The 132,049-nt window shown below is 38.9% G+C and overlaps 1 protein-coding gene across 4 annotated transcripts; it reads right to left on the reverse strand.

Annotated features, from left to right (window-relative positions):
- Positions 1 to 30,403: 30,403 nt before the first annotated feature.
- On the reverse strand, positions 30,404 to 119,268 carry LOC124591625 (tetratricopeptide repeat protein 14 homolog). 4 transcript variants are annotated; one of them, XM_047131750.1, is made up of 20 exons: positions 119,227 to 119,268; positions 104,885 to 105,112; positions 104,682 to 104,806; positions 89,823 to 89,905; positions 76,541 to 76,663; positions 64,181 to 64,398; positions 62,677 to 62,817; positions 56,843 to 57,034; positions 55,707 to 55,829; positions 54,770 to 55,048; positions 54,349 to 54,534; positions 54,185 to 54,273; positions 54,006 to 54,074; positions 44,140 to 44,287; positions 41,030 to 41,109; positions 36,892 to 37,120; positions 36,565 to 36,663; positions 35,869 to 35,999; positions 34,275 to 34,377; positions 30,404 to 32,781 (listed from the first exon to the last, which is right to left on the reverse strand). In XM_047131750.1, the coding sequence occupies exons 2-20, from the start codon at positions 105,052 to 105,054 to the stop codon at positions 31,137 to 31,139; spliced, it is 4,233 nt and encodes a 1,410-aa protein (XP_046987706.1). In that variant the 5' UTR covers positions 105,055 to 105,112; positions 119,227 to 119,268; the 3' UTR covers positions 30,404 to 31,136. The 4 variants fall into 4 exon arrangements, with proteins under 4 accessions (XP_046987706.1, XP_046987703.1, XP_046987705.1 ...); XM_047131747.1 differs by having other exon boundaries at positions 34,275 to 34,404; XM_047131749.1 differs by lacking the exon at positions 119,227 to 119,268 and adding an exon at positions 119,017 to 119,036 and having other exon boundaries at positions 34,275 to 34,404.
- Between the last annotated feature and the right edge of the window lie 12,781 nt (positions 119,269 to 132,049).

The following is a 132,049-nucleotide window of genomic DNA, read 5'->3' on the forward strand; positions in this document are numbered from 1 at the left end:
GTGTTTTTTTTACAGAAAGGGGTTCAAATGCATCAAACGATTCAAGCACCTTTCATACCTCCGTACGTTCAGTGTCATGGTTGGATAACTGAGATAGGGGTAGGATCTTGCTTGCTTAGATGAGGTAAAAGGACAACTGACTCCCACAGTTAAGTCCATTAATTTACGTCAAATCTAAACGCACATGCTTACTGGATCACCAGTCCTCAGTATTCGAAAATCATCTCCTTGATGAGATGATGTTGTCGTGGACCGTGTTTATGGTGTGCTACAGTTGCAGGAGCGTGTCGTTTGGTGAAAATAATTCTGCGTTAGATTTCTGGATGTGAAACGAGAGAGAGCGAGAGGAAGACAAACAGACACACACACACAGAGAGAGAGAGAGAGAGAGAGAGAGAGAGAGAGAGAGATGTAGCACTGAGTGCTTGAAACTTGGAGTTGTATGTTGTCTTTGCCATGTCGATGCTTACTAGCCAAAAAGGCTGTTTATAGACTTAATTAACATTTTTAAATGTCTTATTATGTATTTAAACAACATTTGTTACAGCTTAGGGACCTTACATACCATTAATTTGATTCTTTTATCCGTGACTTTTTGGCTTTAATAAGTGTCACGAATGAAAAGCCATCTGTATGTGGTCTCAAAGAGACAGAGCCCTATACAATTATTTACAAATGTTCTTAGTTCTAAGAAATGTTGTCTTCGTAATGAGTGCCAGAAATTACCTATGGCAGAAAAATTTCGATATGAAAAAGCTTATCAGGTTTCATTTTTAACAACGAAATTGGTTTTAAACCAATCAGTTCTATTTCTGTGTCACTATGAATCTGCATTATATTTTGTTCACTAACTAAAAATAGGTTTAAAACTTACGAAAACGACCTCCAAGAGACCCTTCCAACACTTTCGTTTTTCAACGTATTTGGACGAATTGCTTTTATCCGCAGCACATTCACTCTGGTCTTTCAGGTATGGAAATTGACTCAGATCCTCCTTTTATAACTGAGAGCTATTCAGTTCTAATATAATTTTAAATCGACTGATCTTAGGCCTTCTAGTTTTAAATTTAGGCTTTGAGATGCTAACTAACTTCAACTCAAAATGCCAAATCCAATTGCTTGTTGTTATTTAATACGGTTCATTTTCAGATTTTTTGTTTTCCTGTTCTAAAAAATCAGAAACAGCATTTTAAAGTATTTTAGTACAGGACGATTTAAAAAGTTTTCGAGCAAAGTTGCAGTGTCGTTGATTCTACCTATCATTGACAGCTCTCCATCAGTACACATACTCATGATGTTACTATAATATACTTTTAAATTTTTGTAGGCATAATTTCACTTTTTCAAATATTTCTGATCCTATTGGTTTAGCATGCAATGTCTCCAGACTGGCAAGAACCTCGAAGACATTAAAATTAACAGCAATTCCAGGTATAAAGACTATATGTAGGACAGCATCGCGTATGAAACTTCCTGGCGAATTAAAACTGTGTGCCGGACCGAGACTCGGACTCGGGACCTTTGCCCTTCGCGGGCAGGTACTCTACCATCTGAGCTCCCCCAAGCACGACTCACGACCCCTCCTCACAGCTGTAATTCCGCCATCCTTCATTCTGGAAGCATCGCGTATGTCTGTTGATACATCCAAAGCTAGAGAGAACAAAGTACAGAAATGAACAAGGTCCTCCAGTTGCTGAGATATGTCCAGAGAGAGTTCCTAGTTTTGCCTCGTTACCGGCTGTCTTGATACAGCGTTTTGTCGCTTTCATTTCATTATCCTTACTACCAAGGCGGCGTGCAAATATTTTACTGGTGTTAAATAAGTTTCATATAACGCTAGTGTCATCGCCAACTTTTCAGAACTTACTTTAGCAAATATAATTAGTCTTTTACTGGCTTCTTTCATTTTCTAAGTCACGTATTCTTTCCGTACGTCAGACCCAAGTGAAAGCTTCGTTTCTTCTTTGTTAGTCTGATCTTGTCTTTTGTAGTGTCAGTCAACGTCAAGTCGTCTATTATGTGAAAGACTACTTCAACAGTCAACGCAAAAGTCTGTTCCTGGTGGATGTGCTATAAACAAAAATCACGACCTCCAAACTGTGAAGTGAATTCCTCGAAAAATTCTGAATAATTAATTTCCGATATTCATTACGAAGTGAACATTTCCTAGAGCTAAGAACATTTGCACATAATTACATAGGCCTATGCCTGGCATTCATTACGAAGTGAACATTTCTTAGAACTAAGAACATATGTACATAGTTATACAGGGTGATTCAAAAAGATATGCAAATATTTTAATATGTTATTCTACACGTAAAACGAAAGAAAAAGGTTCACATAAACGTAAATGTTTGGTTACGGAGTTACGGCTAATAAAAGATTTTGCTCAAAATTTAGCAACTTCGCTAATATGAATCCATCGCAAAACTGTATGAGGTCAAAGTAAAGTACGATTTCCATTTAATTTGTTGTTATTGATCTGGTGAATCTAATAAAACATGTACCAGACGTGTATCTGCAGTAGTCATACAGAGAAGCAAAGACGCAATTTCGTAAAATTTTCAATTTATTAACTACGTAGCCCAATATGTTTTTTAAACTCCAGGCAACTGCACAATGTTTTCAACAGATGTTGTAGAGAATTTAATTTTGAAACAGTGATGGTAATAACGTTAACTGAAACTGTATGAATGTGCCAGATAATCTGCTTTTATTAATACCATAGCACACGTGAATCCATGTTAAACCATTGTTATTATGTTCTTTCACCGAACAATACAGAAAACTAATTCATTTCAAGTTTAGGAAGTGACTGAAACAACTCACTAATGGTTGCCAACAATGACATTCTTAATGTAAAGTAAACAAATCTACTTGTATAATAATCTGCATCTACCTGGATATTCTGTAAATCACATTTAAGTGCCTGGCAGAGGGTTCATCGAACCACCTTCACAATTCTCTATTATTCCAATCCCGTATAGCGCGCGGGATGAATGAACACATATCTTTCCGTACGAGCTCTGATTTCCCTTATATTATCGTGGTGATCGGTCCTCCCTATGTAGGTCGGTGTCAACAAAATATTTTCGCACTCGTGGAAGAAAGCTGGTGATTGGAATTTCGTGAGAAGATTCCGTCGCAACGAGAAACGCCTTTCTTTTAATGATGTCCAGCCCAAATCCTGTATCATTTATGTGACACTCTCTCCCATATTTCGCGATAATACAAAACGTGATGTCTTTCTTTGAACTTTTTCGATGTACTCCGTCGGTCTCATCTGGTAAGGATGCCACACCGCGAAGCAGTATTCTAAAGGAGGACGGACAAGCGTAGTGTAGGCAGTCTTAGGTCTGTTACATTTTCTAAGTGTCCTGCCAATAAAACGCAGTCTTTGGTTAGCCTTCCCCACAACATTTTCTATATGTTCCTTCCAATTTAAGTTGTTCGTAATTGTAATAGCTAGGTATTTAGTTGAATATACGGCTTTTAGATTAGACTGATTTATCGTGTAACCGAAGTTTAACGAGTTCCTTTTAGCACTCATGTGGATGACCTCAAACTTTTCGTTATTTAGAGTCAACTGCCACTTTTCGCACCATTCAGATATCTTTTCTAAATCGTTTTGCAGTTTGTTTTGATCTTCTGATGCCTTTACTAGTCGATAAACGACAGCGTCATCTGCAAACAACCGAAGACGGCCGATCAGATTGTCTCCTAAATCGTTTACATAGATAAGGAACAGCAAAGGACCTATCACACTACCTTGGAGAACGCCTGAAATCACTTCTGGCTTACTCGATGACTTTCCGTCAATTACTACGAACTGTGCCCTCTCTTACAGGAAATCCCAGATCCAGTCACATACCTGAGACGATATTCCATAAGCACGCAATTTCACTACGAGCCACAGTACAGTGGCAGCTCGTGGTCGTGCGGTAGCGTTCTCGCTTCCCGGGTTCGATTCCCGGCGGGGCCAGGGATTTTCTCTGCCTCGTGATGACTGGGTGTTGTGTGATGTCCTTAGGTTAGTTAGGTTTAAGTAGTTCTAAGTTCTAGGCGACTGATGACCATAGATGTTAAGTCCCATAGTGCTCAGAGCCATTTGAACCATTTGAACCACAGTACAGTGTCAAAAGCATTCCGGAAATCCAGAAATACGGAATCGATCTGAAATCCCTTGTCAATAGCACTCAGCACTTCATGTGAATAAAGAGCTAGTTGTGTTTCACAGGAACGATGTTTTCTAAACCCATGTTGACTGTGTGCCAATAGACCGTTCTCGGGATGTTCTGGAAAACTACTGCAGATAAACGTCTGGGACATGTTTTATTAGATTCACCAGAGCAGTGATAACAAAATAAATGGAAATAGTGCTTTACTTTAACCTCGTTCAGTTTTACGATGGCTTCATATTAGTGAGGTTGCTAAATTTCAGGCAAAATCTTTTATTAGACGTAACTTCGTAACTAAAGATTTGCGGACCTATGTTTATACGAACTTTTTTTCTTTCGTTTTACTTGTAGAGTAACAATTAAAACGTTTGCATATCTTCGTGAATCAACCTGTCCCTTTGCGGTGACATACGGATGAAAACAAGGCTTTTCATCCATGACATTTATTGAAGGCAAAACGTCACGAATAAAAGAGTAAAATTAGTGGTATGTAAGGTTTCTGAGCTGCAACAGATATCGCTTAAATACATTAATTAAGTCGTATAAAATATTAGGTAAGTCTACAAACAGCCTTTAGTTTAGGCCATTAAGCATCGGCTAGTACTCCTTCTAGTGAGCAGAGACAACAGACAACTCCAAGTTCCAAGCTATCAGTGCTACGTGAAGAGATGATTTCCGACTGCTGATAACTGATGCTCCAACAAGTGTGTGCCTTTTGAGCTGGCGTAAATTAATGTATGTAGCTGTGTGAATCTGTTGTTCTTTATTTTCTCTAATCAAACAAGATCCAACCCCTATATCTGTTTTCCAATCCTGGCAATGAACGTACGAATGACGAAAGGTGCTTGAATTGTATGACGCATCTGAACTCCTCTCTGGAAAAAAAAGCGTGTGTCTTGCTAAATGGTGGAAAATCCCAGTATGCATCGGACACTAAAGTAACAGAGACAGCTGTCTTCAAATCCGGCATTTAAGGGGATACGGAATCGGATTTTGGGTTAAAAAATCGAATTTTTTTTTATTGGCGTATTATATTCTGCCATGTTTCCTCTTTAAAATGACGTATCATACATAGCTCTACTACAATTATAACTATTTTATTTTTATATATTTGTGAGATCGGGCATTGCGCTTTAGTTATACACGTCTCTCGTGGCTGACCATGAACTTTTTGGCAGTACCTTTAAAGTGACATGAATTCAAATATCCCGGTTTCCAGCGACTATTTATACACTAGTTGCCCGAAAATGTTTCTCTCTGGTTTCCTCAAGTTACTCTTTGACTTTGTGGCGGGACTGTTTTGTAAACAGTGTGATATAAGAAAGTAGTTGTTGTTGAGTTATTTCGTATTTAGTGCTTCATTTTTCGCAGTGAAAATGCCTAGAGCTAAAGCAAAAGTATTTAAAAAGCGTGTGAACTGGCAAAAGAAAAGAAATAATGATTCATTAGCAAAGCAAAGCAGTTCATCATCATCACTGTTGGAAAATGTGAATCCACTTATTACTGATTTGCCGAACGAACTTACACCAAATGAAAACAGTGCTTCTCATAAAAAACTAAGAGATTTGGAAGAGAAATATAATTTACTTGATAGAGGGAATGAAGTTTTTGAACTCATTGATACGAATATATTGTGTGAAGCTCTTGAAAACAGTTTGTGCTGCAAAAAATGTCATGGAAACGTTTCTCTGAAAGTAGAATCCCATGTTGGCCTGGCTGCCCAGTTTAATTTAATATGCAGTGTTTGTAAATACAGCTGTAAGTTTCCAAGTTCGGTTTCAGTAACTGTAAATAATGGATACAAGAAAACTGAACTTTATAGTGTAAATATTAGGTTAGTTTATGGATTGCGAGCAATTGGTAAGGGCAAAGCAGCTGGTGATATGCTATGTGGTGTTCTAAATCTTCCAAGTGCTCCTTCAAAGTTTGAAGCTTACAATTATGTACTAGGATCTGCAGTTGAAGATGTAGCACAGAAGTCAATGCAGGTTGCTGTGGAAGAAGCAGTGGAAGAAAATGACGGCAGTCGTGACCTCACAGTGGCGTTTGATGGCACGTGGCAGAAAAGGGGCCACACCTCCAACAATGGTGTTGTAACAGCAACTAGTGTTGATACTGGCAAGGTTATTGATGTTGCAATAATGTCTAAATACTGTAGGTGCACAGGCAGGCTGAAAAATGAACACAGTGATGACTGTATTGCTAATTATTATGGTAGTAGTGGTGGCATGGAGGTTGCTGGGGTGAAGAAAATTTTTCATCGCTCTTCACAGTGGTATAATGTTCGCTATGTCAAATATCTGGGAGATGGTGACTCTAAAGCATTCAAAGAAGTTTTGGAAAGCAAACCATATGGGAACAGTGTAAATATAAGCAAACTTGAATGTATAGGACATGTGCAGAAGAGAATGGGTGCCAGGCTGAGAAGGTTAAAATCAGTTATGAAAGGGAAAAAACTAGATGATGGGAAAACCTTGGATGGCAGAGGAAGATTGACTGATTCCATAATAGACCACATTCAGAACTGCTATGGCCTTGCAATCAGGCAAAATACAGGCAATCTTGAAGAAATGAGGAGAGCTATATGGGCTTTATATTTCCACACCGCATCCACGGATGAGCATCCACAACATGGTTTGTGCCCCAAAGGTGAAAACAGCTGGTGTAAATACAATAGGGGACTAACAACAGGAGAGAAATACATTCACCACCACAGTCTACCATCAGCCATCATGGCAGAAATAAAGCCCATTTTCAGAGATCTGGCTGACAGAAGTCTTCTGATGAAATGTCTTCACGGAAAAACGCAGAACCCCAACGAGTGCTTGAATAGTGTGATATGGCATCGTCTCCCAAAAACAGTGTTTGTCGGAATTAATACACTACATTTTGGTGTGTATGATGCTGTGGCAACCTTCAATCTTGGAAATATAACTAAATGCCAGGTCCTTCAAAAGTTGGGTATGTGTGTTGGTTCCCGTACGGTACGTGCTATGTTCTTTTTAGATCAGCACAGACTAAGGCATGCTGATAATATAATCAAGACATTAGTGAAAAAAGCAAGACAGGTGCAGAGGGGTGCCAAAAGAAGACTTGAAGATGATTACGAAGACTGTGAAGGGGGTATTAGCTACGGATCAGGAATGTTTTAATCTTCTTTCTCCGTTTCCCGTAAGTTTACTTTTTACTTCATCTAGGAACATTATCTCAGGTACTGGTCAACCTAGAAGTCTGAAATTTTTATGACGTAGTGACATAGGTCTCTATTACATACTGAAACAACGATTTTTTAATTACTTGATTTACAAAGGACTTAGGGGTGATAGTCTAGTAAAAAGCGATGGAAAAAATTTACTTAAAAATAAATGTACAATATCTCTGTAAGAAAATACTTTGACAATAAACTGTTGTTTCAGTATTGTTGTAACATATGAATGCACATACAGTAAAATTTTTACCTCTCTGTCTCCAGTAGTTTGTGAGAAAATGTTCCCTATAGTAGGCATATATTAACATTGCGAGGATAGGTGATTCCGTATCCCCTTAATTGTAGCAAAGAATACGAAATTAAATTTAAGTTGTTGTAATATAACGCAATAAGTAGACGAAAAAATGGCAACTAATGTTAGACTGCTGGGGTTGACAGCAGTCGGATACATAGTGACAGTGGACACGATGTGTGCCGACTTGAGCCTACATGCACCAGTCACAACTATGGCAGCGAAACTCAGCCTCCGAACGGAAAGCTCTATGTTAGTGAAGTGGGTCCCACAGTATTGTAATTAAAAACCGATTACCTTCACAAGAAATTACATTTTTCGATAAAAGTCTAGCTGTGTTAGTGAGAAACGTGATCGGAACTATCATCAGAGCTCTAGTGCGATTTCGTATATTTTCTGTCGTGGAAATGTGTCCCTCGTTGTTGTAGTTATCTCATAAACTATTATCTGCCCAAAAATTGTAATTAAGGTTTTCTGTAGATCTCTTGGGGAGCTATTCAGAATTGTGATCATAATTTCATTTTCGCAAATTGAGAACTAGTTTTTTACAACATAGAGACTTTCCCAATTACTAGCGTTTTCTTCATGATATTCTACAGAACTATTCAAATTTAGTACAGAGAACTCTAGAACTATAGGATATCTACCAAGAACTCTGAAAAAAAACCTATATTTCTCGAAAATCGGTTGCCAACTTCACATGACTGCCGAAATGGGTTCCTCATTATTCCAGTTACCTCATAAACTATTATCTGCCAACAATTGTAATTAAAGCGTTCTGCAGAACTCTTGGGGAGCTATTCAGAATTGTGATCATAATTATTTTTTTTTTGCAAATTTGGCAATTAATTGTTTTTACAAGATTAAAATTTTCCCAAGTATTATTGTACTGTTCCTGAAATACTGTAGAACTACACTCCTGGAAATGGAAAAAAGAACACATTGACACCGGTGTGTCAGACCCACCATACTTGCTCCGGACACTGCGAGAGGGCTGTACAAGCAATGATCACACGCACGGCACAGCGGACACACCAGGAACCGCGGTGTTGGCCGTCGAATGGCGCTAGCTGCGCAGCATTTGTGCACCGCCGCCGTCAGTGTCAGCCAGTTTGCCGTGGCATACGGAGCTCCATCGCAGTCTTTAACACTGGTAGCATGCCGCGACAGCGTGGACGTGAACCGTATGTGCAGTTGACGGACTTTGAGCGAGGGCGTACAGTGGGCATGCGGGAGGCCGGGTGGACGTACCGCCGAATTGCTCAACACGTGGGGCGTGAGGTCTCCACAGTACATCGATGTTGTCGCCAGTGGTCGGCGGAAGGTGCACGTGCCCGTCGACCTGGGACCGGACCGCAGCGACGCACGGATGCACGCCAAGACCGTAGGATCCTACGCAGTGCCGTAGGGGACCGCACCGCCACTTCCCAGCAAATTAGGGACACTGTTGCTCCTGGGGTATCGGCGAGGACCATTCGCAACCGTCTCCATGAAGCTGGGCTACGGTCCCGCACACCGTTAGGCCGTCTTCCGCTCACGCCCCAACATCGTGCAGCCCGCCTCCAGTGGTGTCGCGACAGGCGTGAATGGAGGGACGAATGGAGACGTGTCGTCTTCAGCGATGAGAGTCGCTTCTGCCTTGGTGCCAATGATGGTCGTATGCGTGTTTGGCGCCGTGCAGGTGAGCGCCACAATCAGGACTGCATACGACCGAGGCACACAGGGCCAACACCCGGCATCATGGTGTGGGGAGCGATCTCCTACACTGGCCGTACACCACTGGTGATCGTCGAGGGGACACTGAATAGTGCACGGTACATCCAAACCGTCATCGAACCCATCGTTCTACCATTCCTAGACCGGCAAGGGAACTTGCTGTTCCAACAGGACAATGCACGTCCGCATGTATCCCGTGCCACCCAACGTGCTCTAGAAGGTGTAAGTCAACTACCCTGGCCAGCAAGATCTCCGGATCTGTCCCCCATTGAGCATGTTTGGGACTGGATGAAGCGTCGTCTCACGCGGTCTGCACGTCCAGCACGAACGCTGGTCCAACTGAGGCGCCAGGTGGAAATGGCATGGCAAGCCGTTCCACAGGACTACATCCAGCATCTCTACGATCGTCTCCATGGGAGAATAGCAGCCTGCATTGCTGCGAAAGGTGGATATACACTGTACTAGTGCCGACATTGTGCATGCTCTGTTGCCTGTGTCTATGTGCCTGTGGTTCTGTCAGTGTGATCATGTGATGTATCTGACCCCAGGAATGTGACAATAAAGTTTCCCCTTCCTGGGACAATGAATTCACGGTGTTCTTATTTCAATTTCCAGGAGTGTATTTGAATTTTGTACGGAGAACCCTAGAGCTATGTCTTAACTATCAAGAACTCTGAAAAAAATAATGTACAATCTTCGAAAGTCGGGTGCCAACTTCACGTGACTCCATCTGTTTACGTTATGGGACTGAATTCTTACCGCTGCTGCCGTGCTACGCAGCAGATCTGCCGGAACTCACGCGTGTGTGAGCCCTAACGCTTCCGACCCCCACACTCACACCCCACCCGTAGGGATTTTTAGTGTCTTGTTCACGACACTACCTCCTACCATTGTACAAAAATATTTGACTACGCAATTTTTTCCCGTATTCGACCCTTTTTGGTCTTTGCTGACTGGCTGGGCTTCTAACATTCTGCGTGGTGTCTGTTGGTTCTAAGTCGTGTCTCCCTAACACTTTCGCGCAACGACGCTCTGAGCGTGTTTTTTGGGGAATTGACTAGTTTGAACCTGGGACCTGTTGCTGGTAAGGAGACGCCAGACCACACATCACATGTGGAGTTCAGAACAGTTCAGTGAGACTAGCGATGATATAATCAAATACTTAATGATTTCAGCGTCAGCTCCACTGAACTCCCTGTAAGAGAATCTTAATACTAACTAAATTTAGTGGAAGAGGTTCAAGGTTTTCCTACTTTTAGTTAGCTGGTAAAATAACGTCGAAAAAGCAGTTACGTTTACCACTGGAATTTTTATTCTACTCACAAAACATTGTTTATAAATTGAACTATTGATAAAAAGGAAATATTTTAATACAGGATGATAAAAACCAACTGCGTTCAACAAAAATGTGAACGAATATTCCCTGAACGGGTTTCCAACTTCTACAATGGATCGAAGGATGACCTATGCCATATCACATCTATAATCTAGGTTTAAGTTAAGTTTCATAAAAGAGAAAACTATCAAAAATGGTCTACAGTGACCCCCAATTATCTTTAATTACTTATTTAACTTGTCGTAAATTACAGTGGCTGATGTGGCTTCTCAATAATTATATAACAGAAAAATCATCACGTTTCAGATTTTAACTTCTAGTAGCAAATGTGAATACCATGAGCTTTAATTGACGATCGACACTAGTATTACTCAAAAAGGGGATGTAACAGATGAGACTTCTGCAGTTCTGAGTGAAGCCTTATGCGCTCTTATGCGGCATCGCGTGCGTTCATTAACTTGTCGGTGTTCGTCAGGGGGCAGCAGACAGCACAGCTCCGCTCACCTCGCCGTCTCGGAAGCAACTCTCTCCTAACTTCTCCTTACTACAATTTACCGAAGTTGGTTTAAAAAAAGATATCTGGCTGTGTTTTCAACTGACCAATCAGCATCTCAATGTTAACTTTAAGCTCCGCCTACAAAAATCTGTCTATCCAATGAGAAACGTTATACTTTTCGTGGTGGGGCAATGTTTTTAATGTTTGCAACGTAACAGAGACGCGTATATTCTCACGCTAAAACTTGCAGCTGGTGTGGCCCTTTAGTGTTATCATAAGATCTATACTGTTCTTCTGGAGGGCTCTATCTTTTAACATGGGCTGGGGGTGGTCTTGGCGGTCGGCAGGCGATGTGGGTGTCTCTTATTGTAGGGCCTTCTAGCTTACACGGCTCTGCTCTCGGCTTATGTTCTGGTTTGTCTCCTCGGAACTGCGTCTGTTTCACGGTGGGAAGGTATGACATGCATTTAGGCGTTCTTGTGTTAGTCTGTGCTATTCCATTTCCTCACTCGTTGATCGTATTACTTTGGTTAATTTAATGTCAGGATTTATTCGGAGCTATGTGACATACTGCCTGATTTGCTATCATGTCAGGGTTTTCATGGAAGGTGTTGGATTTTCCTGAAACCTTACAGGCTACATTAAGCGTGCGACAGTTGGGTTAAAAAGCAGTTTGGGTGGAGTCTCCGAACTATCTGCATAGCTATTTTGAGTAGGGGATTGTGCTGAACTGGGAATGCATGCATACTATCTTGGCAGCAGACAGCAACAGAGCAGCTAGCCACTACAGCGTGTATAACTACCAGGTGAGCCATTCGTGAATGAATGAGTCCACAGAAAAGGTTCACCAAAGTGATCAGAAGTACCGAGGAACGATTTCTATGAAAAAGTCGACCAACTTTCACTTCGGTAGCTCCAGGAACGGTCGTGGCCGGTCCTCGTTACTGGAATGGTAGTGGCCACCTCTCTTTCCAGGTTTGGTCGTTCCTTGTTCCTGGAACGGCTGCAGTCAGTCTTCATTCCAGGAATGGTTCCAGCCTGACTCGTTCCCACCCGTCTCGTTCTTTTTCGGGTAGTCACATGTTTCATTTCAACTTTTTTATAATTATTCATAACTTATATAAAAATTAAATGGTATGTGACAAATACATATTTAACACAGTAAACAAAGAAATCTACTTATCTCTTGGTAGTTTTGATTAACTGTAGAAAACATATTTATCACAAGGCAAGTTGTTGTTGATTTATTTTTCTTAATCTGTCAATTTTTTAGGTTTCATCTGCCTGATTGAACGACTATGTCTTAAGATAACTTTATATCTTTTTTTTCTGTAGTGCAAGAAAGATTTATGTAAACTTGCCATTTTCGCATTTCTTCCAAAAAATAAAAGATAAGCTAAGCTTTCACATGTAATGTTGATCTGCGAGTGTTGCACTTTTTAACATACATCACACAGATGTGCCAGTGAAATTTTTAACAATGACATTAATGTCTCATCTTCTGGGCTCGAAATTATTCTAAATAGTCGTCCTCAAAGAGTTGATTTTTAAATGAGAGTCAAACGCTCTGTGATGTAAGAAATGTATTGTACAGTCTCGCACATAGTTCATCTTGTGTAAAAGGAAATTTACTTTGAAAGTAACGCTTTTCAAACAACCACTGGCAATATTTACCCACGACTTGTTAGAAATCGGTTCGTTTCATCAGTTTCCAGAGAGCACCAGATAACGGATGTCACCGCACTTGCGCTGCTATGACGACGCAGGAAACCCGTATGTTCATATGTGTAAAACAGAAAAAGATCTTATACGATGTCATAAAAGAAATAAGACATTACAGAATACTCCATGGGCATCGGAATTTCGGGAACCATACTAAAATGTATAATTTGGCCTAAAGTGCACATTCGTATGTCCAGATTCGGATGTAAATTTTCTTGGAGTCTTCTTTCTTCTTTTAGTGTTCAACCCTGAGGTTGGTTTGCAGCAGAGCGCCATTCCTCTCTTCTGCCTGCCTTCCTCTTCAGTTCCACGTATGTCTTACATTCAACGTCATTCATGATCTGTTGCATGTATGATATTCTTGTGAAAGATCTCTTTTGGATTCCTTTCACGTTAATTTCTTAAATCTGTTGTCATTTACGGCATAAATTCCTCTTCTAAATTTACTGTGGTGTTTCTGACTCTATCTGGGAGGAGACTGAGCAGTGAAACGTGTTACTTTTACACATAAACAAGAACGATCTGTCACACTACTACACTTTAAAACACAGTTTATATGTAATTCATGTCACACAGTCTCATACGGAACCTACATGCGCTTTCTTTTATATACTGTATATGATAAGATACTGTCATCCCCCTTCCCTTCTGTGTGAAAGGATGAATGAGCAAATGTATTTCTAGTTGCATGCTTGATGGTAGCAGACAAGCCTGTCTGCTAGAGAACAGTAGGAACAACATCGGAACAGGTAGCTACGCTTTCTAAAAGCAAAATTGGCTCTGAGCACTATGGGACTCAACTGCTGAGGTCATTAGTCCCCTAGAACTTAGAACTAGCTAAACCGAACTAACCTAAGGACATCACAAACATCCATGCCCGAGGCAGGATTCGAACCTGCGACCGTAGTGGTCTTGCGGTTCCAGACTGCAGCGCCTTTAACCGCACGGCCACTTCGGCCGGCGCTAAAAGCAAAGAGGTTTCTATTCTTGGTATGGTCCTGTCCGTCCCTTATCATGTTGGTATAGGAAGCTGCCTCTCTGGTCACTTCCGTTTGTATCTGTGAAGCACCCTCGGTAGGGATCCACGGCAGTTGGTCCGCGGTGAGCGTCTGAAGTGGTAAGATCTCCGGCTAAGCGCGTGTCTGCTAAGTCCGTAGGACAATGGATTTCTTAAGTTCAGCCTAACTGAAAATTTAATCACCTTTATTTCAGGTTTAGATCTAAAATATCTAATGTTATCTTAAATTTGCAACGCAGTGTAATTCGAGTGTGAAGTTCAGAATATCTTCCAGTAGTTGCTTGGTCACTACTTTGTGAGTAAAGTGGAACCACGTGTTGATGATCCGTGACTCTAACTAAGATCATCATCTTAAATGCAAATGTGCGTGAGATTATAACGTCTTTTCTTGACAATATTTTTCAATATAGCAACTTTTCTTTATGTTCAACCCACGTGGGGTGTACTTTGTGAGACCAGCACCACGTGCTAATACAATTGATTGACCCATCAGGTTAATAGTAAGATGATAGTAACCAGTTCGAGGTTTTTCTTTTTTAAATTGCGTTTCGACGTAGTTTATTTTAATTATCAAAATTATTGTGGAGTTACACTCTTTGTGTAAACCAAGTTGACCACGTGAAGCATGTGGTGTAATCATCAAAGTAGCCCTCACCTATTCTTTTCGGGAAGATTTCACAGAGAATTAGTATGAATTCAGTATACCAGTGTGTGGTGATTTCATCACGGGCAGGATTGCACTACGAATGTAACTTCTTTGGGTGAAAATTGAATCGGTTGGTTGTGGTTAATTTCCTCTTGCATATGTTTCAACGTTCTTCATGTGTTATTTTATGAATGCAGTGTTGTGTGCAGTCTCCAAATCTTGGCTCCATATTTGATGTGTTCCGAAAGATTACAAACTCAGATTTTCACAATCCTAAATAACGCAACAATTTAGTTATGAATCAAGTTTAATATGCTGAAATTTTAACAGAACAATGATCAATGTTAAAATAAATGTCCAAATATAAACTGATTTATTTCTTTTTAGTGAAATTCTCTTGGTTGTCTTAAGATGACTATTAAAAGATTATTATTAATGTTAGTCTGGTTGGGAATTTGGTAAGCTAGACTGGATACCTGGTGAAACAGTTGCTCAGTAATGCAAGGTTAACTTCCCCAGATAGCTCACAGCTTTTAACCCACTTTTATTGTCTTGAATATCAGCACCGCTTTCAGAACAACTTAATGCAGCAACATTACACTTGGTCGCCCCTGCCGACTCCTTCCCTCAATAGCTCCTTCTGCTATTGTTCCAATGATGTTGTTGTGTCGCAGGATGTGCCCTACAAGTTTGTCTCTTCTTGTTTGAATGTGCCTTCACAGAGATCTGGTGCCCTGTACTCTTCTAAGCACCTCTTCATTTGTTACTTTGTCTCTCCAGCTGATCTTCATCATCCTCCATGTATTCTTTCCATCTCTTCACCAAACAGTATTTTCCCCTCTTTATTTTCTATTGTGCCTGAGAGTGTTGTTTTACGTTTGTTAAAAAATTGATTTGCTGTCCTGTAGGATAAATCAGTTCTTCCGTTTTACATATTTTCTTCCACTTCTCTGCACATTTCTTCAAGAAAATTCTCTCTTCTTTCCTAGCTTCTCTGTTAACTAAATTCCTTAGTCTTCTTTATTCAGCTTTCCCGTGTTCATCAGTTGCATGTTTGTATAATCTCTTGTTTTCTACAAGCTCAATAATATCTGCTGTAATCCATTTTCTCTTGTTTTTGGGTTCAGTTCTTCCAACTATCTTTTCTGCTGCTTTGTATATACCAGATTCAATTTGATGCCAGTCTTCTTTTACTCCACCATGTTGAAAATTCTTAGCTAGGTTATCTGTTTCGTGAGCATAGTGCTTTGCCAGTCCGTCAGTTTTCAGTTTTTCTAGTTCCCATTAAGTTTTACTGGCTTCTTCTTCAAACTTTTGAATCTCAATGAACTTTTCATCAGGACCAGGTTATGATCACTGCCTGTGTCTGCAGATGGATGGCTCCTGCAATCTTTTATCTGGTTCCTAAAACGTGCTTTCACTAGAATGTAATCAATCTGTTGTCTCCTCAGGTCACCAGGGGCCTTCCATGTGTATTTCTTCGTTTATGATGTTGGAAAAGCGTGTTTGCAACAACTAATTGGTTCCTCGAGCAGAACTCGATAAGTTGATCTCCTCTTTCATTTCTTCTTCCAAGTCCATATTTGCCAACAACTTCTTCCTCTGGTTCTTCACCCACAATCGCGTTCCAGTTCCCCATGGCAATCAGGTTTCCCATCTCCCTTAACATTTCTCATCGCATTACTTATTTCTTCGTATATTTCGTCAGTGACTCCATCTTCTTCTTTGGATGTTGGCGTGTATATTTTGTATTATCACAGTGTCCTTTGGTTTAGTTTCAAGTTTGACTATTATTATTCGAGAGCTATATTGCACATATCCCTTGACACGTGAGCCATAGTTTTTCGTCAAAATTATTCCAACTCCTCCCGTTCCTGGTCTATCTTGGTCAGTTCCAGTGTGAATGATTCTGTGTTCTCCAGAACAGAAATCACATGATTGGGACCGTCTCATCTCAGATATGCCTAGGATATCGATTTCCAGTCGTTCCATTTCAAGTTTTAGATTTTCTAGCTTGCTACACTGAAGTAGCGTTCTCACATTCCAAGTGGCTATGTTAAAATTGGGATTCTTTTCCTTCGCGTTGTCTTTATCTTTTGCAGTCCCCACCCGGAGATCCGATTGGGGGACTATTTTATCTCCGGAAAATTTTACGGAAGATACTGACATGGTTTAATGCTGAGTAACAATACTGTATTATCTCATGCTTGGTTCTTTATTGTGGCATAATGCCATACGTGCTAGCAGATGAAAACGTGCACTTGAAAAGCAGCGAACAGCTGAAACTAGCCACGAGGTGTGATTGGAAAGTTTTAAGAATGGGTCCGCTACTGCTTACTGGTTTGGCGGGCAGGTACACGGAGGGTGGAAAGTGAGTCATGGCCTTGTCCTTTAACGCCCTCTGATAGGAAACTGCGTCTATTACGGCTTGTTGCCAGATCTGAATGCGTGAAGGTGGACGTAAAACCGGAGCAGTGAGTTTGTGTAACATTTTGTTTTAAAACCGGGAAATCAGCTTCTGTTAAAAACAGCTTTTGGAGATAATTGTATGAGCTAGTCAAATGGTTTTGTCTGGTTCAAAAGATTTAAGAATAGCCGCGAATCATTTGAAGATGAACCACAGTCTGGCCGTCCTTCCTCCTCAAAAACGAATGAAAACGCTGTGAAAGTTCGTGACTTAGAGTGCTCCGATCGTAGACTTACAATTAGGGAGATTCCTGATGAATTTCAGTTTCTATGCAGTTCAGTCAATTTTAACTGGTGATCTGAACATGCGTCGAGTGTCTGAAAAATTCATTCCAAAAGTGTTGTCAAGTGACCAGAGACAATACCGACTTGAAGTGTGCCAAGAACTGATTAATCGGACTAAAAATGACCCAGATTTGTTAAATAGGGTAATTACAGGTGATGAATCTTGGGGATATGGATATGATCCTGAAACCAAAGTGCAGTCTTCGCAGTGGAAGACTCCAGGTTCACCACGACCGAAGACAGCACAGCAAAGTCGGTCGAAGGTGAAGACAATGTTAGTGATTTTTTTTATTCTACCGGTATTCTACATCATGAATTTACCCCTGGAGGACAGACAATTAACCAGGAATACTACAAATGTGTCCTTGAGCGTTTGCGCGTAAAGGTGCAGAAGAAAAGGCCTGGATTGTGGAAAGACAGGAGTTGGGTGCTACACCATGATAAGGCTCCGGCTCACCGTGCCTTCTCCATCGTTGAAATTTTGACCAAATTAAAAATTCCTGTATTTCCAAAACCGCCATATTCCCCTGATTTGGCCCCTGCGGAATTCTACGTGTTTCCTAAACTGAAAATTTCACTGAAAGGGAAGCGATTTGACTCGATTGGAGACATCCAGGCAAATACGGAGAGCGTCCTTAACACACTCCGGGAAAAAAATTTCCAGGAATGTTTCCAAAAGTGGAAACACCGTTGGAGTCGGTGTGTTCAGTCAGAAGGGGACTATTTTGAAGGAGATGCATCACAGTAGCATGTAAGTATAGCCATTGTACAATTACAAGCCCATTCTTAAAATTTTTCAATCACACCTCATAAAAGCCAAATTTCTTTAGCAGGCCGACAAAAATAACTTCATTGTTCTGCAAGGCGATTAATGCTTGACTATCACAAAGGTGGAATAAAATAAAATCTGAAATTAATCATATATTTTAGCCTTATATAATTATGTGAGTGTATTTTAATTCACTCGATAGCTCCTGGCCACAGAAATCCGTTTTGTTTTCGTTTGACATGAGAGCAATAAACGAAGAGGAAACAGCAAATTCACTAAACGTAAACACGTGTCATGTGGAGACTGCGCTTCTCCCTATTACAGCTCAGACTGCTCTGTGCATCAGCCCGGATCTACGACATTTCCGAAAGGGGGCCATATAAGATAGTGGCGCCCCCTGTCCCCCCTACCTCGAGCGTTTGAGGTAAGACGTCAAAAATTTAAAAAATCGACTTTTCAAAAATTTGTTCATTTTGCTGCGCACATCTTCCTGAAGAGCCTGATACATTAAACATATGTGTTCGAGGAAATGTAAGACATGTTACTTAGTCCTAAGTATGCCAAACTGTAGTGCCACGCCTCTTCACACAGCGTTCTTCTGTCGCATGTCACTGCATTTCGCTCTATGGACTTCAAATGTGTAATATTTTGCAATGGGTGCCATCGAACTATATTCAGGACCGTGGGAATTAAAATGTCCTGTGGTGCCTCTCCTGCTCCCAGTCAGCCAGTTTGACATCCTGCCCCCTCTTTAACAAAACTCTAATTAATACTGGATGGGATTAATTGTAACTGGAAGAACAAGAACTCTTCAGAAAATTTGCACTCTTTATTGCCTATTAGCTAATAACTTGCTGTTTTCAGTGACATAAAATTAAATGTAGGATACATAAAACCAGTAAAGTCAAGAGACAAGCAAGACAGTACACATTTCTTCAGTCTTTATGCTTAGCATTTTTTTTCTTCTAATCTTGCTACAGGTTTACATGGCATTCTTTCCTTTCTGGGAAAGAATCTATTACCTCATCGAAGTTCGTCAAACGTTTTGTTACACGAAAAAACGAAATGTCGTAGTCCAATACTGGAAAAGCTGTTAATACAAACAGTACCCAAGACTGGTGTGGTTTCTCGATCTGGTTACGTGTATTTTGTTATTGTTTGCTAGATAAAACGAAACAGGCCTGCCTAATATTGCAGCAATTGTAACACACACCTAATAAACGAGGCTGTTAGGCCAACTACAAGCAAAAAGTTTTATGTTAGGAAATAGCTTCACATTTCATTCAAGCGCTCCAGCTTCTGAAGCATGAAGTCGAAAAGTAACAGTACGAAATTTTTATATGAATTTGGAATCGTCATATTCTTCCATAATTTGTGTGATATCCTCGTTCCTTCTTCTTCCTCGTTCTTACAAAAAATCTTTTTATCACTAATTCTGTAATTGTTCCTGCCAGTGTCAATACTTATTCTCCCGTTAACTTCACTAACCCTGCCACAATCACCGGTAGAGCTACCCCGCGTTTATTCTCCGGTTAGGCGTTATTACGTGTTCGTACAACGTGTTTTCCGCGCTGCTCCCGGAATAGAACTTCAGGGGCTGATAGCCGGGGACTGTACAACCGACCCTTACTAGTGTAGCGGACTGGCCAAAAAAATTTCTGTCAAAATCTCATTTTTTTGGATACACCGAGAAGATAAAAGGTAATCTTTCTTACCTGTTATTCTTGGTAGTCGTTTATTTCCGCTCTGGTAGTCTGAATCTATGGATTTCTCTGGTAATTATAACAACGCTGATCATTCGCAAACCCAGTCAACCGCATAAACAGCGATTGGTTTTCACACGTTCAGCTTTATTCTGCTCAGCTGGTAATAGCCCCGTCCCCTTTTGTCTGCAGGAAAGTTTATTTCTAGATGCGAAAGGGGTTCCCCTGCCAGAGACATTACGTAAACTAAGCACCCATTCAAAAATCAACGTATGATCCATTCAGAAGAAAACTTAGAATTCGTTCAAAAACCAACAGCGATAAGTTTCAAAATCATACGAATAATCGATAGACCAACGTGGGCTGGATGCTGGGCGCTTTTGTGGAACAAGGTCTTTTTCTTCAAGAGTGTGAATTTGATCCCCCCCCCCCCCCCCCTCCTGCTTATACAGCTACAGCCAAGTTTTCCTAACTGCGGGAATTTGTCGGAGCGTGCTGGAGAATACGCTAGCGTCTCCCACTGTGCGACGCAAGTCGCAGGGTGCTGTGTGAAACGTTTTCATAGGCGCGGTGCGCGTCAGGACCTAAAAATTGAAACTTTTTTTTTAGAATTTGGCAACTGCTCCTGATAGACTGATACGAGATCTACCTCCTGATACCTTTTTTAACTCAATGAAGATTTTGTGCTATTGAAAGAGATAAATATTTAATATTTTAAGGAAAGTTGATTTTTCGCGCTACTCGATGTTTATGACGCCATACCTCCTAAGCTAAGAGTCGTATAACAACGTAACTTTATAGTTGCCTTCAGTAGTATATGTCGATAACGTCTGCAAAATTTCTTGCCAATAGAGTCGGTAATAGTGAAGTAATAGATTAAAATATAACGTCTGACGCGGAACTTTTACCAAACCAACGTCCAAAATGTAGTAAGCTACAAACTTTTTCCCGTTACATTTTTTGTGGGGAGTGAAAGCGAGGAAAAGTTTCGGAAAGGTTTGAAATAATTTTTACAGTTTGTTGGAAGTCGGTGGGTGCTATAGTTTCTCCTAGACGAGAGCAGCTTCGTTTTCTGTGCACTAGACAGTGAAGCCCAAACATACAGCAGAGTGCTCGAGCTAAAAACTGGCACTCTGAAAGTACATGTAAGTTTCGGAAGAGGAGGAGGAGTGTATGTTATTGGAAAGAGTGCTCAGGAAGCGCAATGCAGTGAGACGAATGTTCTTGCATCGTGAAGAAGAAGGAGCATATAAAATTTTAGTTACAAAACATTTGCTCGACGAAGCGGAAAAGTTTATGGCGTTTTTCAGATTAACACTCAACCAGTTTCATTATTTTCTTTCGTTAATTGAGGACAACCTGAGAAGTAATTCCTGTAACCGAGTGGCAAAATTTATTACATTGGACATAGTAAAACACATCTACATCACACTCCACAAGCCACCTAATGGTGTGTGGCGGAGGGTACTTTCGGTACCACCGATCCCTCCAACCCCGTTCAACTCGCGAATGGTTTTATTCATTTTTATTCCGATTTTTGACCAAATTCTTTTTTTTTTTTCATTTGATTTTTCCACTCGGCGTCGGCCATATTCAACAAAATTTGCTTTTCGGAAACCAGTTCGATAAGCTGCTCATCCTCTGAGGCAGAGAATTGGTCAGCCGACATTTCTGGTGATTTGTTTCTATAACAACTCTGTTAAAAATTGTCTGTTGTTGGCCGTGCGCGCGGAAAAAAACAGTGGAGCTGTCGTCTCGCTGCTGCCCAGTTCGACTACCCCCGCTCCTCCGCCCAAGTGAATCGCTGCGACGTGCGGGACCGACTCCTCCCGAAGCACGCAAGCGTTTCTCGCAGGCGGAGCCCGCTGCCTTGTCTGTCTGCACTCTAGGAAAATGATCACGTATAGTTGCATTGTGCGAGTGAGCAGCGGGGTCTCGCACGCGGTTTACGCAGCATGCTGCGGGAAACTCCTGCAGTTAGGAAAACGCAGTTTAACTGCCACACTTCTGTAGCCAGAAGCGGGAGAAGGTACTACTCATACGCGACTCAACTGCGCATGCGCATGAGCTGGTTCGCAACTTCAAACGAATCTAATGTAAGCAGTTGTGATGTCAATCTCATCGGAGCAATTTGTTGTTATGAATAGAGCACGGATTTTGCATATTTTTTACGGTACTTGGTATTGTATCTTTACGAATTCTGATATTTTGGAGGTACTAGGCTACTTTAAATTCAATCTTAAAATGCATATATTTGCATATTTTTGGCGTTTGAGCATATTATTGTCATATTTAGAGGAAATGGCCGTAAAGATGCATATTTTTGACATTTAGAGGTCATATTGAGGTTCATTTTGTTCCCTGACAACCCAAGAACGTCCCAGAGTATTAGGCCAATATCCGTGGCTTGGTTCTAAAAGTGCCAATATCAATACTTGTCAAAACCGGTTTTATTGGTGTACGCCATGTAGTTTCACGTGCATTTCATAATGTTAAAACGGCCAATGTCTAAGCCACACAGGATGAGAGATAATGGGGTTTTAATATGTAAGCCCCAGAGTATTTTATCAAGTTTCCAGGCAGCATAAAAGAGCCAATCTCAACATTGGCCCTCCCTCTTATTTTACATTTGTTGTAAGATGGGTTAATGTCGACATTGGCCTTTTTTGCTGACATATGGTTTCTACAATTGAAACAGTGCTGTGACATTGGACTTCAATCTGGCGGAATACACAATAATAAGAGTTGTTCCTTTAACGATTCCCCTAACCATTCGTCACATTGTTAGTGAGGAGTCTAGACGATCTTGGTGGGCACAAACATTATGTTTCTTAGAGGCGATAAGGAAGAGCTTGAGCAACAAACTGCATCTGAAATATCACTGCTGAAGTCGTCACTTTGCCATGAAGGTAAGTTTACTAAAATAAGCTGGTATCAGGCGCACTTACCCTATTTTTTCCAGCACAAGACCACAACTTGGCTGGTATCTCTACTTAATGCCAATCTAAAATATTATTAATCGTCTATTAAATTTATTTCATTTTTATTTGCTTTGAGGTCAACCCAGTACCAGTACAGAAGGAAATGCATGTTCATCATTATTTCAAGTTCTGATGAAGATGTATTTGAAGATTCTGATGAATATGTTCCAAATGGTGGCGAAAGTAGTGATGAAAGCAATGACAGAGGCAATATGGCTGTACGAAAGGCAGTTAAAAGATCTTCAAGGATTGAAGAAACTGATCTAATTCAACAGCAGCCTGGCAATGAAACAACAAAGTTCAATGGAAGGGGGAGGAAGAAATGTGATCGACGGGATTCACCCAGGAAAAGAAAGCGAAACGAAAAATTGTGGGAGAAAAATCGGAGGAAAGAATTGAAAACTGCAGGAAAGGAAGATGTGACGTCGAAAGGAAAAGTTATACCTGCTGAGTTCTGAAATCATCGTGTAAGTGCAGGAAAAATTGCGGAGGAAAAGTAAATGACGAGAGAGAGAGAGAGAGAGAGAGAGAGAGAGAGAGAGATGTTCATAGAATATAGTAAATTATCCCCAGAAGCTCAAAATCAGTTCATACCTAATCATGTGTCTGAGGAAAAGAAACATGTGGAGCGTTTAAGGAACAAACCTGAAGGAACTGCGAGCAGGCGAAAATATTCCAGGTTCAAAAATGGCTCTGAGCACTATGGGACTTAACATCTGTGGTCATCAGTCCCCTAGAACTTAGAACTACTTAAAACCTAACTAACCTAAGGACATCACACACATCCATGCCCGAGGCAGGATTCGAACCTGCGACCGTAGCAGTCCCGCGGTTCCGGACTGAGCGCCTGAACCGCTAGACCACCGCGGCCGGCATATTCCATGAAGTACTTCCTTTACAGTCCTCCTTTGCATCTGAGAAGTATGTCAGAATATGTTCCTTAGTACATTTTCTTTAACACAAAAGAAGATAAGAATAATCGTGGAGAAAAGACGGAGCTCTGAAGGAGGAGTGTGTTCTGAAGATGGACGTGGTAAACATTCTAATCATCCTGAAGTTCCGTCTGACGACATCGATTTAATAAAGGAACACATTAATATGTTTCCTCCCTACGAAAGCCATTACTCTCGATCTCATTCTTCCAAAAAATATTTATCTCCAGACTTGAGAATTTCAGCAATGTACCAGCTATATTAAGAATTTTGCCAAATCAAATGTAAGAAGACAAGAAGTGAAGCTTGTTATCGAAGAGTTTTTGTGACCTGTTTCAATCAACTGAAGACTGTCACCTGTGCAAAATGTGCAAATAAGTCTTGTTACTCAAGAATTGTACTGATGATGCTGAATGTTGTAAGGTTGAAGTGGAACGACAGCAACATTTGGATTTAGCCCAGGCTCCTTATGATCAGAAAACAGTGATAAAAAAAAAAGCTGAGCAGAATTCCAATGTAGTAACCCTGGCCTTTGATTTGCAGAAATGTCTACTCACTCCTTTCCTACGCTGTGGTGTGGCATTTTACAAAAAATAACTTTGGACTTTCAACTTGACCATCTATGCAAAGAGACATGAAGAACGTTCTCCTGTATGTTACATTTGGAATGAAATAGTGTCAGGAAGCGTGGCCAAGAAATAGTTTCTCGTCTATATTATTATTTGATGAAACTGGCCGACGAAACTGAGGTACACCTGTACAGCGACTCGAGTACCGGACAAAACAGAAATATTTTTATTGTCATCATGTTTCTGAGAGTAGTGGACGAATTCATGATTCAGAGAAGACGTTTGGAAATCAACCGCAAGTTTCTTGATGTAACTTGGAATCTGGCTCAGTTCACACAGCCATTAAGAAGACAAAGAAAACAACAACTGTTGAAGTAGAACTGCCAAGAGACTGGGCCAAATTAATACACATGGTTCCCCAAAAGCCACCCATAACTGCAATAGAGCTGGAACATAAGGACTTCTACAACTTTAAAGACTTGATGAGACGTCATCTGCACAAGAAAATAAACACAGAAGAGAATCCTATTGTTTGAAGTCACTCAGGTGTGCCAGGAATTGTCTCCCACAAACACAGTTACATTCAAGATGATAGATCTGAACAGAAAGAAAACTCGACATTTGTCTATGCCAAAACTAGCACTTATTTCTGATGCCATCATACCAATTTCAGAAAAGAAAGTAAAGGACTTAAGGGATCTCTTTCCATACATCAATGTAAGCAGTTGTCCATTCTATGTGCAGTTCATCAATCACCTGAGAGCCAGTACACAGCTGAAAGAGATAAACACACATCTTACAAAGTGGAGGATGAGGATGGTGATGGAAAGGAGTGATATATTTTGTTCTCTCCCCTTTTACAGTATCAAACATAGTGTATGCAATGAGTAACAGTCTCCCCCAAATACGAAATCAGTGTTTTCACGATTTACAGTGATAAAATGTGATTTTTGGAACACAGAACAGTTGCTGTCACGTATTAAATTCTTGAGGAATATCTGAAGGGATTTAATCAATGAGTACAAGGATATATTTATCTTAAAATTACCCGTTTCTGGTTATTCAGTGTACCTTACCCTGATGTCCAAAGAGCCAATGTCAAATAATTTAAGAGTGTTCATGATGTTAGAAAGGGCCAATGTCCTAAGTCCTTTAATTTTGAAGTTGAATCCTCTAGAAATTTATTATTTAGAAATAAGCTTTAATTAAGTTGATTTACTGTAATGATAGTAACAAATTGTCCCAAATATACAGTGTGTTACAAAAAGGTACGGCCAAACTTTCAGGAAACATTCCTCATACACAAATAAAAGATAAGATGTTATGTGGACACGTGTCCGGAAACGCTTAATTTCCATGTTAGAACACATTTTAGTTTCGTCAGTATGTACTGTACTTCCTCGATTCACCACCATGATTTCATACGGGATACTCTACCTGTGCTGCTAGAACATGTGCCTTTACAAGTACGACACAACATGTGGTTCATGCACGATGGAGTTCCTGCACATTTCAGTCGAAGTGTTCGTACGCTTCTCAACAACAGATTCGGTGACCGATGGATTGGTAGAGGCAGACCAATTTCATGGCCTCCACGCTCTCCTGACCTCAACCCTCTTGACTTTCATTTACGGGGGCATTTGGAAGCTCTTATCTACACAACCCCGGTACCAAATGTAGAGACTCTTCGTGCTTGTATTGTGGACGGCTTTGATACAATATGCCATTCTCCAGGGCTGCATCAGCGCATCAAGGATTCCATGCGACGGAGGGTGGATGCATGTATCCTCACTAACGGAGGACATTTTAAACATTTCCTGTAACAAAGTGAAGTCACGCTGGTATGTTCTGTTGCTGTGTGTTTCCATTTCATGATTAATGTGACTTGAAGTGAAGTAATAAAATGAGCTCTAACATGGAAAATAAGTGTTTCCGGTCACATGTCCACATAACAAATTTTCTTTCTTTGTGTGTGAGGAATGTTTCCTGAAAGTTTGGCCGTACCTTTTTGTAACACCCTGTTATGTTAATAGTTGTCAGAAAATATTCAGAAACTATTCAGAAACTTGCAACTACAAACTAAGGTTCCTGACAGTGTAAAAGCCTTTCCAGTAAATGTGGGTAGCTTATGGAGGGACATGGTCTTTTTCCACTTAGGTAGTCTCTCGGATAAAGATGCTAAAGACTTGTGATGGTTAATTGTTGAAAGATGGATTTCGGAGTAGAATCGTGCTTCGGTACTTGTTGCCCGCAGTTAATGCGTGTTCAGGTTGCTCACCTAATCTCTGCAGTGCACCAACAACGCCCTACTAGTTATTGTTGGCATTTCAGAGTGTTTCCGTGCTGTTCACACCGACTCTTTGCTACCTTCTTCAAATTTCAGTATGCCAGGCCAAAGTCCAATAATTTACGGCAATGCATCAGGAGCTATTGTGCTTTCACAACAAACGGAAAAATGATATTCTGCCAACTATGTGAAAAAGAGTTAAGTTTAATTTTTTTTTCTTTTTTGATAATTTTTCCAAGAAATTAAAACAATTTGTAAGTTCATTTGCTTGCTGTTTTCTATGTACGAGTGTAGGAATTACCTCTGGCTTCTTGCAAATTAAAAAAAAGAATTAAATGTTGTGAGGGGATCGAAGTTCCAATTTTTAGAAACTTATGTGTAGTCTTAATTCACTTTTTTCACTGACCATCTTGCAAGTACACAATGTTCTCTTACATTTTTGTACAACTGTACGTACTTATTGATATTTACTCACTTCTCCAACACTTTAGGTCAGGGTTGGGAAAAAATTTCAACTGGATCAGCTAAAAAGACATCTCAGCACCAGAACAATGGAACCGAGGCACGGTTAAAAATTTCACAGCAACCACTGATCTCATTTCCGAAGCACATGGACGACAAAAATGAGTCCAATGAAGATCTTTGCGAGGCTTTAATAAAAACAAAGAACCCTTTGAATAAGCTGGAGAATGAAGGATTACGGACTTTCTTAAAAAAAAATACACAGGAAAGATATTCCTCACAAGTCAACACTCAAAAAGAAATAATGAACCCATTTATGAAAAGATAAGGCTTTTCAGTAATTTTTAGGATTCTCGGTATGTGGAAGTCAATGGATATAATTTGGTATATACATAGGCCAAAATAATAGTCGTTTAATTTAAAAAAAAACCCTTGAAAAATAAATTTAAACTATGTTTGAAAATTGAAAGTGAGTGAAGTATTTCAAGTAAGGAAAAGACAAATGAAGAAAGGACTTGAGGAGGAGACTGCCTCTAAACGTTCACTGCAAAAAAGAAAGTAAATTAATTTTTAAATATAATTTTTTGAGCAAATTAAATAACTTATTTTGGTCAATGTATATACATAAGAAAATAGTCAAAATTTAGGTAGGTGCTAAAATGGATAAAGTTTGTTTTTTTGTGTGTGTGTGTGTGTGTGTGTGTGTGTGTGTGTGTGTGTGTGTGTGTGTCTCCTACGTAGTGTCTACATGTTTGTGTGTATTTTTTAAATTTAGTTTCTCTACTGCAGACACTGGAGAATATTAGGAAAGACAGTTGCGATTCTCCAGTCTGACTATCCGTTGAAGAAACCATTGATTCTTGCGGTCGGTATATGGTACACGTCTTAGTTGAAAAAATTTTTCCGGTGATGAGGACATCCTATGTACAAAGATGTGAAACAAATGACAGACACCACGATTGCATGCACAGTGCATGAACTACTGTGTAAGATTCACCAATATTGAATAGTTTAAATTATAGGTAATATGAGTGCAGTTTTTCACATCATATCCCGAGCCAATAATAAAGTTTGTAAAATCTTTTGATTTTCTTTCAGGTGTGCTATGGAGAAGAAGATCGGAAATGTGGGGAGAACAAGGTTTAAGCCCCTGTTGCATTAAATTATGCTGAAGGCTGCAGTGTCTCCAGGTGTTTTACCTTAAAATTATTCACCTCATGTGTCTGGCTCATGGCATCCTTTGAGTTGCTGAAGAGGTCAGAGCCCCAAGCGGAGTGAGAGCTTTCAAGACTGCTCACCCTGACTATCATCTGCCACCTGAATCAGTCTTGACGAGGTGGGGAAAATGGATTTCAGCTGCAAACTATCATGCACACAACCACAGAAAAGTTGTAAAGGCATGGATGTGTATGTAGTTACAGATAAATTGAATAAGCAAAGAAAACTAACATAACATAGAATTCCAATATTAAGCATATTTCTCTTTACAGCAGTTTTTAGCTTGAAACTGACATTCACTAGATTACTTTCTTGTTCCAGGTCCTAAAGCACTTTGAAGATTGTGAAAATTTAACTATATCAAAAGCCAAGAACACCCTGAAGAATTCCAACGTGTTACACAGCCTATCTTTCATCCGAGCGCACTTGGGTGGCCTTCCAGACATAATTGAGAAACCTGAGACTCGTAACATGGAAGTCACGAAGGCAGTGCCTCTTGTCGTAGGTCTCAGGACACAGAGCAAGAGTTGGCCAGGTCGGATTGGTGAGAGACTTAGAAGAAAATTGGATGCAGTTCTTCATAGAAATCCTGATTGGCCTACGAATTGGAATATCGCTCAGTTTCTGGAAGGAGAGAAATGCTCCGAGAATCTAGATGATTTCACATTGCCTGCTGTCGCTGCTCTTAAATTTTTACCTGTAGTGTCATGTGACGTTCAACAATCATTTTCAAGACTGAAAATAATGTTATCTGACCACAGGAAACATTTTCATGTAGAGAATATGGAAAAAATGTTGGTAGTTCAAACAAACAAACTTTTAGAACTTACCAAACTTAACATGTAAGTACCTAAGTTATATTCCATTTTATTCCTTGAATTATAGCCATTATTGAAAATATTTGATGGTTAACTCATTAATTTTCCCAAATAAGATGAATATATTAAAGAATTTTAGATGCATGTTTAAAGGCATATACTGGCAGTAAGAGTAAATTTTAACTGCATGTTTCAAGGAGTTTTGCCACACATTTTGTGGGTTTTAAGTGCATATCAATCAGAACACTAGTTATGAAGCATTGCATAGTCTTCCTGAACCCTTTGATACATTTTGCTCTTGTATAAGCACTGTGCTTTGTTGTTAAGTTTTATTTTCCCATCGTTCATGTTGTATTGCTGCAGTATTATTCTGCAATAGCGAGATACAGTAATATCCTACATCCGAGTATTGATTCTTATCAGTCAAAGTTACAAAAATTTAACCGAAAACTAAAACAATTAAAGATCCCCAGAATTCTAAAAATTTTCCGGATTTTTCCCAGATGAAAAAATTCTCGGGTTTTTCCCAGGTCATATACAACCTCTTTAAATCACTTTCATGGCCACCTGTTCATTTTCATGACCTGTAGACATCTTGTATTACATTTTAATCATATTTCTAATGGTACTACTGTGCTTTTTGCCTCTGTGACATTCCCTGCACTACTCGCCCCAATGTTCTGCCTGTTACTAGTTCATGGCACTGGATTCTGTCACTACGAACTTCAGGGGCATCTGTGTGTTAATCTATGTGAAATTACTGCAAGTACTTTTTATTTGAGTTTATTTTTACTGACTTCAATTTTTAAAAAAATAGATAGATTGCAAAGATGTCCCTTTCTATGTAGAACCACCTGAAGATGCTGCGTTAATGCAGCAAAACTCGTCTGAATAAATCTAACAGCTGTTAGCAGTTTATTATGATCTCATGGGGACCTACAGATGACCACCTAATGAACCTATTAAGTACGGAATTTAAGGTCTTTGTGAATAGTTCGAAGCATACGCATGTGTGCAAACTCATCACTGATGTGTTGTAACACAGTAATACACTGTCATTAAATGGCACTAGTTTCAGTGTCATTTGCATTTTTGTTTCCTTTGTTCATCCAGTGAAAATACTTCCATATTTTGCAAGTAATGTCACCAAACTGCAATTTAAAATTGCACCTTAGCATGTATCAAGTACTGCAACTGAAAATAGTTCATTACCACAATACTTTCAATTTTGCATAACAATTTACAGTTTGTATAGAATAAAAAATGCTTAATCAAATTAGCTCAGAATTTACAACAAAATGCCAGGTTCATTCATTTATTTGTTTAGCTGTAATAAATACAAAGAATGAAATACAATGTATTTTGATACAATTTATTACTGTATCCAAGACAGTAAGATGACAATTTACAAAATTTTAAAATGAAGTTCGTATCTCACATTTCTGTCAAGTGTCAAATATCCTAAATGAAGTTCAAATGAGGTGTTTTGATATTTGTACAGCCTGAATGACAGCCTGATTTTCCTCGTAATGAACTGAAATATTTAGTATTGCAAGAACATCACATTTCTGTTTTTGATAAAACTATGCAGTGATAAACTGATTACATTCAAAGAAATTACTATTCAACTACTGAAATGCTTAAAAGCTACACATAGTTTCAGCAGTCTTACAGGCACTATTCTTAAAAGTTGGAATGTTCTATCAATTATAATTGGAGACTCACTTTTACATAAATCGTACTTCTGCCCATCTGCTGTGCTTTCAAATAAATGAAGGGAACAACACATACCTCACACAACGAACTGGAAGGTTATATTAAATAACGTAAGATCACAAAATATTTACAATGTGTATCAGCAGTGTCATGATAATAGTGCACAAGTCAAAATAGTGACAGAACAAAAATAATTCAGTTCACTATGCACACAACACTACAATTACTTTTACTGAGATGTACACAATTTCTCACACACAAATATAACATGGAAAGTTAAGGCAAAGGAATATTTTACAGTCACAATTCTGATGAAGATCACCAGTTACTGCTCGATTTTCCAAATGATTTACTTCTTTCCTTAGAGTCATCTTTTTTCTGACCTTTAACTTTATTCAGAAACTTGTCCATTTCCTCAATGCTATTTTCTGGGGGTAATCTTGGGCCCTCTGATCCCCTATTTCGTGAACTCTTCTCTTCAGAGTCTTTCTCAGCCCATTTACCTTCGTAAGATTTACGGTCAACATAACTTGACTCTCTTGATGGTGGTCCACCTGGAGGTAATGGTGGCAACCCATAATCATCATCATCAACAGCTTCCCCTTCACTTAATGGTTCATCCCTAGATTTACTGGACGCTGCTTGTGCATCATCTTTCTTATTTTCCTCTGCAATATACTTATTTATCTTTTCTTTCGCTGCATCAACCTTCTTCATAGGATCATCGTCTTCACGGCTGTAGCTCCTCCTACCATCACTACTTCTGGATCGAGGTCTTCCCTCATAACGTCTGCTGTGGTAGTCTCTGTAACCAGAACTAGGTTTATAGTGAAAAAACCTAGGCCTTCCTCTCCCTCTCCCTCGATTGTTAAATGGCCTGTTCCCTCGACCGGGTCCATACTTTTGATGGAAATTCCTGTTCCCACGATTAGCAAAATTACTTCCACCACGTGCATTCTTGTAATTGCTCTGGAAACGAGGCCTGTAATATGTGCCACGATTACGTGGATATCGACCCTGAAATTTATTCATATGGTAATCGTGCCTCCTGCGACGGTCATCAGATTCACTTCTGCTACGCCTCCTGTAATCCTCAGACCGAGATCGGCTACGTGAATAGCGATCGTATGATCGACTGCGGCTACGGTACGAACGAGATCTTGAACGTGATGCTGAACTACGATAATAAGATCGGGACCTTGAACGGCTACCATACCTAGCATATGATGCTGAGCGTGATCTTCTACCATCATAGGAAGCAGATTTAGACCTGTTCCTATTCTTTGGATATGAACGAGAGCGAGACCGTGAGCTATTACTGCTAGAAGCACGACTGTACTTTGTTCGAGAGCGAGACCTGCTACGTGATGATTCACCAGATGAAAGCCTTCTACCAGGACCTGCACTAGATGAAGCTGCAGTTGGTGTCTGTTGTGATGTAGGAGTAGGCTGCTGTTGCTGTGGTTGTTGCTGCGGTGGTTTCTTTTTCTTTCGTTTCTCAGAAGCATTGGAATCTGTATCACTATCAGTCCTTGGGCCCTTGGCTTGTGAACTGGAGTTTGCTAACACTGGTGTTGTCTTGCCTCTACCTGATATGGTGAATGATGTCTTTGGGGGCATACCAGGTGGCAGGGGAGGGAGCTCATCTGATTTTTTTTCTGAGGAACGAGATGAGTTTATTCTAAAACCACTCTGAAACTTATCCATAAACTGTTGCGTTTTAGTAATAGAATCTTCTCTTGCTTCCTCTGAACTTTCTTTCTTAGGTTTTTCTTGTACAATCTTTTCAGCAGTTTCTCTGGATTTCCTGGCACTGAACTTTTCTTCCGGTTGTTTCTTCTTGCGAACCTCAGCTTCATCTTCACTACCTTCTTTATCATTATCTTTTAAGAAAATGAACCTCTTCTCTTCAATTTCATCCCATGGTTCCTTTTCAATTTGAGATTTGTCCTTTTTCTTAATTCTGTAAAACAAAAGACAACATAAAAATTCTTGCAGTTCTCATAAAATGAACAGCATTTATTAAATTCAGTAAATTGAACATACTGACCAACAAACCATATACATATGATTTAAACACATAATCAATTGCAGCAACTCTCACATGAATGTACTAAAGCGTGGACAAGCCGTTGATTGTAACTTCTACGAAAAGTAGGAATTAAAACTTTGAAGAAATTTCACAAACACAGTTCCAGATTAATTTCTACACAGTATTTCACACAAGCCAAAAAGACGAATGAGATGTGAAAACTCCCTTGTTCCACTGTACTACAAACACTATCCTAAACTGGAAAAAGGAACAAGGAAATAGTCACATCATCAGAAACAAGGTTCATTTCATTATAGGACAGTTCTACAGGATAGTTGCTGGGAAAATGATGCAGTTTGATGCCATGATATTAAATCCGGCAGATAATATTATGAAGCTTTGCACAGTGTTGCAATTTGAGTAGACATATATCAGAATTCGTAAGTCAGAACACAACAATGCCAATGCACAAAATTTAGCTCTTAAATAGGAACAGAGATACAGCTCAAGCAAATCACGAACTAGAAACCTGTCATTTCTGCCACAACACATATCATGTGAGAATTATAAAAATTAGAGAACATAAAAATGTATACAGAGCTTTCACAATGATCTATCTTTAAGCTTGCATGTAATATATGGAATTGGGGAATATTACTTTTGTACACCTGGTAACCTGTCACACATTTGGTAGCTTGCGAAGAACAGATGTGGACATAGATGTATTATGTCCTAGCTAAGGTTAGCATCAAACAAAGGCAGTCAATATTAGCCAATGTATATGACATCAGTTTAACAAATCATGTCACTAGATCTCACCAAGTATGAGCTTTTTATCAGCATAGGGCCTACATATCACAACGTTTCATTGATTTTGTCAATCAACAAGTAGTGTAGTTTCCAGAAACAACCATTCTTTACACTATTAGAAGGTTTGTAAGACTTCAATGTCAAGTAGATAATAAGTGTGTGAAAATGGTCATTATGTATTATATGAGATATCCCAGGGACATCACGAAAACTGCAAATCAGGTGTCTTTTGTGTCAAGATTTTCCCAGTTGTAGTTAATGGGAAGCCATCAACACTACCACGCATCTTTCCATAGAAATTGCAACAGTGTCTTCTTTACAGTTGGATTTTTAATGCAATTTGTGATTAAGATGGAAGTACTTGAGATTTTTGTCAAGAATAGGAAAATAAATTTACTACTGCTTGTTTGAACTAAGAAGCCAAATGGTCTGCTGGAGCGATGATGGGATCACATGTACCATCATGATTAAGTTACTGTAAGTTACTGCTGGTCAGCCAAGGACACAATTAGTTCCAAGGAAGAAGTTGCTACAATGAGGCTTCAATATTATTACTGAGTATTTAAAACACACAATAATTAATTTTGATGATGCATGTACGCATGGCCACATACCTAGTGTTTGTTGAGCCAATCTGTATCTTCCATTTCGAAGGCATGACTGTAGCGGACTCTGGTGTTGCTTTCTCCTTTGAATTTGCTGGTGGTGAAGGTGAGTCTGCAAACATATCCATCTTTTTCTTTTCTGCAGCAAAAAGAATTATTTTGTATACAAATATGATCACTACTAATAAAATTGATATATCATAATTCCATAGTGAATTAGGATTAAGAAAGAATGAATACATATCAGAATGCTGTGGTCAAACAAAAACATTACAATGAGGGAATGAGGTTATCCTAACAGAAGTGTGAAAGTCTTCTGAAAGCAACATATATGGGAGCAATCAAAAACTGTACAGTCCAGAACTGGTACATCAATGAAGCAATATCTCCATGAGCACAGAGGCAATCATCCACGGGGTTGAAGATACCTGTTTGGTAGAACACCCTGTCCTGCTGCACGAAGGAGTCCGTAACTGCCTGCTGCATATCCATATCCAACAGGAATGGTCAACCCTTCAAGGCCTTTTTAACGGATCAAAGGGTGATAATCACATAGGGAGAGATCAGGACCTTAGGGTGACTGCTGAAGTGTATCCAACTTCAGTTGCAGTTAACTTCTGCATTACACTTGCAATATGGGACCTGAATTCATCATGAAGGAGCGCACCCCTTGACGCACCTTCCACAAAGGTTGTTTTCGACAGACATGCTGCCCCAAACACATTCTCCTTTCTCCAAAGCACGCCCATTGGCGTTAGTCATTCACAGCCAATAAAATAACAGCACAATGGTCCTGTCTGAACTCATTTGGCAATAACGACACTATAGTTCATGTTACCACATTTTCCACACACACACACACACACACACACACACACACACACACACACACACACACACACACACAGACAGACACTGAAAAGACACAAATGCCACACTAATTCATTGCTCACATGTTGGTGCTTGAATACCGGCAAAGCATGTACGCTGCAGAATTGCCCTGAAATGGAAACTTTTTGGAATGGTTCTTGATTGCAGCATGTAACTTGACACCAGCCAATTGTAAATTAAGATATGCGCTGTACTGTTCCTTGAGAATTTTTGTTTTTAGTTCTCAGCTTGTATTCCAATCCAGGCAGACAACAAACAAGCGTTCGAAATTAAATGCCTGTAACAGCTTATAGCATATTTATGTATTAAGTAAATAAAGAAGTAAGTACTGTTGACCAAATTATAGTTTCAGGAATGTAGCACAGACTTTAATACAGCAGCAAACAAGAGAATGTACAGCTATGTAGCCAGTTCTATCTTTTCACAGAAACTGGCAGTAGGTTTTACATAATAAGTTCATCAACCCCTATCCTCCAACACCCATGAAACAACACATCTCTTCGTATCATTTACCTTTTCCTTTTTAATTCTGTGCTTTGAGAATTACAGTGTATAAAATAACTGAGGCCAATCTTTGTAACACCAACAACAGTCCTCCTACAACTGATGTTGCGAAGTTTTGTATTCTAATATTATTAATGCCAACATGATTAAAACCGTTTCTTCTTATTACAAAGGAACACACATTTCACCTATGTACATCAAGTCTTACCTCTTGCTCTTAATGTTTCTTCTACTTTTGCCTCTTCATTGTGAACAAAAACAACTTTTGGTGATGCATGTTTATTTTTCCCCGGGCTGGAGGAGTGCCTCTTCTTTTCTTTCTCACCTTTCTCCTCACTCCTGCAGAAATAAGAACATAAAGACTTAAAATGTATGAAAGTAGTAGGGCCACATTTGCATCAGAAGTGCACTTGTCACATTTATGTAGACTCTACTTTTCAACATTCACAAAGAGGTATAAACTGAACATGTGATGAGTATAGCATACAAGGAACATAAATTTTTAACATTTCCTCCAGAACAGGATTTCACTTCATCAAATATGCAACAACCAAGTTTCTGTGAAATAGCGCCAACATTTATGAATACATAGTTTCAATACAATATGCTAATTTGTTTCCATGTTGTTATTAACTGCAACAATAAACTCTTTCAACTCAAAAACCATTGCAGATAGTTCCACACCAAATACCTAAAACACTACAAACACATGTAATATTTAAGAGCTACTACCATAAAAATTTGCTGGGCCATAAGGCAAAATTAAACGTCACAATGACCAGTGCAGCATCATCACTATCTAAATACATTCGGAAATGATCAAAATTAAAACGTCTACAATAACCTCACACTACTGAACTTTAAAAATTAAAAATACAGAAGTTTATAGTATTCTTTCTCTCACCTTTTTGATAACCCAGTATCCTTCTCCACCTTGGCATAATAAGCACTTAACTTTGATTCCAAGTCTTCAAGATCAGGAAGGTTTTCAAGTCCAAGCAATCTGCAAAAACAAGACAAATTTTCCTCACAAAAACTCATTCCTTAATTTAAACGCGACGGCTGACAATCCATCACTATTTTACTACTTTCATGCTCACCTTTTTTTGCAGTGATAAAGAATCATCTAGTTAGGTTGTTATATATCTCAAGAACTTTATACGGCAACTGTGAGCAATAGTATAGCCCCCTGAATACCACAAGAAACAAAAAATTTAAAAAATAAACAAACCTCAAGTCCTTTTTGTCACTTCCTGATCCATACAGGAATTCTTCTTCATCATCTATACTTTTTCGTTTTCGTGTTTCGTCCTTAACAGTGAGCTCCTTCCTAATAGCATCTCTGAACTTCTTTGACTCCATCTGTTCTTCAAAATCTTTTATGTCAAATTTATCGGAGCGTTTGCTCCTATGTTTCTTCTTCTTCTCATGCTCTTCACGTTCCCTCTTCTTCTTCTTATCTGAAATAACCATTTATGAGCAAACATATTCTTTAGAATTATTTCTACACACAAAAAGGAAATAAATTTTTTGTGACGCATAGTATGTATCATCAAGATGGACACTAAGTACACATAATTATCTGATTCTGCAGAACAATTTAGCATCTGTATTTTAAGCAGAGTTTGCACCATGTTTAAAACAGGTTTAACAGATTGGTCACAACATTGTCTGGAGCTAGCACCAGAAGATAAATGTTTGCAACATGTTACAACACAGTAAAACTACCGCCATGTCTGTGTTGGTACGGATTGCAGGAAGCATTTTTGTCTGTCCTGCTGCCTATGTTGTGGTGTACTTCGCACAATGGAGTATTATTATCAATGTGTTGCCCAGAAGTGAAATGCACAAGACAACAGATATTCAGATTTATGACACCGAGGCAGAGAGGTTAATCTGGAAAGAGCAAAGTGCAAACCATAGGAACTCCAAGTTACACAAGTAGCAGTGACGCAGGAAAGGAACCGAGTTCTTTGCTAAAACAAGAGAGAGCAATTGTAGAACTTTGTCTTTGAGGTGGAAACAAATTTACAGAAGAGAACTGAGATATCATTAACAAAAGGGAGATCAACTGTAGAGTCCCCGACATGTTCCTTAGAACTGACTGCAACATTACTGTAGAAGAGACGTTAAATGTTGATAATGAACATGATTTGGTAAGGCTATACACTCTAAAGTAATGTAAATATTTCTAACAACACTGTCTGACCAATTCAGATCTTGCAGCATGTCACTCCCACCACACCTTCTGCAGTTTGTTGTTAGTCCACAAATGACTACTACACCTTTATCTCAGTCTGATTATATTTTCAATGGACATAGCATAGCACATGATTTAATGAACAATGTGAAAGGTTTGCCACCAGCTTCAGTGATGCGGACACAAACAACTGACACAGTTTCAAATATGCTTCCACTGTGTGTGTGTGTGTGGGGAGGGGGGGGGGGGGGGGTTGCAAAGAAAAAGTTTTGAATTCAAGCGTAAATGCGGCTTTACTGACAGCATCAAAATATTCAGTTCTCCTATGATGAGAGTACATTTCTGGGTCAATGTGCACAATAGCTGAGACCTTATCTTCCACACAACAGTAGACACCAGCCATAGAACATAATTTTAAGTACATATTTATATCAGTAACATAAGATTTAGAACATTATTAAGTAAATTAAAACATAAAAAATTCAATATATACCAAAGGACGGAACATGAACACACACAAAACAAATAACTGTGAAATACGACCCTTGAACTGTATCTCTTCAGCCTTGGCTAACTCAACATGCTTAGGCAACAAAAGAATGAACAATGATTGAAAATGTATTTAGTATAGATAAAAAATCTAGTTATGAAGTGCATCAGAAGGGTCACAATGGAAATGTGCAACCTTTCTGTGTTAGTTGTTCTTACTCCTCCTGGCAGAACTGTTGAAGGGAAGGAAGAGGGATGGAGTGAAAGGACTGGTGTAATTTAGGAAACAGGGAGAGTTAAGGAAAAGATGCCCTGAACCTCAGGCCAGGGGAGACTTAGTGTACGGAATGAGAGGGAGGGACTATTGTTGGTGCATGACATTTTCTACTCTTGTAGAGAGCAGGCACAAATGGTCTTTCCTTCTCATCCAACACAGTAAGATTCTGCAACTTTTCTTTAACTCTCCCCAGTTCCTAAACCTCACCAGTTCTTTTCCTTCATCTCTCTTCCTTTTACTTCAATCCTGCCGCTATAAGAAACCACTGGCTCCAAAATCTTGTATATTTCCATATTTTTACATGCGTTTCCTCCTGCCACCACTTTGTGAGATTTTTTAAGCGTGCTACAAAGGGAATGAACAGCCTTGCAACTAAAGAAATTCTACAGAAACAGCTCTTATTTCACACTACAGTAATTTAACATTTTCAAAGCTGATGGTGGCTGTCTAACAACAACTTGCAATTTTGGAGGAGGGTGTGCAGGATTCACGTAACATTTTATACTGAAATGGACAATGCAGTGCAATACATTCTTCTTCAAAGTTTGTTACTCTTAAAGGTCCTTTCCTAAGATTATCTTCCTTTTGATCTACCAGTCCGAGTCATTCTCATACTGTTTATTGTGTCTCTCACTTTCAGTGTTCCTGTTTCTGCTGTGGATGAGTTAATACTGGAGAACTTCAATAACTCTCACATTATTATTTACATTGCTATAACCTGTGTCAATAAATGAGATGTCAAAACACGAGCTTAGGTCAGTATTACACTACCATATTCTTTGTCAACATTGTAATGTCAAATATTTATTGTTATGTCAAATATTAATGTCAAAGATATTTGATAGTGTAATACGGAACTTTGCCAAATCTCGCCTTTCGCCAAAGAAATATGACCAAATCTAGGCTTGATCACAAAAGTTGTTTTTGCCTTCCGTCCACTGCAATATGAACTGTAACCACTTGGAGCACTGACATCGCTGGAGATATTTGACTTCTGTAGTGTGTTTATAAAAATTGTTGAGAAGTTAAGTTGGCGTGTTCCTTCAACTCTTTTTTAATGTCCTTGCCTCAACTGGAGTGGGAGGTTGGCAAGAGGCACAATGCATGCTATTAATCTTGTGATGATGAGCAGGTGGAACACGCCGTAGGCGACTTCATATCCACAATCGCAGCTACAGCCATCCACCTCTATATCCGGAAACATCCAGGCAGCCTTTCAGCAAGCCGTTATAGAGGAGATGGACATCTCTAAAAGAAATTTATTTTTCTTAGCTTTCAATTCTACTTAGTCTACTTTTGAACTCTGGATGCCGCGAGTTAAAAAGTACTTCATCTGTTTTGCAATTTTTATCAATTTTACAGCTGTTGTAAGACTAATTCTATAAATTAAATTATTAAAAAATAAAAATAGTTCTTACTGCCCATATGGTGTACAAAACATTTATTTACCTTAAGATATTCCTCCTCTACTGATTTAGAAATCGCTTCACATATTTCTGGAATTATTTTGGTTAATGTGAAATGTGTTTAATTAGAGTGCTGTATTGTAAGCTAGAGTAGCTCTCTCATGTATCAAGAAATCATATTATTATAGTGAGCCTGTCTTCTGCACATACAGCATTTGTCAACTGAGTATTCTGTTCTGTAATATGAGAAGCCACTTTACTGAGAAACTACTGAAATGCACTCCAAGACTTGACGTCCGCCACTTGCAGCTCTAATAATATATTTTTCAGAACACTTTTATTAACTCGCCACAAAACCCAAGGCTTCACCTAAGTATGTTTCCTTTTCTTTCCACTGCCTCTCTTCCAAAAGCACACACAATGCAACTGTGGTACAAGCAACTGCAGCACATAACAGGTTGTCGTCCGCCATCTTGAACATTGACAAAAAATATGACAAGTGTAATACCCCTCTTTGGTGACACATTACAGATCTTTGATGAATATTTGAACATATTTCTTTGTTAAAGAAATATGATAGTGAAATACTGGGCTTAGACTATCCAAAAAACAGGTCTGCAACGACTGCAGGGAACACTATGCACACTAGACCATGATCCATGTTCACAGGTGATCATCTCAGCATGGCATTGACCACACGATCTATGGCTCTATCGTCAGCGCCCCACAGTCTGGGATTAACTGGACAGGAAATCAAAAATTGCATCAACAATATGTCTGCAGTGCAGTAGGGGAGGGCAATACTATCAGCTTTTGGACTCAGATTATGCTGCTCTTATGTTTCATATTTACATAAACACCAACTTTTATCGAACTTCTGAAACATTTTCATTGCTCTGACATGTTTACCAGGAATTCTTGTCACATGAGAGAGAACACACTTTCTATATAATTAAGTGTTAGTTAAAGAAAATAAAACAACAGCTCTAATACTTACTCTTCTCCTTATCACGGGACTTCTTTTCCTTCTTTTTCTTCTTCTTTGATTTTTCCTCCTGAGCCTTCCTTTCCTTTTTCCTTAAACAAACGGTTACCATGAATATAAGCAATTACCTTGCAACTGATACATAAATTTATAAAAATCAAGTAGAACAAAGGGAAAGAATTTGCATTACAATTTTCTGCTGCTTTATTTCATGAAGATAAATAATATGATAAGCACAAATGAAACGTATAATCATATTTTCATGTAACTCTTGTAATAAACTTTTAGTCATAGTTACACTATATGAAAAGGTGTGAAATTCTGATCTTCACAAAACAAATTAATAACAACTTGTGCATGTGAAATTATGAAATAGTAAATTAGTTCTCACAACCCTGTATATGAACTCATTTGCTTGCCTGTACTAACTGGCAGGATACTTGTGATTCATTTGTGGACGAACATGTTTTAAATGTTACAGTACAATATGTGTTGAAGTTTCTTTGCTGAAATAGAGCTGAAACAATCTTACACTCTTAACAATCGAAAAAATTCTTTTCATAACTTTGAACTTCATGGGAAACAACTGAGAAATTAACTTTTTTGCCAAACTTCGAGACTTAACTTATTCCATAACTATATTATCTGAATTACATGTTCTACACCTGACTACTCAGCAAATCACACTGAAGTGCCTGGCAGAAGGTTCATCAAACCACATTCAAAACAATTCTCTATTTATTACACTCTCAAAGAGCATGTGAAAAAAAATCTTTATCTTTTTGTGTGAGCTCTTATTTCCATTATTTGCTTGTGATGATCATTTCTCCCTGTGTAGCTCCTCAGCCTCAATAAAATATTTTAACATTTGGAGGAAAAAGTTGGTGACAAATTTTGTGAGAAGATCCTGCCACACTCTCCCCCCTATTTCTCTAGAATACTAAACGTGCTGCCCTTCTTTGAACTATCTCAATGTACTCCCTTAATCGCATCTGGCAAGGATCCCACTTTGCACACCAGTACTTTAAAATAGGACAGGTAAATGTACTGTAGGCAATCCTCTTTAGGAGATCTGTTGTTTCTTTCCAGAGTTGTGCCAATAAAATGCAGCATTTGGTTCGCCTTCCTCACAACTCTTTCAAGCTGATTAGTCCCTTATAAACTTTCTTCTTCTTCTTCAAAGACTGAAAACAATGAATTTGTTTATAAGTAACTTTTCCGCTACCAATCACGATTTTCTTCCATCCAAGTTTAACACGACACATTTTGGGAAATGATTTCCATTGTCAAGTGTTTTTTCCCTATGTACTATTCCATTTTTAAATAATGTTTTCAATATGTGAGGTTCTGGTTTGTTTATTTGACTTTACAGCAATATATAAAAAGATACAAATATGTTGCAATAAAATCAACACAATAAAGCCGAACCTCACAGATGGAAAACACTGTGTAAAAATTGCACAGTACAAAGAGAGAACATGCTTAAAAATGGGAATCATTCCCCGAAATACGTCATGTAAAATATGAATAGAAGAAAATGTGATTGGTAGCAGAAAAGTTATTTATAAACAAACCAAACCAATTACAATTTTTTCGTAATTGTAATTCCTAGCCATTTGGTTGAATTTACGGCCTTTAGATTTGATTGATTTATCGTGTTACAAAGTTTAACAGAATCCTTTTAGCACATATGGATGATCTCACGATTTTCAGTGTTTAAAGTCAATGTCACAATGAATATTTAAGATGAATTTTTTCCAAGTTTCACTTTACGACAGATGCATTAAGTTGCATGGAAAAATGCTTATTCTGACGATTGAAATAGCACTTTGGAACGCAATCAATGAAAGAGCACATGCGAAAGATAGTTCGATTAAGTTACAAAATATTAACTAAGAAGTGAGGTGACATCGAAAACAATTGAATCGACATATATTAAAAGAGCAGAAGTCCACTGAGGCCAACTTTCAGTAAAATGAATAAAACTGTCTCATTCTGAAAATATTGGAAAATGTTCAATTGGATGGTACATATCTGTAGAACTAGTGGTCAGAGAGATACTTAATAAGAATATATAACTGTAATTCAAGTTCTCTATTATAGATACATTTTTAAAGATCGAGTACTACTACCCTTTTTAACACATCACAAAGAAATCAAGTCAATTTTCTTTAGCTTTACTAATGGATTATGGAAACACAAAGGTTTTTTTACGACAAACCAAAAAGGTTCACGTCAAACGAAACTTTTATTACATGAGAAGGTAATTAAAGTATGAGAGATATTTCAAGACAAATCAAAAGCCTTCAAGAAACAGCATCATTTAATCAAAAAAATGGCTCTGAGCACAATGGGACTCAACTGCTGAGGTCATTAGTCCCCTAGAACTTAGAACTAGTTAAACCTAACTAACCTAAGGACATCACAAACATCCATGCCCGAGGCAGGATTCGAACCTGCGACCGTAGCGGTGTTGCGGTTCCAGACTGCAGCGCCTTTAACCGCACGGCCACTTCGGCCGGCATCATTTAATCACTGTATGCAATTGGTTAGCCATCTAAAGTAGGCCACCAGAAGGCAATTCCGAAAAAAATCATGAAATTGGAAAGTCTCCTGAGCAGATTTTGGCTGCTTCTGTGTTTCCACAGAATACTGTTTTTTTGCTAGTAGCGTGACCACCAGTCTCTTGCATGTTGAAGGGGCCATTGTCCAGACTGCTGCCCTCTTAAATTGCCAACCTCAGAAACCTGTACTTGTCAACTGCCATTAAGCCTCCAGAAAGTGGGTGACAAAGGTCCTTTCAGCATTAAACAATGCAGCTGCCCATGTTGAACCCGAAAAGGCAAACAAATAAAAATCTAATAAACACAGAATACTGCCTTTTTAACATTCAGTAATTCAATTTTCTTGCAAAAAATTACTTCACACACCTGAAGCCCCACCCCACCCCTGCAGCTTGTCCTCAATATTAATTCTCTAATTTACTTACTCTTGTGATTTGAACAACACTTCTGTAGCATAAAGAAAGAAGACAAATTTCCACAGAAAACCATACAATACAGAGTAACATTAATGATTTTCTAACTGGCATACGGACAGATTAAGACGAGTCATCAACTTACCATCGTGCAGATTCCTCCAAGAATTTTCGAACCTTTTCTTCATATTCTGAGTCTCCTTTAGTCTGTTCCAAAAATCTACAAACTCTCTGCTCGTAATCATCTTTTTCATATGATTTTTGCATACTGGTATCTTGCACAACCTGAAATGCTGTAGAATAATTTACATTTAGTAATGATTATCAGTGGAAAATCTGTACGCTAAGCAATTACACTAAGACCGTCGTGATAAGCTTGTTTATGAAACGAAAGGAAAAGAACTGTTCAAACCAACAACACAACTGTTGGACTTATCTCTACAAAATTACATTCAGAAATCCTGAAAAAATTGTTTTCTAATACCTACACATGTAGTCATTAACACATGCCAGTTCTGGGAAACATTTTATGCACCTGAAAAGGATCAACAACTGCTTAAAGACATTTTGACAAACAAAATTACTCTAACATTGAAGAGCAAAAATAACAGTTTTTAGACACGGACAGAAAAGATCACTGGATAACTGTTGCTATGATAACATATATGCAAATGGTGAATGGCTGGAGGGGCTGCTGCATCTGTTAAAATGTGTCATTGTATAAGTCGTAGTTGTTACTGCACTGTGATATTTTTAAATGTATCTCACATTTTTCGTGACAATATGTTTCATCATTTTAGACTAGCAGCCTTCCATGGGATCTGTGACCATGTTGTCATTAATGATTATACATATTTTGTCCACCGAAATTTTTTTTACCTGACTCCTCATGCCGTGTTTGCATTATCCAGTCGCGAGACAGTATTACGAATTAAGAAGCATATATTACATTAAATCCAATTTAACTTCTTCATGGCATACCCAGTATTTTTGTCACTCCTACTTATTCAATTACAATGTCAATGCCCAAAACTGGATATGGCAATACAAAACGTTACAAGGTAAACAATTTTTACCAATAAGTGGCATTAGTGACATTATCATAGTGCCTATGACATCTAGCATATGAAACATGTGTCATCTCAGAACTGACAAAAGTAATTTATTTTACAAAATACCTTTACAGGCCTTCAATACAACATCCATTTCTGCTTATGACAGCTTCTCAACATTTTGGCAACTTCTGTATTCTGGATAGGGCACTCTCATTGTCAAGCTATCTAATTACGCGGGTCGCATCATCATCATCATCAGTTGTACCCAAACATTTTCCACAGAGTTGTTCCTTCTTCAAATAGGGAAACAAATCAAAGTCTGGTGGGCTCATATCAGGACTATATGGTGGGCAGGGAAGTATTTCCCATCCACATTTGTCGAGGTTTCTTTCACTGGTAGGGCATTATGCAGTCTTGCATTATCACACTAAATGAGGACACCAGCTGCAATCACGTAAGGCCTCCTTTGACGAATTTTCACTCGCATAACATTTTGCAGAAAGACTTTTTAGTTCGCTTGGGCATTCTGTTTGTAGATATAACACCATTCATGTCATACACAAAGATCATAATCAGTTTCACCTTTGATTGTTGGTGGAGGAATTTTTTTAGGTGTGGAGACTGAACTTTTCCATTATGATGACTGACTTCATCTCTGGCTCAAAATCTCGTATCCAGGTTTCAATTGCAATTGCGACCTGCTTTCTGCTTATCACCCACATCATGTGGAACCCATCTGGCAAAAACTTTAATCACCTTTAACTTTTGATTTACGATTCTGTCAACTGAAGTGACAAAACAATCTGGCCTCATATCCAACTTCCTCACATGTTTTTGTCAATCGTCGCTCGAAATAATCTAAGAGCTGTAGTCTGTTGCAGATAATGGCCTTACACTTGTTGGGTTGTCCTCAGTGATAACCCGACCTCCATGGAAAGAAGCAGACCACAGTATATTGTGCTACAATCAATGACACTATTCCCACACACCACTTTCAAAGCACTGTAAATTTCCGTTGGGTTCTTTCCATATAGGTATCCAATTCGGATGTACGGAATGCTGGTCACTACATGTAATCCGAACTGACATGGCTTCAGCTTTCGTTTTAAAATTGAATTACCCACAACACAGCCACACAACCTGGCAAACATGTATATGACCATCACACCCAAAGTCTCGCTCACAAATTACATTAATTTCAACTTGATCATACCACCATAACAGTCGCACATGCACAGTACTTTTGAAATGGAAGGGCATAACTGTTACATTTCAAAATGTTAGAATTTGAATGTAGTATGTGACCACCTTGAGACACGGCACATTTATTTTAACTACTAATTAACGGCACTGTTGCTTAGTACACAAATTACAGAAGTTAATGCACCTAAAAGATGGTAGTAGGGGAACAAGGACATTTTTTGGAATTACAAAGGACCACTGCCACATGCAGCCTAGCAATCAATGATGCTTGTAGTATCTAAAGCATGGGTGACCCAACATTTCATCTTACCTGGACCACATTGTAACAAAATTAGTAAACAACTAATATACAGGGTGTTTCACAATGTTCCAACAATTTCAAATTGAACTAAATTAAAACTAATTGCAAAACAAAGCTGAACATTTTACATAAGGTACAACATTTATTCGGTTTACTTATGATATACGTCAGACAAATAACATCCATTCGCAGCTACGCAATACTCAAGGCATTTCACCAAGTTTTTGAACACATCTTTCATAATTGCTGCAGGAATTCTGGAAATTTCATTTTGAGTTTGATCTGTTAACTGTTCTAATGATTCTCATCCGCTATAGTACACTCATCTTCAAATAGCCCCATAGGTTAACTTCTCGCATGGTTGAAGTCAAGGAGTTAGAATCGAAAGTCAAACAGCTTTCGCAAAACCGTTCTAAGTGCTTGCAATTGCAAGGTTCTTTCTTTCTTTTTATCTTGGCGTGTGATCTGTTCACTTCTTGGGTCGCATTCATACTATCTTAGGGGCGCACACAGCCCGCACATTGGCCACCCCTGGGCTTGGCTAATTTATAATGTAAAAGTTATGACAGTTTCAGGTATTATAAGCTATGGTTGTATATCGCATCGATCCTTAGTAATTCCAATAAATATCCTCCTAGCACCTTTTAAAGTGTGTTAATTTTCTTTAATTTGATATACGATGTTTGCTGCTGCTACCACTTTACTGTAGTATACGCTTCTCAAGTCTGTCTTACATTACTGTCTTATGACACACATCTCATGATGGTGTAACTTTTTAACCCAAGTGTGTCATGAGAAGTTACATAATAAAAATTTTGGTGTCAAAGACAAGTGTATAATCGAAGAGCTTACGCACTTAGATTGAAAGGTTTTCATAAATACGTTCACAAGAAATGCACTTCCATCATGCTTATGAGCAAAATTTACAAGCAACTACCTCAATATCTGACAATACCTGGAAAATAAATTGTTTCTTCAGAAAATATTATGTTGCTCACAATTAATTGTGAAACATGAAGTGACAATAGTGAGTTTTTACGGCAATTAACAATAAATAGCTACAACATCTAAAAACTAAGTTCTTAAATTGACTAAACAAAGCACAATACACATTTTGAGAAAGTAAGTAGCACCAAGCACCAAGCACCTGGAACCTTAATGCAGAGCTTCCTTCAGAACAGTAACCTGTCGTCACATTATCTTTAACTGTATACAATCTAATCAACTCCAACAGTGTCCATTCATTCACGTAACATTCAAATTGCAAACTGTGTTTTTACTAAGACTGCATAACAATATTTGAGCTGTTATTCAGGAAAAAAACATGTTAGCCACCTTCTCTGTGTTTGGTACGTTATTCAATAATTACTTAACTGGATGAAGAACAGCATTATTATTCGATCAGTACAAAGGTTCTAGGAAAGTATTGCAATACAGATTTCTTTACTTAATTTTTTTTTTAAAGTAATTTTCACCACATTGAATACATCTCACCATCCTCCGAAACCAACCCCTAAACCAGTTCTCCCAAGTTTCTGTGGGAGTGAGGCACACTTGTTCCAAGCCCTTGGGTGGTCCTCCTCATTTGTAAACTGCACTCCTTTCAGCTTTGTTTTCACATGCGGCAACAGTGCAAAGCCACAAGAAGCAAAGTCTAGAGGGTGCTCAAGAAGTTTCAGTTCTGTACCCGAGACATATTTAGTGCTTGCTTTGGGATAGTGAGCGGTCGTGATGCAGGAACCTAGTGACCATTCTTGACTTTGATTGCAGGTTCTTCAAAGATTGGATAACTTTGGGTAGGCATTGCTCAGTGTATTACTTAGCTGTGACTGTCTTCCGCATCCATAACAACATGCTCCACAATTCTACTCTTTTTTTTTTTTTTGGGGGGGGGAGCAACTATCATTTTCTTCCTTACTTGTCAGAATTTTCTGACAGCTATGGGTGTGTTGTCTTCTTCAAAGACCCAAACTTTGTGTTGTGTTTTAGCATGTCATAATAGCACACCCAAGTTTCATCACCTATCGTATACTGAGACTGTCACTTAGAAAACTTCTCTAACATCTCCCAGCACCAAGTCACACGACGGCTGCTGTTCTGTCAATCTATGCGGCACACAGAAACAGCAAAGTTTCTTTACTTTAAAATGATCATACAGTGTTGAAAGAACCGCTAGTGCATTTAGCCCTAAGATGTCCTTTATATGCTTACAGGTCATTCACCTCTTTTTCGTCTAGCATTTTCCTCACAGCATCAACGTTTTTCCTCCATGACTGATGATCGTGGCCTTCCTGTCCCCTCAGCATCCTCCAGAGTGAAATTTTCTCTTTGGAATTCTCTGTACCACCTCAATATAGCTGTACAATGAGGACACACATCACAGAGTGCAAACGTCATTTCTTCAAAGCATCTGTCTATGTTTAAACTACATGCAAAGTTGTAACATAACACTGCCCGAATCTCATTTCGTGACCACAATGTCATAGCAAGCACTTCTAACTAACTTCGCTAGTGAACAACTATGCCCACAGACACCACAGCGGCTAGAATGCAAGTACAAAGTATTCTCAGAATACAGCAATAATCAGCCTACTGCAACTTATTGTTGCATTGTATTGCTAAACTTTCCTAGTACCCTTTGTAAGTGTAGTTAATGGCCAGTTTTTTCAGACTGAAGAAGACAACCATGACGAAAGTAACTGACCATCATCTGAATGCATCAGGACGATGCTATAAATGCATGCAGAAATCCTCAATTTAGTTAAAGGGGTAACTTTATACTGACGTACGCCAACCAGACCCAGCGTACTTCTAAGGTAGGCAGGTGGGGAGAGGTGGGTATCGAGTAAGAGATTAAAGTGATGTTAAGGACAACATACTTAACTAGTGAGTTGTATGCTGTCAAATCTGTAAGGGAGGTACCTCCACCTCCATCAGGAGGCGTATAGGAGGTTCAAAGAAAGGCAGCGGCTGAGAGGAACTTGTGAGACATTTGTTTAAGCTGGCATGAATGAAGTATCATGCAGACACTTAAAATGGCAGTCTTAGGTGGGGCATGTTTTGAACTATGTTTGCATAACATACTGGTACCACAATATTACTGTACCTTGGTGAGGGAGAGCTTTGGCTGGTTTATTGTGAGCAACACACAATTGTGATTATGCAAAACTGACCTGAAAGCATTGGTCCACCTGTATTTATTTACTATAAACATCACCCCTCATTTTCAGCAATGGCCTAGTGCAATAATAATGTGGTCGAGAGTAGATGCCGGACCTGACCACCATGTTTATGACACAGGCAACCTTGGCAAACAACTGCACTGTAGCTGTTAAGGAATGCCTTGCATGCTCCACTTTGCCCTGTGTTGTGTGTTACTAATTTTTCTTCACATATTTTGAGCAAAGCGAAGGGACTAATCCCGATCTTTGACAGAAAGAGTGTACGACACAACAACAGTAGATGCTAACAATCCCTATACCCATCAGGACAGTTCTGCTTTTGCAGCAGCACAGAATACTGGTACAGGCTGCCAGCCCTGTGGGGGCAGGATTCCTCACTCTACTGACCTCCCCTCAGACACCTTAGTTCTAACATGATATCGTGTCTGCACTCTAGCCATGTTTGCTTAGTTAGCATCAAAACTTGGTCCTAGAAAGTAGTACATCTATACTACTAGGTTACTGAAAGTCCAGGTATGAGTGGACTGTTTAGCAATGGCAGAAGAGCCCTGCAAGGTTTAATAAAAAAATCTGGTTAAAATTACTTGGTAGTTGACACTTCACACAATGAAGCTGCCTTCCTCCAATCAGAGCACTCAACACACAGCTGCCAACATATTGTTTTTGTTGTGGTTGTCATGCATGATGAAATATGAAAGAAAAGGGGCAGACGCAGGATTCAAAAGTGCAAACACACCAGAAAAGAAAGCCATGCAACGAAAAGCAGTTGAAGGACAATTGTAACAATTTGTGTGCAATGCTAAGAAATACTTTGAGAGGCAGGCGGAAAATGGGGACCTCTCCTACCTGTTTCAAACATAGCCACACGCAAAGCAGCCACACTTTAAGGTTAGTGAATCGACCATACTTTGTATTGGTAAAGGAAAGAATGAGAAGGAAAGAAGTGAAGCAGAACCCTCGTCTTCACATGCCAGGCAAGAAGAGAAGTATTGAGAAACACATAATTGCAAATCTTGATCCTCGCACACAAGAAGCAATTCAGTGTCAAAGCAGATGCCTGCCTACATCAGGTAAGCTTTGAACGACATTTCACGAGGCTGAACAACTTGAAGGCAGCAAATAAACTTTGTGAATGGGTCTGCAGAATATGAGTCTAAATACAAAAATATTTCAGGCCATAAAATGTTGATGCATGGTTGTGCAGATTTTTGTATGAAATTGTCTGAAATGATGAAACACGGGTGAGCACAGGTTACTGTTACATTAAGGTTGGAGTGACAACAGAAGTAGAAGGTACGGCACTCATAACTGGCAAATATGGTATAGTATTCTTTGGTATGCCAGTATCTACCAGGACTTTATTCGTGGCTGGCAACTGCTTTTCAGATTGAAGTAACCATCAGAACAGCAGGAGGAAATGAAACATTTTCAAACTGGCTCAAATACATGTTGTTACCAAGTTCAGAAAATCTATCAGTAATTATTCTCGGCAATGCTCAATACCATTCCGGGTAAGACTTCAACACTGTCCTCTCGAAAAGACGACATTGTTCATTCGTTGACAACTCAAAGTTAGTGTGAATGACACACTGAAAAGAATAGGATCATTAAAACTCTTTTTCCTTTATAGGCCACAATTTCCAACACTTTAACGATGAGGTAACTTCCAAATATGGACAGAGCGTCATAAGACTACCATCTTATCACTGCCACTTATAAGCAACTGAACTGATTTGGGGGCAATGGAAAAAAATCGCCAAACTAGACAAGAGGTTGGTTGTGATGTATACAAAGAGAGTAACTGATGAAGTGTGGAATAATGAAAGTCAGATCCTGTTACAGAACTTCTTACTGCTTCCAGCAGCTGCTCATCCACTTCAGAAAGTTTCAGTGCCTCTGTAGTGACTGGTATCTACCATCTTTCAGATAATGCAGCTGATTGCAGCTAGCAGTCAGTGAAAATATGGAGGGGGGGGGGGGGGGGGGGGAGAGAGAGAGAGAGAGAGAGAGAGAGAGAGAGAGAGAGAGAGAGGCGGGGGACATTACTTTCTATTTGAGTATAGTTTCACCAACCCAATCAGAATGAGAAACAGTTTGCATTTAGTGCTCATTTCTTTTTGGAGTTTGCTCATGCAGGCTAACTTTAATCGCTATGAACAATGCAAGCACGATCAATGGTTTTGCCACCAAGTTGTTGACCTCAGTTTTCTTGGATACATTGCACATGACAAGGCTGTGGTTATGTAACCAATTCAGCTAGCCAAAGAGCATCTCGCTTTCTCCTCAAACCTCAAGACCCGAAAAAACCCATCACACCTCAAGACAAAATAATAATAATGAAGTCAAGCACTGATGGTTTGGTTTTTAGTTGTCCTTGAGTGTAACATGTCTAAGATTCAATTCAAGCAGTCTTAATACAAAACAGTTTCAATAGGACTATACAGTAGTACACTTTCTATATTAATTTGGAAATTAGCAGGCCTCGCCATGTACAAGGTGGAATCCAAAATTTTCAGGGCTGGTGCTGCCATCTGGAAAGTACGAGTAGTAGATCTTTGCACCGCTAGGTGGCGAGAGCTGCATATCTGATGAGTCAGTGTGCAGAGTGGCATTCAGCTGGGAGGACATGTTGCGTGTCCACAGTGATTTTCATAATACTCTGTGTTTGGTGTGTGGCAATTTTACGATGGATCCACAAACAGAACTGCGCGTGTGTATCAAATTCTGTGCGAATCTCGGGAAAAGTGCTGTGGAGACCCTTGCAATGATTCAACAAGTGTTTGGGGGACAGAGCATGAGCTGTACCCATGTGTTTGACTAGTTCTCCAAGACACAAAAAAGAAAGTCTGGTGAAGAGCAACGTAAAGAGCATGATCATCGTTTTCTTTGATACCAAGGGAACGGCACACAAAGAATTTGTCCCACCCAACCAAACAGTGAATTCCATGTACTACTGTGACGTTTTACTACGGCTCCATGAGAACGTGCGGCGCCGATGGCCCGAACCTTGGCGTCCAGGAACCTGGCTGCTGCATCACAACGCATCCTGTCACACATCCTTACTCACCAGGACGTTTTTGGCAAAAAAAACAACATGGCGGTTGTACCCCAACCACCATACTCACCAGATTTGGCACCTTGCGACTTCGCGCTATTCCCAAAACTGAAACAAGTTGACAAGCCATCGGTTCGATATTCTAGAGAGGTTTCAAGAAGCATCGCTGGCCATGATAAACACCCTCAAAGAATAGGCCTTCCAGAAAAAGTTTGACCAGTGGCAGAAGTGCTGGGACCGGTGTGTACACGCGGATGGGAACTACTTCGAGGGTGATAGTGACCACTGCTCCAAAGGATTTTAACAGATGGCAGCATCAGTCCCGAAAATTTTGGATAGCACCTTGTATATGCAAAGAATGCAAAATATCTGTCAGCCTTGACCCATTTTATATATAAAAAAGTAAGTTAGTTACCAGAATAAATCACTGCAGGACAGATATAATTCCTTCATGGATTTCAGTAACATTTTTGTAATTGTGTTTGCTGATATTACAACATTAAACTTCAAGATAACAGTCTTCAGAAATCTCAGTTACATGAAATCTCTCATTGACAGTGCTGCCTCACCATTCCTACTCTATTTTTCACTGTATCAAAATAATAATTGTCTTAAGATGTAAGACTCATAGGAAAATTGTTTATGACATCTTTCGTTTCTAATACAATTTTAGCCAGTAAATCGACATACCAACAATCACTTCTTTTTTCAGCCATTCTCGGACTTGCTTCCTCTTTTTAAATGTTTACCAGCTACAGGTAAAGTAACTGTGGCACATGCTTTCTTTTGGGTGCCTGACATCTTAACCTTGTAAACTCGCATTGCCAATTGACAATATTATTGATTGTGTGAGGTTAACTTCAATATCTTAAAGACAAGACGAACTACCATTGTCAATAAATACTAAACGTATGTAGGCCCCATAACAGCACTTATAAAGTGATATGCCATGTGTTGCCTGTAAGTGGTAGTCCATGTGACAACACTCCAGTGGCCAATGACAGACATTAACTGTACTGGGCTTCCAGCCATTTGAATTCTGCAATAATCTGAAAGAAACTGCTTGAAAGATATCACAATGACAAAATTTTGTTTACATGCACCTACAGATTAAAAAAAGGTATGCGTAAGTGTGACTGACTGTCTCTCTTTCGCGCGCGCGCGCACACACACACACACACACACACACACACACACACAGTCTTAAATACTTACGAGTAAAAGAAAATGGAACAGCAGGTGGATTGTAATGAGATACCCTCTGCGCAAGTAAACCTCCAAGACCTGAAAAAATTACGTAACTTTATTAATAGACTTCATGCTGAAGATCAGAAATTTATCAAAATGATATGTTTCTTTCACTCCAGAACAAAATGTTTGACTTGAAAACGTACCTTCAACTTCACTGTTAGGATCCATGAGAGCCATTCTTTTGCTTAACGGTGAAAGTGATTTCTCTCTCTTGTCTTCTTTCTTTTTGGAACTGTAATCAACATAATAATTTAGTCATTTATTACTCACAAAGTTTCTCATGCAAATTACAAATGTACATACAAACCTTTTCCTGTGCTTTTTTGAAGATTTTCGGGACCTGGAAGGTGAGCGTGAACGCGAATGGGATCCAGATCTCGACGAAGCTGAGCTTGAATCTGAAGACGATGATGAAGAAGAAGACGAACTCCGAGAACTTGCTGAACTGGAAGTACTACTTGATGAACTAGAACGGTGGCGCCGTTTCCTAGACCTAGAAGCAGAATTTGATTACATCTTTAAGCTGGAGTATTTCATCAATGAAAGAAACTGCATGCTACTATGTTCCTGGTTACTTATAATGTAAAGAAAAGTAACTGTAATTACTGTATTAGACGCCAAGTATGAACTTGGCCAGCAGTTAAAATTTACAATAATGCAATGAACTTTATCCAAAAAATTATTCTGCTACAATCGGTTCCATTATAGACAAGAAAATAATGACTCACTTCCTCTCTTTCTTCTTCTTGGACTTCGATTTTTCTTTCTCCTTTTTCTCCTCCTCTTCATTGCTTTTCAGTAACTGCTTCAATGTTTCTTTCACTTCAGCCGATTTTGAAGAATTTAAGCCTGGTATGGTAACTTCTGAATCTGATAATTTAGAGCTGTTCAGAATCTTGTTTTTCAAATATTCAATAGAATTTTGAGCTTCTTCGTGAAATGGTATGAGAGATAAGCAGTTCTGGTATGCTTTCAGGGCTTCGTCAAATTTGTTTTCATCTTCATAACTGAAATTATGGGAAAGAATAAATAGCAAAATCACAAATAAAATTATCATTGCATTGTAGCATTAAGACTTCAGTGACTGCCTTCTTGTGAGTCTTGTAATTTCTTACAGGGAACTTCACTGATAATGTCAATCAAAGACTTGCCTAATGAACTAAATCAACTATATCACCAAATCATTAAACTCTGCAATACCAACAATGAAGTGTGCCTCACTATATGCTCCACTTAGTATTATCAATATGGCATTACAGTTATCTTCTTCTGAATAATGTAACTAAAATTATACTACGTTGATCTGAAAAAATTGAATTTAAAAAAATGGAAACCTGATCAGAAATGTCCTGTGAAACAGCTTTCTGCATGAAGAATTAATTATCACATTCATAAATACACTCTTACCTCACTTACACTGCAAATCTCCTCTATAAAATGAAATAGAACACTTATCTGTTCAAATGCTACAAAATAATTGGAAAGTTCAATATTTTCAATAGTTAAAACACAATTCAGTGTCCCCACCCATTATCCCCACTGTTCTGCTTCAATTTGCACATTCACTATTTTACAATACAACCTTTAAAACTATATTCTCTTAAAATATGTTTACCTCTATAACTAATCCTAATAGTTACAGATGTACACAACAGTAGTTCTCACCTTCTCCCCAGAGCAACCAATGTTTCTCCAGCATATTTACGAGCATTCTGGTGGTTGGGGTTCAGTTTTAGAGCTGTTTCAAAATCTTCTATAGCTTTTTGGAAACTGCCACTATTTGCGTATCTGTAAGAGGATGAAAGCACAGATTAATTATTAGTAATCACACTTTACTATGTGTAAATGATCACCAGCTCTGCATATACATTAAATACACTTAATGAGAGACATCAAATAAGTAACAAGTGACGAAGTATGTGCTACTACTTAGGAAATACAGGAAAAATGGTTTTGGAAAGTCTCTCTCTCTCTCTCTCTCTCTCTCTCTCTCTCTCTCTCTCTCTCTCTCTGTGTGTGTGTGTGTGTGTGTGTGTGTGTGTGTGTGTGTGTGTGTGTGGGCGCGCGCGCGCTTATGCAAGAATGTAACTGATTAAAGCTATGACTAGGGATAGCATTGGCTTACACAGTCTGCTAATGTTGCATTTTCATCTGTATCTTCTCAGTACAGTGTGAATGGACCATTGGAAAACAAGCAGTTACTGGATGACAATATGGGCCTACTACTCAGATGATGAAACCATGGTTTAAAGATTTTTCTCCTCCTCTTGCAAATTTTTAAAATATCGTGAGACACGTGTGTGCGAGTTGCATCTCGTCGAGTACGTATATTTGTGTTTGCCGTATAATTCTGACGAAGACTTTACTGGCCGAAAGCTATTATTTGTGACAGTATTTTTGTTTTGTCTATCCGCGACTCAGCATCTCCGCTATATGGTGAGTAGCAACTTTCCATTTCACTATATTGTTACATTCCATCCTGGATTTTCCACTGTATAAAATTACAACATCTATGGTTTTTGCAATAAATATCACCTTTCAATTCACTTTCTAAAGCATAAATATGAAGTATCCTGCTCTTTAGATGTTCCAGATTTGCACAAGACTATTTTCACACTTTAGCAGCCACAATTTTGTTGCCATTTCCTTTTCAATATATTTTAGCTACATTTATTAAAACGTAAATAATACTTTCAAAATAATTTATTATTCAGTGACATAGGTTGAAAATGCTAAGGAGAATGACTGTTATGGAGTTATAGCAGTAATGATGAGGGTAGAAAAAATTTCATGGTTCTTACAATGCTCCACGTGCCACCAATCCTTCAACATTCCGAGGATCGATGTTCAATGCTTTGTTCAAACACTGAAATGCCTCAGAATGCCTTCCTGACTTGAAATGCTCAATGCCTTCGGCTACACTCCTGAAAGCCCACTTGCTCGCTTGTATCTGACGAAGTTCAGATGCATACTCTTGCTCAGGGAATCTTCCACTGCAAAAACATCAAAACAAAGTCATTTTTAGAGTCATTCATTTTAGAATCATACATTTTGAAAATGGATTACATCTACATCTACATCTATACTCCGCGAGCCACCTTACGGTGTGTGGCGGAGGGTACTTATTGTACCACTATCTGATCCCCCCTTCCCTGTTCCATTCACGAATTGTGCGTGGGAACAACGACTGCTTGTAAGTCTCCGTATTTGCTCTAATTTCTCGGATCTTTTCGTTGTGATCATTACGCGAGATATATGTGGGCGGTAGTAATATGTTGCCCATCTCTTCCCGGAATGTGCTCTCTCGTAATTTCGATAATAAACCTCTCCGTATTGCGTAACGCCTTTCTTGAAGTGTCCGCCACTGGAGCTTGTTCAGCATCTCCGTAACGCTCTCGCGCTGACTAAATGTCCCCATGACGAATCACGCTGCTTTTCGCTGGATCATGTCTATCTCTTCTATTAATCCAACCTGGTAAGGGTCCCATACTGATGAGCAATACTCAAGAATCGGACGAACAAGCGTTTTGTAAGCTACTTCTTTCGTCGATGAGTCACATTTTCTTAGAATTCTTCCTATGAATCTCAACCTGGCGCCTGCTTTTCCCACTATTTGTTTTATGTGATCATTCCACTTCAGATCGCTCCGGATAGTAACTCCTAAGTATTTTACGGTCGTTACCGCTTCCAATGATTTACCACCTATGGCATAATCGTACTGGAATGGATTTCTGCCCCTATGTATGCGCATTTTACCTTTTATATAAAAGCATGGTTGCATGACTTTTCAGTACACGCAATACCGAAGTTTTAATAAAGTTTACCACAATCACATTCAACTCACAAATTTGTTCTTGAACTGATCTCCCAATAAAATAAATTAATATATTGAATGTCACAAGTTTGTAAAACTTCGACAATATTAGTATTACTGTTGAAATAGTACAGAACTGTGTAAAACAATATGTAATCAGTAATGAGTAGAATTTCCAACAGCTGTACCAGTGTCACCAGTTCATTCACTCCCAGCACACACATCTAAAACAAAATGTGTTATGCAATTTCCAACGCACATAAAGAAAAAAAATCTGAAACAGAGATGTTGTTATCGATGACATTTATTATGTTCCAGGTTACTATGTCTTGCAATAATGCAAAAGACACTTGTCAATTTGTTGACCCATGATGGATCAACAGAGACTTGTCAATCTGACATGCAGAGTGGTGTAAGTGAATTTTGAAAGAAGTCTTACTGTGCATTCCATCAACTACAACTAGAATACCAAGCCATTATACAATTCATTGTTCCTGACAATTTATCACCAATGCAAATTCATATTAAATAGATTAATAAGATAACTGCTCCCTGGTTTCTATAACTTACGAAATGAGCAGCTGGATTCAAACACAGCAGCATTTCTCACAATGCTCTGCAATAAATATTCAGCACTTCCGCTGGACAAACTACAGAAAAAGAGAAATAAATTCATTAGTCATGAATTTCAGAAGGAGAAAGTGTTCCTTTAATGGGACATTGCGAACAACCAAAAATGTGGTTTAGCAATGGGACAATTAAGGAATCTTATGTTCGAATTGTTGCCACATGTCATTTTTTCCCCTGTCCCTAGATATTTGTGGTTGGACAACCTTTCAAAATATCTTCTATTCTGTTGAATAAGCAAAACAACTGTATAAAAGTATTTCACAGACCTACCAGCATCATTGCAGGGCCTGAATACACTTAAGTACATCCACTGGAAACATGCTGAATTGATACAGAAGAATTCAATGGTAGCCCAAGAAATACTGTTCTCAAATGCTTTATACAAAAGAAAAATTTACATGCACTTTGCACAAATGACATAAAAAGGACAGCATTAAATTAATAATTTTAACAACAAGGGTTTAAATGAAGATAAAGTTCAATCACCAAAAACAAGATTCAAAATGGAATTCAGGTCTGATTAGACATGGATGACACAGGAAGGACACCTTTTCTTCAAAGTAACTAATCTAGCATACAATTTTACTGGTGAATGCCTAATCTGTTTCACTGGAGTGATATTAAGTTAAAAACTGTGAGAATATTGTATGCACCCACACACCACTGAGGTCATCTACATTTCAGACACTGTCTATTTTAGATGAACCACAAATATAGCTGATGAATTGTCAAGCAACTCCAGAGACCTGATTTTTATTTGATACTACATTTGGGAAATAAACTGGAAAGAAATTGATAGACACAGGAAATTTCTGAGTAGTGGTATTCAGTAAATGTGTAACCGTAAAAGTTGGACCAGTCTTACGAAAGATTTCACATGTTCATCCTCCCTTGACTAGAGCAGCAACAGACCAAATGTGCAAACAGGAGGAGGAGGAGGAGGAGATTAGTGTTTAACGTCCCATCGACAACGAGGTCATTAGAGACGGAGCGCAAGCTCGGGTGAGGGAAGGATGGGGAAGGAAATCGGCCGTGCCCTTTCAAAGGAACCATCCCGGCATTTGCCTGAAGCAATTTAGGGAAATCACGGAAAACCTAAATCAGGATGGCCGGAGACGGGATTGAACCGTCGTCCTCCCGAATTCGAGTCCAGTGTGCTAACCACTGCGCCACCTCGCTCGGTGCAAACAGGAAAAAGGCATAATGAACATTTATTTTTATAAACTACTTTACTTTATTACAAATCGTGTTTCCACAATTGAAATCCAGAGAGAAAGGAGGACAATGTAAATTGAGTTAAAATTCCAGACTGAGATGATTCACTAAAGTTCATCCCTATCTTTTATCTGTAGAATAAATCAGAGACGAAACACTGGCAAGCATATAGGTACCTCAAGTGGTCTCCTCTTTGTAGAAGTAATACAAGTTGTACGAAGGCACCAAAATTCATCATTTGATGCCAAATGGACACGATTGTCGACAGGTGATGCCAAATGGACACGATTGTCGACAGGTGATGCCAAATGGACACGATTGTCGACAGGTGATGCCAAATGGACACGATTGTCGACAGGTGATGCCAAATGGACACGATTGTCGACAGGTGATGCCAAATGGACACGATTGTCGACAGGTGATGCCAAATGGACACGATTGTCGACAGGTGATGCCAAATGGACACGATTGTCGACAGGTGATGCCAAATGGACACGATTGTCGACAGGTGATGCCAAATGGACACGATTGTCGACAGGTGATGCCAAATGGACACGATTGTCGACAGGTGATGCCAAATGGACACGATTGTCGACAGGTGATGCCAAATGGACACGATTGTCGACAGGTGATGCCAAATGGACACGATTGTCGACAGGTGATGCCAAATGGACACGATTGTCGACAGGTGATGCCAAATGGACACGATTGTCGACAGGTGATGCCAAATGGACACGATTGTCGACAGGTGATGCCAAATGGACACGATTGTTGACAGGTGACGGATGTCATTCTTGGTTAAAAGTAACCAGCTGTCAGAATTCCTTTTTTTTGCGAAGTCCCTCTTCCTTTCTGATAAAATTAAAACTGTGTTTACACATTTTTATTGCTTCTCTTCATAAGTGTGATGATACGACATTCTCTTGGAGAAAATGCTAGCCTCATTTACTTTTATCCATGGTTTCCACACAAAAAAAACCTTGCATTGCTGTGGCTAATTCTGCTGGAGTATAAAATAACAGTTCCTGTTGTGTTCAGGTAACCAGCACTTCACCTTTTCACTGTGGTGGCTGTGTGTACAGGTCCTGCTACGCCGTTCCCCAGGTGATATGGACATGCATACACACATGCTGCTTACATTTTCCTACAGTGCTATGGATGTCTGAATTCAAGAGTATTTTTCAGACAATATATGCACCTCATTGCATGCTATCGTTTTCAGAAAACCTGATTTCGATACAAATTGTGAGATATGCTGAGTGTTAAGACCATGTTTTGTGATGCGCAAGGACATGAATGGGCGTAGGTCCGCATGTACCCTTCATATGTAAAACCCAAAATAAGATATCCTTCCGCTCTCCACTTTAAATAAAATTTCGGTATCTTATCTACATTTCATTCACTGTATAAACATACGAGCAAAAATCAACGATAAGCAGAGTTTGCGCAACATTGTTTTACCTCTGCAAAATCTCTAAAATTTCATGCAATGTTTTACTTAATTTGATGTAGCACAGTAACTAAGGCAAATAATGAAAAGAAATTCAGTTCTTTATCAACTGTAGACTTTATGATGTGCAAAATTAAATTTTTTCACCTAATAGTTTTCCAAAACATCTGATGGCAGTGTTTCATACAGGTCGGAACAGCAGCTCAGCAAACACCAGTATTTGGGGAGCAGTATATCGATAAGAAAAAAAACCCAGCACAAAATGCAAAGAACTCATCTGTAGCAGGAAAGATTTGTAGTAAAATTTCATGAGACCAGCTTTTTAGCAAAGACAACACATCTTCACATGCACTTGTAATGGAGAGAAATAGAAATTTAGGATCATCAAAACAACTTTAACAGAAAGTAAGGGGAAGATAAACATGGATGCAGATGTTACACCGAGAGATCAATTCTGATGTTCAGTTATTTGTAATCATGCTTCAGAAAATTCTATGGATTCAGCATCACGACAAACTGTGGCAGCCTCTATACAGTTATTTTGGAAATGCCACTGGTTACTATGCACACACTGATATGGCTTTTGCCACGTGGTAAGAATACCTACTGACAAAGCTGTATAAAAACCCAATAGGCAAAGAATGATAGCAAGAAAGTTTTGTATTCTACAAGACAATCCACTCGGTCAACTGCAGCTCTTTGCCGAAGGCTAGGTTATAAAATCACACACAAACCATCACATCTTCTTAATAGATATGCAGTGACGCTTCCCTCTTATCAGTCTGGAAGTGTTATCAGAACCAAACACTGGGATTGTACAAAAGTTTCTCAAAACAAGTTGTACTTACTGAAGGAAATGAGCAAAGACTTGTGTAAATAATTAATAAATACAAAGAAGCTAAGCCTATTACTATTCTTACTCCACTCAAACATTTACTTTTAAGAATACTCCTTATGGAGTACACTGGGTCAACCACAATAAAAACTGAATATCATCACACCGTCATAAAGGCATTACCATTTAATAACACTGAGATTTACTGAAATAATTGCAAATAAGAGAAACACTAAACAGAGGGCACCGTACGAATAATTAGTGACAATACAAATGGCCTGCAACCAAGATGAAATCAGAGAAGAATTTTAGCAACTACCATAAGCTTGACAAACATTGATGTAAAATTACCAGACTAACAACCATGAATCAAAACTGTGAAAAACACTTGGGCACTGTTTAACGTTCGTGCATGAGCAGGAAGTGAAGAAGAACATAAAATAAATTTGCAGTCTCAACTCAAACTGGCATTAATGGGAAAGCTTTATAGACACTACCAAAGTCAGCTTAATAAAAAAAAAAAGATTCTTCCTAACAAATGACCCTCTTTCAGTATGCACTCTAAAAACTCAACCAAGTGAAAATCCATCTTCAACCGACGGTGTACAAATGAAAATACTAACAAAACTAATCCACCAGGTGTGATTCTATAAACATATTTCAATGTTTCGTTAATTCTATTGATAATTACCGCATTCCAGTCATGTGTGAATAATTGGTGCTTCCAAGACCAAGTAAATTGGCCAAGTAGTTAATGTTGTTCGGGTTGTAGAAACCTAAGGTTTTCTCCAGTACTTTCTGGTAGGACTCTCCCTTCATGTCTTGAGTTTTCCTATGAGAAACAAAAAATATTATACATTAAACTCAGCAGCAGAGTTACCTACTTTCCAATACTAATCTTGAAATGACATCTTCAAAGTAACGTATACATGTCATCCAAAGAAAGTGGAAAGCAATGAATAGTTTTTGTAAGAGTTTAGTGACGGCACAATTCATATAGGTAACTGTCATATTTACAGAAATTAAGCTCTCACAACATACTCAAAACTACAAAATTTACATTTTTCTAATATGTTATAAATTTTATTTCAGTCAATTCAGTAAATGATGGATTAGCTCTTAATTTAGTCAATTGTTTATGGTCATTAAAACAGGAGAATACCCTAGATGAAAGTGCGGTCATCAAACTGATGAAAGGCCGACTTTTAAGGTTAGAACTCTTAAGCATGTCATAACATAATTCAGATAAAATTTGATTTGTATCAAATACACTTACATGAATCAAAATATTTATTCCAAATTTGAAAAAAATTCCACGGTTATAACTTAAGTATATATAACTTCTGTGTAAATGTTCTTTAAAAATTTCCAAGACTATTGACATTTTGTTGCATTTTGTCCTGATACAAACTTAGTTTGAAAAATGTAAGGTATTGTTTTTGATCCATGGACTTAAGACTATAGTTTCTGTACATACTGACAAATTTATAAATTCTCCACACCGCTAATCAATGAACCAGCAAAATACCTGGATCTCACCTGCCATTCTGTTGGCTATAAAGCTGTTATGTTACTGTACGTGACTTTTTAAAAGCACACAATTCATACATCCATCTCAGATTTCTTAATAACATCTCCCTAGTCAGTTGAGCTGGTATACACAAAAGGACATGATGGTGTTGTAATTCTTGTGTTGTGCAATGCTGCAAAGGGAACCCTATATCCAAATGAAGTCTTTCCTGACTGGTCTACAAGCTTGTGCATCACTTTTTGCTTTCCCAACAAAACAGTATAGTTGCTGGATTTTTGCAATCATATGCATTACTGGTATTTCACTTGATTGCTTTGTATGTTTATACATGCTGTAATGTCAAATAAAGAAACATTAATATTAAAGTCTTCAAATTGATTATTGAAGCAAAAATATTTAAGTTCGTTCTTTCAACACCATTCCCACTTTTTGTGAAATCAGGGAACTATAAAGAAAGCAAGAAAAAACTTTCAAATTATTTTTTGAAGACTTATACAGTTATTTCATTTTTCCTATGCATGCTCATGCATACCCACATCCCTTGATAATTTTAAATCCTCTCCTACAAATTATCCTCATTTGACAATTTCAAAATAGTGATCTACACATTTATGTAAATATCAAAAACTCTGCAATTGTGAAGTTACAGCTCAAGGTTACTTACTTATACATCTCTGGGAAATCTTCACTGGTGATTAAGCCAAGACGACACGAATACTCGGAATCGGGAGGAAGAGCAAAGCCCTTCATACCAACCACAAGCTTCTCAGTGTCTGGCATCACTTCCAGCACCTCACAGCACACCGTGTCATTGACAAGGTAGTTACGCGTAACGGACTTCTTGTCAGCTGCTGGAATCATGCTCGACATAGGGCAGAAGGCCTACAACCAATAGAAATCAAAGTTCATCAAAATTAGACTTGTATCTACAACTCCACAAAACAAATAGGACACTTCTTGCTGTGTTAACAAAATTTAATGGTTTATCTTTCCTTTCACCACAGCATAGTACACAATGCACTGTATTACATTTTCGAAATGTTATTAGAACTTAATTTGTTTTGAAGCACAAAATTACGCCTAAAAAGCAAGTAGTTCATAAATTACTAGCCACATGTAAAATTGTCCTTGTCCACTGTTCTTGCCACACATCGTTGTCAACACAAAACTGGTGTCTCCAAAGTAGCTGTATCACATTATACCAACACTCCATTATCTACAAAATTATAAAATTTCACCGTTATCTACAAAATTATAAAATTTGTAAGATAATATTTGGTTGAAGGTTACACTCTCTTTTTATTATTAAGATGTAAAAGTCAAAAACTTTTCAAACTGTATGTCTTCATACAACAGGGGACAACAGCCATTTAGGGTAAAAAAATTAGAAAAAAATAGTTAACAGGTACCTTATACAGGTAACATCCTAGGACTGTCAACTATTGTAAAGCAAGCTTTAAATTCTGCCATGGGGAGAGCTACATTGTCAGCACAACTGCTTAAAATATTTTGATGTGGTGGTTATTTAATGTGAAATGTCATACGCAATACGTGGTAAGGTCTTATGTGTAACTGACATTACAATTACCTTTCTGGCTGTCAGTGAGACTAGATCTTCCAAATCTTCAAAATTAATATTCCTCAGTCTGTTAAGACATTTATCATATTAAAAACTGGCTACATACAAATCAGCAGCTTTTATGTACTGAGAACATGAGTTAAAAGTTCTTGTTGATGTTCCAATATTATAGCATTCATCCTGGTTTCTAAAGAAATGAAATAGAATATATATTTTTATATATAAGAAAATAAATTATAAATTTTAACAATAAATGATTTCTTGAGAATCCACCAGTAATAAGATTTTTAATTATCCTTGTAAAAAATACAACAGTAAAATGACCTGCTCCAAAAACTGGAACATTTTCCTTGAAAGTTTTGATTGGCAGTACAATGTGTGAGCCTGTGACAAAATCACAAAATACAGTGAAACCCGTATTTTACGTTTTCTGAAAAAGTTTAGTGATAACTCAAATGTGAGGAGGAGAGAAGGCTCTAACAAGCAGTCAAAACTTTTCTTCCTCTATAATACAAGGTAATAATAATCTTGCACTAATCCAAACAGTGACCACTGTGTATAAAGATGAATCACTGAACACTACTAATAATTTGATTTGCAGAACACACAGGTAAAAAACGTAGGACATAGAAGATGTATTTCAAAAAAGTAAAGAAGTGCAACTGACCTTAAGACTGCAAATACCAATTATGAGAGACAGACAGGTGTTGGCTACCGGGCATGCAGATCTTACTGTATTGTGTTCCAAATGTTCCCAATACAACTGGGACCACCTTTACAAGGGAGGGAAGCACTCAACTACACTATCCTGTGCAGTTATCAGTTACTATTACTTAGCTGAGGGTACAGGATACCTATGGGTGTTATACACAAACACAAAGATACAGGACTGGACTAATAACTTCCCATATGCTTACAGTGAGATAGGGTTACATTAGAGATAGGGTTTCATGCCCATCCTCCACACACAACTATCTACATTATCTGTCTGAACAGCACCCTGCTGGAAAGCAGCTTTTCCGTTACCTCCAGCTTCACCATACACAAGAAGCATGTCTGTGTATTCCGCAAATGTGTACTGCACCATGTTTCCTCTATCGGTGATGCATAGGTATTGACTCGGTCTCTCAGCAAAACGGACAATAAGTGACATCTGGGGATCGTTTGACGTAGTACAAGTCATCGTGTCTACTCTGTCGCGTACCAGACAGGGAACTCCAAGACGTCTCTCTTGCCCTAAGCAGACATTGACGAACTTTGACTAGGTACACATCTGAATTGAAAACTGTCGTAGAATGGTAACGATACAATTCCGGACATGGGTTCTATTCAAAATGTTCTGTACTCACTACCCTCTACATGTCCTAGAAGTTTGTAACGGGAATTTCTGACCACCCTGTATATGAAAAACAGAAAGGCAAAGATGTGAAACACTGCTGTAAATAGCACTGCCACTTGAATTGGGACTTAAGTTAGATTCTCCAGTTACAGGAGGAAGTCTAGCAATGTAATGGAATTGCTGAGACTCTGGGACACCAAAGACATCTTGCTCTCACCAATGTTATGTCTTACAAGCTAAAAAGTGCCACTACTGAAATTTTTTGAGTATAAAACCTAGGATTAAGTAATCAACTTCAACTTCACTTTTTTCTATTAATACCACAATGACTAACAACCCGCATTTCACAGAACACAGTTGGGGAACCAAATAAACGACAAGAAGACCTTTCATCACTTCTGTCGTGTAGACATGTCAACAATGACTCCTAATACTAACTCCTAAGATGAACTTCCACACACCTATAATGAAAAGTTACATAACCTTATACTGTTAAATGATATGAAGTTGACAGATTTTGGACTTTAAACTTATTTTTGAATCTGACCAATTATTTGTTATGTGATAATTGTGGACTGCCTAAAATAATAAAGGCGATTAATTGCTCTGAAATTTTGTCGATAACTGGAAAATAAATCTGGCATAATAATTCAATTTTCAAACTAATTTCAGAGTAACATATAAAGAAAAATCTAAGGGCAAAAATATGTGATCACAAATTTGCTTTATGAAATTCCAGACACACACACACACACACACACACACACAAGAAATACTCTATATACACTGAACGCCAACATGTCAACTTCAACAGAAATATCCTCTTTCTAAAACATCAATTTGTGCTCAAATGGGCCCCTAGTGGGAAGTTACGTAGTAGTAATGATTTATTCTATCCTATGTTTTTTTGGGATGCTGAATCTGAGGTTTGCCTACAGAATTTTGTGACAATGTGACAACATTGGGGGGGGGGGGGGGCAAAAAAAAAAAAAAACTGAAAGAAAATTCATTTTTGGTGGTCTTTTGCTCATAACTCTGAAACTATCAAGTGTAAAAGTACATTAAATTTCCTACAAATTTCAATATTTAGGTTTTTACTCTGACAAACCACCGAGAGGCAAGAGCTAGCCGAAAATTAGTGTTTTTCAGTTGTATCAAAGTTTTTCCATTATAACACTCTTATTTAGTATTAAAGGTCATAATTTAGTGAATTCCTCCTCGTAAGTTGAATACAGCATACACTGATTTCATCCTTTTTGCAGCTACAAATATTAAAAGAAAAAGCACCAAAAATAAAAAACAAGAAGAAAAACACTATTAATTTATTTCAGACAGGCTTACATACTTACAAGAGACTACTCATCAAATTGTGTGCCTATGGAGTATCATCTCACCTGTGCAATTGGATTCATGGTTTCCTGTCAGAAAGGTCACAGTTTGTGGTAAGTGATGGAATGTAATCAAGTAAAACAAGTGGCGATTTAGGAGACAATCTGGGTGGTCCTCTTAGATTGTCCACAGATTATGTTGTCATTTACCATCAAGAGAAGTCATCAGAAGAACAGAAACACTAGAAAACGATTTAGACGAGGTATCTGTAAGGTGCAAAAAGTGACAACAGACCCTAAATAATGAGCAGTGTGATGTTGGGGGTGGTTTGGGGGAAGAGACCAAACTACGAGGTCATCGATCTCATCGGATTAGGGAAGGAAGTCGGTTTTGCCCTTTCAAAGGAACCATCCCGGAAATTGCCTGGAGCGATTTAGGGAAATCACGGAAAACCTAAGTCAGGATGGCCAGACGCAGGATTGAACTGTCGTCCTCCCGAATGCAAGTCCAGTGTGCTAACCACTGCGCCACTCACTCTGTCAGCAGTGTAATGTGATCCGCATTAGCGATAAAAGGATTCTGTGCAATTTCGGTTACACGATAAATCACAACAGATGAAAAGGCTGTCAATTCAATTAAATATCTAGGATTTACAATTACGAACAACTTAAAAATTGCAAAATAGCATACATAATGTTGTGAGCAAGGTAAACCAATGACGGCACTTTATAGGCAGAATGCTAAGAAGGTGCAACAGAGTTACTAAAGAGGTGCCTACACTATTGAAGGTCATGAAAAAAGTAAGAGTTTTGTATGGGGCAAAAAAGAGATTTTTGTTGAGACAGCCAAAATCAGCAATTTTAAACTAGCACCAGTCTCAACAGTTCATACGAGAAAAAAACCTACTGAGTTATAATAAAAAAAAAAGCAACAAAAATAAGATTTTTTACCTTTTCTGCATTATTTACAATGTTACGTCAAGAAATTCTGTTGGCAAAACTCAGACACTCCATTCAGTACAAAACAATTTGATTGGAATATTATTCCAACTGTTGAGTTCAGTAATTTTTTCCTTTCTATTTTGAAAATTTGACTTTCTATATCATCAACAACAGGCCACACAAAATGAGACTCATTCCTATGTCCTAGTTATTTCGTAAGAACTTTCAAACTGTGAGCAACAGGGGTGGCAAAGAAATAGGTGATTTTGAAACCACCGTTGAATTTAAAAGCACCTGAAAATGGCATGTACATGGCTTAATTTTTCTTCACACACGAAGTCTTACGGAACTTAAGACATCATCACACTTTACAGGATTGGCACTGGAATTTGATTAAATTCTTCCCAAACTTGATCCTTCAGTTCCTCAATTGTGTGCAGTGGGTCACATTGGGAGATCTGTGATTTCAAACGACCCCAAAGGAAGAAATTAAACGATCAAAGGTTAGGGGATCTTGGAGGCCAAGAATTGTCCCCATCCTTTGAGACGAGATGACCTGGAAAGATATTGTCGAATGTGTTAATGGATGCTGATAGGTATGGATTGGGGTGGTCATTCCAACAATTCTCTGCAGAAGCGTACCGTATTTACTCAAATCTAAGCCGCACTCTAATCTAAGCCGCACCTGAAAAATGAGACTCGAAAGCAAGGGAAAAAATTTTCCCCGAATCTAAGCCGCACCTGAAATTTGAGACTCGAAATTCAAGGGGGAGAGCAAAGTTTTAGACCGCACCTCCAAATTGAAACAAAGTTGGTCCATTGCAACATTAGACACAATTTAGGTCGAATGGATGAATATACAGCTACAGTAGTTTGGTTCGAGTCGTAAGCTCAACATTTAAGCTTTATCAAGTAGCCATTGGTATGCATCAGGTGCTCAGTCCGTATTTATAAGGGTACCCTTCCTTTTTTAAATGTTTTGTATGGTTTGAATCGATGGCTTATTTTGCTTTAATCAGATCAGTGCCGCTCTCTTTGTTATAGGTGTTTACGTCACTCTAAGCTGAAAATGCATTATTGTACTGTGTCATGCATTGTTTGTCAGATTCTGATAAAGAGTGTTTACGACCTGTCGCCGCTCGAGGCATGGCATGCTTTTGTGCGCGCTACCGCCACTTACAATAAAAAGAAGAGAGGAATTGTCACATAAGCGAAAGAATGACAAGAGACTGCTATTTGTTATTACTTACACTGCTGCTTTCTTTGATAATGATCAACAAGAACCAAATAATAGACTGCATATGATAGATGTTCTGAACGAGAGTTTAGCGAAAAATTTTCTCCATTTGAAAATCCTTGCAGACGCCTGTTTAGTACATAACATTCTGCATAGAAATTAGAGTCATCTTAGATTTAAAAATCTAGTCAGTTGCCGTGCTTCATTTCTGACTATCACTATCCACCATAAGAATAATACGAATATAATAATGACATGATACGTATATTCTTCCGCGCTTGCTGGTGTCTCACTCTAGTTTCGTAGTTTATTAGGCAGACAGGATTTAAATGAGGTAGTAGCAAATACGAAAGAATACATGGCATAGTGTTTACATTCTTCTACCTTTTCATTTAATTTATTTATTGGCGCAGAGGTTTTGGCGCCAGTATTTATCTTCGAGTCTGCACAAGCATGCCTGTGTAGCGCTACGTATATTCGACGGCAGAAGTTAGTTGTGGCGCCACCTACCAACATTTTTCAGAACTTCCGCTTACTCTGCACTCGATTCTAAGCCGCAGGCGGTTTTTTGGAGTACAAAAAGCGGATAAAAAAGTGCGGTAGTCTCTTTGGGAGGTCGCTGGCGTTCAGTTTTTGCATTATCTGCATTTTGTAAGGGCAGTATTGCACACCCTATATCCCATTTCCCTCAAAGTTTTATACCCACACTTTGATAGCAGTGCAGACAGGACTGGAGCACAAGACTGTAATGAGCATAAAATATACACTGTGCTGCCACATAGCTGTTGTGGTTTTTGTAAAACGCCATCAAGGCAACGGTGTGTCGTTCACTGGTTCACAATGCTATCTTGAGTAATAAGGATCAACAGCAAAGGTTTGTTGTCCAGATGGCACCATTCCTGTTTCCTGATTCCTAATGTAACATGCCATTTACAGAGCTGCCAAATCACCCATTAATGTTGTCGCATCTGTTAAAATAACAAGCTGTCACATCAACTTCCTTGCGCAATTTGTTCGGTTTTTAACAATGGCATTAACACAGCACAGCTAAACGTGAGAAAAAAGGTGCAGAGATAAACAGCAGACACACACACACACACACACACACACACACACACACACACACACACACACACACACACACTGAAAAAGAGGGGTGGGGCAGGGGCAAATGGGGTGGGGGCAGCAGCAATACCAAGAAGGCTAGTAACACCTTTCTTCTGTTGTGTTTCTGTGTGCTATCTACAAACTGATTGTTCCCTTCCCAATTTTTATCTACTGTGTGAATCCATGAATTTGAATTATTGTAACAATTTAAACTTTTTTAGTAAATGAATTAAGGGTGTTCCAAGCATAAGTAAATGGTGAATTTCAAGTAGATTCCAGCATAAGAGACAGCCTTTGCTTGGTTTTCAAGTATCTCCAATAAAGGTACAGTGGATCCAGACAAGACTTCAAAGATATGAAAAGAACAACTTTAGCACATGCAACTCAAATACCATGCTACTACATAAGAATGTAATTCATAAAGCTGAAAGGTGGTGTACAGCATTGAGGAAGTTACACGTGGAATGTGCGCCAGCAAGAAGCCAGAGTTGTATCTTCTAATAGTCGAAGCAATTGATCCAAAACTCTTTCTAGGCTGCATTACCTCACACCATACTATTTGATCTAAGTTCTGTGAGATGTTAGAAAAAATTTTGTAGCATATGATAGAAGAATGCATGCATGTGACAGTGCACTTTCATAACTTGTAAGAATAACTCCTTAAAAGCTGCATTAAAAATTTATTAAGAACTGCACAAAAATGCACAAGCGTAGAAATGTGACGTAAAACTGGGTTTCACTGTATTAGGATATTATTGCAAAACACTTCGGTTTAAAATCTGTAGGGTAGCTGTTTTCGTGTACTGTTCAGTACACCATATGCACTATGTGAACTGATTCAAATCACAGAAAGAACTTTACAACAGACCAAGTGATTCATGCACATAGAGAAATAATCCATCTACACAGTTTAGACTGCAAAACATTGGTTTCCACTGTGAGTGTACTACTTATCTTGTCAAAACAATTCAGACTACTGCATACAATGTCTTACCATACTCAGTAAGCTTCTGGATTACATAGTAAAATTATATATACAATGTTATGTTACACTATTCATTCAGTGCTTGACTTTCAAATGCACCAAATGCTGACACGAAGATTGTTTTCAGTCTTCTTATTTTCTATTTTCGGTTCAAATCCACTTAGCCTACACCATAATTTTTGCTCCAAATCTGTTTTGAAACATTTTTGGAAATAAAAAATCCATAACTTTCAACTCAAAAGTTCTCTCTCTCTCTCTCTCTCTCACACACACACACACACACACACACACACACACACACACACACACACACACACAAATAATGAATTCACCATGAAATAGCTGTTTCACATGTAGGAGGCACATTCCTGTATCCATTTTCCATGGATAAGTTAAAAATGAAAAGAACAGCAATTTAAAAGAGTATATAACTATCAGAGAAGTGTTACACAATTCCTACATGAACATTCAAACATGATACAATTTCTTAATGGGAACCTCACATTCTTGTCCCAAATATGAATGAAAAAGTAAAAAATAAATTGAGAATAAAAATACCTTTAATCTGATGCAATGAATATCCAGTCTGAGTCAATACTAACTGTCCAATGATATCTACTGAGGTGAAATCGATTTCCTTTAAACATTACATACCTCAGTCATCATCAATGACGCACCTATTTATACACCACGGCAAAATATCAAGTACATGGAATAACAGCTGCTGAGAGCATTAATCCTTTTCTCGCTTCAGCCATGCATAACGAAAATCACAAAGTACTGTACAACACAACATTTTAAGAGTACAGGTTCAGCCATTATTTCAGAAAGCTGTTTTACAATCACATTTACTCCATTTAAGAGAATTACAGTAAGGTGCTGACAGCACTTCAAATTACAAATCCTGTTTTAATCAAACAGTGAAGCCATCAATATTGAAAGTATGTTCTAAGTAGTATCTGAAACAATCATGTAATTCAAAAATGGAAATCCAAAAACAAAACCCAATACTTAAACATACGTCCCATATTAACTGATGCAGAAAGTATTTACTTTATTCATTTTACACAAAGCAATAGATTTCCTGCAGAAATGGTTCCTGGCAAAGACTTTACGGAAGAAATATAAACAGTTGGTTACAAGACAAAAATGGCAGTATGAAGTATGGGACTAATACACACATTACCACCGCATTGGAAAAATAGCCGCACTGCGAAAAATTACTGATTTAGGATCATCTACCTGCCAAATCACAAATTTTCAATGTCTGTGACAATGGCTACCTTGTTCCTATGATCCAACTACTATATGTTCCCAACTTTTATGCAAAGTACTAAGTATGTACACACATTAACTGTGGAATAATCACATAAGTTTACTGGCTACACAGAAGATAGAAATAGAATTAGAGTAACTGAAAACACTATAAGCGCCAAGAAAAATTCCTTCAGCTTCAGACCCAAAAAACAGCAAGTGAAGATAAGGACTTAATGTAGTTGAAATGAATTAGTGAAAGAATCACCAACTAATAATTCCAGCACCCATTACATTACTATTGGTATTTACCGGCTGGTGTTGTTAAGACAGTACATTTAAGTGTAATGTCATTTCTATTTTATTACCCACCATTAACTTACTGGACTAAAACTTTCTTTACTGCAATTAAAAATGTAGCCTGTCAACTCCTGAAATTTACTGGTCACAGACAAATTTCCCACAAATATCTCTCTCTCTCTTTCTCTCTCTCACACACACACACACACACACACACACACACACACACACACACACACACACACACACACTCAACACCCCTACTTCTAAATTACAGTATATCTGCAGTATTCTGAAACAATATTTTAACTTAGGGCCAAGTAAATCTGAAGGCATGAAGTTTAAGGCAGCAAAAATTACTAATATCTCCATTTTAAACATTAGTTCATTAAGGGTTACAGCAATACACATGTAATGAAATGTAAGCACTTCCAAACAATTTAATATTGTCGAATGTCCTCAGGAAGGTTTCCTGAGCAAGAAAATGTGTTTTGCTCTAAAGGTTTAGAGGCAACATCCAGGAGGTTAGGACACACAATTTTCATGTACATCTTCCTTCTTACACTACAATGATAGTCAACTTCTTCACTTATTATAAGTTTGTTTTGTTCCCCCAATTCCTACATTTGCTTTAATATGAAACTGGGAATACTTTACGAAATAGTGAACATTAGGAACACGAGAAATACAGTAAAATGATGCAAGACTGGAATGGCTGAGAGAATTTTTTGTTGGCCAAGTTACTATTATCAAGAACTGCTGAGAAATCTTTCGCGATTGTAACATTGTACAAGATTTTGGCCCCATGATTTGCCAAAAGGGAATATTGCAGGCGAAGGACAGTCTCACGCATTTCAGAATGGGAACGAAAGTATACTCCCCAAAAAGGAAAGTACAAAAGATGGCTCATTTAAAAATGTACAAGAATACTTTGTTACTCCACCCTCATTTAATGTCACAGTTTGGATCTTTGCCTAACATCGCTAATAAATCTGTCTGTAGGAAAAGAGCCTTTATTTACCAATGACATTAACAGTCCGAACAGGAAGTTTCCAATCTTGTCAACTTGTCAAATACACTAATTATCTTCTGAGTATCTTCATTGAATTTTTTTTTTTCCTTTTTTTACTTTTTTGACAGTTCTACAGAGATTCATCATTTCATTGAGATAATGAACCCATAGTCACAAGAGTGCATATTTCACCCAGAACTTAACATGTAATTTAAAGTTGACATGTCTGAACCTCAAGGATCAGTTTCCCATGTAGCAGAACATCATTCATCAATCCACACTCCACAGGTCTCAGTAGTTAAGTACACCACACAGCAACATAAAAGGTTATCTTGGAACCAATTCCTTTACTGCCATTCCAACATGCTACTTTCCATATTGCAGCATTGTTAGTGGTTTCATAGGACATTTCCTTGCAGTTTATATTGACAAATATGTATTTCTGAAGAATAGCTGAAAAATGAAAAATTGAGTACATCATTTCCTTAAAATGGCAGATAAAAATTTCCTTTTCATTGAACTGAATAAGTTTGCTTTTATGAAATGTTCCAAAATCATACATTACCTGAAGCAGCATCTCCAAGATGAAATGCCACACCTCATTTGAATGCAATAATTATTATGGCAAGAATGCTTCTTTAAGCACATTTCCATTTCATTAAAAGATTACGTAAATCGTCGTCCATGGACAAGGCAAAAATTAAATGCCCTTTGTTCATCAGCATCCGTCTCAGTAAACTACTTTTCAAAAATCATGCTGTAGGTATCTTAGAAATAGGAAACTGTAGAACAAGGGAAACTGTTTAAAATATTTTGATATCCATTAGGTTTAAGCACAAGCAAGTTACTATTGCACATGCAGCTGCTTGCTTCTATGGAGTAGGAAATCCTAAGAGAACGTAAATGATTGATGCAAGCCATTATTTGTGGGCTCTGAAACATCTTAAACAAATGTACCAAATACTAATGGAAAATTTGAAATCAATAACCCTCAAGATTTTTTTCATCTATCACCTAGTCTCTGGAGTGGGAATCATAAATCAATATGACAATCAAACTTAGGAATGGAAATCATCAGTAAGCCACTTTTCGAATCAAATCCAAACTATTCTGAATACTTTGAATTCAAACTGGACGTGCACATCAAAGCTTTTCTTTTGGCACGGAAATTCAAACCCATATTTTTAATTAGTCATCAACTAATTGCCGTATTTTGGTACAATAAGAACAGGTTATCCAATGCTGATTTTCAACAAAAATGTCATACTTAATGAACATTAGAATCGAAAATATGGATCAGTCACTGGAAACATTTAACAGGAAAAGATTATCAAGAGACGAGGGATGGTCCAAAGCCTTGCAGAATACTCGCAGGTAATGGCAACGAAATAATTGTAAGTCTTACACAAGAATAATCAACTTAACTATTCACGGTGAACTTTTGGTATTCTGTCCAGAATTCTGGACATTCTTTATCCTTAGCAAAAACAGCTCACAATGGGTGATTTACCTGCTGCAAACTATCAAAAGCTGCCAGCTACTTCAGTTCTCTCTTAAATTAACTTGGGGCTGTCAAAATCGTAATCAACAAACAATAGTGAAAGCAGAATGTAACTTACACGTTTTGAGATAGAGCTTCCACATCTCGCTAAGATACTGGAAATAACATACAGCACATGCATACGAAGTCTCAGTACTTTCTCACATTATTTTGGGGAAAGAATTCAGCAGTCGAACCCTACTCCAGTACATCCAATGAAACCAAATATTAACACAACAATTTTCAAAGACAAGTGAACTTCAGAAATCTGAAATGCAGATTTACCATTTTCTTAGAATTTATATAAAATATAAAAAACATGTGTACACATATATACCACATATATACATGAGACTCTGACCTTCAAATAAATATATAAACCTGTATGCCATTTGCAATACCTTGACATTAATGTCTGAAACGTAACGCTGTTGTTCACCATCAGAGCACAAAACCTTCAACATCAGGCCAGAGACGGATTTGCTGACAATAGAACAAAAGACGACGTCACCTCTCTGGAGGTTCTGTAAAAATAAACAAACAGGAAAAAATGAGCTTTAAAGCTACCTCATATCTGAGAAATTAACAAAAAGAACATTTTATGCAGTATCATTTTTGGTTCCAATATGCTCAATAATGTTGCAACTTATTAAAATTCATCATAACTCACTACAATTAACAAAAGAATTACTTGCACATTTGTGTTCCATGAAACAGGTCACAAGTAGTTCTACATCCACTAGTAACATCTGTTGATTAGCTGGAGAGCTTAAAGGCTGAAGTGAGGTTTTGGAGAGTTTTAATATGTGCTTGGTTAGACTTCGAAATCAACAAAAGATATACGAATTTTAATCCTAATGACATACTGATACTACAAACAGCCATTTTGCTGTCCACTGTGTATTAATTCGATTAGGCAACATTCTTCCCTTAGGCCATTATACATTTTGGCCCACTCACATTGGAAATTTCTCTCATGATCTTGTATATCACAACTGTGGGGCATGAGGGGGTTGAATGCTCATTGTTCACTGCTGTTGTGTAATATATGCCTTACACCCATGTAATAATTTCAGTCCTATCTGTTCAGTAAATTTCCTGATTGCCCGAACAGGGTGCATTTTTAATCCACTATGTGCAACATTTCCTAGGGTACCAACCTCACCACAGTGCATTAACATTTGTGTAATGAGGACGGGATGTACTGACCCCCCACTCTAGCCGAATCTCCAAGTTTGCCTGAAGAAAAAAAAAAAAAAAACAACTTTTGGCAATCTTAATGTGCCATGATGTCGCTACAGGTGATGCTAGGCCTATAACCCATAAACCATATTCCTTAGCTTCCCTCTTGCAACCACTAGTGGAGAAACGTATTTCCGGTTTGCTAGAAGCAGGAGTAATTCAACCTCCTTTCAGCCCCCAGGTATTCACCTATAGTAATCGTCCCAAAAAAAATTAAATAAAATTAAAATAAAAAAAGGAAGAGAGTAATGGGGAAGAGGCTCATCACATATAAGTTGGTACGTAAGCGGTCAGTAACCTCATGAAACCAGACACTTATCCCCTTCTAAGGACTGATCACCTTGGTAAAGACAAATTCTTCACTATCTTAGATATGCACACTGGCTACCATCAAATTCTTATAGTTCAGAAACACCCGGAAAAGATAACTTTTGTTGTGCCCCCACCCACCCCCTCGGGCATTAGGAGTCCTAACATGACAATATTGTCTTTTCAAGTATGACGAGAGAACATGCAGAATGATTGAGAAAAGTGCTAACTCTGTTAGTCACACTAATTTAAATTTGAAACAGGAAAGTGCAGTTTCGCGAGGTCACAAATGTACTACACAGGCCACATAGTTGTAAGAATATAGTGTGCAACTAGATCTGTGGTTAATGTACACAGTGAATGTTTTTCCAGTGTCAAGGAACGTTAAAGAATTGCAATTATTTGTTGGACTGACAAATTACTATCGCCATTTCATGGAAAACTATGCAGCCAAACAATACCGCTCACAAAATTGCTGTAGAAGGGAAACAGTGCTATGTTAAAACTGAAAAAATTCTTACAAGTTCACCTGTCTTGGTTTATCTGGATTTTGCACTATCTTTTACCTTGTAGCATGATTCAAGCAACGCAGTCATCGACTGCATTTTGGTTCAAATGCAAGATGGTGCAGAAAAACCAATTGGTTATGCATCACATCAGCTGAATCGAGCTGAACAAAACTGCAGCATCACTGAAATAGAACCTCTGGCTCATTTTGGCACCCGTTGCTTTCGGTTTTACCTATAACAATGACAGATCGCGGTAAATGCAGTTTACAATGGATTTTGTGTCAGCAGCAGACTTGTTATATCAGCCTTAAAACTTAGTTGAACAGTCAACAACAAGCCTGTCAAGTTAAATCAGACTGCATGTGCTCTGAGCAGGAAAATTAGGATCCTGCCAGCCCCATGCTAAGTATAAGACATGGGCTGCCTACCCATATTTTGTCCCAAGAGACTATGTTTTGTATACGCGAGTGACTCTTGGAGAATGAGCAGAAGTGCCAAAGGTTATCCGTAAACGCATACTACAACTATGTCATGGGTCATTCCATGCCAAGTGGTCTAAACCTTCCCACCATCATGTCTCCAATTTTCTTCAAATTTTATCTGTAGCACTAGTCAAGTGCTAAATTAAGTTTCTCAAGATTTCAAGCCTCTAGCTGCAATACTTGCTGATCTACACCCCCTTGTCTGAAGGGTAGTAAGTTCGCATGCGCGCGACATCAGACAAAATGCCATTTTTGGGGTCTCATAAAATTGAAACCAATTCATAAGAATGGTTAGTAAGATGAGACCCTGTACAGTTTTTTGTGCTGATTCAAACGAAATTAATTATAAGATTACTGATGCAAAATCCGGTCAAACAAGTCGACTCAAAGTGTACCCCTAATTCTGTCGTGACTTAATGCGACAAATTTTGACCAATATTCAGACTGCAATAATTTCCTTGCAGATAAAGATATGGACTTGAACTTTTTACCAAGTCTTATCTTTGTGCTGGACATAATACAGCTGGATTTCCAACTACCCAGGCTTTATAGTCGCCTTGCAAAATCTCTTCAAATTTGGCAGTGTCAGCGCAAATGGCTTTATTTACCAAAGTTCAAAGCCCATTACTACAAAATAGTCAGCCTGGATTTAATTGTGAATAGTATCATCTGAAAGAGAAACTCTTGCTCTACAAGATGGATATATTTTTCTTTTGCAACGCTTCCATTAAGTGCTTATTTACTCAGGTCAAAGTATCTTATATTTTGTGTGCGCAGTGCCCTGCGTTGGTCCATGATGGCTGAGCCATTACTGGTTATCACAATAAAACCAGCATCCCCATCGCCATAGGGGCCACGCCCGATAGCCATGCAGTAACAGCCACGGGTGGGTATCTTTACTGCAGGTTCCCAAGCCTGATTACAGGGTGTCTTTACCACAGGATCCCAAGCCTGATTGTGGGTTTCTTTATGCAGGTTCCCAAGCCTGTCTTCCTCAGTTACTTCATCATTCTGGAAGCATCGTTGATTTGCAAGAGAATGCTTTCAGGAAAACTGTATTGCCGACCAGATGATGTCACTGATGGAGCTGGAATAACACCAATGATAAGTTGTTCTGGAATCCAGCAAGTATCACGTCTTAAGGGCCAATAAAATGAACTTGCAGGACCATGAGGATGCATAAAGCTTATGAAAGCATCTTTCTGTTCGACTGAGATTTCAACGATGTTTCCAATCCACCATTTCTTTTCATAAATGCAAGCAACATACTGCCCAGGCTGAAGATCCATGACTTGAACTACTACTTCAGCAGCACTAATGTTGGCCAAAAAAGATGTCGCATCATTAGAAACTCTACTGACCTTAATTGTCGTCATATCAATGGGCAAAAAATGGTGGTTTTCTCTTGTGCCAGCTAGAGTGTGCCCTTGCAGGAATCTTTCTTCTTGAGAAGCTTTTTCTTCTTCAACTTCCTCTTTGCTGATGAAAAAGAATTTGATTCCATTGATATTATCATTGCAGAAGTTGAAAAGATCTTTGGGTGTTAGAATCTGGTTTTCATATGGACGTTGCAAACTTGCTCTTGCTGCCAACCGTTTTGTTGTGCCTCCAATGCCATCACAAGGCGACTTTCCATGGCTTGTTCCAAAGAAATTCCATTCTGCTGTTATTTCAAAATCTTCTTTGTGATAGCATAAGTTGAGAAAATTCTTGAAATTCTTATATTGTGCAGCTGAACCATCACTGAAGTAGTGGATGTGGCTTATTTTGGAAAATTGCATCTTCAGGTAATTGATTACTTTTCCAATGTAAACATGGACAGTAATCGTATCGTGTCGAAGGCAGTCACTAATAACACAAAGATTCACACATTGCACCTCTTCGTTTTCACAGTAGTAGACTACAAATGGATGAACTGTTGCTTGACTGTTTTCCCAGTGAAAGCCTTGCACTGCATCTTGAACAATAAATGAATAGTTTTCAGCAAAATCCATTAGTATTATGAATTCGCCTTCTTTCAAATCAGTTTTGAGAGCTTTCAGGTGCTGGCTTTGATGCTTGGCAATGTAGTGATGACAAGACAGGTTCCAAATTTTTGCTGCAATATCTTCAACATACTCTTCTGTTGAAAGCTGCTTTGTTTCTAAAGTATCCCTGTCGGTATGAATCCATTGTTTGTACTCAATCAGTTCTTCAGGGTCATTATCTTCAAAATATGTTGCAATAACTGCTTCTACACCTTCTGGACCAGGGCAGTTTTCACAACGATGAAGCATACAATCCTTGTTTTCCAAGCTGCAAACAGCTTTGCTAAGAATTTCCTTGTAGTCTTCATTGATTGATGCACCAGTGAGCATAAGCTTGACATTTTGGTGTATTGTACAGACACAAACTGAGTGCATTCCAGCAGAGCCAACTGTAACACACCATTTTGGTCTAAGCTCGCAAAACTTTGAGAAGCCAATTTCTGGTCCATTTTGCTTCTGATAAGACACGTACATTTCCTTCAAATTGCAAAGCAACAACCGCTTTTGCTTGTACACCTTTGTTCCTGAAATTCTCACAGGCACACAGTCTTTCTTCCCTGGACAAAGTCTGCTGAATTCGTCATCTTGAAAAAAGTCATGTACTTTCTGGACAACTTCATCTGAAAGCTTCCTTCCTTGCCGATTTGCTGGAAAAGCTAGAACACCTTGCTCATTCTTCAGTTTTCTCGCTTGCTTTACCATTCTTTCTGATACATTAAATGCTGTTGTCGTATCTTTAATTGTCCAGCTTCTTGGAACCAAGGTCAATATTTGAACTTTTGTCCTACGATTTGACACTTTACATTTTTCTTTCAACTCTTCTATAAGATTATCAAGATCTGCACAATTATTGCATGGGCGACTTTTACTTGAACTTGGCTGTTCATCGTAATTGATTCCTACAGCAGCAGCAATTTGATTCCCAATTAAACTTTGTGCATCCAAGATCTTTCTTTTTGCATAGCTTTGCTTATCTCTTTTACTTAGTTGTCTTCTTTTCAATGGTGAAGCACCAATAAATGATAAACTTTTGTTGATGGCTGGTTCAGTTTCATCCGTTGTGAAATCTTGTTCAGATTGGGTTGATAGTGATGATGAATCTTCTAGCTTTTGGTTCAGTGCCGACATGCAGCGAGGGCAAAGCTTCTGACCAGGTTTTATATCAATCACTTCTTTTTTCTTTAACAGGCAAAGTTTGGCAGCTGTTTCATTATCAAGCAGTCTAAGTCCAGCTTTTACATTGTGATTCCTCTTCTTGAATGGATTGCAACATTTCTTTTGCATCGCTTGATATTCATGTAGGAAGAGGGCTTCATGGTGGAAGCAAATGATGGAATTTTCGTCAAGTTTGGCTTCTGAACGCGAAACAAGCGATTTCTGGTCACATTCTGTGAAATCACTAAACGCTTTGAATCCAGTCTTCTTAGCATAGAAGATAACATGGCACTTCGATGCAGCAGCATCTTTTCCAATTGAACAGGGGGCCAACGATTCTTCTTCTTCATTAACTTCTGACATCTCTCACTGGCCAATCACTGAATAAAACACGAATGAAATATCCAATTATATCAGTAATTCTAAGCGACTATTAAGATTCAAATTCCTAGAAATGAAGAAAAATTAGTGCATCGCGCATACAAAATATAACAACTTTGATGTGAGTTAATGAGTACTTAATGGTCGCGTTGCAAAAAAAACAAATGTCAGTCTTGTAGAGCAAGAGTTTCTCTTTTAGGTGATACTATTCACAAGCAGATTCAGGCCAACTATTTTTTAGTAATTGGCTTGAAACTTTGGTAAATTTTACCGTTTGTGCTGACACTGCCTAATTTGAAGAGATACTGCAGGGCGACCATATGGCCTGGATCATTGCAAATCCGGCTGCATTATGTCTAGCACAAGCATGAAGCTTGGCCAAAAGTTCAAGTCCATATCTTCAACTGCAAGGAAATCATTGCAGTCTTAATATTGGTCAAAATTTGTCGCGTTGTGTCACGGCAAATTTTGAAGTATACTTTGAGTCGAGTTATTTGACCGGGGTTTGCATGAGTAATGTTATACATAATTTCGTTGGAATCAGCAAAAAAAACTGTACAGGGTCGCATCTTACTAACCATTCTTATGAATTAGTTTCGATTTTATTAGACTCCAAATATGACATTTTTTTTATGTTGCATGCACACGGACTAAGTACACTTCAGACAAGGGGGTCTAGATCAGCAGCTATTGCAGCTAGAGGCCTGAAATCTTGGGAAACTTACTTCAACACTTGACTAAAGCTACAGTTAAAATTTGACGAAAATTGGAGACCATGATGGTGGGAACTTTTTTCAGTTTTAGACCACTTGGTGTGGAATGACCTTCATGACAGCATACACACTTCATAATGGGGAAAGTACATGTCACAGGCCATTATTGGTGGCCACAGTGAAAGAATGATGTCTAAGGATTTTAAAAAGTCTCCTGTGTGCTAAGAGCGCATGGACAAAGATCTAAAATACCTCTCCAAACTTTGACTGAAGCAATAGGGCCTCTCCCTCAAAAATAATCAATGATACTTATTGAAGACACGACTGCTGAGACAGTGTAAAAGCATTCTCCTCAATCACTTAGTACTACCACAGCTCACACACAGGTTGGGATAGGCTACTGATATTTCTAATTTCATCATATGACACCAGGATATACGAAGTAAGAGGGTTGAGTCCCTTTGAGATTGCTCAGGCCACAAAATGCGCTCGAGATAGAGAAGTTGACCCCTGGAATAAATTCCAGTACAGTGAAGCACCTGACCGAAAGATTGAAATTCGTTTGGAAGAGAGCTCAACAGAACAATGCAGCTGCGACAGGGAGGCACTGACTCCATAGTCAAAAGAATACTTGACTGCCACTATAACAGGTAGGAGATAAATAATGTTACAGCAAACCACCATGAAACCATGCCCAGCTAAAAAATTTGTGCACGCCAGGATGGACAATTTCAATTTCAGAGATTGTGTTTCACTTCACGTGTCAATGCCAAATTACAGCTCCCAGAACAGAAGACTATTTCATTTTGATTGGTTTATCAAGTATAATGGTAGCGATATACCACCTCCTGTGGCAGATCCTTCCAAATTCCAAGAATCATTCAGCACAACAGCCAATATGCACACCAAGAGATGACTTTATGTCACTATTATTTACTTGCTGCCACTTCACACAATTTACAGCTTAGGGATTGAGAACATATTTTATCATCAGCCTTCGGTGGAAGTAGAGTTCGTACTTTCTATGTCAATCTATAGTTGGAACAGGTTGATAATTCAGTTGTGTTTTCATCTTAATAAGGCCCTGATACCTAGAATATTTTGCTGAAGTGTTGCACCTGTCCTGTTCTAACTTATAAAGTAACCTCTGTGCCTTACAGTTCTTTAAACATGAAACCACTATTTTACGTTTTCATGCGGCCCACACTGAAAAAAAAAAAAAAAAAAAAAAAAAAAAAAAAAAAAAAAAAAAAAAAAGAGGAAAATGCAGGATTGAAGAAAATTTTGAAATGCCCTAAAATGTGAGCAAAAACACATGTAATTGGCATTTAAGAATAAAAATCACTACCCTCTTCAATACATTGTATAAAATCTGTCTATGTGATGGGAATTAAACGTACAACACAATGTTTATACAATAATTTGTGGTAATGAATTTCATTAGTTCTTCAGCAGCTAAATGTTAAACTAAGCGTAAAAGCTGAAATCTGCTTAGACATACTTTCTCACCATTGCTGTCATTGTTTAAAGCTTTTCTTAAAAGCCACACTCCATATGCTCACCACCGTTATAGTGTTATTTTAGGCTTGGTTAAACAGACATGAAAAAATGAGTTTACTTCCCCAACTGACATTACAAGCTTATTAGAAGTTGGCTCAGTGAATTTCTGTACACTGTGTAAAATGTAAAGTTGAAAGCAAGTTCAGGTGCAAAGTATATACACGAGTAGTGTATGTAGTTTCCTAACTGTATGGTATCAGATATGAGCACGTAAGTCTTTAAAATGTGCTATGGCGTGAGATACGAGCACTTAAGTCATTGTTCTACTTCTGTGTGAAATCTCCAACACAGCACAGAACCTGCACAAAAAGTATATTTTCAGCATTTCACAAAATGCTTTCACCCCTACCAGCACTCCCGTCAATGAAGGGCCATTTGTGTGTGTTAGTGTGGTGTGGTGGCTGTGCTGTTAATTGGGTGATGTTTCCTCGATTATGACCGAGCATATTCTTTGAGACTCAGCGTCAGAATTTAAAAGGCGGACGATTAATATTGTTGCTGAATACAGTACACCAGAAGTACAAGCAAAAAGGTGAGACTGAGTAATACGTGGCTCAAAAAAAAAAGGTGGTGGCTGGGCCCTTTCATCACGTATTGGCTCGGTCCAGAACACTTTGCATCGACTGTCTTGTTTTTCCATTACCACTGCAATCTAGCATTAGTTGTATCTTAATTGCGCAGTGAAGGTAAACGTTGGAAGTTGTGCTGGCAACACTGATTGTGGATTTGGTCAGCATTTCCTCTCTCACATCTCCCCTCCTCACAACAGCCTGAAATATTCCCTTAACTTTGCCCACCAATTGTGGTGTGAACCACCTATCTTTCATGCTATTTATAACTCACCAGTCACATCAAATATCAATAGGAAAAGAAGACGACAATGTCAAGTGAGACGTCAAGTAAGATCTTAGAATTAAGGTAATCCTTACTAGGAAGAAACGTAAAACTGGGTATTTTTAGCACTGATCTTATGTGTTTTTTCACAGGAGCTACGATTTTATGGTGCAGAATAGAAAAAAAAAACACAAAATTGGCGAATGTAAAATTGAGGTTCCACTGTAATTTGATATCACTAATGCCTGTACAACATTTCTTCCCCATTGGATTACTGCAACGGACGATTGCCTGCCATTATTAACATCTGCACTTTGTCAAACAATGCCAGCCATACAGCTGAACCCTTTTGTCCACTGCGTACCGCTGTGCGTTCTAATATGGTTGTACGAGGACCGTTCAGAAAGTAACCTCCGGTTGATTTTTAAAAAAAAAAAAAAACACCAAATTAAATAAAAATATTTTAATATATACATCTTACAACTACATCTCTGCACTATTTTTCTACATAGTCTCCATAGCGATTGAGGCACTTATCGTATCTCTTCACAAGCTTTGAAATTCCTTCTGCATAAAAATCACCCGCTTGTGCCTGGAGCCAGCCTGTGACCGCATCTTTGAGCTCTTCGTCGTCATCAAACCGCTGTGACCCGAGCCATTTCTTCAAATGCATGAAGAGGTGATAATCACTTGGTGCCAGGTCTGGGCTGTAAGGTGGATGGTTGATAACGTCCCACTTGAAGGACTCAAGAAGGGCCGTTGTTCTGCGAGCAGAGTGAGGACGGGCGTTATCGTGCAAAAAAAACGATACCGGAAGTCAGCATACCACAGCGTTTGTTCTGTATAGCCCGTCGTAACTTTTTTATTGTTTCACAGTACACGTCTTGATTAATGGTCGTACCACGTTCCATGAATTCAACCAACAACACCCCTTTGGCATCCCAAAACACCGTCGCCATCAGTTTTCTGGCAGAAAAATCTTGCGAGGCTTTTCTTGGTTTGGTAGGTGAATTTGAATGTGCCCACATCTTTGATTGTTCTTTTGTCTCAGGGTTCACGTACTTAATCCAGGTTTCGCCACCGGTCACGATTCTGTTTAACAATGGTTCTCCTTCGTCCTCATAACATGACAGAAAGTCTAATGCAGAGGTCATTCTTTGAGTTTTGTGGTGGTCGGTAAGAATTTTGGGCACCCATCGTGCACAGAACTTACGGTAACCCAATCTTGCTGTCACTATCTCGTACAAGAGTCTTAGAAATCTGTGGAAAACCAGTAGACAACTCCGACATTGAGAAGAGTCGATTTTCACGAACTGTTGCATCAACTGTCTGAACGAGTTCGTCAGTCACCAATGATGGTCTACCACTCCTCTCTTCATCATGAACGTTTTCTCGTCCACTTTTAAATAAACGTACCCATTCACGGACAACAACTTCACTCATAACTCTTGGTCCGTACACGGCACAAAGCTCACGATGAATAGCTGCTGCAGAATATCCTTTGGCTGTAAAAAACCTTATGACAGCACGCACTTCACATTTGGCGGGGTTTTCTATTGCAGCACACATTTCAAACTGCCACAAAAACTAAACTAGCGCAGGTACGACGTTTACTCGACCACGGCTTGATGCCGACTGACCTGTTGAGTGCGTGAACGCACAGATGGCGTCGCTACTCCCCCCACAACCCGCACTGTGACCAATCGGAGGTTACTTTCTGAACCGCCCTCGTACTTCAGTTCCACGTGACTGGCAGACCCTGTGCTGCTAATGCGTCACTACTTTTACATTTTTTGTTGCACTGTCTGTTATCCCAAAATTAACTGGTATGACCTTTTCAGCCACATTTCGCACTTTTACTCATTCCTCTGTGTTTTATTGTATCTACCATTGAATTTGTTTGCACAATTTCACTGTGTTGACTGAAGACAGTTTCTCATACGAAACAAATTCAACTGATCTCCGAATCAACACAATCTCTGTTCCACAGCATAAAAATAAGCTAGTTGTACACCAGAATTTCACTCCACACTCATACTGAGTAACACTACATAATATTGGACTTCTATTCAAAGTATTCTGTTAATAACTCTGGAAGCTGAATATTAGTTCTCTGCACAGTTAAACCCTGAATGCCACTACCAAACCATTCCTGTTATTCATCCCCCGGAATTTCACTTCTCTCAGTACATGTCCTACCTTACCAGTTCTTCCGGATACTAACAACACTGAATTGTGCGCAAGTCCTTGGATTAGTTGAAGGCACAGAAGCACCAACAAGTTTCCCAACATCGAGCTGCTGCCCATATTACAGCACTCTACCAATTCTACTTAATATAACTGCCCCCACAGTGACTCCCGACCTACTTCCTATTCTAATATTGAGTGTGACCATACACTGATATTTTACATGCAATTTACGTAGTACAACACATATAGCCACTCCAGCTGACCACATGCCTTGGCCAAGTTCCAGTACAAAAGTTACAACTTTTATTTTCCTATTGTCATGAACAATAATTCTGTAATATCTTTTTTTAAGACTGTTTTCTTATGAAATGCTTACTTCTGTGACTTTCAAACAGTAGGCTATTGTTACTGTGCTTATTTGTTCATTTGATATTGTTTTATTGTCATGGGTTATTTTTACGAAGTGTCTATTCAGTTTTACTCGACGTAATTACCTTCCTTTTGTTATCACACAAATCTGGATCAAAGAAATCACAATTCAGGTGTTTGTTGTAAATTATATATTATTTGTTTATAAGATGCATCAGTACAATCAGAAGCATCATGTTTTGCAGTTGTCATTTTATAGTTTTATTAGTCAAATCTATTAATTTCATACGTCATTCTGGTTGTCGCTCAGTTAACTCTTGGTGCCTTCCCCACATTAACAAATTTTCAGTTGGTTTAACATTTATTGAGTCAATTAGATAGTTATATTAAGTCAGAGAACTTAATCGGTGGTAATAAACTCTAAATAAATTTGACTTACAATGTCTCTGTTCTCCTTGATTACTGTTAAAATAAACTGTCTTGTTTCTGAATTCTGTTTTGCAAGTCCAATCTGCCTTATCTCAGGCTGGCAAACAACTGTTGTCACTCTGGTGGTTACCTTGGTCACTGTAAGGATGTTGGGCACTGTGTGGTCAGGTCACTCAAAAACATACCAACTGCAGCCTGACAAGAAGACTTTCCAATGTCATGAGGCTCCTATTCTATTACAAATTATACTGTGTCTGTTACCTCCTCTAATATTGCAAGAAATCAATCATTCACTTTCTTTATTAAAAAAATTAACAGTTGTCCCGTAAACATGTATTAATTATTTTTATGTCGCATCCTAATGCTTGCTATATGATTGTTTCAGTTGCTTACACTCCTCGTAGCTGTCCCTGAAACCAGCTTTGCCTAGCTTTCTAATACTGCCACAATCACAGTCATGTGTAACCAACCGTAGTCGCTGCATGGTGTTGTAACAATTATACTCACATTCCAATATTTGACTCGTTAGATGAAATTAAAAACTGCATTGGTAAATGAAATAAATATTATTACCCCCAACACTCACAACCCACCCGTGCTGCACTCTTTCAGGGAGATTGGAGGAGATGTGCAAGTGTCCCACGGTCTGAGTGAGAGTAATGTTTAGTATTTCAATTTTAAGTTTCACCTACTTCACCATGCCCTTTTCACTGATTAAAGCAGCAGTCACGAAATTGTTTGTGGTAACATAACACTGTGAGTCACTTTATACAACATACAATCTGAAACAAGCAGTGAAAAAGCAAAAGGAAGTAATAAGGTCTAAAAATGAACGGCAGTAACTTATTATGTATGTTAAGTGGGTGCCTGTTACTGTATCACGAATGGAAATACAAAGCAGGTGATGTAACATCCACTCCACACACATGTATAATTTACAACGACCACAACCACATTTCATGATCAATAGAACGTGAGTTTAAATACTTCTCTTTCTCTTATCTATGTACAGACATAACTGTTAGAAAATATCTTTCTGTCACTGTGTAAATGCTGTTGATAAACAGGCATGAACTTACAGGTGTGATATAATTGCCAGCATGTATTTTTACTAACTTCTATACCAGGTTCTACAAAATAACCCCCCCCCCCCCCCCAACTCCCCGATACACACATTAAAAACCCATGAATAATTTACTTAAAAGAAAAAGAACTTATCCTCTAAGCCTTGCAAACCACACAAAAGTAACAGTACATTTTTTCTCTCTCTAAGCTCAGATGCAGGATGTCCCACAGCAACATTTAATGCACAAATTATCTTCACAACATTACACATATTTTCAATCCATGTGAAACAAAATAAAAATTGCAAGATGAAGTACTGCCAAATTTAGGATTTAACAGTAAAACAGTGGCACTCAAAGACATCAGTGTCAGATCTAATAAACATATCAAAAGCTTATTATAAAATGATTTACATTACCTCTAGAAAATGCATGAGACGGCTCTGCTTGTCCAGATCAATGAATGCTTCGTATGGAGGCATGACAGCATAACAATCTGAAACTAATTCATTCATACTTACATTAACTCACTCACAATTACAATTACGTAAACATCAGATGATATGTTTCATGTCTAAGAGCATTCTATCCTATATGAAAACAGATTTTACTGGGTATTTTAAGATGACTTTTCATAAAATAGCTCAATGTTATGACCAATAACAACTAGCAATCACTACCACCAAATATCATATTACGTATCAAAAACTAAGAAAATAGCTTATTTGAATTAAATTCACTATTCTTCCTGCTGACAAACCTCTGATCGCTTTTCCTATTTAATTTTTTTTATTTTTGAGAAAATATGTAGTCGCAAAATTCTTAACTTGAGTGCTTGAATTTACTATATTTTCTTTTTAGATACTACTGAATTACCACAAGCACATACAAATAATCCAATAAAAACAAATGTAAAAATGACAGAACTAATAACATGCAACTTTATGTATCCCTTTGCTTGCAGAACACTGGATTGCAACTGTATCACAATTTCACGCTATCAGTTTCAAAATCCGTTAGGCTATGTATTACGTTTTATATCTTTTTCATGGCATTTAACACTATGATCAATTGTTGCTAACAAATGTATGTTAAATTTATATGTAATTTTTTCTATGTATTGACAAAGAACTAGCATACATCAAGGATTACATATTAAAGAGACAGCGTCATTTACATGCTGTTGAAAATGACACACAGCATTTTTACTAAGAAAATTTCTTATTTGAATATTCACATAGGGTAAATTTGATACAGATCATTTTCAATGAGATATTCTTCTTAGAGTGTATAACAGCATTTTTCTTTTCTTGCTCTTTTAGAAGAAAGATTAAGGAAAGGCAAACCTACGTTTCTAGCATTTGTACACATAGAGAAAGCTTTTGACGATGTTGACTGGAATACTCTCTTTCAAATTCTAAAGGTGGCAGGGGTAAAATACAGGAAGCGAAAGGCTATTTACAATTTGTACAGAAACCAGATGGCAGTTATACGAGTCGAGGGGTATGAAAGGGAAGCAGTGGTTGGGAAGGGAGTGAGACAGGGTTTTAGCCTATCCCCGGTGTTATTCAATCTGTATATTGAGTAAGCAATAAAGGAAACAAAAGAAAAGTTCGGAGTAGGCATTAAAATTCATGGAGAAGAAATAAAAACTTTGAGGTTCGCCGATGACATTGTAATTCTGTCAGAGACAGCAAAGGACCTGGAAGAGCAGTTTAACGGAATGGAAAGTGTCTTGAAAGGAGGCTATAAAGATGAACAACAACAAAAGCAAAACGAGGATAATGGAATGTAGTCGAATTAAGTCAGGTGATGCTGAGGGAATTAGATTAGGAAATGAGACACTTAAAGTAGTAAAGGAGTTTTGCTATTTGGGGAGCAAAATAACTGATCATGGTAGAAGTAGAGAGGATATAAAATGTAGACTGGCAATGGCAAGGAAAGCGTTTCTGAAGAAGAAAAATTTGTTAACATCGAGTATAGATTTAAATGTCAGGAAGTCGTTTCTGAAAGTATTTGTATGGAGTGTAGCCATGTATGGAAGTGAAACGTGGACGATAAATAGCTTAGACAAGAAGAGAATAGAAGCTTTCGAAATGTGGTGCTACAGAAGAATGCTGAAGATTAGCTGGGTAGATCACATAACTAATGAGGAGGTATTGAACAGAATTGGGGAAAAGAGGAGCTTGTGGCACAACTTGACTAGAAGAAGGGATCGGTTGGTAGGGCATATTCTGAGGCATCAAGGGATCACCAATTTAGTATTGGAGGGCAGTGTGGAGGGTAAAAATCGTAGATGGAGACCAAGAGATGAATACACTAAGCAGATTCAGAAGGACGTAGGCTGCAGTAGGTACTAGAAGATGAAGAGGCTTGCAAAGGATAGAGTAGCATGGAGAGCTGCATCAAATCAGTCTCAGGACTGAAGACCACAACAACAACAACAACAACAACTCTTTTAATTATATAGATTGCTGCTTGCATATCAGCAGCCACACAAACATTGACATCATACATACAACTACTTCTGAAAGGATTAACATTTATCTTCTAATTTTCATTCTTATTCATTGCAGTTTGGACACAAGTAGGTGATGGGTGTTTTGCAAACATGTTTACTACATTTTCTACCCATTTGTTTTTGTCGTTGCTTCCTGAACTGAACTTACAGCATGCACATTAAGTGTTACTGACACACACACACACACACACACACACACACACACACACACACACACTTGCCACACCTTTTAGTGTTCTAGGTGCTCCTGTCCACTCTCAGAGAATAATCTGTTTCTTGAGAAATGTGTCCTTGAACAATGTGTTCTGCTACCCGTACTTTCAAAATTCCTTGAAGAAATTTCTCCTAGTCAATTTTCTCACATTCCAATTAAGGTCTACTGAAATCCACAAGATATATGCATTATAAGTAGAAACATCAAGGATGTTGCAGAAAACTACCAAGGACCACCTACTGATTTTTCATTTGATGAATATGTATCTCTTAAATGATTAAGGGTGTCTACAGCCCCTTTTACTGAATTATAATCCAAAATCATTTTCAGCTTCTTATCGGATCTGTCACTGGTGTCATCAACATCTTGGAACATACTTATTAGCAGAGCATTCTTATTCCTGTTAAGAATATAACTGATCACTGGTGTCATGTGTGAAGAAAAATAATGAGCTTCGAACCAAATCATTGGTCATATTTTGTGGAAGCTCCGCCTCTTTCCATGTAGTTCCCAACATTGCAATTTCCCTTTCTGATCAGAGTGTCTAAGAACAACTTCTGCCGACCTAAGAACAACTTCTGCCGACCTCACCCACATACTACAAATTGCAGCAAGTTATCTTACGTTGTCTTCCTTCTCTCGTGATTTTCTTATAAAATTGCAGGATGTTTCATTGGACGTGGCTGCTTGACAGATGTTCCACTCAGTATCTTTATCCCAGTAACTTGTTCCTTGACCCATTGTTGGGAACAGAGAGCGTTTGCTGAGTGTTCAGAGTAAGTTGGGATGATACAAAATCATTATTACCATTAACATCAGAAAAAAAAGAAATATTTAACATTGGAGCAAACATACGTCAGGCCATTGTGAATTGAAGTGTATACCCATCCTTTTTTCCCCCTAAGGTAGGTCTTTCCGCTCCCGGGATTGGAATGACTCCTTACCCTCTCCCTTAAAACCCACATCCTTTCGTCTTTCCCTCTCCTTCCCTCTTTCCTGATGAGGCAACAGTTTGTTGCGAAAGCTTGAATTTTGTGTGTATGTTTGTGTTTTTTTGTGTGTCTGTCGACCTGCCGGCATTTTCATTTGGTAAGTCACATCATCTTTTAATATTTCTATTATTTACCCCATTCCCTTAAATGGCACAAAATGCATATACTATATTTACAGATGGATTTATTACTATTCAAGATTTCATCTATGGTATAGAAGGAGTTGTCAAGGAGATATTTTTTCAATTTATTTTTGACACTATTACTGCTGTCTGTCAGACATTTTATTTCATCTGGTAATTTGTCGAAAATTTTTATAGCAGCACATTTTACCCCTTCTGTGCCAAAGATAGGTTGTGTAAAGGATAGTGTAAATCATCCTTTTTCTTATATTATAAACATGGATGTCACTGTTTTTAAACTGGTCCATATGGTTGAGAACAAATTTCATTAGTGAGTAAATGTACTGTGAGGGTGTTTTAAGAATTCCCAATCTTTTAAAAAGATGCCAACAAAATGTGTGACTATGAACCCCACACATTATTCTAACCACTTTCTTTTGAGCAGTGAATACTTTTTGTCTAAATGTTGAATTACCCCAAAATATTATTCCATATGTCACCAAAGTATGTTAGCTTACTGATTTCTATATCCTCAAAATTGGCAATTATTCTGATTGCAAAAGTTGCTGAACCTAATTGCTTTAGAAGATCCAAAATATGAATTTTGCAATTAAGATTCTCATCTATATGTACACCCAAAAACTTAGTATGCTATACCCTGTCTACTGACTTCTGCTGATGTGTTATATTTATTGAAGGAACTGTACTTTTGCAGCAGAAAATTGGATGTACGGTGTTTTTACAAAGTTTAGAGCAAGCCCATTTGTAGAAAACCAATTAATGACTTTTCCAAAGATCTTATCTGTACCATTTCCAATTGGAGTTTCTTTTACTGGATTAATAATGATGCTTGTATCTTCAACAAACAGTGTCAGTTCAACTTCCTGTTTGTATGAGGCCCAAAATGCAGTCAGATGTAAACAAACATATCAACATGTACTATAATCATGGAAATTACTACTGTAATAATGCTGACTGGGAACAAGTCTCTCATCATTAAAACTTCACTGCAGTAAAAACTATTTCAATGACAAGCGATTTCAGAAGCCACAGAAAATCAATCACAACATTACCTAATTGTGGGTAACAAAAGAATGTTACGCCAATCGTACTCTGAGACAATATCTTCGCTACTTTACTTCTACGAACAGAATGTAGTTTATTTCCGAATAACCACTATGGAAATATCTGTGCTTTATAATTCCTCACATATCTCATCCTACAGAATACTTTCCCTTACGAGGCTGTCCTAACACCATCCAGTTCAATTTAGTTTGGTTCTACGTCCAAGGCACTGGGAACACTGAGTGCGATTGTGAATTTGCTGTAAGATCATTACGCTTCTATCAGATTCATACGGAAAACAAGACGAAAATATGAGTATATTAAAATTTTGTACATTGCTTTCAGAATCAACAATCATAATCATACAACATGTTTCCAGTTAGGGGATAGACGCACAGTCAATGCAACCGCAACTTCGGCCTACATGGAAAGTTCTAAGAGATATTGAAAACACTGAGAATGTATCTCAATGTATTACAGTGCTTCAGTGCTGCAGAAAGAATTCGGTATTCTTTGAAGTGCTAGGAGTGGGCATTACTGAGCACTGGGCATCAGCTTTGTTACCACACTAAAAAAACCCATAGGAAAAACAAGGCTGGTTTATAAAACTTATTTTGTATAACAGCAGGAATTCATTTGCAGTCTCATCAACTTATTCATGAACATTCACTTCTTATAAGCAAAATAAAAGGACGACGTACACTGACAATGCTGAAAACCAAAATTGCAATGCTGAAGACACCCCTTCCTGGGATTACAGATGAAAAAGACAAAAACATTTTTGCTCTTCTGAAGTTCCTATGAGAAGAAAATGCAGAAATGCTGAAGACAAATGCAGAAGACTAGGCATCTGCGAAATAAAGTGAGTATTCTGTTTGTGAAACAGAAAACTGATTGTTAATAACCATGCTGAGATTATTAATCATGTAAGACAAAGTTCTTTTGTACATTAATTTCAAAATGCCCTTCCTTATATGTCTAACAAAAAAATAGATTTTGTTGCAAAGTCCGAGAGCACTCTCTTTAGTTTTAACAACTAAAACATGGAAAATTTCACTTTATGTTTCATGACATTCAGTAATCTATACAAAAATAACTAAGTTTGGTTACTATATCATCATTTCAAATCATTTTAAGTCTTGCATATTACACTATCGTGTCATATTCTGAAACCAGAATATTTCATTTATATCTGACTGGAATTTAGTCAATGTATCGAGATTGAAATTAATTTAAAAAATTTAATGCCTGATGCTCTGTTACCTCAATTTCAACGTATATCGGGTAAGTCATTGTCCCAGGGAACAACTCAATTTTTCCTCTCTGCTGCCCTGTTAAGTTGCGCAGAAATCTACATGCCGCAATGCTGTACAAAACCACCTCTGAGTTTGATTCCAGTAGGCCAGTTTTGCACTATCAGGCACAGCTACTACATGAAATAGAGGTGAGGAAGAGGGGGGGGGGGGGGGGGGGGGGGGGGGGGTGATGCAATGATCGGAAGCTAAATTTACATCTGCAGCCACCTGTGCTACATTGTTCATAGCTGGTACTAGAACTGCCAGGGATCCGAGGATGATCTCTCAGCAGCTGCTACACTACTTTTCACTAATTGGAGATTTCACCAAAAAAATCTCTTTCAAATTCATCCCTGATATTCTCTTTGCTAGTTTTGCATGGTTAGTGTTCATAGTCCTGATATTCTGTAGAAAATTTTACCAACAGATGGCATTGTAAACATGAGAATACACATACAGATGCACAACTTATGGCTGTTCCTCAGCCTGCGTCCCTGACACCCAACATGGCAAGTGCTGCTGGTAAAGCTCTTTTACAACAGCTGTGACTGTGCCAGTAGCCCTGTAGATGTTCCAGACGCTCAAGGGTATGAAAATAGGCATTGGTCTTCTAAGGGTCTGGAGAAAATGATTACAAAATTTTAGAAGACAGGTTCTTTTGAAACGCAATGTGGAAGAGGCAGGAAAACAAATCATACAATGTTTGTCAAAAAAATCAATTGATCTAACGTCTGCTGAAGACCTGCCACAGCATTGCAGGAGAGATCGAGCGGTTGTCTGCAAATGTGCGGTGCACGACGAACTTACTTGAACATTGGACATGCCCATGAGCACAGCACATAAAATCCAAAGAAACATCCTGCATTGTTATCCATAGAAAATTGCACATGTTCAAGAGCTGCTTCCTGTTGACCTGAGACAAAGACAATATTCCCTCTGGATTCTCTCACTTGCACAGAAGTACACAATGAATGGCCAAGCAATATTCTGTTGACAGAAAGCCCATTTCCATCTCCAAGGACATGTAAATATGCAAATTTGCAGAATATGGGCAATGTAAAAACTGCACACACATGCGCACACCAACTGCTTCCACCACATTCTGCAAAGATGGCTGTGGTTCAGTTGAAATTATAGTTTATCGTAGGGTCATATTTTCTTGAGGGGATGTGTCCTGCAAGTACTGTTACCCGTACAGACACTCGTAAAACTATGAGAGTCTTTTGCGCATCACATTCATTCAAATCCTCCAACAGAGTAGATGTGTGGGAAGATCTTTTTTATGCTAGATGGCACTCCTCCACACATTGCACAGCCAGTGAAGAGGCTGCAGTTCGGAAATGCTAGAATGATCAGCCGCCAATTCCCTCAGCCATATTACTTCTAGCTGTGGGATTATCTGCAAGATGTTGAATGCAGTGCTCAAATTATGAACATTACTGAAGGCACACATGGAGCAACACATTCTGAATGTGACTCCAGACACTCCAATCTGTTGTGGAACATGCTGTTTCTCGATTTCAACTCTTGGAATAAAAATAGTTGAACATATCTTTCTTCAGTCCCATGTCAATCAGAAACCAATACCATTTTTCCTTATATACAGTTTTCAACCTCAGGACAATTTAAAACCAAATTTTCCCTATCTGATGTCGTATGGCCTTGCCATGGTGGTTGGGCTTGCTTATTTAACTAGCAACACCACAACTGCTGATTGCTGAACTTTTGCAGAACTTTTGCAGTCATCCACACAGAACAGTACAGATAGTGTAATATGCAACACACACTATAGCCACCATACTAGGATTCATTTGTCATATGTAGCTGACCCCATTTACATTAAGATGCTTACAGGACCATTTATTGGTAAAATTTTCATCAACTCTTGTTTTGTTCCATGACGTTTCCCCGTGTCAATAATATGTTGTTCAAATTTTACATCATTCTGAGCAGTGGTTTTCTTTTACAGGTTTTTCAAACTGGAACTTCGACTATGAACACCCTGTAAACTACTTGTGTTATAATACAGGCATTCCAAGTACAAAAACGTGTGGGACTTGCCCATGATTCCACCTTGTTTTCATACTCAACAATACAAATAAATGACAGGATGAGAAGACAGACTGCTATGGACTGCACCAGGTAAGATTTGAAATCCTGAGGGCTTAAAGGTGGAAGAGAGTAATATGCAAGACAGAGATGATTGACAAAATATCTTGCAAGATAGTTGACATTTGAGGCCAGGAGGAAGGGGGGGGGGGGGAGGGGGGGAATTAGACAAGTCAGAAAATAAGAAACGCGAGCAAAGAAAGGAATAATTACTGAAAAGAAATGCTGAGACCAAAGGACACATTGTAATGCCAGTTTCCACATGTGGACTTCTGAGAAACTGGTGTTAGGGGAGAATCTAGAGGGTATGTGTGGTGAAACAGGCACCGAGATCATGACTGTCATGTTGCAGAGCATGCTCTGAGCCAGGATATTGTGTGCTGCTAGTATACATTCTCTGCCTATATTCATTCTGCCAAATCAATAACTTGTTGGTAGTCACAGCTGGTGTGTGACATGTCATTTTCCAGATGGCTCTCCCTTTGATAGTAGATATTGCGAGTCACAGAGCTGACAGTGGTGGTAGGAGGGTGCATAGGGCAAGCTTACAGTGGGAGCAGTCATAGAGTAGGGAAACCTAAGCAGAAGAAGCATAGGGTCTGACGAGGATATTGGAGAGATGGGAGGAGGGAACACTTTTCTCTGTATGGTGGGCAAAATGCAAAATGTCAAGACAGCATGTACCTAATTTCACAGCACGATTTTAAGAAGTAATAACCTTGTTGAAATAACTGATTAATGCAAGGGCTGATCAATTAAGAAAGACTGATTTTTTCCCTATATCTTCCGTGATAGGATATCTGTATCACAAATATTTGCAAAGAGCAAGTTTTACATAAATTGTCCATAGGTGGCAGCACTTTAATATCGGCAGGTTGTTAGTAATGTTCTATTGTGTAGATGTTCTTTGAATTTTGCATACCAAACAATGGAGGTGAGGCAAGAGGAGCAGTACACTGTAATAAAATTCTGTGATCACTTAAACCACAGAGTCACTGAAACCTACGAAAAGCTGACATACATACAGTGAACATGCAGTACCTCGTGCAATAGTATTTAGGTGATTCAAGATTTCAAAGAAGGTAGACTTGTCTGTGTTAACCAAAGTGAGCCTAGTGTTTCGGCTTCTGCTGTGACTAAGTCAACATCAACACAGCTGCTGTGATTGACAGTGAGATCGGCAGGTTACGTTACATAACCTCAGTGAAGTGTTGAGAATTTCATATGGCAGAGTCATTACTGTTATGCATGATCATTCTACATACGACCATTTCTGCCCATTGGGTGCCTCATCTGTTGACTATCAAACAAAAGGTTGTGCGAATGCAAGCAAGCTACGAGGTGCTGCATCCCTTTGCTGACGGAAGGGTTGTGTTTCTGGAATCGATTACCACCAGTGATGAGTTGTGTCTGCATTATTATGATCCTGAAGTAAAACAAGCAGTGTGGAAATCGACGGGTTCTGGAACACCGAAAAGCTTAAAGCTGTTGAATCTTCAGGGAAAGGAAGTGACCGTATTTTTTCCATTCATGAAATGATTTACCAGCCAGCAGTTTCCCCTCACACTATTGTTAACAGATGTATAGACTGAACTGAGGAAGCACATTGCAAAGAAACAACCATAACTTCTCGGGCAGGGTGATGACTTCAACATGACAATGCATGGCACCATATGGCGAATCAAGTTGTCCCATTTCTGGCACAATCCAATATTACCTGCATACCGCATCCACCGTACAGCCCCGATCTTGCACCCCGTGCTTTTTAAATTTTTTTTATCACTAAAAGCAAAGCTTTGGGGCATTTGATTTGAGAACTCTGAAGCAGTGCTCAAATGAAGTGAGGTTATTCGCAAGAACCTCACAAAGAATAGCTTGCGCATCACTTGTTCAAGGACTGGCAGATAGTATAAAAAGTGCTTTCACCTAGGAGGAGGAATAAATAGAAGTATCTTGTGAAACAATTAAATGGAGTAACAATAACCTGTGAAAAAAGTTCAGTCTTTGTTGATCAGCACTTGTACAGTCAAGACCAGGATAGTATTAAGTGACAAGAGGTGTACTAAGCTATTTTTTGCAGGGGTCAGCAGTACCAGGATATCATGTGATGGCCCAGGAAATCTGCTTTTTATCAAGGCTGGTAGGGTAACTGTGTCAAGTGAAGGGATGGCAACTGCCAAAATGTGAATAATGTTGCTTGTAAGTAGGTTTAATGTGAGCAGAAGTGTGCAACTTACTATTAGTGAGGATGATATCAACATCAAGGAAGTTGGTATGGGATTTGGAATCTGTGTGAAATTTAATCAGGAGGATGTTATTTAGAGATTCCACGAATTTTAACAGGCCATCCTCACCCTGAATCTATATGATATCAATGTATCTAAACCAAACCGGACGAGAGGGCTAATGGATCTCAGTAAAGCCCTAAAAGTGAGCCATGAATGCTGGGATAGGAAGAAGCCACCCTCGTTCCAATGGCAGTGCCCTGATGTGTTTGTATGTCTGCCCCCAAAGGTAAAGTACTTATAAAGGTGGTTACGGTGAGCAGGAGGAACGTCATAGTTTGGAATCATGTGGGCACCGATAGAGGTAATGTTCAGCAACAGACAAACTACGTACATGTGTAATAAATGACACTCAAGGTGTGTGGTGGGAGTGGGACAGACAGATTTCAGGCAATCTTGGTAATGGTTGGTGTCTACTGTAGTCTTTGTACTATAGATTGCAAATGTTGAGACAGATGTGTGTTCGTTGGTTGTTTTGAAGTTAGCAACTGTGGGACAGGGAGTGCGATCTATTAAACGGAGAGCCATTTGCAAAATGACGCCATACACCAACTATTATGTAAACACTGTCTGGCCTATTGGTGTGGTTACCACCATGGTATGGCTACCACCAAGTTATCAGTTAGGCTAAATGGGCATAGACAGAGGTGTATACTAACAACACTCAATATCCTGTTGCAGAGCATGCTGTACAGTGTGACAGTCATGACCTTGTTGCCTATTTCATTGCACATGCCATCTAGATTCTCTCTACACCAGTTTCTCAGAGCTACACAAGTGGGAAATTCCATCACAATGTGTCCTTTGTTCTCACCACCCATCTTAATTTACATTAATTTCTTTTGGTCTCAGCATTCATTTTAGTAACTATTCCTTTCTTCACTCCCTATTAGTCTTCTGTGTAGTCTGGCCTGACAAATCCCCTCCCTCCCACCTCACACACGTCTACCACAGATAATATACTCAGCTTTCTGTTATTGGAGTCTGCACAGGCTACGATGGCCTAAACACAGTGACCAATTTTCATCTGAAGCACTGGGGGCAAGTTCATTCAGTTGTTCAGAAGGGGAGACTAACAGTGTTTGACCCCTTTCAGCCAATAGGCAATGACAGAATTGAGGTGCACAGCATGCAATCCTTCTCAAACGATTTTACTGAGACAGTTTTTTTACGTATAGTTTTATATGTCAGCTTCATGATGACATGCCCATCATCATTTCGTTAATGGTTTTAGTAACTGTGGCATTTGCAGGTAAGTAAGATACGGTGCGAAATTTTAAAGTATTTTGCGACGAAAAATAGGGATCATTCTGATTTTGTGTTTGGTGCATATAACGTAATATGTTGCTGCATATGAAATTTAGCAAACATATTGAATTTTTCTTCACGCTCTAGTGGACGCCACTGTAACTCAAGAAAATTGATCTGATGTAGCAGAATCATTTGCTATCACAGGAACAAGTGCTGAGCCAGTCAGAGATACAAACACCATTTCTCATACTTCGTGATTTCAGACATCAAAATGAAATTTTGACAAATGATGGCATGCAAGGAGGCATTGTTCTGTCACATGGTTGCTACCCAAAACTTAATTATCTGCTGTGTTATTCCAATAACTACAGAATTTTTCAAAGAAAAATGTTATGCGTTTCAGAACAAGGTAAGTGAAGATATAATGTGATTATTTTTGTACCAAGGCTGTGGTTTTTCATAAGCTATCAACCTTATTTTTCCTCAGTTCCTCAATAAATCACTGCATCTGCATATGCTAGAGAGGAGACACTGTAACTTCCGCTGTGTTTTGGTTGAAGAAGAAAATTTTAGCGTGACAACAAGTTTCACTAAAAATTCACCACTTCTTCTCTGAAACTTAAATGATTAACAAGCCAGGCAAAAATAAATAGCGGCTGATTTTGAATTTTCAATATAATTCTTTTTAGATACTAACCAAAGCCGGGGTGACATCTTTTTGAATTGTCACCATGGAAGTGTGGGCATATAAGGGCTCCACTTAATACCGACAAAAAAATTTGTGCACAGCTTCAGTTTAGCATGGCACTTCCCCTTCAGCACTTGGAACTTTCGCTTCAGGACCTGCATACACCCCCCCCCCCCCCCCCCCCCACTAAAGCTCTCACCACTGCATGCCCTCCCGACTGTACATCTACCGGACACAGTCTAACTCTTACATGAAGTTTTGGCAGTAATCTGTCTCGCTTATTACGTTCTCTTTGAACTGTAAGCTCTCAGGTTCTCAAATTTCTAAAATCTCATCCGGTGCAGTCCAAAAGGAAGTCTTTCCCTCGCATCTATCTGGTAAGTTTCTCCTGACCCGGGGTTCTGGACAACTTTTCAATCATCGGAAATCTTTTCCTTCATCCTTCTCCCTTCCCCTTCAACATTTCTGGCAGAAGTAGCCACTAGGTCCAAAAGCTTGCACACTTCCTTACCTTCTACATGTGTTTTCTCCTGCCTCTTGATGAGTAAATTTTGATCTATTCAAGTATATTGTAATTTCAAAAATTAATCTCATTTACACAACTGTAAGATTTAAGAAAGAGGAGCTCTTTAAATAACTTCCACTCAATACCATGTAAGTGGTCAAAGATATGACAATGCTCTCACACCCGCTTGCATCCGTCCCAGTCTCATCAATCCATTAGCAGAATTACTTTTATATCATGTTATCTAACACCAAATGGTGTACTACTGTTGTTGCTATATGTAGGTCTGGAAAATTATGAAGCCACTGTATCCCAGTAGTTCTAGGGGGGTGGGGGGTGGGGGGGGAAGAGGAGGAGGGTTTGATCTACAAATGCTTAAGAAAATGATAAGAGGACTTGTCTAATACTACTGCCAACCTCACCAAACAATAAGCATAGCAGCCATTAGCAAAGTAAATGCTTTGCATACTCCACCACTTTTGTGTTTTGAGTTGCTAGTTTTCATTTTAACAATGGAGAATCCAGGATAGAATAATGAAAATATCTCACTCACACACACACACACACACACACACACACACACACACACACACACACACACACAGAGTCGCTGGACACAGACTAGATTGGGTAACAAGGAGGCTGGGACAAGGAGGGGGAAGGATAGCACGGTAGGGATGCAGGACTGAATAGTACTGCTTATTGGAGCAAGCATGAAAGTGGTGGAGACAGGATAGGGATGCTACGTGCAGTCACAATTTTTTTTTTTTTTGGGGGGGGGGGGGGGGGGGGGCGCACTGAAACAGAGGGGATAAATGTGTAGGTGGAATACAAAGCTGTGCAATACTGGAGTGGGACCAAGGGAGGGGATAGGTGGGTGAAAAAAAAACAAGGGATTAACAGAGGTTGAGGCCAGGTTACAGGAACAAAGGATACATTGCAGGAGAGTTCCTGCCTACACAATTCAGAAAAGCTGGTGTTGGTTACCTGTGAAAGCAGTCCTGTGCTCTACAAACTAAGCTGCAGTACTGAGCTGCATTCTACATGGGCACAACAACCAACAAGATGTCTATCACCCTGAATGGCTACTGACAAACTATGGCCAAGAGACAGAAGGAACATTCATTTGCTGAACACACTGCCCAACACAATGAGCTTCACTTCAATGACTACTTCACAGCCTGTGCCATCTGGTTCCTTCTACCAATACCAGCTGGTTTTGTAATATGAATGGTGTTTATAGCACTGTCACTGTGTTGCACTGTTGTATAGTAGAATGATGGAGAATCAAGTGCACTCTAAAACATCTTTGATACTTGGAATATCTCTACTGTCACGCAAGCAATATATTTTAGTAATTCACCACCAAAATAGTATAACTTATTCCACCACTGCAATCCAAGAAGCCCATTCTCACGAACATTGTGGGAACTATGGAGTTGCTTGAATACATTAACATAAGTGACTCATTTTATAATATATTTCACAGTATTATATGTTTGTACAAATACTGTTCTGTAATTAGTGGGAAGTATCCTAAAACACACATTTACTTCAATTTATTGTACTCTGCAAGTTGTTTTATTGGTTCAGCCTATATACAACCAGTGCTGTGAATGTGATTTGCGTGTTTATGATGCTAAATTGTTACAACTTATACAAATGTAATGTAACCTTTATCTCTATTACTATCATGTTTTTGTGAGTATGTAAGTACTATAACCCACCCCACCCCCAACTTATGCACTATTACATATACTGTAAGAAATAAATTTCTCATTTCATTCCTTAGATCACATGAAAGACTACAGAATAACTTCCATGGTACAAGAGGAAGCTTTAGAGATAAAAAGATGTCGCGAAGGACAGAGACTGGAATAAGTTCAATACATAAATGTAAGTGTGCAAATGCTAATCTAAGATGAAGAGGTTGGCCCAAGAGAGAAATCTGTGGCAGTCCTGCATCAACCCAGACAGGAGACATATGACCAAAAAGAAGTCCATTTGCCACCATTGATGACAAGTTTACAAATTCTTTGTGAAGACTGTCCCAGTAAAAACTGTTGTGGTCTTCAGTCCTGAGACTGGTTTGATGCAGCTCTCTTATTCTTTTTCACTACTGTTTCCATTTTCTGCTGTATGTGTGTAGGCAGTACGTAATTCAATAATCAGTTACTAATAAGAATGAAGAAAATAAAAGCAAAGCAGATATATTTTTTTACTTCACATACCATCATCATTTTGGGTCTTATCCTTGACTGTTTCACTTGCTTCTGAAAGGGAGAGCTCAAAGAGAGACGTAGCTTTCTTCACAATGAATTGTTGCAGTTTCAGCCTCTTTCCCCTGTCTTGAAAACTGCAATAAGAAACTCATTAAAGAAAACAAAACATTTAAAAACCTCAAGACAAAATGAATAATAAAACAAACACATACCTCAGTTGTTTTTGCCGTTGCTGATATACTTCAAAGTCAATTTCTTTTGAGTTTACGTTCACTTTGCTCAAATCATCTTCACCTCTCTCACTCTCCCACAGCTTTTGTAACTGTTGTCCATGAAAATTCAATGACTGGACCACAAGGTCCGGATTCAATGGAGGCTCCATTGCCTATCATTAACCACTGACAATACTTGTGTAAAGTGGATTAATAAGCTTATATTTCCTGGAAAGAAAATCAGAAATACAGATCATCATCCGATTTCCACATTGCAAAGGACAAAATAAGGACTCAACTGAAGAAAACAGCAGACTACACTCATGGCATTGTGGACAAAATTATTCGCATGGTTGCGTTATTTTGTCATGTAGGTTAATTTTCTTTGTTTGTCAAAAATGTGATTGAAAAATATCCAGTCTGTAAACCACTATTTGAACATTAAAGGAAAAGGTGGTTTTTTTAAGGGGGGAGGGGGGTCAGCAATGTAATCACGATCTGGCCAACAGGTTGCTGCAAGGAAAGAAGTATTGATCAGGTCCCACACTGCAACCAGGGATTGAACAGGAGCTGCTTCTTCACTCATTCTAGTATAAACACCGTGTAAAAGACATAAATGGTCTCAGTTAAGTGTGTGTTCCTAACAGCCATAAGCAACAATGGAGGTAGGCAGAACAGCAGCCGATTTTCAGTCCCGTAAGACGCAATTAGTCCTTTTGATCATAAGAAAAATCTATTTTGCATTTATTATTATTATTATTATTATTCATTCACATACAGGTGCATACTGTACCACACAATGTACAAAGAGAATTTTTCAAAGTTTTGTTTTAATTTAATTTTCCTTTGTGTCCCTAATACTTTCCTCTCTCTCTCAGAATAGATTTTTTTTCTACTTATCAATATAGTGTGTTCTGATCTTCGGGAGTTTTTCTGCCGGTATGAAATCTAGTCATGAATTTTCTATGTTTTTTCCGTCTGATACCCAAATAAATGACATCCCTTTAGTAGCTGGCTAATCTTTCCTGTTAATAATGAGCCACAGAACAGCAAAACAATAGCTTCTCCAGGTGGCAACATCCTCAAAAAAATGGTAATGCTGCTAAGAATGGCTTAGGAACCGGCAGCCAAAAGATTATAGTGGGAGCGCAACAAAAACATTACCTTCTATGGAACTAGAGTGAGCACCAGTGACGTCACTGACAATAGCAACAACCAAATGACAGTCACGACTTTACGAAGACCAAGGAGTACTCTGCTGAAAGCTCTTGTATTTTTGACCACTTGACAGGGATGGAAGTTTGGGAAAATTTTATCAGCACCCCTCCATATCACCGCAAAACCATTCATACATAAAATGACTTACTGTTACACTTAAAGTCAAACAACTTCAACAAGCAATCTTTGGGGTGAGAAAAGAATGCTATGAATCAATACTGAGAAGCCATTTACATCACTGTCAGTAGCCTAAAAAGCATTAAAAATTAACGTCTAGAAGTCTTCTTCCTAACTATGGCATTGCAAATTGTGGATGTAGTTCCAGATTGTATCCTCACAAGAAACTTATCTATACAATTATGCAAAATGATAAAAGGATGACTGAAATACAATTATTACCATTATTATTAATTTTGAACAACTCAAGGCTCTTACAAAATCCAACAGAGCACTTATTAGCTGCAACAGGCAGAAGACATGTTTTGTTGCTGCTGCATATTTTTAGCAATTTTGTCTGAGATAAACACATGCTGGAATATTGTTCTTCAGCCTTTGCGTGAGACAAAGAGTGGACAAGATTCATGTGTCAATTTGAAATTCTAGATTCACATATTTTACTGTTCATGTCACTTCTGCATAATCTTTGACCAACTGTATCAAAACCCGTTTGTATTGTGAAATTTCAAACATCTGTGAATGCCAGCCACGATAAACTTACTGTTATCGTCAATTGTAGGCTTAAAATTAATTGCGCTCTTAAAATTTCTGAGCAGAGTAGGCCTACCCTCATCCAAAACAATCGTTCTCTAATTTCACTGTATAATTATGTAGAATTTTTGAGAATTTGTTCTAAAATCTAAGAACTTATCCTGAGTCCAAACATAATGAAGTACCTCAACCAGTATGACTTCCTCCGTGCAAACCAGCATGGATTCCAAGTTACATAGTGGACACCCTCTGCTTTGTGATACTTGTGCATTATACACAGAAAAATAGTTGATTTGTCCACTGTATGTACAGGTTTTCTGTATTCAAATAACTTGGCAAGATTAGGAACTTCAGGCCCCCTCTTACATCTAACCAAGCATTCTACACATTTTGCATCATGTCCATTACGAAAAGCGTAGAATTGTGTCCACACAATGCCTCTTTCCTATTCAATTTAGTGCATAACTTCCACCTCACAACTTCGTAGATGAATCTGTGCATGTGTAATGTCCTGGAAATGTAGGCTGTGCATTAAGTGCATTGCTTCCTGCCTTCAGTCATAATCTTCGCACTTTTTAGCAAATGAAAGGTAGCTGAGACCCATGCGTGTGGCACTGTGTCGTGTGTTGCAGTTATGCTGGGAAGTGATTTATGTGCAATAATATATATTGACCACAAATGAAGCACTGTTAAACTAACAACTGATTACAAAGAAGTCATACAGAATGCCACTTCTAAAAATTATTAATAAAAATTTGGGATGTGATTCTCTGAGCATTAATTGTCAGATAAAAAGTCTCTGATCACATTACTGTAAAGAATAAGATACCGAAAGTTTTGAAATAGAAAAACAGAAAAGAAAAAAGAAGAAATTTATGAAATCAAACAATGGAAAATGCAGGATGGAATGTAACAATATCATGAGAAGGAAAGTTGCCAATCACCCTATAGAGGAGATGCTGAGTCGCAGATAGGCACAACAAAATGACACTCGGAATTGTAGCTTTCCGCCATTAAGGCCTCCATCAATGACACACAACACACACACACACACACACACACACACACACACAACACACACACACACACACCTGCAGTCCCAGGCAACTATTGCTGAAGGAGGCCTAAATGACTGATAGCTATAAATGTGAGTCTTTTTGCTGTGCCTAACTGCAACTCAGCATCTCCACTACATGGTGAGCAGAAATTTGTGGTAAGTGTATCTGAACACAGAACAAATTTCCATGCAAAACTGAGGAGCCTTACACCTGAACAACAGAAATGCTGGGGTATGTGTGGCTCCTCAAAAAAACTACTAGAAGTACAAATGAAGGACGCTGATGATGCAAAAGATACATAATTGAAAAACATAACCTCCATTCTGTTTAACCTACATATTATCTTTCACGATTAAGAAAACCTACATATTATCTTTGATGATTAAAGTTGAGTAAACAACTTGTTTTATAAAATACAAGTAACATCGGAAGTTAATTAACCCTCACATAACTAAGAGCCTGCCCCACGTATTTCTCAGTCTCAACAATAATGCTTTGTTTTGAAATGTGAAATAAATAGTTTCAATTGGTTAGAAGTCACCAGTTACCAGCTAATGAAATTTTATTGCTAGCCTTATCAATGCAGTTTCCCTAAGCAAAAAATTTAATACTTCGGCTGTGATCTGAAACCAGCAAATGAAAAATTGTCATAGCTTTGTATTGTATTTGTTGAATTTCTTATTTAAATACTTCTTTACACACAGTCACTTTTGTGTTTTCTTTTTCTGTCAAGCTCCCAAGCAAAGGAGATTTACAGCATCCTGATTGCATTATCAGAGAAAGTATGGATACAAAACTGCCAATGCATGCACGTGTCTTTTCCACAAATGTTTCTGCTTGTCCTCATCTGCAAATGTGCATGAGGAAAGATTGTATGTCCACACAATATTTAAATTAGATCTATTGTACCATGTGAAACATTCATTAACATCAGTACTATAATTCAGGAAGAGAAAACAACATAGCACAGTTCACATTTGTTCATGAGTACAACACAGAAGTTACAGGGAGGTAGTTTCAACTACGAGGGATAACAGCAATTGTTAAGAGTCAAAGGGGAGAATGGGGTGGGGAATGTGATAAAACTGTGTAAGCGTAACTGACTAAGAACTGAAACAAGAAAGTAATGTAAATAGCAGCATTTGTACGTATACTAAGAAAAATATGCCACAAAAAAATTCACATTCTTCAGCAAAAGCAATGAAAGACAAATCTCACCAAATGGGAAATAGTTCACTTCGACATTACAAACTTAAGATACCGATGTTCCAGTATGGAAAACTATGAAAATTATAGAACAAAATATTTTACAGCATAGAAAAATTTCTATCAAATGAATTTGACAAAATCTTCTATCTCCTCAAAACTACTTTTCCACAAAGTTATTTTGAATTCAACAGAAAAATTTACACCCACACAAATTGAGTAGGTATGAGAAAATGTGTAAGTCGCACAGTTGCGAATGTATGTATGAGACTTCAGAATCTCTGTCTTGACTGTGTATATATCTTTCGCACTGCCATGGACACTGCTGCTCTTTATTTTGTCTACTTTATAATACATGGATGCTGTTGTGACTTATTCTGTGGACTGTATACTACATTATTTCATTCCAACTGTATTTAATGTGTGCAATAAATCTTACAATTTCAATAAGATACTGCAAGCAAATTACTGTGCTAGCAGTTATGGGCCTAGTCTATATAATTCGGCATAACATTTTGAAAAATACCAGCTCATTGGCTACCAGAAATTAGTTGCAGTGCATGGCAATTGGAGCCATGTAATAGCCAATACAATAGTTCTGTAAATACAATTCACTGCTTCCGACTGAGAAACTGATGGGAAGAGAAAACTTTAGTACATGGCAGTTCGGTAAGTGAATAAATCTAGATCACGAACATTTGTGGGATCTTTCATATGATGACATGGTTGGAGACTGGCTGTTATCTGAAGACAAATATTGATGGTGTTGAGACAGCAACCAGCCACAAATAAATTTGCGGCTAGTTGGTCTCTCAACACCATCAACATTTGTGGGACTGCATCAGTGGCTCAGTAACGGATGTAACTACAGTTTTTACAGCAAGAGCTAAAATTCTACTCTCCGTTCATCCGTAGATATATGTTAATTTGCAAGGTACATCTATAGCTATGGAAGCATGGGGCAAGCTGAAGCAAGTCCACGAAGATTCTCGCCTCTTCCTATGAACAGGTCGACTAAAGACACTGTTGGCTATTAGACTGGAAAATTGATCACCAGTTGTAGAGTATGTGTCAATATAATTTCCACATCACAATAATAACATGGCTTGAGCTTTGAGGTTAAAGAAGAATGGATTGAGTGTATTCACTTGCAGGATTACCAGACAAACATAAACCTATGAATATGAGTTAGAAAATTCAAGTTTGCCAATCACAGGAGACTCCATAAAAATTATTAATGAAAGAAATAAATGACAACACCTACAATAAATCATTTACTAGTGACACCGATCTCCAAGTCACTAAGAAAAAAATAACGTTACGTCCCAAAAAGATAAAAGGTGCTACAACTGCAACAAGTACGGGCATCTGGCAAAAAACTGTCGCAGCAAGGGCAAAAATGATGCAAAAATTCCAGCCAAGACGTTCTTTTCAAATGCAACTGCATGTAAAGATGCATGGACAGAATCGTATGTAGACCTAGGTGCATCAATGCAAATGTCTAAATATCCATGTGACAAAAATAAGTGTACAACAGTGAAAGCTCATAAGCTGTAATAGCAAATATTTATAAAAGGAATAGGATTTTCACTTGCAGGTGTTCCCAAGGGTAACAAGAAATCAAAATTAAAGTAGAGGATATCCTGTAGTAAGAAATTTCCAGGGGCAGATGTGGACTCTGATCACAATCTATTGGTTATGAACAGTAGACTAAAACTGAAGAAACTGCAAAAAGCTGGGAATTTAAGGAGATGGGACCTCGATAAACTGACTAAACCAGAGGTTGTACAGAGTTTCAGGGAGAGCATAAGGGAACAATTGACAGGGATGGGGGAAAGAAACACAGTAGAAGAAGAATGGGTAGCTTAGTAGGTAAAAAGACGAGGGCTTGTAGAAATCCTTGGGTAACAGCAGAAATATTGAATTTAATTGATGAAAGGAGAAAATATAAAAATGCAGTAAATGAAGCAGGCAAAACGGAATACAAACGTCTCAAAAATGAGAGCGACAAGAAGTGCAAAATGGTTAAGCAGGGATGGCTAGAGGACAAATGTAAGGATGTAGAGGCTTATCTCACGAGGGTTAAGACAGGTACTGCCTACAGGAAAATTAAAAGAGACCTTTGGAGGAAAGAGAACCACTTGCGTGAATATCAAGAGCTCAGATGGAAACCCAGTTCTAGGCAAAGAAGGGAAAGCAGAAAGGTGGAAGGTATATATAGAGGTTCTATACAGGGGCGATGTTCTTGAGGACAATATTATGGAAATGAGAGAGGATGTAGATGAAGATGAAATGGTGGTTTTTGGTTTTGGGGCGCAAAACTGCTATGGTCATTAGCGCCCAGTCTGTGACTTCGGAAAAGGTAAAAAACGAAAATGGAAACCAGCAGCAATGGGAATGAAACTCAAAAAATTTGCAGAAGGAAAGCTTAAGAAACCACTACAGAAAGGGGTTGGTTGTCCCCAAAAAGAGCTTCAAATGACTGACGTCATCTCACTGGCACTAAAACTCGAGAAAGCGATCAGCTGAGCGCGTGTCATCTGCTAAAATAAACGATATATCAGGCGACAGCTGTAGACGGGCGCGTAACGAAGTAAAATAGGGGCACTCAATTAAAAGGTGTCTTACCGTCCACAGCTGAGAGCAGTGGGGACAGAGTGGGGGAGGATCACCGCTTAAAAGATGTCGATGGCTAAAAAGACAGGGCCCTATCGGGAGTCTAGTTAAAATTACCTCCTCTCGACAACGCGTTCGGGAGGAAGAGGTCCAAGCACACGGAAGAGCTTTTACGTCCCGCAATTTATTATGGGGAAGTGTTGACCAACACGCATGCCATAAAAGAACAACATGACAACATAAAACACTCCGTAGATCGGCGAAGGGAATCGATCGAATAGCTGGCCGAAGAAGAGAGACTGCAGCCTTGCCCGCTATATCGGCCGCCTCATTTCCACAGATACGAACGTGTCCTGGGATCCAGAGGAACGCCACCGAGACGCCCCCCAAGTGGAGCAAGCGCAGGCAGTCCTGAATCCGGTGGACCAGAGGGTGGACAGAATAGAGAGCTTAGAGACTGAGGAGAGAGCTGAGAGAATCTGAACAGATAACAATGTATCCGCTGATGGCGGCAGATGTATTGGACAGCCTGGAGAACAGCTTAAAGCTCCGCAGTATAAACTGAACACTGGTCGGGAAGCCGAAATCGATTTGGGGTGTTGGCAACAATATGGGCACTCCCTACACCAAATGATGTTTTTGAGCCATCAGTGTAAATAAATGTGGCTTCCTTCATTTGTGCACATAGAGCAGAAAATGCCCGACGATAAACAAGTGAAGGGGTACCATCCTTGGGAAACTGACAAAGGTCACGGAGCAGGTAGGTCCGGGGACGGAGCCAAGGCGGTACTATACCCCAAGTTGTCAAGAAAGTTTGAGGAAAGCGGAAGGAAAGAGAATGAGGCAGTTGACGAAAGCGGACTCCCGGTGGTGGTAGGGAGGAAGGGCGGCCTGCATACCCTAAATCCAAGGAGGCGTCGAAAAAGATGTCATGGGCCGGATTAGCAGGCATGGAAAACAAATGGCTAGCATAACGACTCTGAAGATGAAATGGGAGATACGATACTGCATGAAGAGTTTGACAGAGCACTGAAAGACCTGAGCCGAAACAAGGCCCTGGGAGTAGACAACATTCCATTAGAACTACTGACGGCCTTGGGAGAGCCAGTCCTGACAAAACTCTACCATCTGGTGTGTCCTATTTACAACACATCCTAAAATGTAGTTGTTAGTGCACCATTAGCAAATGGTATGTACCAAATAGACCAACCAAATGATCTAACTTCTGAAGCAAAATCAGTACTACAGTTAAAACAGCACTGACTTGTGGCATGAAAGACTGGGTCATTTGCATTCTGAAGCTATGCATGCCATTCACAAGGGCCTGGCTAGTAGAATTTCATTTGAGGGAGCAGTTAATATTCTTTGTGCCATATCTACATCTACATTTATACTCCGCAAGCCACCCAATGGTGTGTGGCGGAGGGCACTTTACGTGCCACTGTCATTACCTCCCTTTCCTGTTCCAGTCGCATATGGTTCGCGGGAAGAACGACTGTCTGAAAGCCTCCATGCGCGCTCTAATCTCTCTAATTTTACATTCGTGATCTCCTCGGGAGGTATAAGTAGGGGGAAGCAATATATTCAATACCTCATCCAGAAACGCACCCTCTCGAAACCTGGCGAGCAAGCTACACCGCAATGCAGAGCGCCTCTCTTGCAGAGTCTGCCACTTGAGTTTGTTAAACATCTCCGTAACGCTACCACGGTTACCAAACAACCCTGTGACGAAACGCGCCGCTCTTCTTTGGATCTTCTCTATCTCTTCCGTCAACCTGATCTGGTACGGATCCCACACTGATGCAATACTCAAGTATAGGTCGAACGAGTGTTTTGTAAGCCACCTCCTTTGTTGATGGACTACATTTTCTAAGGACTCTCCCAACGAATCTCAACCTGGTACCCGCCTTACCAAAAATCAATTTTATATGATCATTCCACTTCAAATCGTTCCGCACGCATACTCCCAGATATTTTACAGAAGTAACTGCTACCAGTGTTTGTTCCGCTATCATATAATCATACAATAAAGGATCCTTCTTTCTATGTATTCGCTATACATTACATTTGTCTATGTTAAGGGTCAGTTGCCACTCCCTGCACCAAGTGCCTATCCGCTGCAGATCTTCCTGCATTTCGCTACAATTTTCTAATGCTGCAACTTCTCTGTATACTACAGCATCATCTGCGAAAAGCCGCATGGGACTTCCGACACTATCTACTAGGTCATATATATATATATATATATATATATATATATATATATATATATATATATATATATATATATATTTTGTGAAAAGCAATGGTCCTATAACACTCCCCTGTGACACGCCAGAGGTTACTTTAACGTCTGTAGACGTCTCTCCATTGATAACAACATGCTATGTTCTGTTTGCTAAAAACTCTTCAATCCAGCCACACAGCTGGTCTGATATTCCGTAGGCTCTTACTTTGTTTATCAGGCAACAGTGCGGAACTCTATCGAACGCCTTCCGGAAGTCAAGAAAAATAGCATCTACCTGGGAGCCTGTATCTAATATTTTCTGTGTCTCATGAACAAATAAAGGGAGTTGGGTCTCACACGACCGCTGTTTCCGGAATCCATGTAGATTCTTACAAAGTAGATTCTGGGTTTCCAAAAACGACATGATACTCGAGCAAAAAACATGTTCTAAAATTCTACAACAGATCGATGTCAGAGATATAGGTCTATAGTTTTGGGCATCTGCTCGACGACCCTTCTTGAAGACTGGGACTACCTGTGCTCTTTTCCAATCATTTGGAACCTTCCGTTCCTCTAGAGACTTGCGGTACACGGCTGTTAGAAGGGGGGCAAGTTCTTTCGCGTACTCTGTGTAGAATCAAATTGGTATCCCGTCAGGTCCAGTGGACTTTCCTCTGTTGAGTGATTCCAGTTGCTTTTCTATTCCTTGGACACTTATTTCGATGTATGCTTAGAAAGCAAACAAACAAGACTACCTTTTTCACGATCTGGCTGAAGAACCACTTAAATTCGAGCTAATTCATTCAGATTTGTCCAAGCCAATGAAAACAATGTCAACTGGAGGAGCCAAATACTTCCTCATCTTGATGTCTATGCCAGGAAACAACTTCTATATACTCTTGAGAAATAAAAATAAAGTGCGACAGCTGGTATGAGACTTTAAAAATCTAGTTGAAAGACAAACTGGGAACAGGATCTTCACTCTGCACACAGCTAATGCCACAGAATATGTGAATGATAAACTTTTCAGACAAGGAGGGGTCCAACATTGGCCTACAGCACCATATACACCTGAGAAAAACGGAGTAAAAACGGTTCACATGGCTCTGAGCACTATGGGAGTTAACATCAGAGGTCATCAGTCCCCTATAACTTAGAACTACTTAAACCTAACTAACCTAAGGATATCACACACATCCATGCCCGAGGCAGGATTCGAACCTGTTACCATAGCGGCTGCACGGTTCCAGACTAATGCGCCTAGAACCGCTTGGTCACACCGGCAAACAAAGTAGCTGAGCTTCATAACCATACAATAGTAAAAAAAAAAGCAAGATGTGCCTGCTCTTTGAAGCAGATTTGCCAAATTAATTCTGGATAGAAGCAAGCTCTGATGCAATCCATTTAATTAACATATCTATAAACCAAGACTCCAGAAGAACCTTAAACAAACAATAAGCCAGATCTCCAACATCTCAGAATATTTGGAAGCAAGGCATATGTTCACATTCCAAAAGCTTGACTGCCTGGGTCCTGTACTAGTCCACCGCAGCAGTCAGGGTCATAACGAGCTGTAAGTGTCCTGGTATTCATTGCATATTTCTTTACCCAAGCAGTCATTCACTATACTGTCTGGTGTAACTTTGCCACTGACTTAGGTTTTACAGCACCTAGCCCAACCAGTGATTTCTAAAATGCTTTAAGGAACACTTTTTTATGTGTATTGCTGTGTATAAAAACATATTTTCCCGTCTCTTGCTATTTTCAGGATATCACCTGAAGAGGGGTAAGTAAGTGCCCAAACCCGGTTGTGTTCTAAATGAGAGAACCTTACAACTGTAGTGGAACTTTCAACCTCTGGTATAATGCTCAGTCACAGATGATCCTCCAACACAAAAGCAGAGAAAATTTAAACTGCATTACAAATTTCACACAAAATACCGAAAGGACTTACTATGAACATTCTTGAAGAACTGGACATATATATTCATAGAACTCTAAATGAACACACAAATTTTAAACATGAACACTGTCTCAAAAACTTCTACTGACATAATAGAATATGAAAAGCAGTAATCACATGGAAAGCGAAACGTACAGAGCCAAAGATAAAATTCAAAGAAAAATAGGAATGAAATGTAACATCTCTGGTAAGCTGTATATATTTTGTAATATTTGCAAGAGCACATGGGGACTGAAGAATCGCAAGAACGTAGGAAATTAAGGAGACGGGACCTAGATAAGTTGAAAGAACCAGAGATTTTAAAAGTTTCACAGGTAGCGTTAGGCAACAGTTGACTAGAACACGGGAAAGGAATACAGGGGAAGAAGAATCTTTGAGATGAAATAGTGAAGGCAGCTGAGGACCAAATAGATAAAAAGACAAGGAATAATATGAAATGCGCAAACAAAGCTGACACTCAACACGCTGGCCGATGGGAGCGGCTGTAAATGGGAAATGCCTTTGCAGTCACTCCCAATCAACCACAACGCCAGTGTCAACTCTGCACATACGATAGAAATCCTTGGATTACACAAAAAACTTAACTGACTAAAAGAGAAAATACGAAAGTGCAGCAAATAAAGCAGGCAAAAAGGAATACAAATGTCTAAAATGAGAGTGTGCCTGGAACTGCAACAGACCAAAAACTTTAGGATTTAGAAAGATATTTCACTATGGGACAGTCAAATACCACCTACAGGAAAATGAAACGCCTTTGGGTAAAAGAGAAGCACCTATATGAATATCAAGAGCTCAGATGGAAAACCAGCCCTAAGCAAAGAACGGAAAGCTGAAAGGTGGGTAAAAGTTACATATTAGCCGCCCCTTGCATTTTTTTTTTTTTTTGCTACCAGTCATTTTGTCACCACAATCAAATTTTTCTGCTCTCATATTCATTGGCATTGTCAACTCACAGCCAAATTGTCACTTCCAACCTAAGTGAGAACTCAGACTGCGCTACAGACCTGTCACCGAAGGGGTCCAACACGTAACTTTAGCCGAAAGGTTGAAGGAGTACATAGTGGGTATATACGAGGGAGAGGAACTTTAAGCAACAACATACAAATGGAAAGATGAAGGTGAGATGGGAGATATGATACTGTGAGAAGAATTTGACAAAGTAGCATAAGACCCAAGTCGAAACAAGACTACAGAAGTAGACAACATTTCATCGGAACTACTGATAGCCCGGGACAGCCAGCGAAGAGATTTCCACCTGGTGTGCAAGGTGTATGAGACAGGCAAAATAACCTCAAGACTTCCAGAGGAACGTGGTAATTCCAAAGAAAGCAGTTGATTACAGTTATGAAAATTACTGAACTATCAGTTTAGTAAGCTGCCAGATACCAACACGAATTCCTGACAACAATGCAAATACCGGTAGAAGCTGACCTCAGGGAAGATCAGTTTGGATTCCAGAGAAATGTAGGAACATGCAAGGCAATACTGACCCTACAACTTACGTTAAAAGGTGGCTTAAGGAAAGGGAAACCAACATTAACAGCATTTGCAGAGATTAAGAAACCTTTTGACAATGTCGCCAGGAATACTCTCTTTGAAATTCTGTAGATACCCAGGGTTAAATACAGGGAGCAAAAGGCTATTTATAACTTACAGAAACCAGAAGGCAGTAATAACAGTCTCTATATATATGTAAGGAAGCAGTGTTTGAGAACGGAGTGAGACAGGATTGTAACTATCCATGTTATTCAAGCACTGAAGAAGCAGCAAATGAAACAAACAAAAAATTTGGGTTATTCAATCTCACTGGAAAAGCAGCGATAGAAACAAAAGAAAAATTTGGATTAGAAATTAAAAATTCAGGGAGAATTGCAAGCTTTGCACTCTGCCAACAACACCGTAATTGTGAGGCACATCCAAGAACTTGGAGGAACAATTGAACAGGATGGACAGTGTTTTGAAAGGAGCATACAAGATGAGAAATTTGTTAACATCAAACACAGATTTAAGTGTTAGGAAGTAGCTTCTGAAGGGTCTTGTCTTGAGTGTAGCCACATATGAAAGTGAAACATAGACAAACAGTTTAGACAAAAACGGAACCTTTTGAAATGCACTGTTACAGAAGATCACTGAAGATTTGATGGGTAGAACACGTAACTAATGACGTACTAAACAGAAACCACAACCTGATTAGGCGAAGAGATCAGTTGATAGGACACATTTTGAAACATTAATAGATCACCATCTTAGTATTCGGGGGGGGGGGGGATGTGGAAGGTAAAAACAGCCGAGGGGAACAACGGATTTATAAATTAATCAGATTCTGAAGGTTGCAGTAGTTATTCGGAAAGGAAGAGGCTTGCACAGGATAAAGTAGCATGGTGAGATGAATCAAACAAAGTCTTCAGATTGAAGACCACGTCAACAGATTTCAGTGTTTCTACTCTGCTTCCCTCACCTCAACTGTGCATCTTGGAGCGTCCCAACATTGGATTTGGTGCCTGACAGTCCTTATACTTGACCGTAATTTCACCGAGTTATGAGAGATCTTTCGGCAAGGCGAAGAAATAACACAATTAGAATGCATTAAGTTATGACAGTTAACCCCCCTACAACTCCGCAATTTCAAATAAGTGTTATCACTAACAAACCAAAAGCATTTGAAAATACACAAAAAAAATCTCCAGTCACAAGGCAAATTGACAATCGACAGACCCACACGTTTCGTTATCAGTCTTGCAGAAAGGTGAATATGTTAAACAGCTGCAATATGACAAGTTTGGCATACAATTCATCATACACATGGATAATGCACAGCATATGAATAACACGCTATTTCCATTCGCAACGTGAACGAAATATTACAACTGTTAATACAACCATTCTGGGAAACAAATACAAAGGGTACTAGTTAACGTTTTTTTTCAATAACTATTGCTATTATGCAACATTACAACACAACCCAGGTATCCGGTGTAGTCTCAAGTTGCACACTCAGAACAGTCTGTCACGCAAGCACGAAATAAATTTAGAAAACAACTATTACTATTCATTTACATACAAAACAAATGATGCAAAATTAACTAAATAAAGAAATTTATGTATCTTCGACCGTTCTTGCAACTGACGAACTTACACCCGTATTGTGAGCACAACATGGCGGCCTCTCATGAAAAGAGGAATGACGCAGTAAATTAATACATCAAAGACCAATAATATACTTCAAATAACAATATTAGTGCGATGAGTTAATAGAACCTAAATCACTTTTTAACCACTTTTACAACATATAAAACGAATTAAAAACCACACAAATATACAATTAATTTCACCACACCCAACTCACCTCCTTCGCTTTAACGAACAAAGAAACCAAAGACAACTTACATAACATCGGGAATGCAACCAAAGATAACATGTACTTAAAGTTGCTTCACAAAATAATCGAAATTGTATGAGTGCTAATCGTGTGTTGCAAATTAGTTTGATACAAAATATATTGAAACTTTGTTTAGTTAGTAACACTTGTGACTTCCAACTGTCTTTCTAAGTTTCATTTTTGTATTCGTCCAGGGATCATCTAATATTGGTTGGTTGGTTTGGAGATCGAATCTAAACATCTTACAATGAAATAGGATTTGTCATCACAATACAATGTATTCAAATAATTCAAAATATTGAATATATAGAATATATAAATATGTATTACGAGGATATGATAAATAGTTGGCCGTGGCCTTCTTGCAGGAACAATCCCGGCGTTTCCCTGAAATGATTTAGCGAAACGTAAGTCAGGATGGCCAGATAGAGCATACTCCATCCTTCAGAATATGAGGTCAGTGTCACGACAATAATTACACTGCCTCATTCGGTTGGTTCCTACTGTACAAAGTGCAAGGTGCGTAACGTAACTTATAATTTAAGAAAAAAAGTATCACTCTGTTCTTTCGCAGTCTCTAGGCTTACACAATCACTGTACTCTCTACAGAGACCGGCCTGTGACTCCATGACAACGATCACGCTGCTATGCCGTCAGCATTCCCTTCAATCAGCCTACAATCAACAAATATATGCAAGCGTAAAGAGCGGAACAGCATAGGAGGAGCTATGTACATGAGTAAAACAAGCTGTTATCGTGCACTGCGAACTTTTTAATCCTAACGAGAGTGAACATGATCATAAAATACTGGAAAACATCTCCTCTCCGAATTAAGATCTTCCTGCGATGGTGCAAAACAATACAGTGGCTATCTTCACGTGTGAATAATCACTGGGGTACTTCTACTTTTAGGGAAAAGTTTCATCATGAAACGAAACACAATGTATCAATTTTTCCGAAGCTATGGCTAGAATGAAAATATGATTACAGAAGTCTAAAAATAAACCTTGGTTTACACAAGGAATACAGATATCGTGTGGGACAAAAAGGAGCCTGTATTTACTATCTAGGAACAGTTCTGATGTTAGCATTGTAATGCATTACAAAGAATACTGCAAAGTATTGAAACAAATAATCCAGAAATCTTAGCAGCTTTATTATGAGAAAAAGATGGAAAAATGGAAATGAGCATATTGCATCGTTGGCCAGGAGGCCCCAATGGGGAAGTTTGGCCACAAAGTGCAAGTCCAATTTCAGTCGACGCTACATTGGGCGACTTGCGCGCCGGTGACGAGAATGATATGATGACGAGGACAACACAATACCCAGTCCTTGAGCAGAGAAAATCTCCAAGCTGGCTGGGAATCTAACCCAGGCCCACTTATGGGAGGCAAGCACATTAACACTGAGCTAAGCAGACAGACATGAGAAAAAGATAATTACATCAGAAAACAAACTAAAAACTATATGGAGGATATAGCGAAGTCAGAGACAGGAGGGGCCAAAACGGAAGAGGAACGAGACAATGGTAACAAATGCATGTAGTGTTGCAAACCTCTTAAACAAGTATTTTGTTTCTGTTACTGATAGCTCGGGGTTACCAGGATTAATAAAGAGTGCAATGGAGTATGTGAGAACCAATCTTTACAAATAACTCCAGTAAAATGAAAATGACAATCACGTCTCCTAAAGAAGTAGCATCCATCATGAAATCCTTAAAATAAAAGCGTTCTAGTGGTTATGATAGCATATCAGTGAAGTTAATCAAAGATTACTCAGGCGAGCTGAGTTCTGTCTTAAGCTACTTGTGTAATCAATCTCTTATTAGCAGAATGTTGCCAGACTGGCTACAATATGCTTAAGTTAAGCCTCTTTCAAAGAAGGAGGATAAAGAGACACCATCAAACTATCAACCAACTTCACTTTCGCTGGATTCTTCAAAAATACTTGAAAAGATTATGTTTAGAGTCACCTTAAGTATAAGACTGCAACTAATTAATTGGCCAAGTCCTTAAGGGTTCTGATATATAGGAGGCTATTCACATGGCCAAGCCTAACATCTGCATGTGTGGCAATGTATGTCATCTCGTGATGTCACATGTTCAACATTCCTCATCCATTTTTGGGGTATTACCTGACATTTGCGATCTTATGTGTCTTATATTAAATTATTTTTCTCAGCGTCGTTGACATTACTTCAGGGGTTTTTAAACATTAATAAGAATCACTCCATACAATGTTTATAGCGTAAGACCTATGTTGTGGTGTGAAATGCATCACTGCACGTTTTACACAAAGTGGAGTTGTAGGAAGTCTCAGTGCTGTGAAGGCAAACTATTACCAATGTAATAATGTGATCAGGAAAATATAAACAGAGTATGCTTTTACTGTGAATTTAAGAATTTCTTGTAGGCTTTTTCTCTAGACCTCCAAAAAGTGCTGATCTGTTTATAAAGGTGAATATCTTTCCTGATTTGTTACTATAAAAAGGACATTTATATGTACCGTAACACAAGAGAGTGGAATGTCGTAACAAACTGCATCAAAATAAAGTCACACTTCAACAGGTACTGAAAACTTGCAAATGCACTTCCCTACCACTGATCGTGCTATCCATACTGCCGATTTAGTTCTGTTTGATTTAGTTATTTCCATGTTACATGAAACATAAATGCAGTCTCTCACTTCGATGTTGAACGAGTTCCTTTTCATTGATTTGTTTATTCAACCATCTTTAAGCATTTGCATGCAGTCGATGTTATCATGAGTAATGTAAAAGAGGTTTTATAAATTATGATTGGTATGTTAAGAAAAATACTTAAATACTCTTTGGTGCTACACATAATTAAAGTACACATAATAAAACAACATACATGATAAAGCAATGTAGTTGTTACATAAAGATTTCTCCACATGGTTAATAGTTAAACATGGAACTAAATATTGTTAAATTACTTACTAAGTTCCACATAGTAAAAGAATAGTGGACACAAACAAAAATTTCCTAATGTGGTTAATAGTAAAACATGAGCTGAATATTATTTAGTTACTTGCATACTCATTATATACATGAGACAAGATACCAGACAGGACAAAAAATCATAGAAAGAATGTACAAACAAACAGTACTATGAGTTATTTAGTAGTTCAGGTCTACTTCTGAAGAGTTTTCAGATATTTTAAGAGTGCAAAAAGCTTTCTCCTTCAGCAGTTTTTGTGTCTTATTTCTAAAGGTACTAAGAGAGGCAGCACATGCCTGCAAAGGTAATGTGTTTAAAAGCTTTATTCCTATGTATTCATAACTGCCTTGTGCTTTTTTAAGTTGAGTGGCAGGTAGATCTATGTTTAATGCTTGGTGGGTATTATGATTATAAATTGGATACCTAAGGTTGTAACTGGTAAGGTTTCCTGCTATGTACAAAAGGTAGCTTTATATAAAAAGATATGATACTACCATTACCTGTAACTGTTTGAAATAAAGTCTACATGATATATATTTTTTTTTTAATTTCAGAGGTGCTCCTGTTGGCTTTCTCCTGCGAAATAAAATTTTCCTGGCCCTTCAAGTACTACACCATAGATGAATGTCACAACTTAAATGGCAATGAAAGGAGGTGTGACAGGAGTAAATCAGTAGTTTTTCTGAAGCAAATCTCAATCTTTTTTCAGTAGTAGGATAACTCATGAACACTTTCGAGATATGTAGTCCATGTAAGTCTCCAAAGTTAATTTTATATCCAGGTATATGCCAAGGAGTTCAGTAGAAGTCTACTCCACATCAACTCTGGATAAGCTGAAATCTTTTCATAGTCAACAGCTATCTCATTGGCTTCAAATCACATACTGGATAATCTGAGGAAATCTTTACTTCGTTCTTTCAGTTTCCTTTGACAGGTAAAGTACATTCACAATGAAAAAAGGAATATGCTGAACATTTATATGACTGTCTTAAGTTACCTTTATTTCATACACAGGTTTATACACCAATGAGCGAAAACACTATGACCAATACCCAAGTACCCACTGTGATATTGAATGCTGTCTGGTGGTGATGTGGGCACATGGTGTGCAAAGGAATGTTTTTAAGCGGAACTGAGCCAAAGGGAATGACACTAATATTCATATGGGACGCAAATTGGGAAATATATCGATATAAAAACTCTGAGAAGGACAGCTTGTTAATGCTTGGCACCTAAGAACAAGCATATCAGTAATGGTGAAGTCCACATGCTGATGCGAGCATCAATGGAAAGTGGTGAAAGATCAGGAAACAACAAATATGCGGCAAGGTTTTGGACAGCCATTCCTACTGTGAGGTAACAAGCGAGGTGTGGCGCCCTGGAAATATTATATGTTCGGATTTGGGGCGAGCGCACAGGACGCTCGTTAAAGCCGGGGCCCAGCAGCAAAACACATGGTGGCAAACGTTAGCTGGACAAGAGGGGTAGCCCCAGTGCATAGTCCAGCCATGTGGCAGGAAATTCCGCTGTGACGAGGATGGTGCTTTGTGTTGATGAAGTAGATGTCTATGCCAGAAGTGCCAAGGATTGCGGACTTTGTGAAACCTTAATGGCAGACATTTCACAGTTCGTATAGAAATTAATAGTAGCCAGATGAATCATGATACCTCAAAAAGAAACATGTACATTACTGTTATTTGCACGACGATTCTGGTGGTGTAATCAGATTTTCAATATCTTTATTAGTTTAAAGTTTAGTGTCTGACGGTAAACTATACAAGTAACACTCAGCAACGAATTTCCAAAATATAAACGCTTCATCCGATTTTGTCGATCGCCGTGTATTTAGAAAGCTATTAGTGTAAACTTAAATTGGTATGAATTACAGGCATGTAACTTAAATAGTACATGAGTTAGTGGAGGTCAAAGTGGCCAATTACTGCCGATCGCGTCAGGCCATAAGTACTCCACAGTTACACGAAAAAACGGTACCAGCATGCTTATAAACATATTGATTCGTCTATGTCTTTGTTAATATCCGATATATGTTATTCATGAAGAAACTGGTCAATTATTTACTGTGTTTTAGAAAGCACAGAGATATTAGGCTCCTGGCCTATCTTTTGCTTCTTTTCTTTTGATATATGAGTATTTAATTTGTTTACGTATTTAATAATGTGTGTTAGCGCGTGTTTATAGTCCAGTCGTAGGAATATTTATTTAATTTCAAGTATTTAAACGTAATTCCAGTATTTCGTATATATTTCATTATGTTGTGTGTGTGCATTGGTTTGAAGACATTGCGCAAGCGCTCTAGCCAATCACAGCGCTCGTGAATGGGGAGGCCGGATGGAAGTGGGAGAAGAGCATCGTTTCGAGAAAGGGCACAGGACAGTCGGCGGAAAGACTTGGACAGTGGAGCAGTTCGCACGTGGTTGCGGAGGATAGAAATATTTCGGAGTGCCGACCTGTGCTCTTGTGTGATTTCCGTGGCTTGTGCAGTGAAGACGTAGCATGCATTTAGAAGTGAATATCTCGCGAGCTATGTTGTTGTTCATAACTAATTACGTGCAGTTGGAATCTATTGTTTCCCTGTTATTCAGCTTATATTTTATTTAATTGCTGGACCATCGACACCAATAAGTGCTTTGCAGAAATATACCACATTCTCAAAAGTACTTCTACTCTTGTCCTCATCATTTAAAGTCGTTAAGATAGAACTTGGAGATTGTATTTAATTGCAATCTTTCATTTATAAATGTCTATATTACGTTCAAAATTCGCAAATGCCGAGTGATAGGAACCTTCGACCATTCGATTCGTGTGTCTATTCATATTGTATACTGTAGACTCAGCAGTATTTGGCTTGTAATGCGACAATTACGTGTCCCAGCCCCTAGACAACGAAACCAGCCAAAACTTTTAATACTGCAACTCTGAGTTGGAGGGTGCATAGTTATTTTGGAAAGCCTGGACTCATCACAGAACACGAATGTAGGAGGCTTTCCCACTGTGTAAAGTTGTATAGGTGACGATCCGTGGCAAATCTGACGATGGAGCTCACTGTTGGTGTAGGCACAATCGTTTTAGTTCTACACTGTTGAGCACACACTGTTGATAAACACGGGGCTTCACGGCAGATGACTCCCACATGCTTCCAGGTTGACCAAACAACATAGTCAATTACAGTTGCAGTGGGCACAGGATCATTGAGATTCGACTGTGGACCTCATCAGATGAATTAAGTTTCTTTTTACACCAGTCAATGGTGGTGTTCAGACATGCAATCATCCAGGTCAACAGCTGTCGAAACATGTATTGTAACTTGGACGCAGGCTGCTGGGGATAGTATTAAGCTCTGTCGAACATTCATCTGGGCTTCCATGGGATCTTTGTTAGTAATCCAAGACATGACAGCTGTAGACTATGTGAACATTATTACAAACCACCTGGATCTCTTTGTACTTGATGTCTTCCCCATCGATGATGGTGCCAGGATAACTATGTGTGTCATGATGTCAGAACTCACATTCATGTTTTGGTCACAAAACTCGCCTATTCAGAACCCAATGCAACACCCCTGGGACTCTGTCAGGGCCAGCTCCTTGCCTGCAAATTACTGACTATATTTTGTGCGAATTATGTGGCCTGTGCGTAGGTATTTGGTGTCACACATATCTGGAAACCTATGAACGGCTTGTCGAATCCATGCCACACAGAATCGCCACCATATGGCATTCAGAAGGTGAACCAAACAGCTGGACCAAGTAGATGGGCACCATATTCTGGCTCATCATTGTGCTTATCTGTGTACAATCCTATTTTCTGAAACACACACACAAATACATATGCATAAATTCTTCTGTGAACTTAAAGGAGCTACAAAGTGGATAATTTTCAATGTAGGATCGAAGAAACTTAATTATGTATTACATTCTTGGCATCTTTGGGTATGTGAACATTTTTTTGCTTGCATAGTGTGAGACATTTCTCCTTCTAGTACAGTATTTATGAGCATTAGTGTTCTTTTCTATTTGTGATTGATATGTAGCAACAGCTTTCATAAAGGAGAAAGTTTATTGTGAGGCTGTTGTGAGTACACTCAGTTATTTAAGCAGCTGTTTATAAGAGGTTCTAGAGTGAACACTACACATCTACATCCACACTCTGCATATCACTGTGAAGTGCATAACAGAGTGTACTTACCATTGTACAAGTTTTTATGCTGCTTCCCATTACATTTACGTATGGAAACTGGCAAGAACGTTAAAATGCCTCTGTGCAGACTGTAATTACTTCAATCTTGTCCTCACGATACCTTTGGCAGTGATACAAAAGGGATTGTAGTGCATTCCCAGAGTCATCATTTACAGCTCGTTTTTGAACCTTTATGAGAAGGATTTCTTAGGATAGTTTGCGTTTATCTTCAAATGTCTGCAAATTCAGTTTGATCAACATCTCTGGGACACTTTCCCATCAGTCACACAAACCTGTGATCGTTAGTGCTGCTCTTCTCTGTACATGTTCAGTATCCTTCTTGAAGACAAATGTGACATGTGCTTCCTTCCAACTACGGGGCATGGTTTTTGTATGAGGTGTCCACAGTAGATTATGGTTAAAAGAGGGGCTAACTCAACCGCAAATTCAATATAGAATCTGAAAGGAATTAGATTAGGCCCTGAAGCTTTGTCAGTTTTAGCGATTTCATCTTTTCTATACACCATTGATACTAATGTATATGTCACTCACCTTTAGAGTGGTGTGAACATTAAACTGGGGCAATACTCCTGGATTTCCATTTGTAAAGGGGTATTTCAAAACTGAATTAATTGCTTCTACTTTTGCTTCGCTACCCTCTGTTTCAGTCCCTATCCCATCAATGAGTGGCCAGATACTTACTGCGGAACGACTGACGGACTTTACATGCAGCCAGAATGTCTTTTGATTTTGTGAGTGCTCTTTCTATATAGAATGCTATGGTAATCGCTGAGGGCTAATGTATTGCTCTCTTGGCAGCCAAACATCTTTCAGACAGCAGCTCCCTATCTACATATGTAAGCTTTGTTTTACACCTATAATTCAGTAACACATGTTTCTTTACATGTTTCTTTTAGTGACTGCAACACACACTGTTCTACTAGGCCCATATCTACCAAGTGCATGGCCAACTATTCTTTGAAACCTGAGCCACACTTCTTCCATATGCTGATCTCCAGAACTAAATGTTTTGAGTTCCTTACTGAAATACGATATTACTGCCTCTTTATCCAGTTTGCTGAAAATATAAGTCCTTCTACTTATTTTAGTTGCCCTCTGTACTTTGGTAACAATTGCTGCTATTATTACCCCATGAACACTGATACCTGTTTCTAAGGGGACATCCTCAAAGATGTCAGGTTTGTTTGTTACAATTAAATCAAATATACTTCAACCAATCTCCTCAAGGTAGTTCTCATAGAATGCATTTAGCAATGTTGCACAGGGCTTCTCGTCATGCAAAGTACTTACTAAACTGTAACATTCCCAATTGATTTTTGTATCATTTAAGTCTTCTCCAATGATGACAGCATGACTGGGGAACTTACTAGTGAACTTAGATTTTCTCTAAAGCTTTCATTTACATCTGGAGGTGACTGTATGGTCAATAGATGTATCTGATTCTGAGTCTTGTCCAGACAGTATAGCATGCAATTTCAAGTTCTGTCTCTGGGGATTTGAGTTTTTGTCTAATGTGACAAACACACCATCTTCTTTTGCATTAGCCTGTCTTTTCGATATTCAGTTAAAATTTCCTCAAAAACTCGCTGCTACCAATTTTGGGTTTCAAGAAGCTCTCTGCACTTAATATCATGTGAGCACCACAGCTTTTTAGGGACGTTACGAACACTGGCCTTTTGTTGCAAATGTTTTGGTAGTTAACCACCAGGATTTTAATTCCCTCGCCTTGTAGGTGGGCATTTCGTTGGATCTCATCCTGACGGTTCCAGAACACTTACAGCTATCGTTATTTGGATTGAATGGAAAGTAGTCTAATCTAAAAACTCCTTGTATGCATCCCACACACATTCAGCTATCTGGGTAGCAGCCTCTGATGTGTAATGCACAGCTGACCACAAAGATAACAACCTTACGGCAAGTCCAGGAAGTTGCAGCCTTGCTTGTAACAGAATATTCAAAATCTGTTGTTCAGTCCTTCCGCTTGGCTCAGAATCAGGGTATCGTAGTCAGTTCTAGAGACAGTGCTGCAAATTGTAAGCTTCATTGAAACTCTGTTTGAAACGCTGATCTTCTCAACCTTCTCTGCCAGACATGAAGTATGGCTTCATAACCCAGATGACAGGCATCTTATGTCCCAATGAGTTCCACAGTCTGCAGTTGGTTGCATCATGTTCCCTCAATGGCTACCAGAATAACCTTTTCAAAGTGGTGAATGAGGTCCCCATAAAAACAAATTTAAATGCACCTGGTGTTCCTTCCCTGCCATTTCTGCCTTTTCCCTAAAGGGTACCATTATTCACCACATGTTTTAACAGCTAAGAGCCATTAAATACCTAGCCCTTTTCAAATACCTCCTCTTGACACAAGACACAGCATTTTTCCCAAAATGAGAAATGAGTCTCAATGAGTTTCAGTGACAGACAACACCTCAAATAACATTAGTTAGAGGGATTGATGTAGAACACCCTGTCTTCTCTCTGGTGCCTGTCTAGCCTGTACAGGGTGCCTAAAGCCACTGACACACGACTCTCTGTCAGACTGCAAACTGATGAGTAGCAAAAGATACTGTACCTCCAGCAGCGGAGACATGATCCATAAGGGAGGATAGTACACTGAAGAGCCAAGGAAACTGGTACACCTGTCTAATATCGTGTAGGGCCCCCGTCAGTACGCAGAAGTGCCCCAAGACGACGTGGCATGAACTCGGCTAATGTCTGGAGTAGTGCTGGAGGGAACTGACATCATGAATCCTGCAGGGCTATCTATAAACCCGTAAGAGTGCGAGAGGGTGGAGATCTCTTCTAAACGCACGTTGCAAGGCACCCCAGATATGCCCAATAATGTTCATGTCTGGGGAGTTTCGTTACAAGCAGAAGTGTTTAAACTCAGAAGATTCCTGGTGCCACTCTGTAGCAGTTCTGGATGTGTGGGGTGTCGCATTGTCATGCTGCAACTGCCGAAGTCTGTCGGAATGCATAATGGACATGATTGGATGCAGGTGATCAGACAGGATGCTTATGTACGTGTCACCTATCGGAGCTATATCTAGACATATCATGGGACCCACATAACTGCAACAGCAGACGCCCTAGACCATTACAGAGCCTCCACCAGCTTGATCAGTCCCCTGCTAACATGTAGTGTCCATGGATTCATAAGGTTGTCTCCATAGCCGTACACGTTCATCAACTCGATACAATTTGAAACGAGACTCGTCCAACCAGGCAACATGTTTCCAGTCATCAACAATCCAATGTTGGTGTTGAAGGGCCTAGGCGAGGCGTAAAGCTTCCTGTCATGCAGTCATCAAGGGTACATGAGTGGGCCTTGAGCTCTGAAAGCCCATATGGATGATGTTTTGTTGAATGGTTCCCACACTGACACTTGTTGATGGCCCAGCATTGAAATCTGCAGCAATTTGCGGAAGGGTTGCACTTCTGTCACACTGAACGATTCTCTTCCGTCGTCATTGGTCCCATTCTTAAAGTATCTTTTTTTGGACTCAGTGATGTCGGAGATTTGGTGTTTTACTGGATTCCTGGTATTCACGGCACACTCGTGAAATGATTGTACAGGAAAATCCCGACTTCATCGCTGCCTCAGCGATACTGTGTCCCAACGCTCGTGCGCCGACTATAGCACCACGTTCACATTCACTTAAATGTTTATAACCTGCCATTGTAGCAGCAGTGACCAATCTAAAAACTGCATCAGACACTTGTTGTCTTATATAGGCGTTGCCGACTGCAGCTCCATATGACGCCTGTTTACATATCTCTGTATTTGAATATACATGCCTGTACTAGTTCCTATAGCACTTCAATGTAATTGAAGTAACTTTTGTATTTCTGGTACATGACTGTAAGGGCTCACCCAACACACCCATTTATAGCATCTTCCAATCATAGGGCAGTAGTGGGGGATATTTCCAGCTTTTTATGAATGTGAACTAAGTCATCCCACTTTCAAGAACAGCAGTCCCAGTGGGGCTCTATAGTGCCTGGTATAATGTTTAACAGCACAGTAATCTAATAACATTAAAAAAGGCCTGTCATATGCTTTTCAATGTCTGGATCTGATCAGCTAAAGGTATTACTAAGACTGAAACTTCCTGGCAGATTAAAACTGTGTGCCCGACCGAGAGTTGAACTCGGGACCTTTGCCTTTCGCGGGCAAGTGCTCTACCATCTGAGCTACCGAAGCACGACTCACGCCCGATACTCACAGCTTTACTTCTGCCAGTACCTCGTCTCCTACCTTCCAAACTTTACAGAAGCTCTCCTGCGAACCATGCAGAACTAGCACTCCTGAAAGAAAGGATATTGCGGAGACATGGCTTAGCCACAGCCTGGGGGATGTTTCCAGAATGAGATTTTCACTCTGCAGCAGAGTGTGCGCTGGTATGAAACTTCCTGGCAGATTAAAACTGTGTACCCGACCGAGACTCGAACTCGGGACCTTTGCCTTTCGCAGGCAAGTGCTCTACCATCTGAGCTACCGAAGCACGACTCACGCCCGGTACTCACAGCTTTACTTCTGCCAGTACCTCGTCTCCTACCTTCCAAACTTTACAGAAGCTCTCCTGCTAACCATGCAGAACTAGCACTCCTGAAAGAAAGGATATTGCGGAGACATGGCTTACCCACAGCCTGGGGGATGTTTCCAGAATGAGATTTTCACTCTGCAGCAGAGTGTGCGCTGGTATGAAACTTCCTGGCAGATTAAAACTGCGTGCCCGACCGAGACTCGAACTCGGGACCTTTGCCTTTCGCGGGCAAGTGCTCTACCATCTGAGCTACCGAAGCACGACTCACGCCCGGTACTCACAGCTTTACTTCTGCCACTACCTCGTCTCCTACCTTCCAAACTTTACAGAAGCTCTCCTGCGAACCATGCTGAATTAGCATTCCTGAAAGAAAGGATATTACGGAGAAGTGGCTTAGCCACAGCCTGGGAGATGTTTCCAGAATGAGATTTTCACTCTGCAGCGGAGTGTGCGCTGGTATGAAACTTCCTGGCAGATTAAAACTGTGTGACCGACTGAAGCTCGAACTCGGGACCTTAGCTTTGCGCGGGCAAGTGCTCTACCATCTGAGCTACCGAAGCACGACTCACGCCCGGTACTCACAGCTTTACTTCTGCCAGTACCTCGTCTCCTACCTTCCAAACTTTATAGAAGCTCTCCTGCGAACCATGCTGAATTAGCATTCCTGAAAGAAAGGATATTACGGAGAAGTGGCTTAGCCACAGCCTGGGGGATGTTTCCAGAATGAGATTTTCACTCTGCAGCGGAGTGTGCGCTGGTATGAAACTTCCTGGCAGATTAAAACTGTGTGACCGACTGAAGCTCGAACTCGGGACCTTAGCTTTGCGCGGGCAAGTGCTCTACCATCTGAGCTACCGAAGCACGACTCACGCCCGGTACTCACAGCTTTACTTCTGCCAGTACCTCGTCTCCTACCTTCCAAACTTTACAGAAGCTCTCCTGCGAAACATTCAGAACAAGCAGTCCTGAAAGAAAGGATATTGCGGAGACATGGCTTAGCCACAGCCAGGGGCATGTTTCCAGAATGAGAGTTTCACTCTGCAGCAGAGTGTGCGCTGGTATGAAA

The sequence above is a fragment of the Schistocerca americana genome, chromosome 2 (assembly GCF_021461395.2).
Source record: "Schistocerca americana isolate TAMUIC-IGC-003095 chromosome 2, iqSchAmer2.1, whole genome shotgun sequence".
In the NCBI taxonomy this organism is placed as follows: Eukaryota; Metazoa; Arthropoda; class Insecta; order Orthoptera; family Acrididae; genus Schistocerca; species Schistocerca americana.

What these genes read in the sequence shown, in the direction of transcription:
- LOC124591625 (XM_047131747.1), bottom strand. Translation starts at nt 105,054, where the DNA reads ATGGAGCCTCCATTGAATCCGGACCTTGTGGTCCAGTCATTGAATTTT. An exon ending in TCACACATGACTGGAATGCG is followed by an intron (nt 57,035 to 62,676) that starts GTAATTATCAAT and finishes ATGTTTTTGCAG; the next exon opens with TGGAAGATTCCCTGAGCAAG. An exon ending in TTGGTTGCTCTGGGGAGAAG is followed by an intron (nt 55,049 to 55,706) that starts GTGAGAACTACT and finishes CCATAATTTCAG; the next exon opens with TTATGAAGATGAAAACAAAT.